This window comes from Barbus barbus (assembly GCF_936440315.1).
Source record: "Barbus barbus genome assembly, chromosome: 43".
NCBI classification, from domain to species: domain Eukaryota; kingdom Metazoa; phylum Chordata; class Actinopteri; order Cypriniformes; family Cyprinidae; genus Barbus; species Barbus barbus.
The window spans coordinates 11,891,135-12,035,313 of record NC_136721.1 but is presented as its reverse complement, the minus strand read 5'-3'; the positions used below and the strand labels follow the sequence as shown (position 1 = coordinate 12,035,313).

Below are 144,179 nucleotides of genomic sequence, written 5' to 3'. Positions count from 1 at the left end.
CACGGCTCCATTTCTGCTCTTCCTCAAGTGCTCTGATCATTTTCTCCAGTTCAGCCTTGTAGTCCCGGTTATCAGTGTTCCCTCTTGTAGTCATGCACACATAGCCACCTGTTACAGAGAATGACGGAGTTTAGGAAAATATCTGAAATTTACATGTTCTGTATGCATCCAAATGTGCAACAATGACATCACATTAATAAAACCACAAAGTTCTTAAATATTAACACTGTGGGCTTTGTCTGAAAGCTTAGGCAACTGACTGCAGTGATTTGTGCAGGAAACTGATTTTGGATGGGCCTCTGAGGCAGCATAATAGTTTAATGATCTACAACTAATTAAGGACAGCTTTTGTGATAACTAAGCCAATATTTAGTTACTACAATACTAATTTCTCGCTAGAAATGGCACCAAAAGTGGAAACAGTTGTTGGAAAACATATATCTACACACAAACTGACCACCAAGGACAACTTTCGGACTGCTAAACTGTCATGGGATTGAACCCACAGGATTGTGGGATATGACACAAGCGAAATGTGATAGGATCATTGTATTTAGATGTGCCTTTTTGCCTTCCTATCTCTGTATACGGCCTGCAGAGGCAGCATTTTTCAGCTTTCGAATGCAGCTGTGAAATGCACAAGTTACCTGGTTTTGTAGCATCCAAGAGTTCTCCGATGACTGTTAAAGGCACCTGCCCAACGCTTAGTGCTCCAACAATTATAACAATATCATATGTTTCTGAGACGAAAGAGAAAAAAGGCATGTTTTGTGATACAGGTTATTAGTTATAACACCTAAAACACGGGTGAATCAAAATGTGTGTTCTTTATGTCCAGAATATCCTACTGAACTAATAAATTGTTTAAAACAAAGTTATGGTTTTAATAACTGTGTAACTGGTTATCTTTATTACAACAGTCTGGAATTGCACCATGACATGCAAACAGGCATATCTGATAAGAAAAACAGATTGACAGTAAAAGCATTCAAATCCACAGCATGGTTACCAGATTCAACAGGAATTTCATCTTGACCGAGCAGACATGGCGTAAGCTGCTGATAAAGTCCAGTTTTCTTTGCCAACTCCAGCATCTTCAAACTTCCATCGATTCCAACAAAATGACGAAACCCCATTTTCTTCAGCTTTCCTCAAACAAAAGGGATTGAGAAAAAAAATTCTCTCTTCGCTTTACCAGGTTTATCATGTTGTCTTGTGCCCACCAGAATTCAAATAGAGCAATGCTTACATGTGCAGAGACTAGGCCTGTTCCACAGGCCACATCCAGGACAGCGGCCTTCTCTCGGTCACCTCTGAAAAATGAGCTCACACACTCAGCTGCTAACAAGGGGGCACGGTAATCCAGCAGCGCTACATCCTGAGAAAGCAAATCACAGATGAAAATAGTTTTACTGGAAAAAAAGCTGGGAAAAGTACTGGTGCCTAAAGTTTACCTGCTCATAGTTTTCAGCCCAGGTATCATAGAAGCCGACCTTATCTTGGGCCCCTGTGTTTTTATGTGCTGACAGGATCACATTCCTCACGTCAGAAAAGGTCCGACTGCTGTTTGCCATTCCTTTAGGAAAAATTCAGGTGTCATTTAGGGCAATTTCTTACAGAACATTTTTTATGACCTCTTTACAATCCATGCATTTACATGCCGTTTATATTAAAGGTACATGTACACATACAGATGTACTGCAGATTACATTTGGATAAAATCATGCATATACACATTTGTAAATGCACATGCAAATATATGAAACTCATGTCACATAATACGTCCAATAAAACATTACACATTAAACTAACTTAATAAATTATGTGATACAAATTTACTTAGTTACATTAGTCTCTCATTCAAATGTTATGTCATTGAGAGTGTGCACATAAATCACTGTATTATTAATAAATTCCTTAAATTGTTTTTTTTCGTCTTTCCAGTAGAGGGCGGCAAAGAAAATCAACAACAAAGTATCCCAAACTCCCCTATCCAACACATTCTACCCAAGAAAACATCAGAATTATATTCCACAACCGCCCAGCTGATGGTTTAATAAGAAAATGAACGCTTTTAAAGAGTTTTAAACACTTTTCGACTGCTCTATAGTGATTTCCATGTAGGGGAGCAAACCAAATCCGGGTTGCGTTGTTGTGGTTTAGCGGAGAGACTGGAAACTCCTCGCCGTGGATCGGGCCTGTTTCAGCACATAACCTATTCAAGGTAACTGAGTGATATTTAGCTGGTTCCATTCCTAAATCTTTAAGAACTATATTCTGAAATGTTTTCTTTACAGTTTAATGTGACATTTCGCCGCTGCAAACGGAGAAAATATACGCTAGCTAACGTTACCTCAATGTTTCATGTTAGGTTTAAAGAAAGAAATTCAAGCTTTATTGAATTTCGCTATATCATGGCAGACTGTGTATAACTCAGAAAAAGATGAAAACTGATCATATTTTTCTTGAAAATGATTAGAACGTGTATGCGACCTACCTGTGGTCGTCTGACTCATGCATCTGCCAAGTGAATTGTGAAAGTAGCACTTAGTATAGCTAGATGCAATGCTGCTCTAATGATAATGCAAATGAGGTGGTGTTTAATTAATTATTTGACATACTTAAAATATATATTTTTATAAATATTTATTTATAACTCTGAATTGTTCTCCCTTTATTTATTTTTATTTTGTAGAGTCATATTATTTCCTCAGCTGTACAACTGCTTTAATGAATAAATGTTTATTTATGTAAAATATGCTCGAATTTCACAGTAATTCTTTGTTTTCAGGTACTTAAGAAGTCACAATGTCTATTTTGGGTCTAAAAAAGAAGCAACCAAAGACTTTTAAAGTCAAAGTCAGCACCATGGATGCTGAAATGGAGTTCAGTTGTGAGGTAAACGTAAATGAACATACAAAACTTTGTGTTTTGGTTTCTGTCTGGCATGTCTGCCTGTATTCTCATGTTTTTATGTTTATCTGTGTCTTATAGGTCAAATGGAAAGGGAAAGATTTGTTTGACTTGGTGTGCCGGACCATTGGTTTGAGGGAAACGTGGTTCTTTGGCCTTCGATACACAGTGAAAGACACTTATGCCTGGCTGAAGCCTGATAAACGGGTGAGATGTAATGTAGTGCAGAGCTGGTACTGAGAGCTTTATATAGTAATTACTCTGATAAGTTTGTTGGATTTTAAAATCCACCTAGGTTTTGGATCAAGAAGTTCCAAAGGACTCTCCGATAACGTTTAATTTTCTCGCCAAATTCTTTCCTGAGAAAGTCGAGGATGAGCTCGTTCAGGAAATTACTCAGCACCTCTTCTTCTTACAAGTACGTGGGAGTTGTTCTTGTGAATCTGGCATGATATCTGTCCATGATCGTCTTTTCCGCTCTACAGAAACCTCTTTTTGGGTTTTGCAATGATTTATCTTGTCTCCTAAAGTTGAAATGAAAACTCTTCCTGTTTCTTTACCAAGGTCAAAAAGCAGATACTAGATGAGGAGATATTTTGCTCTCCAGAAGCCTCTGTTCTTTTGGCGTCATATGCTGTTCAAGCCAAGGTAGGTCTCCATATCAGTTTTCAATCAAAGGATGCATCTAATTATATAGTGTCGATTAAATATTTCCTGTTTGTCTTCCTTTCTGCAGTATGGGGACTATGATCCAAACTTTCACAAGCCAGGTTTTTTAGCTCAAGATGAGCTCTTGCCCAAAAGAGTGAGTAATGGCTGTACCACCTGAGAATGGGTTAATTTATTAATCACCAGCATTTGCATTCATTAACATGACTTGTATTGTCCAGGTGCTGATGCAGTACCAGATGACACCAGACATGTGGGAAGAGAAGATAACAGCTTGGTACGCTGAACACAGAAATATCACAAGGTAAGACTGTGCATATCCTGTGGTGTCCATGTAAATTGCCTGGATGTAGAAGACACAGTACATTTGTTTTGTGTTTGTAGGGATGAGGCTGAGATGGAGTATCTAAAAATAGCACAGGATCTAGAGATGTATGGAGTTAGTTACTTTTCTATTACAGTAAGTCTCTACTTTTATTTCTTAAAATATTTCTTTATTGTTCACTGGTTGGGAGAAAGCTAACCTCTGCCAAACTCAATTTACAGTGCGGTCCACAAATCATTTGGTATTTTGATACTTTAAAAAAGAATAATTAATTTAAAATATTTATGTATGTATTAAAAAAAAACATTAAATGCAAAATAAAAGCATTTGGTTGTCTCTGGTTGTCTTAGACTTTTGGATCCCACTGTGTTTATTGCTATTAAAAATTGAGATCAGTTGGAATGATTGCATTTCTCTTGGTATATTTTAATGTATCTTGTGTGTAGTTACCACTAAATTATAGTTGAATTATAAATGATGAATTAAATCTCTACTAAACCTCACAGCAGAACAAGAGGGACACAGAGCTGCTTCTTGGAGTTGATGCTCAGGGCCTTCACATCTACAGCCCCAACAACAAGCTCAGCCCCAACAAATCCTTCCCCTGGAGTGGAATCCGAAACATCTCGTACAGCGAGAAAGAGGTGGAGAGGAAATTCTTCACCAAAAATATTATTTTTCATTTAATTTAATTTAATTTACATTTTATTTATAGGTGCTTTACATGACACACACGGACACCTTACAATAAAACACAGAACATTAAATGACAATAATTGTTAATACAGCCTAATTAGTTAATGATTCAGAATTGCTTAAATATATTGTATGTGTCTCTTCTCAGTTTACTATCAAACCATTGGACAAGAAAAGGGAAGTTTTTAAATTCTACTCCTCTCAGCTCAGAGTTAACAAACTGGTGAGTTACTTTCATAAGTGTTTCTGTAATAAAGTGTTTCAAAATAGTTACTAATGTCATTTATATAAATTAGATCTTACAGCTGTGTATTGGTAACCACGACCTGTTCATGAGGAGGAGGAAGGTGGATTCCATAGAGGTCCAACAGATGAAGGCGCAGGCCAAAGAGGAGAAGGCCAGGAAAAAGGTCTATCATTTTTCACTTCCATTCATTAGTTTAATGTTTATTGTCATTAACCTTGTTCATTTATGATACAGCTTTGTGGTGTTACATTTCTTGTGATTTGTTCTCTTCAGTTCTCTTGAATTATTCATTTAATGTTTATTATGCTAATTGAGTATTCATTAAATATAATGAACAGTACACTTGTAAAAATTACAATAACACTGAGGCAATATGTACTAACTTAAAGGTTTAACTTCAGTATGGGCAGAATAAAGTACACTATTGTTAAAAAGTTTGGGGTCAGTACATTTTTAATAATAAGAGAAAACTTTAATTTAAATTCTGTTATAAATTTAATATAATAGAAATTAATATTTTCTTTCAGCAAGGATGCATTCGATGGATCAAAAGTGACCGTAAAGAATGTTTTAACTAAAATGTTTTAGATATTTCTCTTTCAATTAATGCTGTTCTTTTGAATTTTCTATTCATCAAAGAAAAAATAATATAAAATATAATAATATTTCCAAACAAATATTAGACAGCACAGCTGTTTTCAACATTGAGAAAAGTAGCAAAAAATGTTTCTTGAGCATCAAATTGGCATATTACAATGATTTGTAAAGGATCATTTGATTCTGGAGATTGGATTAATGACTGTTGAAAATTCACCTTTGCCACCAAAGAAATAAATTAATTTTCAAATGGAAAAGAGTTATTTTAATATTGTGAAATATTATTACAGCTAACATTTTTACTGTATTATGGACCAAATAAATGCGGCTTTGGAAACCATAAGCAATGTCTTTGAATAATATGAAAAAAAAAAACATGTACATGAATCAATCAGATTTTTTAAAAAGTATTCAGTGTCATCTTGTATTATCTTGTGCAAGATTTCTCCCTTTGTCTTATGTGTGTGTGTTTGTCTGTGTGTTTAGGTTGAACGTCAGATTCTTGCACGGGAGAAGCAGATGAGGGAGGAAGCAGAGCGAGCGAAAGAAGACATGGAGCGTCGTCTGTTCCAGCTACAGGACGAGGCTCGAATGGCCAATGAAGCTCTAGTGAGGGTTTTGCCAAGCTTGAAATTGAGTGATGCCAAATAGTTTACTTTCTGTTCCCCGCCAGCTTGTAATATATGTCCTCATAGCCCCAGAGGTATAAAAGTATGTGGTCCAGACGTAAATTTGAGATGAACTGCAGAGCTATTAAGGTCCAGACTATTGTCCTGGACTCCCATTAGAATTCCATCCATGCTCTGAGACTCCCTGAGCCTGATCCGGTAAGCCTTTCTTATCTGTCTCCCTTTCTGTAGCTGCGCTCCGAGGAGACAGCTGACCTTCTTGCAGAGAAAGCTCAGATCGCAGAGGAGGAGGCCAAACTACTGGCCCACAAAGCAGCTGAAGCAGAACAGGATAGGCAGAGGCTGGAGGTCACAGCCCTCAAAACCAAAGAGGAGAAGAGACTGATGGAGCAGAAGATGAGAGAAGCAGAACAACTAGCGGTTAAGCTTGTTGAGCAATCGGAGAGGAGGTGGGCCAGTAGGGTTGTCAGTAGTTGATACCAGTACCAGTGAAGATTCTGGATACTAACTTTACAGCAAAATGATCATGTTAATGAACTCATGATCATGTTAATGAACTCAACTTAGTTAAATAGTTGAATATTAATATACACTTGGAATATTGAGATTTTTTTATAATGCTCTCCAAGGCAGCAATTATTTGATAAAAAATATAATGTATTTTGGAATGTAAATTATTTCTGCGATGACAGCTGGATTTTTAGCAGCCATTACTCAAGTCTTTAGTGTCACATGATACTTCAGAAATCATTAATATGCTAATATGCCGATTTTGTGCTCAGGAAACTTTTTTTTTTTTTATTAATGTTGAAATTAGTTTTTGCTGCTTAATATGTGTATGGAAATCATGATACACTGCTGTTCAAACATTTGAGGTACAGTGGCATGCAAAAGTTTGGGAACCCCTTGCAGAATCTGTGAAAATGTGAATAATTTTAACAAAATAAGAGAGATCATACAAAACGCATGTTATTTTTTATTTAGTACACTAAGATATTTTACTTAAAAGATGTTTACATATAGTCCACAAGATAAACAAACAGCTGAAATTATTAAAATAACCCCCTTCAAAAGTTTGGGAACCCTTGGTTCTTACTACTGTGTGTGGTTACCTGGATGATCTACGACTGTGTTTTTGTTTTGTAATGGTTGTGTTTGAGTCCCATTTTTGTTCTGAACAGTTAAACTGAGCACTGTTCTTCAGAAAAATCCTCCAGGTCCTGCAGAATCTTCAGTTTTCCAACATCTTTTGCATATTTGAACCCTTTCCAGCAGTGACTGTATTATTTTGAGATCCACCTTTTCACACTGAGGATGATTGAGGGACTCAAACACAACAATTAAAAAAGGTTCAAACATTCACTGATGCTCCAGAAGGAAACACGATGCATTAAGAGCCGGGGGTGAAAACTTTTGAACAGAATGAAGATGTCCAAATTTTTCTTATTTTGTAGAAATATAATTTTTTTCCATTTAGTACAGCCCTTTGGAAGCAACAGAAGCTACTTGCATGTTTCCTGGAAGACAAATTAAGTACAATTTACCTTGGATCTTCAAATTCAAAAAGTTTTCACCCCCGGCTCTTAATGCATCGTGTTTCCTTCTGGAGCATCAGTGAATGTTTGAACCTTTTTTAATTGTTGTGTTTGAGTCCCTCAATCATCCTCAGTGTGAAAAGGTGGATCTCAAAATAATACAGTCACTGCTGGAAAGGGTTCAAATATGCAAAAGATGTTGGAAAACTGAAGATTCTGCAGGACCTGGAGGATTTTTCTGAAGAACAGTGCTCAGTTTAACTGTTCAGAACAAACAAGGGACTCATGAACAACCATCACAAAACAAAAACACAGTCGTAGATCATCCAGGTAACCACACACAGTAGTAAGAACCAAGGGTTCCCAAACTTTTGAAGGGGGTTATTTTAATAATTTCAGCTGTTTGTTTATCTTGTGGACTATATGTAAACATCTTTTATGGAAAATATCTTACTCAGGACAGTATTAAATAAAAAATAACATGCATTTTGTATGATTTCTCTTATTTTGTTAAAATTATTCACATTTTCACAGATTCTGCAAGGGGTTCCCAAACTTTTGCATGCCACTGTATGTACAATAATAAAAAAAGAAATTTAAACTTGTATTCAGAAAGGAAACATTAAATTGATCAGAAGTGACAGTAAAGATGTTTACAATGTTACAAAGATATTATAATTCAGATAAATGTTGTTCAATTAACTTTCTATTCATCAAGGAGTCATGAAATAAATGATCATGGTTTCCACAAAAATATTAAGCAGCAAAAATTGTTTTCAGCATTGATCATAAGAGCCATTAATAAGAAATGTTTCTTGAGCACCAAATCAGCATATTAGAATAATTTCTAAAGGATAATGAAACAACGAAGACTGGAGTAATGCCTGCTGAAAATTCAGCTTTGCCATCACAGGAATAAATAACATTTAATAAAAAAAGTTAAAACTCTTAATTATTACAAATCTTTGGCCGCCAGTGTAAATATTCAGTTCTTCAATTAATTAAGTTTTTCAATTAATTAAGTAAACCGAAATTAGGAGCAGTGAGTGGTTTCCTCTTTTTAATATAGTTTTTAATATTAATATCACACTCATTAAAATGTTTTACACACAAAAAAATGCTGTAATTACAGTCAGGTCCATAAATATTGGGACATCGACACAATTCTAACATTTTTGGCTCTATACACCACCACAATGGATTTCAAATGAAACGAACAAGATGTGCTTTAACTGCAGACTGTCAGCTTTAATTTGAGGGTATTTACATCCAAATCAGGTGAACGGTGTAGGAATTACAACAGTTTGCATATGTGCCTCCCACTTGTGAAGGGACCAAAAGTAATGGGACAATTGGCTTCTCAGCTGTTCCATGGCCAGGTGTGCGTTATTCCCTCATTATCCCAATTACAATGAGCAGATACTGCAAAATACTTAAATTCAGTTCAATTCAAATTTATTTGTATAGCGCTTTTCACGATACCAATCTTTGTAAAGCAGTTTCTACAGTATATTTAGGAGTAGGTTATTAGTGGTGACTATGGCAGAAATGTACAGTAAGAATCATGCAGTTAGTTACAAATTACACGTAATCAAACAGACGGTGAGCACTATTAACTGCAATGATTATATGTTGCGATTGCGATTAAACTTTGCGATACTCAGTGCTGTGATTTTTACAACCGGAATCAAGTATGACAGAGACATTAAGTTCAATTCTTGTCTTGTATTTTGTGGTTCAGATTGAAGGAGGCAGACCACCTGAAACAGGATCTGAACGAGGCTAAAGATGCAGAACGGAGGGCAAAGCAGAAACTCCTGGAGATCACCAAATCAACATACCCTGTAATACTGCTATGACATGCTAGAGAAGTATTCTGCTGTTTATCATGCTTGGTATGTTTTAAAAACTTGTCATTTGTGTCATGCACTCAGTTAATAGCAGCATACTCCAACCCTCCTCCACCCACTGGGCCAGAGAGTCCAGATACGACTGTAGACATGAACAGCTCCATCAGAATGGACTTCAAGGACTCAGATATGAAAAGACTTTCCATGGAGATTGAAAGAGAACGGTACGCACTTGATCACATTCTGTCTGAAGAACTATTGAAAATTGAAGCTAAATATATACTGCTGTCTTCTTGTGTATGCGTGTGTCAGGCTAGAGTACATGGAGAAGAGCAAACATCTTCAAGACCAGCTGAAGGAGCTCAAATCAGAGATTGAATCCTTGAAGTTGGAAGAGCAGCAACAGGCTGGACTCTACAGTCTCAGGAGTTATGCTGAACCTCCTTATATTCCTCAAAGCAATGTAAGAAACACTCAGACATAATGAACGCTCACTGCAACTAATTTATTGGAAAATATATATATTATTGGAATAACCTTCGATACATGGATAAGTAATATATCAAACATTTTGGGGTTGAATTTCCTGCAGTAATAACTAAAATAGCTAAACCAACCATTCAGAAGTTTGAGGTCAGTAGGATTTATTCAGCAGGGGTGCATTAAATGTTTTAGAAGTGAAGTAAAGGCTTTTATTATGTAAAAACTAATTATATTTCAAATAATTGTTGCTCTTTTGTTATTTTATTTATTAGACAATCATGAAAAAATTAATTGTTTTTAACAAATAATATAAAAATAAGAAATGAGCCCTAAATTAGCATATTAGAATGATTTTTGAAGGATCATGTGACACTAAAGACTGGAGTAATGATGCTGAAAATTCAGTTTTCTATCATAGAAATAAACTATAATTTAAAACATTGTAACGTAATATTATGCAATGTTTTTACTTCATTTGTAGCCTTGGTGAGCATTGAAGGGTCATATGACGTTACTAAAAATAACATTATTTGGTGTAATGCAATGTGTTTATGCGGTTTAAGGTTAAAAAAACACATTATTTTCCACATATTGTACGTTATTGTTGCTCCTCTATGCTCCGCTCTGAAACGCGTCGATTTTTTTTACAAAGCTCATCGTTCTGAGAAGCAAGGCGTGCTCTGATTGGCCTGTTATCCAGTGTGTTGTGATTGGCCGAATACCTCAAGCCTGAGACGGAAATGTTACGCCCCTTACCGTATTGTGATGCCGTGTCCTGGCGCGACGACACAAAACAATAAAAAAAACCCATTATAAACGAGGCATTTGTTGCATCCAGTAGGGACATAATTCCTGATTATATTGACTTGTACTGTCTTTTTATGCGTCACGATGCATTGCGTTGTGTAAACATTACCATGTCTGCATTTGTGATCGGAGAAACGACAAACAACAAGCACTACTCTACACTGCTCAAAACTCGTGTTTGAATAGTCAGTAGCAGAAACGTACTTGCAGGCTGTGAGTCAGAAGCGCCAGACTGTCCTTGCAAAGTTGGAATATCCCCACTTTATAGAAACAGCCTTTGTGCAAACCAGCATTGTAGGCAACTCCTCCGAGTTCAGGAAATAGTCCTCCGTAAAATGCGCTGCACACACTCTTAATATTTGGGTTGAACTGTTCTGGAACAGTGTTGTGAATACAACTTAACCACTGATTTCTAGTTTTATCCTCTTTTGGTCGGCCAAATAAAGTACTTCTGCTTTCACAACGAAACACAGCGTCTGCATGACATGGCGCCGGCGGCAGCAACAATACTACAGCGAGAATAATAGTTCCACCCTCTTTCTTTGCGTATACATTTGGGCGGTGTTTTCCAAATCTTCCCACATCGTGACGTAGACACATGGGGCGTATTTGAATGAGTCGTTTTAGGTGGGAATGGTCAAGTCTTAACTTTTATAAAGAATATCTCTTTGGTTTTGAGACTTTAGTCTTTGCAACTTTAGTGATCTTATCTATGCACAAATAGCTTGTAACACTCCAAAGAGAAAGGAAAACTTGAAATCGCATCATAGGACCTCTTTAAGAGACTTCTTTCAAAAATATAAAAATCTTGCTGACATTACTGATATATTCAATACAGCTTGGGGGTCAGTAAGATTTTAGTTTTTGTTTTTGAAAGGCTGCATCTATTGGTTAAATAAGGATTTTAATTATTTATTTTAATATTTATTTATTGTATATAGTTTAGAAATGTGCCCACAAAGTGGATCTTTACTGTCAAATTGCATGCATGTTTAATAGAATTTAGTCAGCAGATAGGGTCATTTTTTTCCCATCATGAAATGGTTTGCATTCCCCAGAAGACTGTAACAGTGTTCTTATTATGCCGGGTCTGTTTGTTGCAGAGAAATTCAGCCTACATGGCTCAAATGGCCTTCTACGAGGAAGTGTGAAAGAACAATCCAGTCTCTGTTAGAGGAGCAGGAGGGTCTGGAGGAGCAGTTTGCAGCTATCACTGAAGCATGCATGTACACCAAAAATGCAGCAACCTCATATACTGTGCTTTTAAGATTAATATATTTTACTTTTTTGAGCAATTTGGTTTTGTGTACACTTCAAGTCATGTTTTAGTACTACCACAAATTGTTTGGCACTTTCAAGCACATGAAACTGTGTTTGTTCACATGCCAAAAATATTTGCTGGATATGCAAGGTATTAAGGGACATTTCTGATACAGATAGTGCCTTCAGAATTCTCAAATCTTTAAATGATGAACACAAGCTTGTTGATAAGGTTGGAAGCCACCAGAAATACCAGGACTTATTCTTTTCTTATGGGATGCTTGATCAGTTTAACATTAGGTGCCTTTAACAAATGCCACAGATCGTGGTTTTAATTACAATATCAACCAGTGTCAATTCATTTGATGTATTTGCATGTTTTGAACTGTGGATTGTGTTCTTTTTTTATTGTTTTTCCACTTGGTGCTTTTTGAATATGTAGATGATTGATATTTTCCAGTACACTCCAGTGCCTTTTGGAAAAGCTTGCACTACTCATTGGGCTGAATGATTCTCGACCGCTGCACTCTTTCTCGCGGTATGACTGGTCGTATAACCCACTCGACAAGCGCGTCAGCTGTAACTATATCATATTCAGGAATGGAGGGAGATTGATGACCTCTCTGTTTATAAATGTGCTGTACTCATCCATTTTGGCTGGAGACTCATACTCGGGGTGGTTTTTGAATCCGTGACAGTTTTTGATATAGTGATACACAGGCAGATTTATCGGTTTATCTACTGCTTTCTATTCCTAAATCAACTGACGCTTGGACTTAGTGTTATGGTTATGAGCCATGTTGACATTTCAGCACATTTACATCTGAGTAACATTTCAGATGTTTTTTCCCTTTAAAAATAGGTTTTTGGTTTTATTAGAGAACGTCAGAATGTCCATCGTTTCAAAATGCAAAATATCGTTTCAAAATGCAAAATATCCAATTACACAGGACACATACATTTTGCACTCATTTTTAAATGTTTTGAATGCTTTTGGGTATTAAAAACGGTGAGTTTGTTGCTGAAATGTTGATGTGAGACAAACGTGTGCGCTCGTATATAAAGGGATGAGTTGTTAATGATGTTGGAGGAGCAATTTAGTAGCATTAATGGATTTTGGAGCAATATCTTTTGGAAATGCACTACACACATTGCTAAGTCTTAGTTTAAGTGCAAGACATTCCTGTTATCGTCAGCATAACTGTGCATATTAGCTTGAGATGTCTTAGGCAATTGTTCATGTTTTAATGAATGCCACAACCAGTGTTTGTCTTTATCCATCTGCACCACATAAAGAACCTTTGCATGAATTTCATAGCGTCATTATAAACAAGGATCATTTTCACTCTGTTTGATTGAAACACCTATCACAGCACAAGTTGCCTTTGTTTAATATGTGTGCGATGGATTCAGGCACTGAATGTGGACATACAGCAATCTCATGTGCAGTGAATTGTAAACTAATATACAAATAAACTGCAAAGATGCATTTGAGAGTTTTTGTGCTTTTGTGTTTGTCTTCTGATGCAGGTACTGTGAAAAACAACAAGAGACCAAAACATAGAGATCCAATTTATGTGTCAGACCATTTATCTCACACTTGTTTATGTTTATCTGCAGAACATCCATTGCTTCGGTGTTTATCTCACGAGGTTAAAGTACGAAGTGAAAAGAGTCGAGAGTGTCTCACAATATGAAAAGTTCATGTCGCTGCCAAAAGAGGGCGAAATAAACCACGTTATGCTTTTGAAAATCTCTTCAAATGTGTTCAACTGATATTACTGGGCTTTAAAACAGTTCTTTCTTTAGAAATTGATTAATAATGATCAAATGACATTTCAGAAGAATTCTCTTTGTATTCGTAGGCCAATATGTACTGCTAGCCTCAGTTACCTCAGGGATATATGACACTGGTTGTCTAAGCCATACAACGTTATTGGGGATTTAAGTCCCAGTTGGGGTGGGTTTCATGGTGGTCCGGTGGAAGCATGTTGGGCCCAAACCCAAACATTGATGGACTAAATCCTGCTGTTGTCTTCTGGGAAAGAAAAAACGTCACGAGCGAGAAAGAGGTTAATGTTAAACAGTAGAACGATTACCCCAGTAACTATTTCCTTGTAAACAGATTTAACTGATATTGATATACTATGTACATTTTGTGGTCTACATACAGAAACGTTTTTTCATTTATTTTGGAGTTGTCCTTACTCAGCCAATTTTTGGTCAGACTTCTGCTCATTTGTTAGAAATCATATCATGCCTAGCTTTCAACTTTGTTTTGAAAATGTTTTATTTGTTTTTTTACTTACGACATGTCATTTCATAAGGAATATTATTTGATTAATTTATTACTTTTGCTGGCAAGGTTTAGTATACATAAATGTAAGTACGGCAATTACAAACCATTGTTTCTCATTTTGAAGTCAGAAGTTAAGCAATACCTAAAATCTATTTACACTCTGATAAATAAGAAAGCTGTTAAATGTATTAATGTATGTAAACATTTCCATATTTTTCTGTAGTTTTATTTTAATTTTTTATTTATTTTTTCTATTTTATTGTAATTTTGTATCTCTTTTTTTGTGTGTGTGTGTGTGTATGTGTGTGTTCACCCCCTGGTTACTGTAAAATTTTGAATTTAAATGATTCAATAAAAAACAACAACAGAAGAACGGATATGAAGCTCAAAAAGCGTTACATTTTTTATCCTTACACAAGTTTTAAAGAGCAAGCTCCCTCACTAATGGATGTTCATTGAAAATTTATGACACGTGATAAAGTTAAGGTCACAATCGAATAAATTTCACAAACATCCTCCAACTTTTATTACTAGTTTTAGATGATAGCATAACTAGCACATTTCAATATTTATACATATTTAGATTTTTTTATTGCATTTATATTTTATTATTTAGCATAATTTTATTTCCTCGGGCACTCTTATGTTTTGTGAAGGAAATTGCCCTCCTTTGATACAGAAGTTATTGGTAGTTATAGATTTGTAATAATGCATCTGAGGCCTGTTATATTTTTCTGGTGGCTACAACAACAATCAGATCCACCCACAAATATTTAATGTACAGTGAAATATGGATGTGTCCAAAGCTGTATATTTTATCATGCATTATCATACATTATGCATTCAAGGCCATCTGGCAAGTAGTTGAAAGAAGGTGGAAATCTTGTGGAAAATCCAACTTGGTATTGAGGATTAGAACTAATTATATTAGTTTCTGAAATTCCATTAGATGCGAGTTTAGAGATGCAAATTACTTTGAAGGACAGTTTTGAAACAGAAAGCCCAGAATAGCATATGAGTAGGCCTACAATGTGCATAAAGTGATGCAGGTATTATCATCAAACACACCAGATCAGTCCATTTAAGTTATGTAGTGAAATTGTAAATGTGCAAAATTTATTATTATTATTATTACTACTCGTTTTATTTCGTTTTCTTTCATTTTATATCAGTAACCATTAGTTTATATATATATATATATATATATATACATACACTAATATACTTTTATATATATATACTAATATACATATATATACATATAATTATATATAACAATTTAATAAATAATAATGATACATTATAAATATATATATATATTATATAATGTATATAATAATATATTAAAAATATATGAATATATATGTATTTATATTAATATGAATTGTATTTGCATTAGAAAAACGTTTGTATATATATATATATATATATACATATATATGGGTTTATGTGTTATTTAAATTTATATTGATTTATATATATTTATATATTATTTACATTTTATTTGTAATTTAATATAAATAAATTGACCCAACATATGCAACAATAGCAATAGCTGTTTTCTTGAGCATAAATGTGTTTAATAAATGTTTTAAATAGTGTAATTAATTTCATTGAAGTGGTAGCTTTATGTTACACAACATCATTTATTCACTAGGTCTTGTAACATTTTTGTCACTTTTTATTGATTTTTTTTAAAAACCCGATCTACTCAGAATCATTAGAGTGTTGTATTATTGTTCACTGGACAGGCACTGAGTGTTTCTTTAGACACAAGCCAAGCATCAAACTGTGAAGGTCACATTTTTGTGTGTTTGCAATGGGGGTTGGGTCCCTCTCTCGTCTAGTCGTTTATTCCAGTATACTTCAGTGTTTAAGTGATGAGTCACAGAGTGTTTTGTACCTCGTACTGCAGGCACAGGGACATTGTTTCCCATCCAGCACCTTCATGACTTGCCAACTTAAAAATATATGCAGATTTTTTACGGTCCCATCTCCACCACTAATGTGCTTCACATCCCGTGTTGCCCCTGGCATGTTTCAAATAGACCTCGCCATTGCAGGTATTTTTGAATATTTGTTTATTTGCACTAGTATACATTATTGCCTTCAAGAAGCACTCTGGCAATGTGAGCGGTGGCACATCGCTTTCGCTCGAGGCAGATCGGGAAATATTTTATATTCACGACACTCATATCTACTGTGTCACAGCACATAGGCTATCATTCAGATTGAACACATTTATTTTTCCAAATACTTCTGAAAACTTTTATTTGATTCATTAGCCTAACCATTTCAAGTTGGAAAGCTGATGGTTTGCATTTTGAATATGTGCACTTTCCTCACTCAACAGAGCCGAATGGCTGGATGACTTTTCTCACAGCTCATTTCAACTACTCTTATTTGCTCATCAGTGATTCTCCTCTTTTTTGGTGCCTAGAACAAGACCTAAATGGGCCCTGTGTGGAAAGTCTTCAGGCACGTCTCCTATTACAACATTTCCTCTGTTTTTGTTACTAATTAAGACAGTCAACACAGAGCATTAAATTAAATGAATGAAACTGTAAAATGCACAGATTTTTTGCGTCCATCCCAAATGCATTAATCTGATATACAAGTATATCAATTGAGTAGATATTTGAATTTCAGAAGGAACTTTTTCCCCACTATTCTTTGATCATTATTGGCTAATAGTTTAATCTACTCTGTGAGATGTGGTTGTGCTCAGAAATTAAGGTAGGTGATCACTCCAAGGTATGAAAATGTGTATGTTAATGAAAAAGAAATGCAGTGTGAAAGACATTGGTACGATGGCATGCTTGAGACTACCTGTTTTATTGCCCCTCATCCAGAAGGGAACCCAGCTGAAGGTCAGGGTCTCACTCTTATCTTCTTATTTTGTTTTAAAAGTCTTCATGAAGTGTGGTAATCATCATCCTTGGAAATTATGTAATCCAGTCCATAGGAGTTTTATTTATATGTAAGCAATCATTGGATTTTAAAGCTACATTAAATAACTACAGCAGTTCAATCCAATATACTCTCAATGCAATTGGTCACTAATTCTGTGATATCAATAATATTTTTTCTTACAATCTGCTTATTCCCCAATGACAGTTCGGTTTATGGTTAGAGGTGGATCTTCTTGCTTTTTTCAAAAAATGTTTACGTTTTTGTAAAAATCAAATGAATATGAAATTTATGCAAAATCAGTGTTTTCTCATATCATCCGGTTGGTTGAAGCATAAAACTGCAAGTTACTTGCAATAATTGTTACTCGGTGAGTTTACATGTAAATTACGTATTGTACAAATTATGAAACATTCAACCAAAAAGAATGAAGTTATAATAATAATTTATAATAAAGATGTAATAAAGAAAAAATCCATTAAAAATCCATAAAAACTGTACTGGTAATTTTCTGCTATGAAATTATTTGTAAAGTTTACGGACATTTCCCTGGCTAACTCTAAAGTCAGTAAGATAGGGTCCAATGTACTGTGTTAATATGAAGGGATTTTGTGTATCGATTTTTCTCAGGTGTTTTACTCATTTTACACTGTAAGAACAAAAAAAAAAGGAAAACATAAAAAGTACTGGATTTTCTGGCAGGACATTATCGGTTAAATTTATGGAAAAAAATGTAACCCTAGAACGCAATGCAATGCATAATTCAAATTGCAAGAAAAGAACTTGTGATGAATCAATATGGAAAATCTGTCATAACAGTACAATTGCTCATATTTTTAAAGACTTTTACGAGTGTAGGGTTAAAGAAAAGAAATCACCTTTTCTATGGATGGATGCATTTTTTTCTTTCAGTGTAGACATAAGGATTAATATCAGATAAGCTCAGACGGTGAAAACTTGTCACAGTTGCATGTTTGTACAGTCACAGCTTATTTCAGTCTACCACCATACGTGCATTATTGTAGCCAGAGCCAGGAAATATTTTGCGACAGTTCTAAAATGTGAATCATTATTACAAATTTACCATAGAGGTGTCTGATTTACTTGCTCAGAAATGAAATGATCTCAATCTGCTAATTACTGCTCACTTATTGTGTCTGCCTCACTAATGTGCCTTGAGACAGAGTAAAGTGAACGTGACTTCAGGGTGCTCAGGTACTGTCTTGTGCACCTCCAGAGCTTTCGACTGACTACCTTTAGTCCGCATTTTAGACTCGTGATTAAACAAAGGGGTTCTCTGCTGCATTTTATTGGAAGAAGAACATGACCGGTTTTAGAGCAGATTGTTGTGCAACCCCAAAGCAATGCTCTCAGGAACTTCCAAACAAGAACATAATTGCACTCTTAACAGATAAAATGCTTCGCCAAGCATTTTCCACAAATGTAATGAGCAAAAAAGCAGTCAGGATCATGGATCCTAAAGATACACAAGTGACATAATGCAACTTTGATCAGGCTTTATTATACTTTTCCAGCACATGATTATTATCACTATCATTGTGCACTATATTGTGACATCAATTGCTATACTATCTGCAGGTTGAAGGTTGAAGGTTGAGTCTGGGGGGGGGGGTTAGTTTTAAAATTGCTGTCTTTTTATTACACTTTGCAGTCCTTTGTAACATTTATTAATCATTTCTGTTTGTATTGTTTTCTGTATGAGAAAGTTTTTTAATCTGCATGAGAAAATGTTTGCTATTGTTGTGAGTAGGGATGCACCAATATTACAAGTCTGAAGATCATTTTCAATTTTCAAAACTTGTAAATGGTTAGTATTAAAATAATATATAATTTTGTCTGAATAAATTAAACATCAATCAGTAAAAAAATAAATAAATAAATAAAGGCTACAAATGGCTTTTAGGCATCACAGTATGGCCAAGTATAATATGAAAAATTTATATTCACTTTGAGAATTGCTAAGAAATTACATTTAACAGAGCGTTGGGTGATGGCAAAGGGAATCTAGTCATGAAAAGGACATCCACAATTAAATGTCCAGTACTGATAGAAAAAAAAAAAAATCTACATGCAAAAATATTGTGCATACCTAATTGAGATCTATCAATCTTTGAACTATATGATTAGTTAAATGCAGTACCACAAATGTGTGTAATTATAGTACTTTAATTTAGCGAAATAATTAAGATTGTTTTTTTTTTTGTATTATTTATTATGGATATTTGATTTTTTTTTCCTGAGATGATAGGTTTTGTTTTATATTGCCTGAATTGTCAGTTCCGGTGAACAGATCAGAGGATTCTGTGTAGAAAATGGCAAAAAAGGAGGAGGGATCCATCAAGCGACTGGAAGAGCGGATGCTCTTTGATGGGACTGTGATAGTAAGCGTTAAGCTGCTGAATCACTCTAACAAACACCCACACAGCTGATCTCGTCACTGACTCATTCACAAAACCCTGATCCCATGTTTTACTTAGAGCAGTTGCTGAATAATCAGAACAGATCTCCACAAAGGATGATCAGATCACAAGCTCTTAACAACCAAATGCACCATTATGTTAAATTGTAGTGTTCCAGTGTTTCAATGGAGCAAGGCTTTGGTGTTATGTTTGAGATTGTGTGTTACAGAATGGAAACACATTCCTGACACAAGAAAAAAATGCTTTGATTAACCATATTTTTGACATAAATTCCTAATTAGGACATGAAAAATCGAAATTATAAGATTAAGTCATAATTATGAGATGAAGAGATAATTAACCAAATTTAGAAATTATGACAAAAAGTGATAATTATGACAACTACATTTTTAATGTGAATTTTTAGGTATGTATATTTTATGTGTAGGCTATGCATATAATGTATATAATGTATTTATTTATTTCTAATTTATGTACGTAATTTCAAAGTTTTTCATCTTTTTTATTGTAATTATGACTCATATTTTCACATTTTTCTCATAGTATCTCATAGTCATATCTCAAAGTCAAGTCATAATTGTGATTTTTAAGTTCGGAATGACATGAGTGTGAAAAAATCTTCATTTTTTGGGTAAATAATTCTTTTGCTGGTGTATCAAGGTGAAAGGATTTCTATATGGACAGATGTGATGTAGTGGGCATCAGGGAAATCATTTAAGCCCACACCAAGCATCATGTAACTGTGAACATCACCCTTTCCAGGCATGATGAAGTCTCCCAATGTCATCTGAATGTTGTGAGAACATAGCCAGTGGATGTGCTTGCTGAGCTGAAAGAATAGTATTACCCCACTGTTGTGAGCTGATAAGTCCTTCTGAACTTCCAGAGGCCCCTCTGGCTGCTTGCTGGAAACTCTATCAGCATGCTGCAGTGAGTTTGTCTCGAGCCAATTAAATTATACAATGCTGTTCCTCTACTGTCATGCCTTTTATACAGAGGCATAACATCCCTCTCAAAAGGGCTGACTTGGAAAATCACTGTAAGAACTTACAGATTTCAGTCGAAAACATTTCCTTATTCACTCGCACATCCCTTGACTGAGATTTCTTGTAATTTTGGTATAAATGTTTTTTTGTTTTTTTTTGCATAAACATGCATTTTAATGCATTAGGAGAGATAATTGTTTACTATAAAAAAGACACTTACAGTTATGCAACTGTGCAATTAAAACCTTACATTACCAAGCAATGCATATTTATAAATAGATTTATCTCAGACTGAATTAGACTTGACCCAACAAGCTCACTCTGGGTCCTAACAATTTAGACATGAATAATAAATGCTTTTTATTTTAGCCTGATAGGTACATATAAATGATTCATGGATCTTTAATATATTAGAGTTAATAAGTGCATACATTTGCAGAGTTTTAAAACTGTCTCTGTGGCTCTGTGGCATTTAATTGAATACAACTGTCAAAAAATGAATTATGACATTTATTTTTGGCACCATTTAGCTTAACATATCCAAATATTGCACTCCGTTATTTTCAAAACCAGTTCCAATGTAATTTTTTTTTACGGTGATCTTTGCCAATTCAAACTTCTATTATGAGCAATAATAATTTTATTGGAACGATATGAAATAGTGTAGGCCAGGGATGTCTAGGTCAATCTGACCAGTTCAATTAAGGTCTTTCTAAAACTCTCTCCGCATTTAAGATTGTATTTTTGAATTATTCATGCTTTTTATCATTTATTTCATCAGACAGCTGCATGACTATATCTACAGTCTAAAATGAGTCACGAATCCTGCTTTAGAAACACACTCCCTCAGCATGACCTTCCTTCAAACTTTGTTGTCCCGTCACACGACAATACAAAATTACAATGGTATGTCCTTCATGAAAAGAAGTCAGAATGTTTTCTGGCACATTCCACTAGTTAATTCAATAATCTTTGTTTCTTTCCTTGCAGAATGACGTCATTTCCTTTATGTTTTACAGTACATTTATGAAAAAATTGACGTGTACAAATGTTTCAAATACGCATTACCTATCCACAATTGTTTAATGGCCTTCAAGTTTATGCTGTCAGCTTTTAATTCAGATCCCAAAACCTCTAAGAGCATTTATTCTTATCATTAAGTTCCAGGTAAATACATTGCAAGATGCTGTCAGCGTTGTCAGATTTGCAGTCTATGCCTGTATGACTGTGGGCAGATATTGACCTTATAAAGATGATAAAACACTTTGTTATCTTGAGTGCAAGGACATGTGACCCTGTTTTTACTTAGCTGCTGCTGTCAGTTGTGTTTTTCACTTATTAGATGTGCATTATATCAAAGAAAACAACGGTTGGACACATTTTCTAGTTCCAGAGGGCCAAAAGATTTACGCTGTCAAAAGTTTACGTGTAAAACATTCAAATAAGAGCACAGAATGTTAATTTCCCTAATTTATCCTGGTTAGAGTTCACTTAACTACTTGGGTACATCTTGGAAATCCAGATTTAGAGTGCAACTTACGTCCTGGGGCCAGTAGGTCTCTCCTGCTCCTGAAAGATAGCCTCCATCTGCTAGAGGACATCCATCATGCACAGGCCTCCTGTCACTAGAGATTCACCCATGAACCTCTAGTGTTTGTCAAACTGGGGAGTGCTGAGGCTTCCTTATTCTCCTTATACTGGGGAAGTCTGCAGATACCTTGGTATGTATGCTGGTATAGGAGCAGGGGTCTGACAGTGATGAATGTAACCTGCAAGAGTAACGGTATGCAGGGGTTTTGAGGGTCTTTAGATTGTCAGGGGATTGCGGTTCTCCACCACAGAAATAAAGCCACCTGAATGTGTGAAAAAACGTCATAGGAACCAGAGATGTTGAAGGTATTCTTTATGCCAAAATGAAAATTGTTCATCATTTACTCACCATATGAGTCATTTCAAACCTCTATGACTTTCTTTCTTTTGTGTAACCCAAAATGATAACATACTAGCCAGAGGCATTGCTACACACTTTTTAGTGGGGCATGAGCCCCAGTGAAATTCTGCTGTGCCTCAGTAAAATATTACCAATAAATTGTTGTCTGATGGTGTAGATTATAGTATACAGACTTGATCATCATTATCCATGACATTTTGGCAATAATGTTCTGTGTTTTCTATGAGCTGTTTAGAAACAGAACTAGCGATTCATGAATGAATCAATCAATCTAATCAGTCAAATGGATTTGCAAAAAGGTCTGAAAAAGGTCATTTAGACAGTTCACTCACACACTGAATCATTTGCAGTGGTTTCTCACAACTTGAAGTGATAGTTCACTGAAAAATTAAAATTCTGCCATTAATTACTCACCCTCATGTCGTTCCAAATGCGTAAGACATTTGTTCATCTTCGGTACACAAATTAAGATATTTTTGATGAAATCCAAGAGCTTTCTGACCCTGCATAGACAGCAAGGGTGCTACTACAGAGGGCACAGAAAGGTAGTAAGGACATTGTTAAAATAGTCCATGTAAAATCAGTGGTTCAACTGTAATTTTATGAAGCTTTGACAGTACTTTTTGTATGCAAGGAAAACTAAAATAATGACTTTATTCAACGCTTTTTTCTCTTCCAGGACATTCTGCCACCATTTTCGAGAATATGTATACATATATATATATATATATATGTATGTATATATATGCAAAAGCATTATGGCTTATAGCGAATAGCCTACAGAATAGCCTACAGTGCACAAGGTAGCTATATAGCCTTTAGTTACAAAAAAGTGGTCAGTGTATTCTTCAACATTTCTCTTTATATTCCACTGAAGAAATAATATAATTTGGGATTGGAAGCAAAGTTTTGTTTGACCTTTGTGTCTGCCTGAGAGAAAATAGGACTGAATTAAGTGAGTGAATGCCATTGTGGTGCCTCAGTGCAGATTGTGACCCGAGTAATGTACTGTCGTTAGTGGTAGGTCAAATGAGAAGTGTCTGGGTTTGCCCTTGCTTCCAAGCACATCCCAATGGGTACTCAGCTCAGAATACATTTCAGTCTCCTTAAACTACATGTTTATGAATCTTTGCACAACTGTAAGACCTCGAATCTGATCTTGATATACCGTCACTGTGATTTTTCGTATCACTAGTATGATTATCTTTGTTAATGCTTTCCAGACAGACTGTCAGTTTATGCATTTTACAGTAAAAGCCATTGCACACTTAAAAATTATCGCATGTTGAAAAATAAATACGACCTCACGCTGTCTATCACATTTACACACTGCCTCCAAAAGTTCAATTTTAGGCTTTTTTTGCATCCGTAGCAAGCATTTTGAGAGGTGTTTGACAATTCAGAGCCACCGTACAAGCAATTTGCGAACACCCAAATCCAGAATGGCGATTGTCAAGTTCATCCACTTCGTCTCACAGCACAAAGCACTGTAAAGATCCTTCCACACTGAGTTCACAGAAATTGGAGGTCTTCTTTTTAATATGTGGCTCTAGTTTCGCTAGCAAAGCATCAAACTGAGCCACTGATATCCTGAAGTAAACTTTGAATAACCTGTGATCCCGCTGCTCCTGTGGGGGAAAGGATGGACCCAGTATTTACTTTCTTTTTCTCTTTTTAAGAAGCGAGAGGACAACCAAATCATCCTCACTGCTTGAAGACTCCATTTAGTACTGTTTTGTGATTTTTTTTGCAACGGATTAAGTAATACACATCGGACTCAGTGTGTAAGATTTCTGTGAGTGATGAATTTTTAGGATAATGAATACGAAAAAACGCATACGCAAATTTCAGACTCATTGTGCAATGACCTTAACTTCCTTTGCAGTTTACATCAGTATGCTAGAAGTGACTGCTTTTATGAGTGAGTCATTGCGTCACTCAACCGATTCATTCAAAAACACTGATTCATTCAGGAATGAAATACCACTGCTTTGTGTTTCTCAGAGACACACGACAGTTTTGTTTGGAATTATGCTTTAATGTTAGCTACTCCTAAGTTATTGAAAGCAATATCACACAATCATGCTGTTGTTTGAATGACATTGATGGTGTAAATTAAAAGTAAACAAACACAAATCTTGTTTTCCATTAACAACAACAAAAAAATCTTTTACATTAACTCTTTGTTCATAATTTACTCACACATTATATTCTTCTATAGCTCTGGATCGTTCTGCATGGGAACAACTTAGCAAATGATTTTTTTTTTCTCCATCTGCTGGTGGAGGATCATCAGCATAGCGATCACTTAATGAACACTAGCCTAGCCTCTCTCCTGTCTGGGGCTTCAGAGATGCTCGTAATGGCCCCTCATTAGTGGTTCTATCTGAGAGAGTCCTGCTAAAGTCTAATTCCTGATAATTTCTGAATTCAAGCCAAGAGAGAAGTTTAATGCATGTTCAGAGGAGTAAATTAGTCAACCAGAAACACTGACTTTAATTTGAAATAAAAGTATATTGCTATTTTGATTATGAAACATTAAGAATATTATTATGTGAAATATGAGAAATTCAGCCCTCAGATTTCACTTTCTCTGGAGGGACCTAGATCACATATTTAGAATAAATAAGAGACTTATGGGCATGCATAATTTGCAGTCAGGTTGGATTTATGAATGTTTTATGATGTAAATGACATCAGTTCAGGCAAAGGTTAGATCCAATGACTTAATGAAAAATTAAGTTTCTTTTAATGTTAAACACATGTTTAACATTCAGTCGAAATTGCAGAAGTAGTGTTCAAGGTGACTCCAAGTGAGCTGACAAATACCTAATTTAAATACCAATATTCAAAGCATTGGGAAGTTTGCTCTGTTATTGTTTATGAAATCTTAATCTCACGTGTATCCATATTGTAGATGAATGTTTATTTCTCACTTTAATTTACTCACAGCATATTTCAGTACCTCAAACATTATTTGTTGTTTCAACCTTGAGAAATGTGAAATTTCACTGAGAGACATTCATTGACTTGTAGTGATGAATGTTGTTTGCCCTTCTCAAAGCTGGTGCATGTCACAACCTTGATGAAGAGGCCGGTTTATTGAATGAAATATTGATCTTAATTGCCAGGTCATGGCCCTGTCACTGCTGGACTGTGCACCTCAGGTCTCTGATGACCAATTAACTTGAAGGTTTGTCAGTTTTCATTCGGCTATGAATCCCATAGGGATCAAATGACTTAAACCAACAGGCTGCTGGGATGTATAATTCAAGCTCACAAATCCAGTGAATGAAATAAATAAATAAATCTGATTAACAGTATATTCGCTTGCAACATGTTGTTAATTTATTACATGGCTCTCTAGAACAGGGGATTTAACCTAATAAATATGATGATGATGGTATATGGAGGTTCTTTCTTAAAAATATAAAGGTAGTTATATATTTTTGTTTAAAAAATCAAATTTTATCATGTCATATTTATTTATTTTTTGCCTGCACATTTTTTTATTAAACTTTTTGCTTATGAGGGACCAATATTAGTCAAAATAAAAGCAAAAATACATGAATAGATCAGATTTTATGCATGCTACGATCCTGAACTTCTACCACAGTTTAAAAGCGATGGGGGTGCGTAAATCAGACGATGTGGAAACCTTTGATTTTGACTTAATTTGATCATTCTGTTGGTTGAGGTCACCTTTGCAATACTGCTGTTTGGCTATTTTTCAAATTCATCTAGAGACTCAGCTTCTACAAATGACTACCAGATGGTTGAGAATATGCCTTTTCATTCTCCTTCTCACCATCTTTACCTTGACCTCCCTCCTATTGCTCCTCCAATGTTTTAAGTATCTTTCCATGCCATGCTGTCCTAGTGTTACCTCAAACCACGTCATGTTCATTGAACCTGGAAAAAAACACAGAGCCAGACACTATATGCTCATTGTCCTTGCAGTTAAAATCAATCAGAGGTCAGCTCACGTTGTCCACAGATTGGTAGAGACCCAGAAACTTTCCTCCAAGTCCCAACAGAAACATATGAACTCACAATACAAATGTCATCAAAGGCCACCCATTGTAATTTGTGGGCCCACCCCTTTACGCTCATATGCTCACCATTTTTCACTCAGTTGCTGTATTTTCACTCAGAGCTGAACCCTGAGCTGCCCTTTTCTACCCGTGGCCTATTTCCAGATGGACCACGTGGGCAGCGAACGGCAGCGTTGTGATTAAATCTGGAGACCCACAGGTCCCTCAAAGCCCAAAGGCATCTCTCTGTTTTTCTCTTTGTATTGAGTCTCCTTTCTCTTTAATTAGTGAACATAGCTGGAGGGTGTACGTGGGTGTGCGGCTCTAGTGCACATAGGGGGCAAAACGAGAAAGATTTAGATGATTTGCATATTACAAACATCAGAATTTACCTGAGGAAACCAAAATAAACAACTGAAAAGGTAGCCAAGACTGAGAAATTTCAATCAGTGATCCAAGTTTAGCTAGTGTGGGTGTTGAAGTATATTACTGTGTGATATTAACACCTGCTGCTACTGTAGGTGTTTGTTGGTGAATGCACTTGCCATTCTTCTTAGTATCATGTAAAAGGGAGTCTCTCCTCCATATTAAGCACGTCCTTGATTTCACTCCTCCACTAATGTTGTAATGAATCAGATCCTGCCCTTAGCAACAGTATTAGTCTCTCTCTCTCTCTCTCTCATTCTCGCTTTGTCTGTCTTTATCTCCCCCTTTTATACCCCATCATCCGGTTTATCTGTCTTGCATCCCTCTTTTCTTTCTGTTGTCATGTACAGATACATTATCTATCTGTCATGTTTTTTCATCTGTTCTCTCCCATGTCTCCGAGTGGCCCCTGCTCATAAGAACAATGAAGTGTCATTTTTTAATTTCAAAATACTTTCTCTTAAGGCTGCAATTCACTACACAACTTTTAAAACAGATTCATGCACTTACCAACTTAGAACATGGTCACAGAGGAAAACTGGCCATCATACAGGATCTACCAAACTTCCGATCACAACAAACTCACGCAGAAATGTGCATTGTTGCTGAGAGATGCTTGACAAATGAAAACAATATGTGTTCTAAAATATCAAGCATGTCTGATACCCTCTGATTGGATGAATTCATAGTCTGATGCAAAAAATCTGAATCTGTGACCATCACACACTTTGCGATTTTCTATGGACTCTGTCAACTCAAATCTACAGACTGGCTCTGACTTTCAGCAACCATCGTTGACTTATCAAAACTGTAAATCGGGCAAAAGTCATATAGTGTATTCCAGTTTATACACAACTAGATGTGAGCCAAAAAGGTGACTGTTTTTCTCCACTGACATTCATTCATAAGTATTTGTATATGCTGATGATTTCCCTCCATTTGCGTACACTGTTAAAAATTATAGTTCCAAAATGGGGGTTTCAAAATGATACAATAGAAGATCCATGTTTGGTTCCTCAAAGCACCTTTCAGAGAACCGTTCTTAAAATAGCAGTTGTTTTCTTAGCCTGAAGAACATTTTAATCATCTAAAGAATTTTTTTGTGGAATGGAAAGGTTCCATGGATGTTGCAGGTTCTTCATGGAACCATAGATACCAATAAAGAAGCTTTATTTTAAAGAGTTCATTATTCTGTTATTACTATTCTACCTATCTCTTTCTGATTTGTACTGTGGTCATAGTTTTTTGACCTTGAGTTTTATAAAGGCACTCTGTAAATATAGTCTATTATTATTATTTATATTATTATTATTTATTTATTTAAATAACTGTAATTATTTTTATTAATATTTAAATGGATTTAAATAGCAAATTAGTAATTTTATATTATAGTATATTTGTATGTATATATAAAAACACACACATACATGTATATATTTAAGAAATATTTACATGTATATACATATAGGCTATTATGTAAACACAAATGTTTATTTTGGATGCGATTAATCATGATTACTCGATTTGACAGCACTAAATATAGTAGATGTTTTCTGAGTGATTGGTGAAATTACCGACGATTGCAGATGATTAGGCATAGTTTTAGATGATTAGGGTGGGGCTATCTGTTTTTCCAACCAATGGTAGATGGAGGTAGTGTTCAGGAAACCTGTTTGAAACCAGTCATTATTATTTTTGCAATTCCATTCGGTGGAGCTAGGCGTGCAGTCCTCGGCTGTTATTAGGTAATTTCCATCTATTCGATTGTTTTCCTATTAAACTGTCTCTCCCTTTCTGTATCTTCTATTTCAATCTTAGCTGATTAGATGACCGCTTTCTTTTTGTCTTTTGCTCCTTTTCAAGGTTGTTTCTTCTCCCTTCTCGCAGTACACAGGCTTTGATCTCACTCACGTCTTTGTTCGTAGCTCTGAATCAAAGCCCTTAACCTGCTCTCTTTTCTCTCACTGAACAGCATGAAAAGAAGAATGGACAGATGAAAGGAAGAGGTGAAGCAAGCACACTAACTACCTACGTTAATGAGAGATTAATTTCAGTATCACCATGGGCTCCACACAGATTCACAGCGCACTTCGTCAATACCATCCCCAGCACGATTTATGCAATCCATAATAGATGTTCAACTGATAAGCTGCCATAATTCAAACTGATTGCCGCTGGCTCTCTGGCCTTGTAATTAGGGTTACAAGGACAGAGGAGGCTCGTTTTTTTCTTAGGCACTTACTGAGTTCTGTTTAAGGAGCAATTTTGGGGTGAAGACGTTGCTAAGTACTTCAGTTCTCTAATAGTTTGTCAATTCATTGACCATTCAGTGTTACTAAAGTAGTGTTAAATGTTGATGGTTAAACAAACTACTTGAAATAGATAATGATCTAATCCAATTTGACATTTGGAAATTTATATCTCACAACTTTGTCGTAATTGCGACTTTATATCTCAAAATTGTGACTATATTTTTTTCCCATAACTGCTAACTTTTTTCACAATTACAGTTTGTAATAATTCTAACTTTATTTCTCATAGCTGTGACTTTATTTGTAATAATTGTGGCATAATATCTTACAATTACAGATTTTGGTCAAAATTGAGACTTTAAATCTCACAATTGAGAATATTTCTCAAAATTGTGACTTTATATCTAACCATTACAAATTATTTATCACAAATTCTGACTTAGTCTCACAATTGCAACTTTGTCATAATTGCGACTTTACATCTCACAATTGTGACTATATTTTCTTAACTGGACACATAACTCATAATTACGACTTTATATGACATAATTGCAACTTTATTTGTCATAATTGTGACATTACTTCTCACAATTGAAATTTTGTCTCACAGTTACAACTTTGTCATAATTGCGAATGCACATCTCATAATTGCATCTTTTTTGTCATAATTGTCACTCTGCATCTCACATTTGTGACTTTGTCTGAAAATTACAATTTAATTTGTCATAGCTGCAACTTTTCCCTCATAATTCCAACTTTATTTGTCATATTTATGCCTTTACATCTCACAATTCCAACTTTATTTCTCATAATTGCCATGTTGTTTCTTTAAATTTGACTATATCTCACAATTGCAACTTTATAAACTACAAAGTGACTTGTTGTGATATTTTTAACATTATCTTGCAATTACCTACTTCTACTTCTAATAACCACCTTTACTTCACTATTATGTGCACTGAACTGAATTAAAGTGGTTCAATCGATACAGCAACGTATTGCTATAAATTAGAGTGTGGCATTCTGGCTCATATTATGTAGAAGTCATTCCTCCCCTAAAGATGGAGCCTGCTCTCTCCTGTCTCGCCCTCTCCTTCACCTGCATGATGGAATTCTGGAGGAAGAGGTTAACTCAGATTTTTCCTATCAGTGCTTCAGTTAATGGATGTGTTATGTGCTCTGTTACTGGACGAGGGGGGCTGGGAAGCTCACATCAATGATTCATAACAGATGTTCTACCCCAACAGAGAGCAGATAGGTATTGTGTTAGGATGGTTTGTGGTTGGTAATGTGTATATAAGTCGATGTGTGTGTGTGCATGTGTTTGCATGACGTGTTATATCCATCTTGTTCCCATATGTGTGTTTTGTTGAGGCCCTGCTGTGTACTGCTCTGAATACTCTCTCTCATGAGACTGCTGCTGTGGCGTGGACAATGTCCCAGTGACATAATGTGCACTGTAAAAAATTATCGGGATTTTAACGGTAAAAAACAGTGAAAATTCTACAGTAAAAACCTGTTAAATGGTTAACGGTAAGTTCCTGTAAAATTTACAGGGAAAAAAAAACGTAAACTTGATAAAACCATAAAATTAATGTTTATAGCATATTTCAGTTTGATGAGTCTCACCATGATGGTGTTTAGTGCTTGTGTCAATGACACTGTGCACCTTCTATATATGCTATAATTTAAAAGCTGCTTGTGATTGGGCTTTGGTTCATAATGTGACTGTCTCATCACCACCTGCATTTGGTGGTTATCAGTGCATTTCAAAGGTACAAAACAGATTTCAATATTTTAATAGGTTGGTATATTAACATTGTATCAGTTAACAAAATTACGGTATTTAACTGTAAATTTAAATGAAAACTGTAAAACCTAAAACTTTGTTAACCCTTTTTGTTTACAGTAGAACCACAGCTGCCAGTTTTTACTGTAAATTTTATGGAATTTTTTTTACAGTGTGCTTATGTTTGATTGATTTAGTCGGGGTGAGTTTCACAAGGATTGTATTTGTTTTCGAATTTCGTAGAAACACTGTGAGAAGAGAATGCCAATATAATCTACCCAATTGCAATACTGCAGGTTTTGTTGGATCAATCTCCCAGCAGCCCTTCTCCAAACCTAACTGACTATTTCTCTCAACAATACATCCTGTACGTGTGGGGGTCAGGGTTGAGTTTTTCTGCAGACATGTAGCGCACTAGCCACTTCACAACCTGTATCTGAAATCATAATGAAACTTCTTTTCCTATTAGGATTCCTTGTTCCAATAGATAAAATATAGAATAGAGTAGAATAAAACATTCAGTAGTGTAATAGTTTGTTTTTATTAACACCACAGACACAGCAAGATCTCCCAAATCCATTATTTTCCATGCCATATTTGTCATTTGCAGGGCAGGAAATTTATTTTTGATTTACAATCGACCAAGCAATGCATTTTATCTGCCTCTGCTCTGACATGGTTTGTGGAGCATATGTTCATCATTGCATCCACCATAAATCAAATACAGATAGTCAGTGCCATAAGTACAGAGAGAGACAAGGAGGCATCACTCCATGACTGAGATATTAAGGTTTTTGTACTTTTTAATGCCAAGGACACTCCAAAATGATAATGCTCTATAAAAGGACCCTTATCCTAAAGCATGGTAAGGGTTCATGTATATTAATTTATATAGTTTGTACTGTGTATATAAACATGGTTTGTGTTGGTTTTAAAAAGTCTTCATTCTTAACAAGGCCTAACAAGGGCTTAAATCACATCAGAAAGTCATGGCATGGCATGGCATTGAATGTTGTAGGCACTGCAAAAAAAAAAAAATATATATATATATATATATCTTCCTTAGTATTTTTATTTTCCATTTCAGTGTGTCCATTTCAATTTTGCAGCATGACCAGAAGATACAGTAAAAGTTATTTCCACATTTGTAAAGGTTGGAGGAGAGAGTTATTCAAGCCATAAGTTTCTTTCTTTCTTTTTTTGTAATGGAAATCTATTGAAACATAGCTAAAAACAGCAGTATATTAGTATATTAGCAAAAAATTAAAAATAAATAAAAATAAGATAAATAATAAAGAAAATAGACAAATATTTTAGTTCAAATTGATTGGTACAGCTTTGTTTTTATTTTAACAAAACAGAAAATACTGGCATATACCGTAACTAGTAAACAAGTTAAAGACGACAACAATGACTCTAAGAACTATTATATATATATTTAATGGACTGAAAGATGAAATGTATAAATGAAGATTTAGAGTTTTTTAAAATTATTACTAAAGTTTTTTTTTCTATGTGGCCTCCATGAACCTCAGTTTGAAAAACCCTTTTATCCCTCATCTAACTGTCTCTTAGTACTTTTCTTAGTAAGTTTCTTTTTCAGGTTCTTGTTCTCTTTTTGTGATATTTCTGTTAGCTTTGCTTTTTCATTGTCATGTTTTTCTCTTCATTTCCTCCTCTATATTTGGCCTGTACCTCCATTCTCATTCTCAATATCAAAGAGGAGCACACTGGCAGAGCGTCTCGATTGGAATGATGAGCTAGTACACAGGATGCAGGAGAACCTCGCCTCGCCGGCAATCATATTTTTGACAACTCATAGCCTGTGCACACAATCAGAGAGCTCTCCTTCTGCCCAGTCAACATTGATTTATCAGGGAACCTTTGTGGGTGATCATTATTCCACGGGGTTCCTCCGGCAGCTGATAAGGACCATCAGGATCATCAATCCCAAAGGCTCATACGCTTGTAGATTAGAGAACAATCACAAAGGCAGGTTTGGCCCCATTTTTGCTGCTTCAACTGTGCAAGTGGAGCCTCATTCCTCATGGGACTACAGACATCTTACCTTGTACCATGATCGTTTATCCCTGCTGCTGAAGCTACTGCTTTAACCTGCCAGATTGGGTGCAGAAAAGCTCTTGGTGGTCATTGGTGGGTTACTGTACATATGAGGGTAAGATGGTTTGCAAGGACACAAAAAGGAATTTTCTGAGTTCAGTATAGATTAAGCTCAATCTTGTGGCATGATGTTGACAAAAATAATATAACATGTCCCTCCTTTTATGGGTTATACAGTGATGTACTTACAATGGAAGTGAATCTGTAAATGTTAGGCCTATATGTCGATGTAAATTAACGCAAATGTTAAATACATAGCAGTAGGTTTCAATAGCAAAGCCTTAAGTGGTAGGCTAAACAATATGTTTGTACATTATATCATTGTAAAAAAGCTTACAAATAATTTTATGCAGTAAATACAATTTTATATCTTTGCTTTCATGATAAGCTAAAAACCTTGAAATAACCGAAAAATTGACGAGAAAACTTTACAGCTCAAATAAAACTATTTTTAATAGAAAAATGAATGTAAGTGCTTTTACAAAATTATAAACCTCACATTTTTGCTTTCAATCATGCAAAAACTGGCTCCATTTATTTTTATTATAAGTGCCTCACAAAGGCCCATTAACACCAAGGATGTTAATTATAATGATAAAGATATAGTTAAAAAAATTAATCGAAATTTAAAAGAATAGCAGAGTCCATACCACAACAAAAAATAACAGCACAGAGGAACAGTATTGCTGGAAGTACTTTCAAAACAACAATGTTTTTTTTTTTTTAAAACACTGAGAGCAAATCAGAATCCATCCTGCTTTAACCCTTTGGTTCTACTCGTATGGTGGACAGAATGACCAAAATTAAATTTTTGTTTCATTGAAATGAATGTACAATACTTGTTCTTTTTTTTCAATTTATTACCTGTTAGCCAATTTTTGAGCAAAGACCAGAAAATAAAATTTCCAACTTAAACTGCCGTAAATATTGAATGCTTTGGAGCAAACTTAAGTTTGGTCTCTTTTAAAGAATACACTTTATTTCTGCAGTGAAAAAGTAAAAAAAAAATGAAGCTGAAAAAAGTTAGAAATTTATTATTATTAACTTTTTAAAAAAGACTATTTTTAGATTTTATATGAAATATATATTTTGGAAAACATGTTTTACTCTAAAACTGTGTGAAAATCAACGCAAAATAAGTTGTGTTCAAAATGTATGGTTAATATCTCATCATAAACAAAACTAGTGAGAAATTTGTTTAGGCACAGTAAATTCCACTAGATGAAATTCACTTCCCATTCATTTCCAATGCAGTCATTTTGACCGTGAACGGTACAAGTGTAACTATTTTTTGTCAGGACCATTTAACCTTTTCAAATCAGGTTTAATGATTATTTTTGTGTGTGTGCGTTTACATAGCTAGTGGTGAAACCTTTACCAAGTTTCATACTATTTCGATAAAGTAAAAAAATTCGAAAAAACTAAAGCGTTAAATTTTCCGGCCAAAAATGATCCAATAGCACCAGAGGGTTAAATAAATTGAACATTTAGAGCAGCAGAAGACAACCGTTGTGTGCGCTCCCGTCACTTGTCGCAACTCACCCACCATCTTCTCCTCTGGAGTCGGAAACATCTGAGGTCGCTTTGTACCATTCATGTTCCGGGTCTGGTCAACCGTGCGTCTGACGAGCTGTCACGGGCTGCGCTCGCCAGACGGTCCAGCTGATTTACAGACTTTTCAGAGTCACTCAGGTAGAACTGTTGCCTCTCCAGAAACCTCTCACTGCCAGCTGTTTTATTCCCTGACCGAGGGAACACTCAGGAAGGATGCTCTGGCACATAGCTGACCCAGGGGCCTGCGCAAATATGCATTCCCCCCAGTGAGCCTCCTGCTCCTGGTCCTGGGCCTTATTGGCCCAACTGGACCTGCTTCCCAGAACTGATGCTCCTTGCGACAGCCCCTCCCTGGCGGTATCCTCTGAGGAAGGATCTACTTTCTCAGAAATGGGGCACCCATGTCCAGACCTCTGGAAACTCCATGTCTGGTCCCTGGATGGGACACGGGGTTCTAGGTGACCTACTCCAGGAGGTAGTGGACACCATCACTTCAGCACGAGAAGGTCTACGAGACACGCTTGCACCTTGAAGTGGAACCTGTTCGTCAAGTGGTGTTCTTCTTACTGAGAGGACCCCCGAAGGTGCTCAATCACAGCCATGATGTCCTTTCTGCAGCAAGGGTTGGATCGAAGGCTGTCTCCCTCCACCTTTAAAGTTTACATTGCTGCGATATCCGCACACCACCACCCTATGAATGTCAAGACAGTTGGGAAGCACGACGTGGTTGTTAGGTTCCTTAGGGGGGCGAGAGGGTTAAATCCTCCTCAACCGCCCTACATACCCTCCTGGAACCTGAGTCTGGTGCTCAGAGCAATTCAGCAGGTCCCATCTGTGTCCTTGCAATCAGTCGAGCTTAAGTTTCTGTCAATAAAAACTTTTTGTTTTGGCTTCCATCAAGAGTGTAGGGGACCTGCAGGCATTTTCGGTCGATGAATCATGCCTAGAGTTTTGGCTGGCCCATGTATCTCTGAGACCTTGGCTTGACTACGTTCCCAAGGTTCCTACCACTTCCTTCAGGGATTACTGACGGGATCCCATATGTGTATTCTTCCACGGTATAGCTCTAAACCCGTGTTTTTTAGACACTGAAGCTTCTTGGTAAGCAGAATGATTACACCCACTCGGCTGAATATGCGCTGCACCTGCTGCCCATTTCTGCTCGCGCTGCGATGAACAGCAGCTGGATGAAATTGCACTCGAACTAGATTGTTCTCCCTGGCAAGATTCCAATGCTATCTCATGACCAATTCATATATATTTAATGAGATGGCTAATTCGTATGAATTCATATGACCTCACTTGTACGATTTTGTACGAATTGTCTAAACCCCAGTGACGGGTAGGTTTAGGGGCAGGGTTAGGTGTAGGTCATTCATACAAATTCACACAAATTGTGCAACTAGTAAAATACATACGATTTGGCAAAAATCGTATGAATTTGTACGAATGAGGGCATACGAATCCATACGAATTAGCCACCTTGTAAAATATACGAATTGCCGTGAGATCGGTCCGGAGATTTCCAATTCGTCGGTCATTGATGTGACATCTCCGCTCCCTCCTTCGGGGAACAACGGTTACATACGTAACCGAGACGTTATCGTTCTTGGTGTGAAAGGGCCTTAACTTTTTTCTTTTTAATTTCCCTTTCTTTCTTTCTTTCTTTCTTTCTTTCTTTCTTTCTTTCTTTCTTTCTTTCTTTCTTTCTTTCATAGTGACAGGCTGAAATATTTTTTTGTGGTAGTCAACATTGTGCCACAAGTGCTGTTGAACTGCTGTTGTACTGCACCCAGAATATTCCTTTAAGATCTTGAGATGGACAACTGAGCCTCTGTAGTCTAACCACAATATTACCATTGACTTAATGCTTTCCTTTTGCAAAAAAGCAGCATGAAAGAATATTGCCAGAGCTATTTACCCATGATCAGATGGTCAGCCCCAAGATGGTCCCTTACAATTATACGCTCAACAAGACCACATGTCTGGTATCAGTGCACTAATTTGTCATCTTCCTCATTTCTGTAAAGAAGGTATGACACAGGACAGCTCAGAGGGGATTTAAAAATGTTTGCCTGACAAGCAAAGCCATTTTGTCATCAATATTTGTCTTCATCTGCCACCTCAAAGTGAACAAACAGTGAGAGAGGGCCATTATTTATTCAGAAGGCTTGAGGTGTAAAACTAGCTCAAGCTGTTTTATATTTAAAGGCATGCTGCTTTGATTTCTTAGAGCTGTACATCTTGTGTCTGCCATGACTGATGGCTCAGTTCAGGATTATAAAACAAATTTTACAACTATACAAAAGTCATTTTACAGCAAACTTGTTCCTGAGCGTATTCTTTCATGTTTTTTTTTTTTGTGCTAAACAGAGTTGAATGGTTTTAATTATTTATTTAATTTTATGTCTGTTGTGTCCATTTTTTCTTCTCATTTTGTGGTCATAGACAGTTTTGACAAAGACAGATTTTTCTTACCCAAAGATCTGCGATCATAAAATTTAGATTATAGAAAAAATCATGAAACTACATTTCATGATACATCAAATAAGTATTAGTGAGAAAGTGTGATGAGGCATGTTTTTCCATGTGAGCCATGAAAAATGTTTTGAGGATAAGCAGGCTATGAGTATAAATGTGCAGAAGATAATTAATTCAGTTTTCCAATTAAAGTACTCTGTGGGAGTTTTTCCCCTCAGGGATTTACAAGCTTTAAATGAAGTAGGTAGTGAAGTGCAACTACATCTGATGGAAAGGTTGAAGTATTTTACAAGTGAGAGCATTCAAAAATATCTGATTACATTTTATTGACAATACCACAACACTTTAAGTAAATTGTTAAAAAATGAACGGGGAGTCAATGATTGTAAAGATTGACGATTTTTAAACGTTTTTAAAGGCTGTTCCTATTGAATATATCAGAAATAACAGAAATGATGATTATGGTGCTGGTGATGGTTTTTGTTGTTGTAATTCTATGACTGTTTTTATTGCTTTTTCATTTTAAACGCTTCCTTTTTTTTCACTTCACTTGCAATGCATATCATTTTCTCTTCAGCCCCTGTAATGCATCACATTTACATTCTGGAGGCCTAGAAAGAGTGACCCACTTTTCTAGGTCATGCAGCATCTTAATACTGACTCTCATGTGGTGTTTGGAATACTGTGTCACTTGTTGTTCACAGCATTATGATCTGAAATGTTTCATATGTGAATTGTGCGGCTGATTGATTCTTTCAAATCCAGTGGGGCCTATTATGGATTTAATGACGCAGACCATAACATGGTCTTTTAGATCCACTTTGATCTTTAATGCTTTAATGAGAGGCATCCTTGGCAGCATTATAATGGATTAGCCAAAAAAGTGTCTAGAAAATAGATGCATTTTGGAGCTACAGAATGACATAATGGGACTGTTAGGGTGGTTTAATGAGTTCACATTTCCATGTAATCCTTTAGTGATAAGGAGGTAAACATATTTGTCTTGCTGTTCATAATGGACAGCCCTAAATACCTCCCTTGATTTATAAAGATGATATAATTAAGCAAAGCAGTGTTGCTATTATACAACAGTTCAATAAACAATATTAATATTAACATTTAGTAACCAAGATTTTACACATAATATTGACAGTTACTTTATCTACTTTTGCTTTCCCAACAAAAATATTTTGCAACGAAGCCACAGCAGAATTAACCACTTATCGTCTCTGAGCAACACACTGTATAGTGGTGTTTAAATTCCTGAATAAATCAATTTTTTCATTGAATCAACAAATTGTTGAGTAAATGATCCAATGACTCTCTCATGAGTCATAAAGTAAGTCACACGTTCCATTCCTGAATGAATTAATGTTTTAAATGAATTGGTTGAGTGAACGATTTAATGACTCACTCATAAAGACTGTTGCTTTGCAACAGATGAGTGCATGAAATGAACAGCATTCAATGCTTAATTTTTTTTAAGTAAGACGTTAAGTGCATCATCCGGGTATTCCAAATGCACAATTTAAGGGGGGTAATTTTTAGTCCAAACACACCACTCACGCTATTTATACAAAAAAAAAAAAAAAAAAAAAAAAATCTTAGAATATTGCATAAGTATGCAAATTGGGACTTTTTAACAATTGCAACGTAAATATTAAAAAGGAATACCTACTCACACAGTATACAATTTTGATATAAAACCAGTGTTGGTACCTATGTAACGATGTAGCCTGCAGAAAGAGTCTGTGAATACCTTCACCATTGAAGGATTAGTTCATTTCCAGAATAGAAATTTTTTGATCATTTACTCTCCCTCATGTCATCCAAGATGTTCATGTCTTTCTTTCTTCAGTCGAAAAGAAATGACGGTTTTTGAGGAAACCATTCCAGGATTTTTCTCCACGTAGTGGACTTCAGTGGGACCCAGTCTGAACTATAAATTTGTCATATTTTTTTTCTTATATTTTATTCCAAGCTTGTCTCAATTCTCACAAATCTGTCTTTTTTTCTCTAAATTGTGAGTTTACCTAGAGTGATGAAAAACAGTGAAAAGTTATTTTGGCACTTTTAGAAATAGAAGTGATCGGAAAAATGTGGTGATGGTGCATGGTGGGATTACAGTAGAATTGTCATGGCAGTGAGGTAAGTGGTTGTTTATATTCCCTTGCGTTGTGACTGACATGATAAGATGAACAAACATGATCCTCCCAAATGTTCACTTAGAGCTCCATTTTGTTACCTGTGGTTTTCTTTCATCTTTATCCCTAGAAAGTTGCTTGTGTAAGGATAAATATTCTGTTCCTTGGGAACAGAAACTTTCATCTTAGAATTATTAATTTCCCTGATGACTATATTTAGCAATTTATGTATTTGTTGGTTTGCTTTTTTTAACCCTTAGCCAGCCCTGCCGCACTTTATTAGTCATTTGATACATAATTCATTTATTCAACATGTATATGTGTTGAAGCAAGTCAATTGAATTTTCTGGCTCAAGGGCAAAGGCTCAGCAGACTTTCTTCTGTGCTGAATCCAGGCAAATTCATTTCAGTGATGGCAGTAAAAGTAAATAAACAGATGGATGTTGGTGGTGATCATGAGTGGAGTAGTAACAAGAGGAGAGGGGACTTCACAGTTGGTTTGCGAGTGAAGAGAAGTTGTCAAGGGGGTTGTATAGGGCTCTAATGTGCAATGACTTTCTGTATATTTTACCAAAAATCGAAGCCATCTTCCTTTTAATGCCCCCAAAAGTAACATTTGGACCCTGGCCCAGTTTCTAAAATACAAACAAAGCAAAAATAAATAAATAAATAAACAGGGTTACATGTAGTTCAAGTATGCAGGAATGCTATGCAGTCAGGATTGCATAAACTTAAGAACAAATTTCAAATAAGAGCTCAGTTTGTCAATGTATGAAATTCACAATCGACATCATGCTTCGTTCGCTTTCCTGTCAAGGGGATTGTATGGTGAATAAAAGCTGTGCAAAGCATGGAGTGAACATGTCTGTATCCATAAAGTCAGCATATGTCCTCTGATAGGCCTCCTATCTGCTCCATTATAGCAATTGTTGAGAGATTCATAGATCACATAACATTTCTCTTGTTGCTTTTAAAACACTGAACATGTTACATCATGTTTATTTGGTGTAGTATGATGGCAAACCTAGAACTGACAGTTCATGAATAGTAGAGATGCTGACCTGCAACAACAAGATTGCTCCAAAGAGACTTATGCAATAGCTTTAAATTGCTTTAGATCTGCTAAGTTACAAAGAGCAGTAATTAACAGTGGAGAATTCAAAAATGTTGTACATAGTGTAAATTAAATAAAATAAATGTAATTATCAATTATAATTAATTTTGTATTTGAATAAAAATTTGCCTATTTGTTTTAAACATGTTGGCACATACTGGCACATGAAAAAATGAAATGTAATTATGAAATATAAATGAAATATATTCTATAATATTAAATGTCAATAGAAACAGAAAACAGTTTTATACTTGCCCACAAATACGAAATGATGATTTTAGCTATCTGTAGAAGGAAAAATAGTTTCACCTCCTTGAAGGTCTTTTTGTTATTCTCCCACGATTCCTGAAAATCTCTAGAGATCTCTTAAATGTTGTCACTTTATCTTTTGCAGTGAGCTTGTGTCATTTTTATTAAGTAACAAGACCCACTTTCACAAGATTAAAAGGGCTCCATAGCAAATATTGTTTTTATGCGCTGTATCATTTTTGGTGCTCGACTTTACTTGCAGAGATGGATTAAGAAAAGAGAAATGGTGTATTTGTTAAGATAACTGTCTTCTTGTTTAAAAATGATAATTAAAGAAATGATCTTTTCATTTTAAATCAAAATTTATGATTAACATTTTTGTTGCATTCATTTGTAATATCTGGCTTCATGTAAAATCTTCCATTCATCTTTTGTACTGATAGGATCTCATTCTGATCTAATTAAACAGGAGCACACAGTAGACACTGTTGAATTTGTATAATGTCTATGTAATTTTTGTTTACTATATTGCTGCTCAGGGGTTGAAGATTAAGTTTATATAATGCAGAAAGAAGAACTGAATATATGACTTGCAGATTTATCACATTTTTAGGAGGGCTAATTTCCATTCCAAAGGCCTTGAAGCATTTTAATGAAGCCTGGATGAATTGAATTATATCTGATCTATGAGGTAATGACAGCATCCTTATGTTACATCTTGCTTTGTGCAGCACTTCTTCAACTTTTTCCTCTCTAATGCAATTTAAAGGTACCATAAATATTCAAGGTTCCTCATGGAACCATCAATGCCAATTTAGAACCTTTATTTTTAAGAACGTTGTAGTCAACATTTGTTTGAAGACTGTAGGTTTATCATTTCTGCTCTGCAGAATAGCAGCAAGCATTTCGATGCCATCTCAAGGTCATTTGTGAAGCTGCTGGTAAACTAATTTCTTCATGCCAACATGGCTTCAGTTGCTAATTAAACAGATAAAAGCTAAATATTTAATGCATTTGTGTCGCTTCCTTTATAGGTTCTCAGAGGACCAAATTTATTTCAAATAAACTTCAAATGAGAAAACAACTCAAATAATTATCATTGACGTTCATTCACACTTCTGTTATCTTTTCCTTTTTTGTTACAAACTATTAGGCAGTGCATATTTACCCTTTGAGACTGTTTAATGATCTTATTTTTAATTAGTAAGAATACACCATAATTGAAAATGCATGAACATTACATCTTTGGGCAATGCAGCCCCAGACTATTGAGAATAAAAGAAGGATAATGATGTAATTCTGCCACTTTTGAAAGAAGGAAAACAGCATAAAATTCTCAATTTGCTAATGTATCTTTAATACTGAAATCAGTCTTTGAGGTAGTTTGTGTCTGACAGGCACCCGCTGTCATCTAGACCTCATCTAGTGTTCAACAGGTAGAACATATATGAGTCCCTAATGAACCGCACAATGGTCAATGTCATCGTTTTGACATTTTTTTTTGTTTCTGAACTGCCATTTAGCAGAAGAACTGCCATTTTTCAACCAAAGCAACTTATTATACGATATTGCAGGGCGTTGGCTGCCCTGTACTTTTCAAACAGTTATGGACTCTAGTTCTGAACTATCATCTCTGAATGATTATGATAAAAATTGGATACTATGAGTAAAGTAGTCTACTCTCCATGTCATTTATACATAAGCGGTGCAAGAACATGTTGAACATGTTCCTCCAGCTTTCACACAGCAATGTATAGATTTAGGAGTGATGTAACCTGATTTGTAAGACTCTTAGTATCTTCAGTTATACATTTTATGGTAAGACGTTCAAATTAAAATGTGGTTTGAAATGTGTGATCATTTTGATGAAGGTAAAATGGTCACAAACTGGTCACAAAATTTGTCAACATTACAACTTATACCTAATAAATATTGGAATAATATACCAAATTTGCAAAAATAACAAAATTCACAGACATAGAGTCAAAGAAGCAAAAACGACACTCATCTATGCGTTCTTTCCCTCAAATTATTAACCTCAGTATATGAACAGCAAAAATGTGTGCATTTTGTCTCTGTCTGCTAATAGTGATACATTACTGATCTATTTTTAACTCCACCCTACACCACTCTCTCTGACACACCTGCCAGATCTCTGAAGGAGGGAAATATTTTGGAGTAGATCGGCTGTACCACTCAGCCGTTCAATGGCTGCAGGGCAGCGCGCCCATCTCAGACGTTATCAGCACAATAGATTTATTGCGACAGAAAATATTAGTTTTTTTTCCGCGTGTTTCGGCAAGAAACACAGAAGTGAAGGGGGACTCCATTTTTAAGACGCTATAAATCTGCCCGGGTGCATTCGGCAAGGACTTTAAATGCAACACACCCTTGGGCGCGCGGCGGAGAACGCCTGTTACGCACGAGGCGAGCGCGAGACTGGGGCATTTAGGAACAAATCTGTTAAATGGTTGAACTTTAAAAAATACGACAGTGGCTTTTGGAACGAGCATTTCACCTGATGGATCTTCAAAAAATCTGCTGCGGTGGCAATGGGGCTGTCACATGCCAACGGGACCGAGAGGAGATAACTGGGGCAACTGAAAATGTCATTGTTTTTCTCCTGAATTAGTCTGTTCAACATACGACCAACGACAACCATAACTCCAACTGAGAAAATTTCACAACACTGGCTTTATATAAACGCCCTGAGACTTTGAGAATTAAGAAACAGAGTCTTTGAGGAGGTGAGTGGATTTCATAGGATGTCTTTACAATGCCGATATGCAGGTATAAAGAAGGCGAGTAAAAATGGGGTTATATGGCACCTGTTGTGAAAGGAATAGGGTGCAATAAACAGATGGATATTCACAACACGATCTTTATCGAGTGGCATTTTCTTCTAAGGAATTCTACATCAAAAAAAGTTAGTCTGGTAATGAATAGTCTAATCATGCAAATTTGGACAATTCACTTCAATCTTAGTTTGCTTTTTTGGCAGTAGGCTAAATATAAAACTTCATTAGGCTACACAGCTTTCTGGTCAATCACGAAATATCAATACAATATTTAGGAATAGCTAATTAAGCGCTGTACCAGGTCACAATAATAGGCTAACTGTACATTGTCTTATACATAATGCTTGCAGATTAAACCTAATCTAATTAACATCTACATTAAAATTTTGACCGTAAAATATTTACAATAAAATGCCACCCAGTGGTGCTAAACCTGTTTAAATAGTATTGGTGACCGGAGGCGTTCATTCACGGTAAGAGCAAGGTGATATTTGAAGGACTAGTGATGCATGGCCCGAGTGAGTTATGGCTTGTCACTCCAGTCTCCAGGGGCGAGGGGACTGTAGGCTACAAGTCCGCACTCCGAGCTCTTCTCCTGGGCTGTCCGTGGAAACACAAGCGGCAGGAATTTCGCTCGATTTTGCTGGGACATCAGTGCTCTAATAGATATTTTCTTCTAAACTACCGATACTTTAATAAACGATAATGGGACCGGCAAAGAATGGTTTAGAATTGCCTTTGTCCGGTCCGTGTCCAACTAACGGAGAAGAGGAAACGGAGCTGTGCGTCCAGAGTCACTCAGAGCCCGCTGACTGCGATCCGTGGAGGTATCGGCGGGGCGTCTTGCGTTCACTGCATGTTGTTCGTAGGTTAACAGAGTGGAAGAATTGTAAAAATTGCTTTAATGACTTAAAAAGGGGGACGAAACACCCCTTTGTTTTGTTCTTCATTACCAGAGGCAGTTTAGCTGTTACTGAGGGGAGTGAAGTTTTCTGTGCAGATGGTTTGGCACTGTGTGAGAGAGCTCGGTTCATCTCCGGTGTCTTTGAATCATAATTGAGTGTCAGGGACTGCTGCTTGATTTTTAGCTTTCACAGGGACCAAACAAGCAAGAAACAAACCTGTAGCTTTTTGAGCTGTAATATTTGATATCTGTTGAAGACTGGTGATTGAGTTGATAACATTGCATTTGTTTATTTATTTGAAAAGTATACAAGTCTCATTTTTAGTGTTTTGGCAAGTAAACATATGCTTCATGTAACAAATGATTTAGTGCATTTATTCAAAGCAAATATATCTTGACTGGTTTAACAAGACTACATTCGATTTCATTAAAAGATTTCATTTTAATGGGCTGAACAGAGCGGACAACACTTTAGAAAAGGGAACAAATATTCTGCCTCAATAAACTCCTAATTTGCTGCTTGTTAATAGTAAGGTAGTTGTTAAGTTTAGGTGTGGAGTAGGATTAAGGGATCTAAAAAAGGTCATGCAGAATAAGGAATTAATATGTGCTTTATAAGTACTAATAAACAGTCAATATGCTAGTAAAATGCATGCTAATAAGCAACTAGTTAATAGCCAGAATAGGTCCTTAAAAATAAAGTGTTACCGAAAGAGCAAACAGGTAACAACTGCACATTTCCACTTTTAAACAGTGCATGATGTGCCATAATTGTCATGCAGTTGTCATTCTAAATATGCTTCTTGGTTTGATTTAGTTTATCTTTATAATCTCTTGAAGCTGGTGTTTCAGCCCTAAACTTCACATGCACGTTTTATGTTGAAAAAATGTGATATTTAAACCATGGTGGAAGGGTTAAACTGTATTTTTTGATGTGACACTCAGTGTTAAGTGCTTCACAGCATGCAAAGGGTCCCTGGAGCAGCTCTGACATTTCTCTGATGCAACTTCACTCACAATGTCAGATCTTTTACGGCTTCTCTATCTCTTTCCTCATCTTTTTAAAGACCATTCATAAGATTAACATTTGAAGCCTGGCATTATTTGTGGACTAAACATTCAGTTTTTGTATTTCAGTTAAAATCAGCTTCAATCTGCATTTTCAGTCACCTTGTGAAGGTCACATAATTCTGTCTCAGATGCCATTTGAGTGATTTTGAGTCCCTGAGATGTCTTATTTGGTACCCTTTGTTAGGCTGAATCTCTTCTATTGCTTTAAGGATGCAGCAGCTGACCTTGTGAAGGTGCATCCATGTTGTTGTGGCTCATTATGTGTTTCTGTTTGCAGTCTTTAATGAACTGGCTAACATGTAGGTGCGGCGTCTGTAACCCAAATGCTTGTGAACCCTCTTTAAAAGGTCCTGGATCAGAGCCAGGATCAGATGTGCAAAACCAAAAAGCCAAGATAGCACCTGCTACACACAACGTGTAAGAGCCTCACACCTTTTCCGGTACCGGACGATGTGTTGGTCCCATGAGATCCCATGAGTCAGACCGGCTAAAGGATGTCTGGGAAGAATCCATTAATATAGCATCATATGTTATTTATCATGCCAACATCCTTTCAATCCCTCGCTCTTTCTCTATATCATTTATTTTTTCATCTATTAAATAAACGCTCCCTGACGCACTAAGGGCTTAATGTGACAGCAATTTCTCTCAATATCTATTCACATCAGCATCCACACACTGCCTGTGAATTAGATATGGGCCAGATTAGGATATGCAGGCTTTGAAATAGAATGTTTGTCAAGGTTACTCTGGCAACCTCAGCATAATGTACTTCAGGATCCGTTACCAAAGCAACAACATACAGTACAATTTGGCCCTGGTTATTTGTAATTTGCATGTCTTTTAGCAAATAAAAAATGGAACTGCTTGAACTGATGTGTTTCAAATGACCTTGTGTTGACTATTTTAAATGCATTGTGTTAAATTATATTTTTTATTTATAATGAGCTTCATGTACAGTACTGTTCAAAAGTTGTTGTTTTTTTTTTTGATGTTTTTGATTTTTTTTTTTTTGCTCTTATGTTCTCCATGGCTGCATTATATTGATCAAAATTACAGTATAACAGTACTATTGTGAATTATTATTAGAATTCATTATAGAATTATTAGTAGAATTAATTAATTTTGTATTTTAATATATTTTAAAATGGAATTTATTCCTGTGGTGACAAAGCCAAATTTTTATGTTAATATATTTTAAAATTGAATGCATTCACTACATTTTCAAATGTTCACGTATTATATCTTCTTCGTATTAATGTTGAAAACATAATAAGAACAGTGCTTAACATTTTTGTGGAAACTACATTTTTCAGGATTTTTTGATGAATAGAAAGTTCAAAAGAACACCATTTATTTGAATTTTTATTTATTTATTTATTTTTTGCAACAGTGTCAATTTTGATTAATTTAATGCATCCTTGCTGAATAAAACTATTAATTACTGATCCCAAAAATTTTACATTATAATTTTGATATCCAAAAGTGAACCAACCGACTTATCAATGGCTCTTTGAAATATTCATGTGTAGCTGCCCTTAGCTGAGCCCAGTATCAATCAAACTGCACCCAAAGCTGCCTTCAGCTAAAGCCTTTGTTAATATCTATGGTAATTACAGTATCACAAAGCCCTGTTGTACAGCTAGGGATCGTCCTTGGTGAGCATCACCACAAATTAGCTGCTTCACTCCCTCTGTCACCTCCTCGTAATTTCCCCTTAATTCACATAAAACTCTCTCAACAGAGGCTTTGTGTCTCTGAGTAGAATTAATCAAGGATTCCCCATTTCAATCCATCAACAATTGTGCCACTACTTTATACAGCAACTTATCTACCTTGACACTGTCATTGTTTTACTAAATAAAAGCCCTGTTGTGCTCACAGTGAAAAAAAATCAATTGAAAGAATAAGCCCTCAGACAAACATTCACAGTGGGGGTCATACGTAGTACAAATATATTTATTAAAAATCATTAACATTATTTATATATATTTGAAGTGGGAAAAAAAACACTTTTATACAATTATTGATGTAAATCAGGGCTCAACTTTTTTTATCATCAAAATATATGCAGTACTTGTAAAAAGTTTGGAAACAATATGATTTTGAAATTTCAAATTACATCTCTGCTCACTAAGGCATTTACAGTATGTGCCTAAAATAGAGTAAAAACAGTGATATTGTGAAATAGTATTACAATTTCTAATTGATCAGAAGTGACAAAAAAACATTACTACTTACTACATCACTAAACATTACTAGATTCTGTTTGAAATAAATATTGTTCTTTTGAACGTTCTATTCATCACAGAATTCATAAAAAAATGTTGCCATCAAAGACTGTTTTTAACATTGATAATAATAAGACCTGAGTCTTATCTAGTTGATAACAACTGAGTATCAAATCAGCATACTAGAATAATTTCTGAAACATCATGTGACACTCGAGAATGCCATAATAATGCTGAAAATTCAGCTTTGCTATCACAGGAGTAAATTACATGTATTTCATATTGTAATAATAGTTCACAGTATTATGTTTTTAATGTATTTTTGATCAAATAAATGCAGCCTCGGTAAGCATAAGCGACTTACTGCATAAATACATAAAGAAATTGTGTGTGTGTGTGTGTGTGTAGTTCTAAAATCATAATCTTTCTATTTATTTATTAGTTTAAAGTATTTGTTAAATCCCTATTGAATCTGGAGAAATCGCTCAAGACCTTTGACTAGAGTCTTGACAGTAGTGACAGAAAGAGAAATTTAAAACCAAATGCTCCAGTGAGCTCATATAAATCAGAGTGACAAGAGTTTTGTCACATTTTCATCTTTTTTCTTTGCCCCAAGTAGCATTCTGGTCGCATGAGCTGTACATGTATTTTTGGAGAATAAATGTGGTACATTTATTCCAACCCTGCCAGTCTCTTACAATCCCATATGACCAACAGGAGCAAGATGAGTGGGTGTGTATGTCCTGCTGTGGATTTATCTGTGTTTGTACATGTGGGCATTTATGTATTTGAACGGTATCCTTACAAAATTAATTCGATTGAACACACTCACAGTTGTAAATTTATGCACCTGAAGAACCTGTTTGCCTGTGCTCCATCCTTCTTTCTATGTCTAGTCACTTACTTTCAGCAACAGACATGAGATCATTACTCACTTTTGGAGGCTTCGGTGAAGCTGCAGGCACAGTGGTTGCTTGTTCATCGATTCATCTCAGTTGTTTGTTGTTCCTTTGAAGGGTGAAGATGCCTTTTCACCATGTGAAAGCAGGGCTGCTCTACACAGACAACTACCTGAGCACCTCTCTCTCCGAAACCAGTGAAGAACAGCTTGCCAACATCTCCACAGAGGAGCTTGGCGGTGAGTGAGTATGTGTGTGTTTTGTTTGGATGACTGCTATTTGTCTCAGTGCAAAATGTCTGTAAGTTTAAAGAATATATGTTTTGATTTAAAGTATTGTTTGCCCCGGAAATGAAAATGCAGATTAATTTAATTTAATTTAATTTAATTTAATTTTATTTAATTTTATTTAATTTTATTTTATTTTATTTTATTTTATTTAATTTTATTTTATTTTATTTTATTTTATTTTATTTTATTTTATTTTATTTTATTTTATTTTATTTTATTTTATTTTATTTTATTTTATTTTATTTATTTTTTTTATTTTTTTTATTCCTCTTCCTCATTTTGCTCCAAACCTGCTATTTGTTTTTATTAAACACATAAAACATTTTTAGAAGTTCCATAAAATGTGACCACGTTTGTCAAGTTTACAAAAAAAAAAAAAGTTTTGTGTAACACACCAAAATGTTGGTTCTTTTGTAAAAATATAATTCTATGCTGTCCTCAAATCAAGCATGAATTTTGGTTATGACACATGAAAGAACCAAATGCCATTTTGGAAACAGTTATGTCATATCTGGCACAAGGCATCTGGCACGTTTTGAAATTGAATGTGAATGTAAATGAGATTTCATAGCTTCAGCAGAGGGGAAGATTATAACTTAAATTTTGGTTGCTCCTCACGCAAACATATGACAGAAAAGTTGGAATATAATTGCCCCTGGTCACTATGAACAATTTCTTTTTTTTTTTTATAATTTTAATTAATTTGTATGAAGAAATTCCACAGAAAAATATCTGCAAATTGGTTTGGAAGAAGTTGACTACATGATAAAAATGTAGCATTTTTTGGTAAATTTCTTCATCCTCACTGTTTTTAACATGGTCATTCAGTGGTACTTAATAACAGCAACCAAAGGAACCTCAGGGTTTATACGCTTATGCCTTCAATGTGATAAACATTATAAACCCATTACAGTCACTGCCCCACTACAGTCCATTGCAACTGGAAATCTCACTTTCCTCATCTGGAATGTCTTAGGGCCTTAGGGCACACAAGAAGAAAATCGATGGTCTGACTGGTGGGTTAGAGAGTGTTGTGAATACAGTGCTTGATTTGAAGAGATGTTTGAACTGTGAAACTCTCAGATGGAATTAAAGATTGCAGCACCTCCTTTGAAAATGATTGTTTTGACAGGAACTAGGAACCGAGGGCTGGTCACAGTGGGAGGTTCTATGGTTTGCATATTCATGAAATGAGGGATAAAAAGATAGAGTAGCAGTTCAGAAGAGGTCTGTCTTTGCAGAAAGAAAAACTCTTGAGAGAGATAAAGAGGACCTTCTTAAATAATGAACCACTGACTGAATCAACTTATCAATTCAATTAACTCATATTGAATGAAATCTAGTTGCCTTGTTATAAGCCTTTGGATATTTGTCTAAAGCTGGTAAAAAAGTCACATGTAAGACATAAAAAGAAGCTAAAATAGCATTAAGTCAAGACAAAGAGGCTTCTAGGAAACGGGGCATGTGGAGAGGATTTGGTTTCAACCCAGGAATTAACCCACATGTTCTAATGAGATTGACTTTTTGTTCTTTTATGCTTAAGGTTCCAGGGCCACCCAATGCTTTATCTTTTTAAATAACAAGAGTAAAATAGTAGTTTTTAAAATGATTTAACCTATAGCACTTAATTCCTTTGCTTAAATCCCTTTTTTATTATGCAGTTTCAGAAAGGTCATTGTTATTTTGGGTGTGTTCACACTTGAACTCTGAAGGAACTCTGGTGTGATTGTTTAATTATTGCGGTTCATTTGAATAAATGTAAATGCTGCCATTTGAACCTTGGAGAGCACCAGACAAGCCAACCAAGACCCACTTTGTCAGGTGGTCTCAGTCAACATCCAAAAAAAAACTCTGGTGCGGTTCAACCACCATAAATACCACCATATGCACATACATTGAGCGCATTTAGCCCAAAGCACATCACTGTTTTAGATGTTCGCTAAGTTCCATTGCAAAACATACGTCAGAAAAGCTTCCAAATTAGGTTGTGACCTTATTATCATTATGCCATTTGTTTTCTATCTTTAAAATGTTCTTTGTTATAAATGACAATGTGAATGCTGGGTGAACCAGGACTAATTGTAATATTTTATTTTTTGGAACTGAACTACAAGTTTAAACACACCCTTATTAGGCCTATAGTAATGTCTTTTTTTATTTCAATTTGACCCCAACAAAAATTTTATTTTATTTTATATTTTATTTTATTAGCATTTTTAGACACCAAATATATAAAAAAAAAAATTAGGGGGCCCATTTCAAGTATATTATCAATTTTTGTTTATAATAATTTTTCACAAGATTAAGAAAAGTCTTCAAATATCTAAAGTATCAACCTGAGTCTTTAAGGTAAAGTATGTTATGAGCTATTAATAAAAGGCCAATAAGGTCTTTCCGATGCCAACAGAACATGAGGGTTAAAGATATTTTATTTAAAGGAATGCAAAAAACATTCAGGCTTTGTGAAATGCAGGAAGCGCTCAGTTCAGCATATTACACGGCACAGACACCTCTGCCTCTTTATCCAAAAATAACACCAAGGTGGGTTTTAAGATGGCAAAAAAGTGTAATACACCTCAGAAACGATACGAGATATGTGTGTTATTTTGGTTGTTGCCGCTTGCGACTTGGTGTGGGTTGCTTAACCCAAGCTGAACTGAAAAATCGGCACTGATGCCCTTTGAAATGGTGGATAAACGTTCAGTCACAGCGCACTAAATACACGGCTTTGAAAACAGAACGAGCTGCATTTAGTATTTCTGCTGTTTGTGTGATAGTACACTGTGTTACTGCTGAGAAAAGCCAGCGTTATATAATACATACCGCCTAATGCTTACCGATGACATGCACATTCCACTTGAATTATGAATGTCAATTGAGTTATTTGTGTTTACTAACTGTTTTGCATTTCTATTTTGTCTTGTTTCTCTGCAGAGATTCGAGAGGCGTTCCGAGTTCTAGATAGGGATGGGAACGGATTCATCTCGAAGCAGGAGCTGGGTATGGCCATGCGCTCTCTGGGGTACATGCCCAGTGAGGTGGAGCTGGCTATTATCATGCAGAGACTTGACATGGACGGTGAGTCAGTCTCTTTCTACATCTCTATATCTGTCACAGACTCCTTCCAGTCCTTGCACCGGACAGATATATGATATTCTGAACAGTTCATGCTCAGAAGCGATCATAGAATTGCACAATTTATCCAGCACAGGGGGCTGTAAATACACCACTGAGCAAGGTGAATTCTGAGAACCTGCATCTTACTGTGTGTGTGTGTGTATGTGTGTCCGGCTTCAAGGGTCGTCAAGGTCAGGTCACTGAACGGTTTGAGAACATGCATTGATTTAGCTCATCAATCCACCTGGAAGGTTGCACTTTGTTTTTTTTTAGTTACAAATGTTGAATGTAACTCACATTGTGGGATTTTTTTTACACCTCATAATATGAATTTTGTTTAAGATCAGTGTTACATTCATTCTAAATTATATTTCAAAATATGTTTTACCTCAAAAACTTCAGTACTACACTCTACACTAAAAATAAAGTTCTTTATTTGCGTCAATGGTTCTCATTGGTTCTTAACCTTAAACATCCATGGAACATCCAGGTTCTTTATAGTCGAAAAAGGTTCTTTAGATTTCTAAAATAGTCTTCAAAATGGTTATTTTAGGAACTGCTCACTGAAAGGTTCTTTGGGGAACCAAAAATGGTTCTTGTATGACAACACTGCAAAAACACCCTTTTGGAACCTTTATTTTTAAGAGTGTAAGCCTAGTTGGGCTACATCTTAAGTTTTTGACTTCTTTAGAACTGCCTATAACCTCAGTACAGAATGCAGATACAAATGCACCTAATATTTAAGATTCAGCGGTAGAGTGGAGACGGGGTTTTGCAGCACAGTGGGAACATTAGCGTGATAACAGCTCTCTCTGACTTATCACTTTAAGTTCCAATGTCGCTTTCAGCTGGTGTTGCCTTTCATACATCTCAGACCAGTAATTTTCTTTTTTTCAGGAAAGATTGAGAGAGAAAGATTGATAGCTGTTCTGCATGCTCACCTTTGTTCACAAGCCATAATATTTTCTAGTTTTTAAAACAGTTCTGGTCAAATGTATGTTAAAGAGCATGCATCTTAAGAGATGATTAGATTCAGTTTAACTTTACATTATTAATGAAATAAAATTAGGCGCTGCAAGTTGATCTAAATTTTAATTAGCTTGGTGCATGATATTGGCTGTTTGAATGAAACAGCACAGGAAACCAATGGCAAATGAAATGTGAAAATAAAATTATTATTGTCAGTTTCAGATGTAATGGTTAGATCAAATCAATTTAAATATATCAGATCTGTAGCCTATTGCTTAGTTCAAAGACCCTGAATGGTTTCATTTAGCTGAACCGAACCAGTAAAAAATGGCATAAAGCAATCAGCACAGCAGTGCAGATCCTATTAAATCATAATAGTTCCTGAGACTTAGGTAGATGTAGATTACTGATCCCTGAAGGGCAATTACTAATTCTATCCTGTTCTATTCTTTAACTGATTTTAAGAACTCTAACCAGCTGTTCTCATCAGGTGGAATGTAAATAGTTTAAACTGCTGTGCAACACAACATAACATAACAAACAAATTTTCAACCTGTCAGAATATATTTAATGATTATATTTAGCTGCTTGTTTTAAAATTGGTTGATTTTAAAGATTAAATTAAAGGAATAATTCATTCCAAATGAAAGTTTGCTGAACATTTACTCACTCTCAGGCCATCCAATATGTATGAGTTTGTTTCTTCATCAGAACAGATTTGAAGAAATTCATTACATCACTTGCTCACCAACTGATGCTCTGCAGTAAATGGGTGCCGTCAGAATGAGAGTCCAAACAGCTGATAAAAATGTTACAATAATTCACAAGTAATGTAAAAATTTGCTTTTTTGGGTGAACTAATCTTTTAAGTGAAGTGAAAGTGACATACGACCAAGTATGGTGATTACTTGGTGACCCATACTCAGAATTTGTGCTCTGCATTTAACCCATCCAAAGTGCACACAGTAGTCACAGCAGTGAACACACACCCGGAGCAGAGGGCAGCCATTTATGCTGCGGTGCCCAGGGACCAGTTGGAGGTTCGGTGCCTTGCTCAAGGGCACCTCTGTCGTAGTATTGAGGGTGGAGAGAGCACTGTATATTCACTCCCCCCACCTACAATCCCTGCCGGCCCAAGACTCGAACCCGCAACCTTTGGATTACGAGTCCGACTCTCGAACCATTAGGCCACGACTTCCCTGTCAACTAAGTGACCGTTAGTTGACAGTGAAAGTAATCCAAACGTAAAAATAAGAAAATATCCTATATACGAAGATATTTATTCAATATGGACAAATTCTGTAAAAAATCTCATTCAAACTTATAACCAACATGCTACTAATATACACTATCATGCCCAAGATCCCTAATTTACTTAAACTAATTAAAGCTCTTTTTTTGTCAAATTCTCTCTGATTCTAATCTAGATGTTTTCTTCCTGATGCAGGTGATGGACAGGTGGACTTTGATGAATTTATGACAATATTGGGACCTAAACTTGTTTCTTCTGAAACCAGAGAGGGCTTCTTGGGAAGTACAATAGACAGCATATTCTGGCAGGTATGAAAAGCATTCATCTATTTTCTATATCTCAGTGTTCTCTTGTCTTTCTCACTGTTTGGATGTGCATTTGTATTCTGAGCATGCGGATAAGATTACGGGTCACACGTTGCCCTCTCCACCTGCTTCCTCCATCCCATGACAACTGGTGAATGTGATTCTTCTCAGACTGTGGACTTCAAAGTGAGCAGGCAGATCTTACCATTTCTAAGTGAACATTCAGTCATATAGTGTGGAAATCCCAGTTTCACTTCCAAGAGATTTCTTTGAGCGTCGAGGAAGGCATATTAATTGAAAGATTTGCCACTTAAAAGGGAAGTATAGATCTGAATTAGTCATCAAAGACATTTGGGCAGCGTTCGTTCTTCATCTCTGCTTTTATTAAATAAGAATTTAGACAGAAAAAAATAGCTGACTTCCTGTCTTGATTGAGCAGTGTCTGAGTTTATGTTTGCATGGCTATGTGTAGCGTCTTTCCCTCACAGAGGAAGCTGAGCAGTGTGTGTAGGAGTGAGGAACAGCAAGGTCACAGACACTGGTTGTCTCGAAGGTGATTTAAACGCTCATCTCAACACACCTTTTGTGGGACACAGTGATTCATAACTGCAACAGTAATCCATGTAACATCATCACACCAGCATACCAAATACCCTCTCCGTCTCTGATGTTATTATGAGGCCAATACAAGTCTAATAATGGCACAATGACAAAACCTCCTGGGAAATATTGTGTTTTGACAGAGCAACTGTTATTGGGATCATTTCAGTTTTTTACTACAGCTCCTACACTTTTCTTGCACAGTTCAGATGTTTAGTGTTATTGTTCAAAAGATTGAGGTCAGTAGGATTTGTGACCCTGGACCACAAAATCAGTCATTAGTAGCACGGGTATATTTGTAGCAATAGCCAACAATACATTGTATGAGTCAAAATGATCAATTTTTCTTTTATGCCAAAAATCATTAGGATATTAAGTAAAGCTCATGTTCCATGAAGATATTTTGTAAATTTCCTACTGTAAATATATGAACACTTCATTTTTGTTTAGTAATATGCATTGCTAAGAACTTCATTTGGACAACTTTAAAGGCGATTTTCTCAATGTTTTGATTTTTTTGCACACTCAGATTCCACATTTTCAAATAGTTGTATCTCAGCCAAATATTGTCCTATCCTAACAAACCAAACATCAGCGGAAAGCTTATTTATTTAGCTTTAAGATGATGTATGAATCTCAATTTAATAAAATTGACCCTTATGACTGGTTTTGTGGTCCAGGGTCACATTTTTTTAAAATGAATTAATACTTTTATTCAGCAAGGATGCCTTAAATCTTAATCTCATTTTAAAACCTTATCTTTAAAATGTTTCATTACTACGGAGCCCCTAAAGGGACACTGGCAAAAAAATAAAAAATGAAGACTTTCCCATGCGAACGAGAAACTTTTTTGAGCTCAGGCATTACAGTTTCCGGTTGCGTCACTTCTTACAAAGAAGAAAACAAGAGCATACATGTGCATGAATTAGCCTAATTTAGATCTATTTTGGCCTTCAATACTAAAACATTGTTTCTGTTCTTGCATTTGGACACAGATAAATCATCACTGAACGGCATAAGAACAGCTTTTTCCCTCAGGCTATATTCCACCTGAACATATCAGCCTAACATCTCAGGACTACATCTGTAAATAACTTCCCCAAAAAAGCCCCAAAAAGCTGTTGATTTTTAAATCTGTGGTGTGGATGTGAAGTCATAAACCAGTGAGAAGAAAGTTAGCTCTTATCTGTCAGCACAAAGAAGTTGTGTGTGTCCTCATAAGGATGTCATCTCAGTTTGGATTTGTATGCTGACTAGGACATTTTTCATCCCAAGAACCTCAAGGCCCTTTGTGTAACATGAAAGACTGAGCATGTATTAGTGGGGGGCGTTTAAAAATGTTCTTAACAAGATTATCAATGGGGACGTCAAAGTGGAGCCAAGAGCTACAGGCAATCATGGATCATTAGGAACACATAGGCATTAACAAGCTTGTTTTCCCCACTTCGAGGAACACAAACCTGTGGAGTGTGTGTGTTGTTGCAAATGATTTGAGACAAACACAGTCAGCATTAACCAGTATCACTAACAGCAAATTCTATCCATATGTGTTGTATAATTCACATGTATATTTCTCTGTTGTTTTACTATTGTTGCAAAACATCTCTACTGCAGCAGCACCAGAGATGGTGATTCATTAAAATATGTTGCTGCTACATTCAATTATTTAGTCTACCTATGTTGTATTGCATTACAAACATTTCTGGTGTATTCTATGATTCTAGAAAAAAATAATAATAATAATTTTATTTAGGGGGAAAAAATCTTGAATTCACAGGAAAGACATTTTTAATGTTACAAAACATTTCTCACAGTTTCCACAAAAATATTAAACAGCACAACTGTTTTCAGCATTGATATTAATAAAAAATTAAAAATAAATCTGGAGAACCATAACAGCATATTAGAATGATTTCTGAAGGATCCTGTGACACTGAAGAATGGAGTTATGGCTGCTGAAAATTCAGCTTTATTAATATGTTTGTAGAAACATGATACCTTTTTCAGGATTCTTTGATTAATTGAAAGTTTAAACTAACATCATTTATACTTTTTTAACATTATAAATGTTTTTACTGTCACTTTTGATCCATTGGCTTCCTTGTTTGATCAAAATATAATTTTTTTTTTTTTTTAATCGTGACCCAAAATGTTTATACACTAATGTAAATATATAAATATTTGGTAAATAATATTGTCACATTCATTTTTGCTTATTAATTAAGCAGAAAGCTTTATTCAAGCTTTAAACAAATCACATTTCAAGAGACCAAGTTCATATTTATGTACAGAAATATTACAATATTATAAAATGTATAAAATTATTTTATATTCCCTTTCTGACATCTCAATTAATGTCAATAAACATCTGATAACAAAAACATATCTCAAATGTAAAACTGACTTGATATTGTATGTCAATGCCAAAAAAACATGGAACTTCTATGGTTCATGAATATTAATTAGGTAATGTAATATCAGAACAAGCTAATTAATAATCAGCCTAGTCTTTTCTCCAAATAGTGACATCACAAGCCACAAACTTTGCAAAACCACTGGTGTGTTGGAGACTTTGAGCTGGCCAAATAGTCTACAGACGTAAAGTAAATATGTCAACAAATGTTTAGTGCACAGTATTTAGCCTACAAGTGGATTGGGCTACCTGTATATGTCCTCAAGGATTTATTTGTTTGTTTGAAATCAGCCCTCTGTTTAGTATTCATGTGAGCAAAAGGCAATACTCCTGTCTCTGGTGTGTTCTGAAATGAAGATTGACATATTTTTAGACAGATAGTTGAAGGAGTGTGTGAATAAACAGAAGAGAGAGAAACTAAGAGAAGTATGAAAAATGCAGTGGACCAAAATTATAGGAGCATTCAGGAGTATCCCCAACAGTCACCACAACATTACAGAGTGTGTCGCTTTTTCAACTCGCCACAGCTGACAACTCAATTAAGCCGTGAATCAGCCAGGTGCTGTCCTCCATGTCCAGCCCAGATGAATGACACCGGCATCTCTCGTCTGCTTGTACAGCCAGCGGCATCGATGCTACGCAAGAGCCATAACTGTCTGATAGTAAACTAAAAACCTCTGTGGAGGCATTTAGAGCAGCATGACAAACAAACTCAGCAGGGCTGGATGAACAAATATTCACTTTTCAGAGGTGTTTGTGCTGACGAGTGTACAAGGGAGATTACCACTATAGGCAGTGAATTTAAAATACTGCAAGCTTTTAACAACACAAGAAGACAGCCACATTAGTGCAAACCACAAAGGCTGACTTTATTTGATCATAAACACAGTAAAAACAGTAATATTGGGACTCATTATTAGACATTAAAATTACTGCTTTCTATATTAATATATTTTAAAATGTAATTTATTCCTGTGGTGGCAAAGCTGAATTTTCATTGGCCATTACCCCAGTTTTCAGTGTCACATGATCCTTCAGAAATCATTCTAATATGCTGATTTGGTGCTCAAGAAACATTTCTTATTATTATCAATATTGAATACAGTTGTGCTGCCTAATATTTATTCAGGATTTTCTGATGGATAAAAAGTTGAAAAGAACATAATCATAATCTTTTGTGAAGTGACATTCAGCCAAGTATGGTGACCCATACTCGGAATTCGTGCTCTGCATTTAACCCATCCAACGTGCACACACACAGCAGTGAACACACACACACCGTGAACACACACCCGGAGCAGTGGGCAGCCATTTATGCTGCGGCGCCCAGGGAGCAGTTGGGGGTTCAGTGCCTTGCTCAAGGGCACCTCAGTCGTGGTATTGAGGGTGGAGAGAGCGCTGGACATTCACTCCCCCCACCTACAATCCCTGCCGGCCCGAGACTCGAACCCACAACCTTTGGATTACAAGCCCGACTCTCTAACCATTAGGCCACGACTTCCCCACACTATGCACAGCTTTACTCTTACTTTCGGACATTTCTATGAGTCATTGCTGCATTAAAAAAAGTGTATATACAGTGCGCTCCATAAGTATTGGAACAGTAAAGACAAAATTGCTCTGTTGGCTGTGGAGTCAAGACATTTGCAAATATGATTGAAAGATGAATATGAGACAAAACTACAGAATGTCACATTTTATTATTAGCCGTTTCAACACATACATGTTTTACCAAATAAAAAGAACTGCACTTTTAGTTCATCCCACTCATTGATGGGAGTCAAAAAAAAAATCAAACAGCACCTGCATCACCACAAGTTGTTTGTGAGGGTTTCAAACAATTCCTCTGCTTTCATCCAAAAACAAACTGCAGAATATTCAGTTGCCAGACACAAATGAAACTGGGTTCTATGGTCAGATGAAAAATAAAAAGAGCTTTCTGGCACACATGAGATGGATCTTTAATGTTGCAGCCTTTTCTGCTGGAGGTCCTGGATATCTTGTTCAGATATGGCATTATGGATACTATCAAATGCCAACAGTTAAAAAACCTGACTACCTCTGCTAGAAATCTTATGATGGGCCATAGTTGGATCTTCCATTAGGTCAATAATCCAAAACAAACATGAAAATCAACAAACAAATGGCTCACTGAACACAGGTTCTCCCATGGTCATCCCATATCACACAGGCATTCTACAACCTCATCATGTACCTCACCTGTGTATTGGAGAAAATTTACAACTGTTTTACATCAATGAAAGTTTAGATTTTTTGATTGTTTTTAAAATAAAGGATCAAAAGAATCCTTCCTTTTGATTGCCTTCTTTGCTCATATTTGCCAAGAAATTGTGTATAATTGGCTTTAGTTTCCTATAGTTTTTAATCATAGTGGGCGCTCCTAATCCTAGTTGAATATGATTGGTGATTGTAACATTTAAAAATGTTATCACAAAAGAGATTTATTCCTGGTAAAATATAAGATCAGTGGTAAAACAAGGAATCTTTTTGTTGTTGGGTTTTTTTTTTTCATTGTTGCTAAAAATGAACATTCTGGAGGGGACAGTATTTGAATATAAATTGCAGCAGGGCATAATATATCATATCATGAACAAGATGAATGACTGTCAATGCACGGATCACTCCGAATGCAGACAATTTCTGATACGGTTTTCCAAACATCATTTGTCTGCATGTGGGCAGAAATCTCTCATTGCAGCATTATCTTCTCCATCTTGCCTTCACTCGACAACATGTGCTCCCATCTCTTCGCTCCCATTGGCAGTGGCAGCTCATTTGCATAAAGTGCAACTTTTCTCAACTTTGTCACATTGCTGGACACGCCCACGGTTGCTCAGTGCCGCCGGAAATCACAAACTTCTGGTCATTTTATCACTGCAAATGGCTGATGAATGTTAAGACGCCCCTCTTTGAGGAGAGAAAAGTGTATGAACGTAGGTTAATGACACCTGTTTTCTGCTTGTAATTCTCTGGTCTGCAATTATCCTGTTGATTGCCATATCCTCTAGGACACTTCGGCTAATGGAAAGCGGATGAAAGTAGGACAGATGCATCGCTTCTTTCACACTGGCGGTCATTAACATGATGAGATAACAATCAGGCCCACGAGCAGATGGGTCCTAACTGTGTCAAATGTCACATGTGGAGACTGTGACAGAGACACTGCATTGGTTATGCATTGGTTTATGTCTGTGTGTTTTCGGCTATGAATGCTGAGTACTGCATGCAGACATGCAAAACTGGATGTGTGTGTGGCCATGATCACAATAGTCTCTGAGCAATCTAATTGAACCAATATTTAACCAGTTCATGGTGCAAGTACTTGATCTGCTGTAGCCTCTGTTAGAGTAAGTAGTGGTAATATTGGCCCAGGATTCGTGGAGCTGAATGAAAAGGAGTTCATTCGAAGTAATGGATAGCTGATAAATCCCAGACCCTCCTGTTACAATCAGCCTGCTCCCAAAAGCACCATTCACGCCCAAATGCCATCTGTTCAGTTCACACTTCCCAAAGTGACAGTTGCAGAACTGGCAGCTGAATTACAGGCTGTTAGTGCGGTGGAAATGATTTCACAGAAGATAGTTGTATGTGTCTGTGTGTGTGTGTGTGCTTGTAGTTCAAGGGTATAGATCACGTTATAGTATGGGCATATCACTGCACTTCCTCAAATGATTTTTCAGTGCTTTTTTTGGCAGGCAGTAATAAGATGTTGGAGTCTCTGATAAGACACCCCAGACGGTCCCCTCTGATGTCTTGACAGAGTGATATAGTATCGATTGGCAGACTGTGTGAGATATTCTGAATCATTTTATCTTGATTAAGGATCAGCTTACTTCGATTCAGCTGTGGCTTTGAGGGGCCACTGAAAAAAATACAGATAAAAGCAGGAGATAAAAAATAGGTCTGTCAAATTAACATTTAATTTAATACAGTTAGTTATTTTAAAAGTAAAACATTTAATCATGTCTGACTTATATATTCCAGATTGAGAAATGTTCCTTCAGTGGAAGCAGTTTGAGCTGAAGTACAGGCAGAAATACCTCCTAAATTCAAAGTATGTTTTTTTGATTCCACAGACTTTCCAGAGAGGAAGATATAATAATAATAATAATAAAATATTTTTATTATTAAATTAATTACATTATTATTATTAAAGTATAATTATTATATATATATTTAAAAAATATTTTAAAGATTCAATATTTATTGTAATTAAAATTTGTATAATTATTTAGTAGTAGGAGTGGTTGTAGTGGTAAATAAAGCAATATTTGACATCTAAATGGCTCTTTTGTCATTTCTTTACTCATCTGCCACAATAATGTCTTCATCCATATTATCTTTATCCACAGCCAGGCCAGAGATGATAATAACAATAAAATAATAATAAACTATATTTTGATTTCTACATGGTCACAATAATATTTTTCAATTATGTTCAGTATATTATGTTTTGAGTCGACAAATAATAATAAAACAATATTTTGACTTCTACAGGGTCACAATAATATTTTAGAATTATGTTCAGTATATTATGTTTTTAACCCACCAAATAATAATTATTATTTTTAATAAAACAACAATATTTTGACTTCTATAGGGCCTTTTTTGTAGAAAAAAAGTCAGCCCAAACAGAGCTATAATTATTTATTAATGTATTACTATGACTTTTAAATAAAATAATACTTTGAATTGTAAATGGACTTTTTTTGTAACTTAAGCCAGAGACACACTGCATGATTTTCGGCTGTCCCAGACGAAAGATTGACATCATGAAACAATCGTGGCCAATGAGAAATCGCCACGATTGTTTCACGATGCCAGTCATACATCTGTGACAGCCGAAAATCATGCAGTGTGTCTCGGCCTTTATTCAGCTGCCACAGTCATTTCTTTTTAAGTAATTTGGTGAATATTCACGACATGCTATTATTTGCATTAAATTTGATACAATAAGTGTTGCATTAAATTAATTTGAATGTTTTTTATCAGACTAAGAGCACTAGTAAAAGTATATGAAAATTCTGATTTGACCATCATAAATAACTTAATGCCTAAATTGCTGATTTGGAAATAGTACATTAAATTTCATGCTGCGTCCATAGAGTCAGCTGATATGGTCGTTCGCTCTTCTCTCCTCACATCACTGTAGCTTATCGCTCCATATCAGCATTAATGTGGCTCTGAGTTATAGAGGGGAGCAGGCAGACAAGGAATGGGAGGGAAAAAGAGCCGAGCTCCTGTTTCATTGTGACAAATGTGTCTGGACACCTTCAACACGACACTTACCGCCCAGTCCCTCACTCAGTGGGTCAACCAAAGTCATCAGCCTCTGACAGATTCCATCATGACCCATCTCCCCCAGCGTGCAGATCCGCTTAGCTGTGTGACATGAGAGCTGGCACAAACCAGACACACTTTTAACACCACGTCTAGGCTTTGGAGGGAACAGCAATAACAAACGGTGAACTTGAAATATTAAGACACAATTGTTCTGCTCCAAAACATATCATACATGAAGGTTACTCGAAAAGATAGGCAACTTAATTATGCTGCTTTTTAAAATGCATGTTTTTGGAAGAAGTAAGTAAAATGGTGATTACACAAACTTATATTTTATTTAAAAATGACAAGTCTTAATAAAAACAGTTCAGACTAATGAAAAATGTATAATTTTAATCAATATTTGTGTGTGTTGTGTATTTTTAAGCTTGATTGCGACGTTTATAGTTTAGCAACATGCTAAAATCAAACTCAAAGTGGTTCTCAGCAATTATTTCTACCTGATTTAATCCATAAAAAAATGTGTTTTGTTGGTGTAAATGAATGCATTTAAGTTGATTCAGTGATGAGAGTTGCTTCCTGTAGACTGAGGAAGTTCACTTGGGTTTTGGAACAGATTTAGTTCAAACTGTGTAAGTGTAACAAGCAATGTGTAAAGTATCTCAATAATTTGGCAGTAGCACAGGAATTTTAACGCTCTGAATTAGTTTATTATTATGAATTTGTTTGTTCTGTCTTTCTTTATGAGAGCTCTCCCAAATTATTCACAGAAGTATTTTCATACATTAATCATGTACCTGCCATTAAAACGAGAGTGTGTGGATAATTGAAACGTTAATCACCTGCTCTGCTGGGTGATACTTCAGGATTGATGGTCAAAGATGGAAATCAATACAGGCTTTCAGTGCCGCCACTACAAAATAAGCAACACAGTAAGTGTAAATCTGTAATAATCAGAGGCCGCTCAAATGCCTGTCAGATCAAACAGACTGCGTGGATTACAGCCAGCAAACACACACACACACACACACATAAACATTAGCATTTACTCACACAGTGCAGACCTCCTACAAGATCGCTCCTTTATTGATGTCAAAGTCAAACTGAATGTGAAAGGAGCGTATCATGTTACAATATTTTTTTGGGAGTGATCCCCCCCCCCCAATTTATAATTTAATTTCCATGCATTATGTTAATGTTTTTGTTGGAACAGTGCTATCTTAATAAAAATATTAATACCTACCATATACACTCACCTAAAGGATTATTAGGAACACCATACTAATACTGTGTTTGACCCCCTTTCGCGTTCAGAACTGCCTTAATTCTACGTGGCATTGATTCAACAAGGTGCTGAAAGCATTCTTTAGAAATGTTGGCCCATATTGATAGGATAGCATCTTGCAGTTGATGGAGATTTGTGGGATGCACATCCAGGGCACGAAGCTCCCGTTCCACCACATCCCAAAGATGCTCTATTGGGTTGAGATCTGGTGACTGTGGGGGCCATTTTAGTACAGTGAACTCATTGTCATGTTCAAGAAACCAATTTGAAATGATTCGAGCTTTGTGACATGGTGCATTATCCTGCTGGAAGTAGCCATCAGAGGATGGGTACATTGTGGTCATAAAGGGATGGACATGGTCAGAAACAATGCTCAGGTAGGCCGTGGCATTTAAACGATGCCCAATTGGCACTAAGGGGCCTAAAGTGTGCCAAGAAAACATCCCCCACACCATTATACCACCACCACCAGCCTGCACAGTGGTAACAAGGCATGATGGATCCATGTTCTCATTCTGTTTACGCCAAATTCTGACTCTACCATCTGAATGTCTCAACAGAAATCGAGACTCATCAGACCAGGCAACATTTTTCCAGTCTTCAACCGTCCAATTTTGGTGAGCTCGTGCAAATTGTAGCCTCTTTTTCCTATTTGTAGTGGAGATGAGTGGTACCCGGTGGGGTCTTCTGCTGTTGTAGCCCATCCGCCTCAAGGTTGTGCGTGTTGTGGCTTCACAAATGCTTTGCTGCATACCTCGGTTGTAACAAGTGGTTATTTCAGTCAAAGTTGCTCTTCTATCAGCTTGAATCAGTCGGCCCATTCTCCTCTGACCTCTAGCATCAACAAGGCATTTTCGCCCACAGGACTGCTGCATACTGGGTGTTTTTCCTTTTTCACACCATTCTTTGTAAACCCTAGAAATGGTTGTGCGTGAAAATCCCAGTAACTGAGCAGATTGTGAAATACTCAGACCGGCCCGTCTGGCACCAAAAACCATGCCACGCTCAAAATTGCTTAAATCACCTTTCTTTCCCATTCTGACATTCAGTTTGGAGTTCAGGAGATTGTCTTGACCAGGACCACACCCCTAAATGCATTGAAGCAACTGCCATGTGATTGGTTGATTAGAAAATTGCATTAATGGGAAATTGAACAGGTGTTCCTAATAATCCTTTAGGTGAGTGTATATATATATAAGAGCCTATTATTAATATAAATTCATATATATATACAGTGGGGCAAATAAGTATTTGATACACTGCCGATTTTTCAAGTTTTCCCACTTGCAAAGAATGGAGAGATCTGTAATTTTCATCGTAGTTTCACCTCAACTGTGAGAGACAGAATATATATATATAAAAATCCAGAAAAATCATATTGTATGATTTTTCAAGAATTAATTTCCATTTTATTGCATGAAATAAGTATTTGATACAATAGAAAACTAGAACTTAATATTTGGTACAGAAACCTTTGTTTACAATTACAGAGGTCAGACTTTCCTGTAGTTCTTGACCAGGTTTGCACACACTGCAGCAGGGATTTTGGCCCACTCCTCCATACAGGTCTTCTCCAGATCTTTCAGGTTTTGGGGCTGTCGCTGGGCAACACGGAGTTTCAGCTCCCTCCATAGATTTTCTATTGGGTTCAGGTCCGGAGACTGACTAGGCCACTCCAGGACCTTGAAATGCTTCTTACGGAGACACTCCTTAGTTGCCCTTGCTGTGTGTCTGGGGTAATTTTCATGCTGGAAGACCCAGCCACGACCCATCTTCAATGCTCTTACTGAGGGAAGGAGTTTGTTGCCCAAAATCTCGCGATACATGGCCCCATCCATCCTCCCCTCAATAAGGTGCTGTCGTCCTGTCCCCTTTGCAGAAAAGCACCCCCAAAGCATGATGTTTCCACCCCCATGCTTCACGGTTGGGATGGTGTCCTTGGGATTGTACTCATCCTTCTTCCTCCAAACACGGCGAGTGGAGTTTATACCAAAAAGTTATATTTTGGTCTCATCCGACCACATGACCTTCTCCCATGCCTCCTCTGGATCATTTAAACTGTGAATATTTAAATTCTAAATATTTCACACACATTTTCATAATTAAAAATTCGATCATTCATATTCACCTTACAGAATTCACTTCCAAAATATTCAGTCTGTTTAAAAATGCGATGTATAATTTTCGACAGGCAAGTTTCGGTCATTTTATTTCACTTTCCGAATTCGCTGCCACAAATTCAGTGGTTAAAATTCGGCGTTGCACATCCGGGACCCGCAGGAATAGCAGTAGAGCACCGATGCATGATCTCCAGCTGATGTCAGCCGCTCACCAGCAGGTGGCGCAATCGGCTGTTGATGAAGGCCATTCATTCACAGCCGATTCATTCATTCTGAGATCTGAGGTCTTGTATCACTGTATTAGTTATATCACTGAGGCGGCTACGCGTCATCGGGGAATCCTCGAGTGTGACGGGCAACCCCAGTATTACAGCACAGTCACACAAGCCATGATACAAAGTTACAGAAACTAAGCAACCGAAATAAAGAATTAAAAATAATAAAAACTTCTACTTAGAGCTTGCTCCATTTCTGCAAATCAGTTTTTGTGAATGAATGGCCTTCATCAACAGCCGATTGCGCCACCTGCAACGCCGAATTTTCTGCAGAATTTTAACCACTGAATTTGTGGCAGCGAATTCAGAAAGTGAAATAAAATGACCGAAATTTGCCTGTCGAATATTATACATCGCATTTTTAAACAGACTGAATATTTTGGAAGTGAATTCTGTAAGGTGAATATGAATTATTGAATTTTTAATTATGAAAATCTGTGTGAAATATTTAGAATTGAAATATTCACAGTTTAAATAAACAACTATGTTCAATTTCAGGAGCTAAAAATGCAAGCCCTGGAAATACAAGGCATCAAAATGCAAGCACTGTTAATTGCAATGCATCTTTTTTCGATTTGTGGAATTCAGCATGCTTTATGTTTCAAAAACTATTGGCATTATTCTGCTTCCATATCATTGATACTCCACGAGGCGAGATCTTGCAGTACGAGGGAGATTGACAGTCATCTTGAATTTCTTCCATTTTCTAATAATTGCACCAACAGTTGTTGCCTTCTCACCAAGCTGTTTGCCTATTGTCCTGTAGCCCATCCGAGCCTTGTGCAGGTCTACAATTTTGTCCCTAGTGTCCTTAGACAGCTCTTTGGTCTTGCCCATAGTGGAGAGGTTGGAGTCTGATTGATAGAGTGTGTGAACAGGTGTCTTATAGAGGTAACGATTTCAAACTAGAGCAATTAATACAAGTAATGAGTGGAGGATAGGAGGGCTTCTTAAAGACGAACTAACAGGTCTGTGAGAGCCAGAATACTTGCTGGTTGGTAGGTGATCAAATACTTATTTCATGCAATAAAATGGAAGTTAATTATTTAAAAATCATACAATGTGATTTTCTGGATTTTTTATATATATACAGTATATATATATTCTGTCTCTCACAGTTGAGGTGAACCTACGATGAAAATTACAAATCTCTCCATTCTTTGTAAGTGGGAAAACTTGAAAAATCGGCAGTGTATCAAATACTTATTTGCCCCACTGTGTGTGTGTGTGTGTGTGTTTGTGTGTGTGAAAAAATTAATACAATAAATAAATAAATACATAAATAAATAAATAACCAAGCAATCTGTACTATATTTGCCAGTTTGGAAGTTTGGCAAGAAATAACCGATCTGTTCTTTGCTTAAAGAAGATTTAAAATGATAAAAAAAATATTAATGACTATTATATATATATGAGCCTTTTCTTAATAAATATATATATAATACAAAAACAATAATAAATTATTATTATTATTATTATTATTGAGTCTTCCCCACAGCTCATAGATGTTTCTGTGTGGTGAACTCCTGCAATATACTTTTCAGATCATCTCATTATGTTACCATAATTCAGAGAGCAGACTTTTTGTTTTCAAGCCCACCTCTAACTAAATTAGTGTAATTATCCTGATAGAGAGCTTCAACACCTCTGCAACAACTTGCGGTAAATTGCCTCACTTAATTCCACGCAGTTATTGGTCGTAGAAGCATTAGAACTGACACCTCGAGGTACTACATCAACACCCCTTGTTAACACAACAGGGATTCAATCTCTTCTTGTTTTATCGCATCATTGTTTTTTGGCCTTTTGGCCATTTTTATAGATCGAAATAGTAGTGTTTCAGATCGCTGATGGGTTTCCATGTGTGTTAGGATTCTTATAGGCAGTAGAGAGCGGGGCTGCTTACTCTGAGCTAATGAGAGAAAACACAGTCTGATTTAAGAAATGCTATGATATTACAGAGTCCATAACTAAGACATCATTAGGTCTCTTTCATATAGTTTTCTTTCAGAGTGAGAGAATAGTCAGTGATGGAAAAATAACTGCATTTGGAGTTGAAGGGATCCCATGAGAGTGTCTGGATGTGAAGAACTGAATGACAGAGAGACATGCTCAGTGCCGTCATCTCGCTCCTCAGAAGAGACAATCCCAGCTGATAATGTCTCATTGAGGCTTTACGCTTGGCTTTGTGTACGTGACATTGTCTGACAGGCCTCAGCGATAACATCAGATAAGTGTTGCACTGAATCCCCGGGAGCTTCTAAAGGGCACAGGGAGTGTGTGTTTGTTATAAGAGGTCAAGGTTTGGTTGTTAGCATGGTTCGGTTAACCATTGCCGGTAGACGCCATAACCATACCATCTGAGGGTGAAAAGCCTCTTGAATGAAAATTAAATAACGTAAATGTGTACATTTATGTAGTAATTTGATTACAACTGCTGTTCTGTTGGAAACTATATTATTTTTTATATTTGTTTGTATGTATATTTTATTAAAATGTAAAATATTTATTGGATTTTTATTTACATTTCCATTTTAAGTTAAGCAAGAATGGTATAATAATTTGTTATACTGTAAGTTACACATTGTAATTGTGTACATTTATGTAATCTAATTGAACTGCAATCTCATAGGAAATGTTTAATTTATTTGCAATATTTATTTAAATTCAAATAGAAATATATATTTAATGGATATATATACAGTGCCTTGCAAAAGTATTATTTTTTCACATTTTGTTATGTTACTGCTTTATGTTAAACTGCTTTAAATTAATTTTTCCCTACATCAATCTACACTCCATACACCATAATCACAAAGCAAAAACAGAATTGTCACAACTTCGTAAATTTATTAAAAATAAAAAACTGAAATAAGTATGTTGCTTCAGTATTCATAAGGCACTGTGTTTATGTTTTCATTTAAGCAAGAATGGTATAATACTTCATTAAAATGTCAGTTAAACATCATATTTTATATATTTATGTAGTAATATAACTGCATTCTCATAGGGAATATTTAATTTATAGTATTTATTTTGTTATATATATATATATATATATATATAGTATTTATTTTATCATATTTTTTTTCTATATTTTTTTATTAAAATGTATACATTTATGTAGTAATTTGATTGCAACTGCATTCTTATAGGATATATTAATTTATTTTTTACTTTACATTTTATTAAGATTTATCTTCTAAATTATATTTGTCTTAAAGCGTTTATTTATTTAATATATATTTCCAACTTAATTTCAGCAAGAACAGTTATTTAGAAATTCAGTAAATTGTAAATTAAACAATGTTATTGTGTACATTTATGTAGTCATTTTTGATTACTACTGCATTCTTAAAGGAAATGTTTAATTTATTTGTAATAATTATTTTTTTCTCTCTTTTACATTATTTTGTTTTCCGCATTTTATTTGTTGCTGCTTTCTTTGTTATTTGTTAGCCTGATTAAATAAAAGTTTACTAGTAATGTTCATACATTATGACCAGCTTTTTTGGTTTGTTGAGTTAAAAATTAAGACATGTAATCACTGCATTTACATGATGCACATTACACATGCTTGAACAGCATCAGAGAAAACACTTTAGAACGACTTGCAAAGATTTCAAGAGTCTGGAATAAATGTGTTTGAGTGGATGGAATCAGGAGAAGGACTCTCTCAGCAATGTAATACATATTTTCTCATACAGTTCAATAATTTATTGACTCTGCCAAGACAGGATAACACCCCCACCACCAAAGCTCATTCAAGGCTTCTGAGAAGACCCTTGACACAGAGTTTGCCAGGAAATTGAAAAAGTTCAAGTCTGTCTCTCTCAGTGATTCTGAATTATTGAACCAGCCCAAATTTGCCTCCACTTCTTCTTCTGCTTCTTCTTTATTCAGCTTTCACCCAGCTTCAGGTCTCAGTGCTGTCACAACAGACATTGCAGTTCAATGAGGAGAGTCTGTTAGATAATGTGTGTTTCTGTTAAGGATGCTTTTGGTTGCAGAACAGTAAAGATGTGAGGAACTATTGGACACATCTATATGGATGTTGATTCACAATTTGTGTGCTGTGCGTTTTTCATTGTTCACCACTGCCTGAGCGAGAGCGAGTATGATTGATTAACATAGTGACTGGCTCATCTGGTCATTTCCCTCTTTTCTTACTAGCTTCACTTCTCTAAACTTTCTGTCGGAGGAAATTCTCCCATAATGACTGTAGGATCTGGGCACTGCTCCGTGCAGAGAGAAGCACTGACAGCCCAGCCGTGCTGAGACTTGACAACAGGCCTCTTGTGTTTCCACCCGCAGTTTGACATGCAACAGATGTCCCTGGAGGAGCTCAAACACGTCCTGTTCCACGCCTTCAGAGACCATCTTACCATGAAGGACATCGAGAATATTATCGTCACTGAGGAAGAGAGCTTGAAGGAGAACTCAGGAAACTGCCAGACTGAATTTCAGGGAGGTAAATAGCAAAGAGAACGATTTCATGTTAATTGACAGATCCTGCAACAGTTTGTTGAACTTGCGCTGATTCAAGTTTACAGACACTGGAAACTTTGCAAAGCTCCGATGAGGTGAAGCTTAAAGTTCTGACAGTAACTTGAGAACTGAGTTCTGTATGAATACCAATGAAAAGATTTCGCATGATCAGCAGAGCGCAGCAGTGAACGGCCAGTGAAAGAGTGTAGTGAATACACTGTAAAAAGATTGCTGTAAATTTTACAGTAACTTACTGGCAGCTGGATGTCAGTAAGTTACTGTAAAAACGGTTACAGTATTATCACTGTAATTGCGTTTACAGTATAATAATGGCTTTACTATATTTTCAATTACAGTATTATTACCGTATTTTCATTTACAGTATCAGTGCTGTAGTGTTTATTTTCATGTAGTTTAAACATTTTTTACCTGTGAAAAACAATCAAATTGTGGTACAGCACTGTAATCCATGATTTTTACCACCCCAACCCCATAAAAATCACAATAACTCATGAGCATTAGTTCTGATAATATTATTTTTAATTGTTGAACATTTTTTTTTAAAAGTACAAATTACAAGTCTTGATCTCTAGGATGAACTAGCTGAAAAAAGGGCATCGCCACAGTTCCCTGGGCACTTTGTATCATGTCAAAACATACACATACTGAAAAGCAAAAACAAGTAAGTACACTAACAGTCAAGAGTTTTAGAACAGTTAGATTTTTTTATGTTTTTAAAGAATTCTCTTCTGCTCACCAAGCCTGCATTTGTTTGATCCAAAATACAGCAAAAACATTAATCCTGTGAGATATTTTTACTATTTAAAATAACAGCTTTCTATTTGAATATATTTTAAAATGTAATTTATTTCTGTGATCAAAACTAAATTTTCAGCATCATTACTCCAGTCTTCGGCGTCACATGATCCTTCAGAAATCATTCCAATGTGCTGATAAACATTTATTATTATTATCATCATAAATATTTCAAACATTTGAGTACATTTTTTCAGGATTCTTTGATTAATAGAAAGATCCAAAGATCAACATTTATCTGAAATAAAAAGATTTTATAACATTATACACTATAACATTGGGGGGGGGGGGGGGGGTAGAAATGACTACTTTTATTTAACAAGGATGGTTTAAATTGATCGTTTATTGAAGATAAAGACATTTATAATGTTACAAAATATTTATATTTCAGATAAATGCTGTTCTTCTGAACTTTCTATTCATCAAGGAAACCTGAAATTTGTTTGACTCAGCTGTTTTCAAAATAATAATAATAATAATAATAGTTTTTTTTTAGCAGCACATCAGAATATTAGAATGATTTCTAAAGGATCAGGTGACACTGAAGACTGGAGTAATTTAAAAATTCAGCTTTAATGACAGGAATAAATTAAATTTAAAAAATATATTCGATTAGAAAACATTTATTTTAAATAGTAAAAATATTTCAAAATTGTACTGTTTTTGCTGTACTTTGGATCAAATAAATGCAGGCTTGGTGAGCAGAAGAGGCTTCTTTAAAAACATTAAAAATCTTACTGTACAAAAAGTGTACAAAAGATATTATGCTTCTCTGTGATCGTTAACTTCGGCTAACTGACATTATTAATTTACCAGCTGATGTTATAATCTTGCCATCGATTATATGATCAGCTGGTAAGTTAATAATGTCAGTTAGCCGTAGTTAACGATTTCTAGTCTTTATGGAACCTTGCCATTGTTCCAACCTTTATGGAACTCTTGAGGCTCCAAAATACACCTCCGAAATTGCAGATGAAATCTAGACTAGAAACTTGAAACGAACAAACAAAAGAAGTACTTGAAAATACTGTTTAAAATCTCCACTGAAACAGTGATGGTGCCGTATGCACTTTACCTCAGTAACGTTAGTTCGTTGTTAAGGTTAAGTAAGGACCTGCTAGATTAACTAACTTGCATTAAAGGGCAGCAGAACCTATAAACGTTTGTCTCGGTTTAACTAAGGTTTATTTTGACTAATATAGGTGACCTTAATTTACTCACCGGTTGATGTTATCAGCGTTATGGTGGCGTTAATCAGGTCGTCAGTCAGAAAAAAAGGCTCCAACTCCCGACATGAAAAAGGACACGGTGAATACTGTTTGTTTGCTGTTAACAAGTTAAAACGTCTTAAAATATCTCAGTTTTGCATAAAACAGAAATAATACACTAACCTTTTTGTCCGGTTAAAAGTGCAACATTTCTCTTTTGTCCTTTTACAGCTGCTTCCACCAAACAATAAATAAAAGAAATCTCCCTTGCCATTGGTCAGTTTTTCGCGGGCAAGTTCACTACTGTAAATTTACAGTAGTTTACTGGAAAATACATATATTTTCCCACAATCCTTTGCAGTTTACAGTAAAATACTGTATATACGTTTTACAGTATCTTACTGTACATATTACAGTAAAATACTGCTCAAATTACAAAAATCGGTTACAGTGTAATGTTCGCAATGCCTTATAACTGCAACTTCTCTGATTGGTGCATCCAATGAAAAGCTTGCTTTTTTAGCTAAAATCACATTGACTTTTGGCTTCTGCAAAAGCATATATAATCGCTTAACAATCACAGTGCTCATAGTAGGTCTTGAAAGGTTTATATGTTATCATTAATAATCCATTTCTTTATGGATTTTTACATCTGGAGCCCGACTATTAGGCTCTATAGCCTGATGTGTTTGCCCAGAAACTGGGCATTTAATGAGATGAGAGTTCTGTGCTCTCTTTGCATTATAAATGTTTTGGAATGAAAAGCATCTGATAAAGGAAAGCAACTAGTGTAATATTTTCTTTACTCCCTGCATTGGTTACTTTTGAATTTCACCTGCTTTATTGAACCAGATGTTTTCATCAGCCAACAAAAGTAAAGGGAATGAATGGAATTCAGAAACAGGGAAATTATCATAAAAGCTATGCAATTATGTTTCAGCGGTTCAATGTTTAATCTCAATATGCAGCACAGAATAACAACACAAATTGAATGGAATTGATTCTGCTGGCCTGAGAAAAAGGTGAATAAAATGTAACAATTTCATGCTTCAAAATCCAATTAGTCTGTCACATTGTTTTAAAACATATGCTTTATTGCCCTACACTGTGCCCTTAAACAGTTTCACATATTCAATATTTATTTCTGTCTGCGTGTGCGTGTGTGTGTGTGTGTGTCGAGTCCAGTGAAGCAGCTCAGCAGAGCCACACGTTTTGTTTCATTATTGTTTATATTCAAAGCCTCATTATGCACAGTGATCAGCAGCACTGCTGGATCATTGTTTGGATGGCTTATGCTCATTGTGTGCTGTCATCTCTTCTCATTGATGCTCTGTTCTACTCCATCAGTGCATTCGAAAAAGAAGAATCGTCAGACGTGTGTCCGCAAGAGCCTCATCTGCGCTTTTGCAATGGCCTTCATCATCAGCGTCATGCTCATTGCAGCCAATCAGATGTTGCGGAATGGCATGGAGTAGCCCCGCCCACTGTGAACCCTGCTTGATCTGACCTCTCTTAAGAAACATGCATCAAAAACTCCACTTTCTTTTAGTTGGAAGAGCATGGGGGGCCCACCGAAGAGAGGATGTGAATCCCAAGAAAGAGTTTTGTGTTTTATATTTATTTTGGCGATTGTGATTGTGACAGACTTATAAGCGGCAGTGAGGGATGAGCTTGACAGGAACATGCAAGGGCTCCTCACTGGATAACATTTAATGCAATAACATCCCGTGTCCCTCCGCGCTGCATGTTTTTCTCATTCCTACCTTTGAAAGGTGACAACTTTGTACTTGATCTCACTCCAAGTCATGTCAGATGGGAACGATGAGGAGTGATTGGCAGCCACCGTTGCAGGATGTCTGGCATCAAGAGCGAGTGCATGTTCATCTCAAATGCACTGTATGTTTTGTTCGCAGCATTGCGGTGTTGAAGCTTATTTATGGAATTTATTGAAGATATTGTTGAACAGACTGTGGGTTGGAATAGCATACTACCATAATATTACTTTTACAGTATGCAGCTTACTGTGTACACGCAGTATGCAAAGAAAATCACAAATGATCACAATATGCAGGATATAATCTGCATGGAGTACTGTATCCCACAATGCATCTTTTTTTTCTCCTCCTTTGATTGGACTGTGAGTTTGCATTTTATTGGGTTGAAAAAAAGGAAAATAACTATATTTTTAACTTTTTTTTTTTTTTTTAATGATTTAAGAACAAATATGGTTCAGGAGGGAAAAAACACACAAAATGTTAAAATTAAATAGCAGCTGCTGAACTGAACATGCAATGTGATCAAATTAAATGACACCAACATAAAATATTACTGTCTAAAACATTTATCATTGCATACTGTGTACTTTTTCCACATGCTTTAAAAAAATAGTAAGAAGTACCATTAACAGTTTGGGGACAGTAAGAATTTTTTCAGCAATGGTGCATTAAAGGGATAGTTCACCAAATATTAAAATTCTGTCATTAATTACTCATGTCGTTTCAAACCTGTAAGACCTTCATTCATCTTTGTAACACAAATGAAGGTATATTTGATTAAATCCAAGAGCTTTCTGACCCTGCATAGACAGCAACTCAACTGACACATTCAAGACCCTAGTACGGACATCATTAAAATAATCAGATGAGGGAATCAATTAATACAATGTGGCCATTATTTAAAAAAACGAGAATAAATTAATAAGGTCACGTGGCCACTCTTTAACTAAAATGAGGGAGCAAGGAAAATAAATTGAGAGAACAAACAGACACTGAAGACTGGAGTAATGGCTGCTGAAAATTCAGGAATAAATTACATTATAAAACAGTGATTTAAAATGGTAATAATACTTCACAATATCATTGATTTTACTGTATTTTGGATCAAATAAATGCAGCCTTGGTGAGCAGAAGAGGCTTTTTTCAATAACAATTACAAATCTTGACCCCAAACTGTTCCCCAGTGTGAGCAGAAGCAGACCATTCATTGCTTTATAATTTGAGTTACAAATACATTGTGGCTTTCCATATTCTGCAAAGCAAGTAGGATTAATTAAATTCCACACATCTCCATTTTGCAGTACACCTTGTGCATTATGGGTAAACAGGATCATTTTTTTATGAAAATTAGAAGTCTGTTGCATTCATGCCATTACCCAATCTCTAGTTTTGTGTATCTACAGAAGAAAAAAGAGAGTATAATACTCTCTTTGATTTTAAATATAGTATCAAGGTCTTCTAAATGTCTGCGTATATTGTCTGGTTAAAATATATGACACTGAACTTCTGCGGAAGTGTCTATGCTACATAGTTGGACTTTTTGGTCCATTTTGAGTTTGTATTCACTCTCAGGCTCAGAGAGTCAGTGAATGCAACACAAATTGCTCTGAAACAACCAGAAGTAAACTGGTCGTTCTCTACAATAGCACTTTTTCTTTTACAGTTACAGTCTGTGTGTAATATAAGTATTTGTCTACCTGTTTGTCTATATATTTATGTGTGTGCACATCAGTCCTATTCCCTGTGTTCCTTATTACTGTGTATACTTACAGCAGTTTGTCACAATCCCCTGTATATTGCATGTGTATTTATGCATATAGTGCCACACAAAAGTCGTCTTTGGATTGTCTGTTCGACTGTGTCATGTGTGCATGTTCAGAACACTGATGCAGTGCTTTTCCCAGGTCTGTACCACTAGCAGGCATTTGCTGAGAGCATCCGTCGAAATGTCTAAACTCTCATTGTTTCCTTAATGTGAGCAAATATTATATGAAACAGTACCAGCAATCTGTGCCAAAATACACTGCAAAGGAAAAGCGGATTATTGGGAAGCGTTTACTGGACAAAGTTCCTGTCAGTTTTCCAGAATGTCACAGAACGGCTTGATTGAGGACTGGTGCATATTATTCTGTCAGTCTGTGTTTTGGAATGAGAAGATTTCCAAAATCAAAGGCCCCATCTAGTGGCCTATTCTGAAGATGTGATTGTAGGTAAATTGTAGGTAATGAAGGAAACTTACTTTTAGCATTGTGAAGTTACGCTAATAAAGAAGAAATGTTACTTAAAGAAAGATACAAAGTAACCTTTACCAAAAAAAAAGAAGTTGGAAACGGGAGTGGAATTCAGTGTAAATTCCATATATATCAATTTAAAGTGTTGCACCTTGTTATTTTATTTAATAGCCTAATATAAGACAATTAGTTCACTGTTCCCTTCATTTATCACAAACACTAGTGGACTAAAGTTTAGAAATATCTTGCATCATTTAATCATTATTCTATGTATCCCCCTGCTTGTTAGATTCTACATTCTACTAAAATTACCCTCTAGTTTATGGGCATTTTGGATATATAAATTGGTAACGGTTTTATTTGCTACTGTATTTTATATTTTGTTGATTAATAATATTTTTGTTTTTTTAAGGTTGATGGAATTTTTTATTTAATTTACTCTCAATCCAGATCCTAACTTCATCTGAATTTGAAGCATGCCAAATAAAATTTTATATATATGTATTTTTATGGAGTATATCAAAAGAAGGGTTATTGATATGCAAAACAGTATATATTATTTGCATGCAGGATGTGGATTGACAGATTAAAGCAATATGGTTTCTAAACAAAAATGTATCATTACACAAAGAATATGAAGAAATAAAAGAAAGTTATTTATTGAACATGACAATGAATGTCTTTGCATCCAATTATTGATATAATGATGATAATTCATATAATAATTTTTGTTATTATTGTTGCCTGGGGCAGTAGGGGGATTTTCTACAAATAAGACTAAAATTCTGTTTACATATTATCAGGTGAACCCAGCTGTACAAATGACAAATAAATTACTTAATTATTGTTTTTCTAATAAAAAGCCCTGGCACTGTTAATGAATAAACAAGTCTTGATCTCTTTAATTTAAAGCATCTACAAAATAACATGTTTACACAAACCGCCTGTCTGAGGTAATAAATTCTAAAGGCTGTTTTAATTCTTCAAAATCTGTACTAATGCTTATCAGTTGGTACTGTGGATGTACTGTATTACCAAGTCAAATGGTAGACACCTGTGAACCCAACCATGTAAACATAAAAAAAAGTTTACAGGTCATTTCAAATTTTACAGCATCAACAGTATATGTAATCATAGTACATGTGTAAATATTTCAAAGGCACTTAATGTAATTACAGTTATACATTTAGAGACAAAAATAGATGATTTTCTTAGAAAAAACACACATGCTTTACCAGAGTCTTACTAGTGTAATATTCAGGTGCGCAAGTATGATAATAATGGCTGTATAGAAGTACCTTTGTTATAAGTAACTCACACCTTACTTTAAAAAAATAGCCTAGAACATCATTACATAGCACCACATAACTGCAAGTCTCTCAATGAGATTAATATTATTACTGCTGCAACATAAATTAGCATTGATGCTGCAGTGTTTTCACTCTGAGGTCAGCATCAAGCAGTTCAAGTGAATTACAGCTTGTTCAGTATGCAATTAATTCATATTTCTGGTTTTAAATCATATCCCAGGTTTTTTTTTTTGAGAACAGTTGTGGGCCAATTTGATTAAGGATTTGTTGTTGTTCATTTTAATTTAATATTACTTGTAAGATGGCCATGATATTTCTATTTTAATGGCCATTAAATACTCTTAAAGGTGAGTACATTGTGCTGCAAATTAAAACTTAGTTAAACTGTGAATGAACTTTTGCCTTATAATTATGAAATCTGCGAGAATGTTGAAAAGCTAAAAGTGGCTTCTTTCTCCATTCCAAAAATCTAAATGTTAAACAAAGAATTCTCTTTCAATTTTTAAATTTAAACTTCTGTTTGTTTTATAATACACTACCTTTCAAAAGTTCAAGTAAATAAGATTTCTTTAAGGTTTTGAAGGAATGCTCTTATGCTCACCAAGGCTACATTAATTTATCAAATTGCAGTAAATGCATCAATATTGTAAAATATTATTATGTTTCCTATTTTAATATGTTTTACAATAATTTAATCCTGTGATGGCAAAACTGAATTTTAAGTAACCCAGTTGTGATGTTTAATATTTGTAGTCAAAACCTTAATAATCCTTATTGACCCCCAAACTTTTGAACAGTAGATTATGCTGTGCAATATAAAAGTGTTTAAAAAATAAGCAAGAGGCACAATTTGATTATAAAACTCTTTTTCATAACAGCTCAAGGCTTCTCTTCTGGGCCAGTGGGTAAAGAAAAAACATTAGAACTGTAAAGAGTCCAGCAGATTCAGCTTGTATGAAGCGTCTCTCTAAAACTCAGTGTGTAACGGACTGCTGAAATCCCTGGATCCAGTCTCACTGGGTTTCATGAAGACGCCCTCCATTGTTTTCCAGTAGCTGTGCGAGCTGCTGACCATCATGCCGTGCACTTCTCTCTGGCCGTGGATGGGTCTGCCGTACTGTTCACCCGTCACAGACAGCAGAGCCTCAGTGGCCGTGTGGCGGAACCGAACAGATTCATCCCGCTGCCAAACAGAGCCTGCACACAGAACGGTCCACTCGTCTAGATGGTCACCCTCGCCGTTCTCACCATAGGCACTGACCTCCTAAATGGGGAGAGTCTTTGAGTAAAATTCCACAAACTCTTACAACATCATAATCTATATACAATACCTCTACATTACAGTGTGTTTTTAAAAAAGAATGACGTATTAAAACCTGATTTGAAGAAAGAGGAGAAGTGAAATAGTGGCTGTGTAGATTGCGGCCTGTGTTCACATGGGTCAGTCGGATGTTCTGTCCACACTGTACCGGAGTCCCTCGATGACATGCAGCATCACTGGTGCCCCGCACACTCCAGTAACTGTTACTGTCCTCCACCACGGTCACACCGGTCACCGACTGCTGACCACTACCTGGAATTATAGAGAGACTGTATGCTGCTGCTTCTTTCTTTATTATTAAAAAAGAAAATCAATACTTTTATTCAGCAAGGATGCATTAAATTGCTCAAAAGTAACAATAAAGACATTAATAATTACAAATATTTTAATAATTGCAAATAGTTACAAATATTCATATTTCAAATAAACGCTGTTATTTCAAACATTCTATTCAAAATTCCTAAACAAATTGCGGTTTCTTTTTTTTTTATTATTAGGAATAAAATCAATACTTTTATTCAGCAAAGGTGCATTAAATTGATCAAAAGTATCAATAAAGACATTAATAATGTTACAAATGTTCAAATAAACAGTTATTTCAAATTTTCTATTCAAGATTCCTTGAAAAAAATGACAGTTTCCACAAAATATTAAGCTGCACAACTGTTTTCAAAATTATTAAATGTTTCTAGAGCAGCAAATCAGCATGTTTTCTGAAGGATCTTGTGATGCTGAAACTGAATTACATTTGAAAAAGTGTCAAAATAGAAAACAGTGATTTCAAATTGTAATACTACTACACAATATTACTGCTTTTACTGTATTTTTTTTATCAAATAAATGCATCCTTCTTTCAAAAATATAAAAAATCTTATTGACCCCAAACAGTGTATTCTTTTAAGCTCTTCAGAATATTTACAAAGTAGTCATATGTTTATTTCATGGCTTTTTTAAAACTGTTGTTAAATGTGTGTGACCCTGGACCACAAAACCAGTCATAAAAGTCTATTTATTATCATCTGAAAGATGAATAAATAAGCTTTCCATTGATGTATGGTTTGTCAAAGTTGTCCTAAGACAAGAGTGCCTTTTGGTTTTAGGACAACTTTGATGCAAGGTTTTGATCCACTTCAAATGTTGACTACTATATTTGAAATCTGGGGGTGCAAAAAAAAATTAAAATTCTAAATATTGAGAAAAACGCCTTTAAAGTTGTCCAAATGAAGTTCTTAGCAATGCATATTACTCATCAACAATTACGTTTTGATATATTTACGGTAGGAAATTTACAAAATATCTTCAAGGAACATGATATTTACTTAATAGCCTAACGATTTTTGGCATTAAAGAAAAATCAATCATTTTGACCCATACAATGTATTGTTGGCTAATGCTACAGACTGGTTTCGTGGTCCAGGGTCACATATTTTATAACACATTAAACCTTTATATCACTGCCATGCAGATGAGACGAGCAGACTATATGAATGACAGTCACTCACCAGATCCATAGCGGACATCATGAGAGTGTAATCTAACGTTGTGTTCCACATTGAGCAGCTTCACCACAGACCCGCACGTAACAAAATTCATTTCACTGCCGGAGGAGAATGTAAACATACATGACAATAACACTGTTATAGGCAACTGCAGCCGTAAGAACCCCAAACTATCCATGGCTTACTGAGTCCAATAGAAAAACTAATCTATTAAAACCCTCCGTAACGTCACACGGAACGCGTGAAGCACTAAATATAGAGCGCCGTCTTCAGGACCGGAGAACCTATAGTGCCAGCTAAAAACAATATTTTACGTTTTTTTTTTTTTTTTTTTTAGTAAAATCTATTTAAAATGGTTTAATGTTAGTTATCACTTATTTTACACGAGGAAAGGTAACTATAATTCGTCCCTGAACGATATGTATCGGTAACACTTTACAATAAAGTTAACTACATTAGCTAACCTGAGCTAACAATTACAAATTATTCGAACTTATGTACGAATCTTAGTTAATTTTAACATTTAATAATGCGTTATTTATTAAAAATCAGCAAATGACTTCATCCTGACCGGAAGTTATATGTATACCGGAGCCAGAATCCCGACTGTAACCCTCAGCCATTTTTTGTTGTTACTATCAAGCTTCTTCAAAAGTGACGCTTCGTTCTTCATTTAAGCGCTTATTTCCGAGTCTTTAATCGAGCTTCCTCGCAAGGAAGAGTAAGTGCGCTTTCGTGTTTGATGTCTAATTTCAGCTAAGTGTTTTTAAAAGAGTCATGTAATGCCTGGGGTTGTTTTTCTTAGCGCTCAGGCTAGCTGTTAGCATGAGGGCCTTGATTTCTTACAGTGCCGCGGATAGAGTCGTTACGTAATTATTTAAAAAACAAAACAATTTTTACCTGTTTACGTTCGATTCATCGCTAGCTTTCTGAGTATTTCTTAATAGTTATAGACTTAGTATTTTCGCGTCCCAAATTCCTTGGCTAAGCTAAATCTAGCTAGGCGCATGGATCTCAAGTTCATCTTCATGTGTGTTTTGGTATCTAAAAAGGCCTGGATTTACGCAGTTAGTACTCTGGTGGTATATTTTGACATGTAAACATCTTAACATATAAATCAAATTAGACAAACCAAGTGTTGTTTTGAATCGAGTTAAGCCACCAGTGAAGCTGATTTTTGTCAGTCTTTTGTTTATTTCGAGAGATGCATGACCTGTTTTTGTTATTATTATTAAACTGAATTTTACTGGTTACGACAAGGAAATTGTAATATTTCCACTGTCAATGCAAAATTGCACTCTTTATTTCATTGAATTACTCCAGACCCTTTGAATGTCGTAGTACATTTGTCACAGCAATACTGTATTTATGACAGATCCCTGTAATAAAAATGTTTGAATTTTCACACAGGCCTTGCAAACATGTCTGATTTCATCGAAAGCGAGGCTGAGGAGTCAGAGGAGGAGTTCGAGGAGAAAGACCTGAAGCCCAAAAAGCAGCAGAGATTTATGGAAGAGGATGGTAAGGTGTTATCTACTTAAATTCACATCCTGCAGAAGGCATGGATATGAACGCGCTGAATATAAACAGTTTTATCCGAGTTCTGTTGGTATTGGCACATTACGTCATTGCTTGTGTTGTTGATGGTTGATGTCTCCAGAAGAAGAAGAGGAAGAAGAGAATACTGAAGATCAGGATGAGCATGGAAACCTGAGAGGACTCATTGATGATGGCGATGTGGAAGAGGAAGAACCACAGAGTGCAGCAGAGGATAGTGACTCTGGTGAAGAGGTCCGTCATCGCCGCAGAAAACGAAGTAGGTTACTCTGAATTTAAGGCCATATTAGTAAATCCTTCCACATTCTGGTGTTTTCAATTTACTAGTGCTTTATATTATTCTTAATAGGACTAGGGGAAATCACATTTTTAAAACGTTGTTATTTTGCTGGAGATAACAAATTAAATACGACGAGGTGGCCGAGTGGTTAAGGCGATGGACTGCTAATCCATTGTGCTCTGCACGCGTGGGTTCGAATCCCATCCGCGTCGAAAAACGTGTTGGGGGAAGTCGTGGCCTAATGGTTAGAGAGTCGGACTCGTAATCGAAAGGTTGCGGGTTCGAGTCCCCGGCCGGCAGGAATTGTAGGTGGGGGGAGTGAATGTCCAGCGCTCTCTCCACCCTCAATACCACGACTGAGGTGCCCTTGAGCAAGGCACCGAACCCCCAACTGCTCCCCGGGCGCTGCAGCATGGCTGCCCACTGCTCCGGGTGTGTGTGTGTGTGTGTGTGTGTGTGTGTGTGTGCATTTGTTCACTACTCACTGCTGTGTGTGTGCACTTGGATGGGTTAAACGCAGAGCACCAATTTCGAGTATGGGTCACCATGCTTGACAATACGTCACGACTTTACTTTTTTACTTTAAAGCAATAGGTCTCCTAAAAATGAGGCCAGCCAGATTGTTTCTTCATTGGAGCAGATTTGGAGAAATTTACATTGCTAAACATGCTCACCAATAAATTATGTCAAAATGAGCGTTCAAACAGCTGAGGAAAATATGACAATAATCCACATGACTCCAGTCCACTAATTAACGTTTTATGAAGTGAAAAGCTGTGTTTATAAGACAAAAATCCACAATTTAACTTTAAACCATTACTTCTTGCCAAAATATGAGTCCATAATTCGTAATAATGCTTTTTCCACTGAAGTAAATATATTGAAATATGTGTTTGGAACCGTTTTTGTGTGTAAGCAGTGCTTAATCTGTGCATATTTCTCTTCTGATTCAGACAAGATTATTTTTTCACTGTAATATTATGGATAGAGAATTCATATTTTAGGATTAAGGCTTTGGCCTTAATGATCTATTTGTTTACTATGAACAATTACGGTTCCTTAGATTGAGAAAAAGAAAAAAAAACGTAATTGTTGACAACAGGCAAAATGAAGTACTGGTTTTTGTATTGCTTAACGTTTGTTCTCAGTAAACAATGTGTGTTTGTATCCGTCAGGGCATGATGACTATCTTGACGAGGATGATCTGGACCTCATCGAAGAGAATTTAGGAGTAAAAGTGAAGAGAAGGGTGAGTCACTAAACTTCCAGCCTGTGCTAAATTGCTCAATTTGTATTACATTAACTGTAATAATAGTTAAGCGCAGTTTTGAACTCGTGAAAAAATATGTTCAGAAAAAGAAATACTCGCGTGTGAAAACCATGGATGATGAGGGGGAAGATGATGAGAAAGACATGATCGCTGATGAGATCTTTACTGGGGATGGGGATGGAGATGGAGAGGTGGAGGACCGAGAGGCTGTGGACACACTTCACCCAAGAGATGACGAAGAGGAGGAAGATGATGAGGAATCTGGTAGGAAAGACGTTTACCCTATTCATCATGGATTTTAATTCATATTCTAGAATTCTGTGGAATTTTGATTTAATTTTCTCAATATTTGCAGATATTGATGATTTCATTGTGGATGATGATGGGCAGCCCATCACTAAAAAGAAGGGCAAGAAATTCTCTGGCTACACTGATGCGTAAGTGATGTAAACAGTAAAACAGTGATTTACTTATGTAAATATAGACTTCTCTGTGTGGTATGAAGAAGGACTAAATCCCTGACTGAAATAGCCTTCAACTCATGACTTTATCTCTAATGTTGCTCCTTTTATAACCTTTTAGTGCCTTGCAAGAAGCTCAAGAGATATTCGGCGGTGATTTTGACTTTGCTGAGTTCGACACTGAGACATATGATCATGCGGAAGAGGAAGAGGAGGATCAGGATGATGAGTCATGGGATCGGCCAAAGAAGCAGACCAAGAGAAGAGTTGGCCGCCGTAGCATATTTGAGATCTATGAGCCCAGTGAGCTGGAGAGCAGCCACATGACCGATCAAGACAATGAGATCCGCTCTACAGACATGCCAGAAAGATTCCAGGTATGTAGCAGTGTTGGCATGCATGTACATCTTTCATTTGCAGTATGCTGTCCAATGTGAAGTATACCAGAAACTTTTGCATGCCCTGTACCAGAATGTTTCCTTTCATGGGTGGAAATGAGGATATTTCATAAGCTCTTGTCATTTGCAGTTGAGGACCATCCCTGTAAAGCCTGCTGAGGATGATGAACTGGAGGAAGAAGCTGAATGGATTTACAGAAATGCCTTCTCCACACCGACAATCTCTATGCAGGTGTGAATGGAGTATTTATATAACATGACTTTTGTTAGCATATTGTCATGGCACGAAGCTAACTTTGATGCTTATTTTGTTTTTATTTGCTTTGCAGGAGAGCACAGACTACCTAGATCGTGGCACGACCACTAATTTCAGCAGAAAGGGCCCCAGTACTATTGCTAAAATCAAAGAAGCTCTGAACTTCATGAGGAACCAACACTTTGAGGTATAGTCATGGGGAAAAACAAGTTGTAATAAACTTGACTGATAGATCATCTGGTTTTAACTCCTCTCTTCCATCATACAGGTTCCCTTCATTGCATTCTACAGGAAGGAGTATGTGGAACCAGAGCTGAACATTAATGATCTGTGGAAGGTGTGGCAGTGGGATGAGAAGGTAAGGGCTAATCAAAATGTTCTCTGAATGCAGTGCGGTTGCTGCTTTTTCTTTAAAAATGTAGAAATGATTTATGTCTCTCCTCAGTGGACTCAGCTGAAGACCAGGAAGCAGAACCTGACACGTCTTTTCCAGAGGATGCAGTCTTATCAGTTTGAGCAGATCTCCGCTGACCCTGACAAGCCATTGGCCGACTCGACTCGTCCTCTAGACACTGCTGATATGGAGAGGTATAAGTACAAACCTAAAAACCGTTCTAACATTTTATGCTTTGTCCACAGTAATCACACCGTCTTTTTGCATTGACAGACTGAAAGACGTCCAGTCTCTTGATGAGCTGGGAGACGTCTATAACCACTTCCTGCTCTACTATGGCCGAGACATTCCTAAGATGCAGAATGCAGCCAAGGTCAACAAAAAGAAACTGAAAAAGATCAAAGAAGTGTCAGAGGAAGATGGTACAGCTGTGTTTCCTTTGCATAATTTGTTCAAATAATGGTCAACGATGCATTAGACTAAAACTGTTTTTGTTCTGCTAGGGGAAGAGGCAGAAGTGGAGGAGGAAGAGGAAGAAGAGGAGCAAAAGGGTCCAGATCTAAAACAAGCTTCCCGTAGAGATATGTACAGCATTTGTCAGAGCGCAGGCCTTGGTTAGTACATCTTGCACAAAAATAAGACTGTATTTTTTTCTATTATTTATGCTGAGTCAAATGTGCCAAACCTATTATTTTAGAATACAAACTAACAGCAATACATTGATTGAATTTATACTAACATATTTTGTGTCCGATATTTTTAACAATGTAACTGATGTTATACAGAACTACAGTGTAACTCCATGAAAGTGATGAATTCATACATTCACTTTTCTTGGAAAATGATGGCATATGGTCACACTTTTTTAGATGGTCTTGCCAAGAAGTTTGGTCTGACCCCAGAGCAGTTTGGAGAAAACTTGCGAGACAGTTATCAGAGGCACGAAACCGAGCAGTTTCCTGCAGAGCCTTTGGAGCTGGCCAAGGACTATGTTTGCAGGTAATGCATCATTGCAAACTTAAAATTGTTACTTATTAAAATAACTTCTGTATGTATGTCTTTTACCCACTGTTTATTGGAAAAACATAGCAGTTTTTTACTCAATACTCAAATTTTTTCATAGCCAATTTAACACCCCGGAGGCTGTCCTGGAAGGTGCTCGCTACATGGTGGCCATGCAGATTGCCCGTGAACCTCTGGTTAGGCACGTGCTCAGACAGACCTTCCAGGAGAGGGCCAAGATTAACATCAAGCCAACTAAGAAGGGCAAGAAGGTTGGTACTTAGTGTTAATTTAGGAGTTACAGAGATGCCTTCTAGTATGTAGAAAGTGACCATTACGTATTATACAATTATTTTATTAACTGTTGTGTTTGTGTTTTTGTTTATCTTCTACTTTCACTTAATCATGTTCATCAAGGAAAGGGTATTAGCAAAAAAGCAACCTTCCCACCCCAGCAGAGCTCCGTTGTGTTAGAACTTTAGCTAGAATGTTCAGTTGATTTTGTGTTGTAGGCATAGTTAGTTTTTGCTGTGCTACAGTATTACCATAGTAAACTTGTCCTCCTATTCAAACCCAGATGAGCTGATGTGTCAATGGCTGCATTGTTTGCTCACTCATCAGTAATTCCACATCAGCTAATATCTGTCATGTTTCCTAGGATGTGGATGAAGCGCACTATGCCTATTCCTTCAAGTACCTGAAGAACAAGCCTGTGAAAGAGCTCAATGGAGATCAGTTCTTGAAGATGTGCCTTGCTGAGGAGGAAGGCCTGCTTGCCATAGACATCTGCATTGACCTTGTGGGAGTCAAAGGGTATAGTTGTGTCCTGAAAATATTAGCTTGAGATCGAGACCTGTATTGACTTGTTAAAGATTGTATACAAGAGATACAGAGCAGTTCTGTTTGCCATCTCTACAGGTACGGAGATCAGACCTATTTTGATGAGATTAAGCAGTTCTACTACAGGGATGAGTTCAGTCACCAGGTGCAGGAATGGAACAAGCAGAGAACGCTTGCTATTGAACGTTCCTTGCAGCAGTTCCTGTATCCCCAGATGGCCAAGGAACTGAAAAACAAACTTGTTGCTGAAGCCAAGGACAATATTATTAAGGTGCCACATTAATTGCATGTATTATATTATCTTTGAAAGCTAACAAAGCACTTTTAGTACCAAATTGTGGTCTATAATAAGTTGAAATGTGTTTCTTGTGTTTTTGGTAGTCTTGCTGCAAGAAGCTGTATAACTGGTTGAAGGTGGCTCCTTATCGGCCTGATCAGCAGGTAGAGGAGGACGATGACCTCATGGATGAGTCGCAAGGAAAGGGTATCCGTGTTCTTGGGGTGGCATTTGCTTCCGGCAGGTACATTTTTGTTTTGAGTGAGCGAATATATTCCACATGATTTTGAATAGAGGTGCACAATAAAAACTAATGTTTTTGGATAATTTAAGTTAAATTTAGGTCATTTAATGCTGACTTAAAGTGAATCTCAATTTAATTTCTCCTGTATAATAAAATGTATAACATTATATATTGTTGGCCATAACATCATTATAATTATCAGCTTATCATACTTTTGAATGGTATATGATGGTGTTTGCTTGTGTTTTTATAGAGATACACCAGTGTTCTGCTCCCTCATTAATGGTGAAGGAGAGGTTGTGGACTTCCTCAGGCTTCCTTATTTCCTGAAGAGGAGAAATGCATGGAGAGAGGACGAAAGAGAGAAAAAGGTGAAGAAACAGAAGCCCACGAATCATTTACTATTTAGTTGTTTGTTAATACCAATTGACAGCAATATTGGCGCTTTTAAAACATTTGTTTGTTGTGTTTCCATAGCTTCAAGATATTGAAAACCTCAAGAAATTCCTTCTTAATAAGAAGCCACATGTTGTTGCTGTTTCTGGGGAGAATCGGTGTGTAGTTTGTTTTTAAAAATGCTTAGTTTTAAACTTTCACTGAACCCACACATGCTGATGCTTTTATTTGGATGTGTGTAGTGATGCTCATATGGTGATGGAGGACATCAAGCGCACCATCAGTGAGCTGGAGCAGGACTCCTCTCTGCCTGCTGTGGGAGTGGAGCTGATGGACAATGAGCTGGCTGTGCTTTATATGAACAGCACGAAGTCTGAGGTCAGTGCAATGAAATTCTAACAATAGACCCTAAGGAAGGCTCTCTGCCTTTTCTAATGTTTCTTTCAATACTGCTCCTTTCATAGGCGGACTTCAGGGACTATCCACCTCTGCTTCGTCAGGCTGTGTCTGTGGCTCGCAAGATTCAGGACCCCCTAGTGGAGTTTGCCCAAGTCTGCAGCAGTGATGAGGACATCCTGTGTTTGAAACTTCATCCCCTGCAGGTACAAGCACATTACTGCATCCCATGATCTTCTTTTTGCCATTTACATTTAAATACCTTTTGATTTTTCTCCATATATTTGTGTAAAATTCAGCCTTGCAATGTCTGTCATTGTTATTTTAGTATGACGTATTATTGCCTTTAAGTATTTATTCATGTTTGAATGTTTTTATTTGTTTAACTTTTTTGTTTTTTATTTGTTTTAATTTAGCCATTTTAGTACTTCAGTAACTTGCCTTTATTTCATTTACGGAACCCAATTTTTAGTTTTAGTTAACAGTAAGAATACTGACATCTTTAGTATTTGGCTTGTAATTGAGGGACTGTTCATTTTAACTTTTTTTAAACAGGCTTGAGATGAAGGTCACTTCTGAGTCACCTCTCATGTATTATCTTTTTAACTGTTCCTCAGGAGCATGTAGTGAAAGAGGAGCTGCTGGGTGCTCTTTACTGTGAGTTCATAAACCGGGTGAATGAGGTTGGTGTGGATGTGAACCGGGCCATTGCTCACCCTTACACCCAGAGCCTGGTCCAGTACATCTGTGGTCTCGGATCTAGAAAAGGCTCACACCTGCTCAAGGTGAGACCTTCTCCAAAAATCTCTATTCTCACATTTGATGATCTTTTTTTTTTTTTTTTTTTCATCTAAATAAAATCTCAGTGTTAGTCTAGATAATGGGTAAGAGTTTCTATGATGTTAAGCTAACTCTAAATCACAAGATGTTGAAATCATCATCTGCACCTTTCCAATGTTCCTTAGATTCTTAAACAGAACAACACTAGGTTAGAGAACCGAACCCAGTTGGTCACCATGTGCCATATGGGACCCAAAGTCTTCATTAACTGTGCTGGCTTCATCAAAATCGACACTGCCTCACTTGGAGACAGGTAAGATGCTAAATATAATGTTAGTGAATGACCAGCAGCTCACTCTGAATTATGCTGCATACAGCAAGAAGATGTGATGAAATAATGTCTTCCTTCATTCTGCAGCACTGACTCCTATATCGAGGTCCTGGATGGTTCTCGAGTGCACCCTGAAACGTATGAGTGGGCTCGTAAAATGGCAGTGGATGCTCTAGAGTATGATGAGTCGGCAGAAGATGCCAACCCAGCCGGAGCGCTAGAGGAGATTCTTGAGAACCCAGAGAGGCTCAAGGACCTGGATCTGGATGCCTTCGCTGAGGAGCTGGAGAGACAGGTCAGCTTTGTCATAATGTTGTATAATTCACTTTTATATATTTTGTTAGCAGTGGAATTTACCCAAAGTGGAAAATGAAGACACTTAACTTAACAGTTTTTCCTGTAACTGTGCTATTTATTGTTTCCTTCCTTCAGGGTTATGGTAATAAGGGAATTACGCTGTATGATATCCGAGCGGAGCTTAGCTGTAGATATAAAGATTTGAGAGCCCCGTACAGGCCTTCCAACACGGAGGAGGTCTTTAACATGCTCACCAAGGAGACTCCTGAGACCTTCTATATTGGTAAATAATACCTGAATGTTTCTAGATATTTTAAAAAGATCAGAGTAATCTATAGATATAAACCTATTTTAAAGTATTCTGTGATGTTTGTGGTGCTCCCTTCTTGATGCTGTTGGCAATATTTTCCTAAATCTTTGTGCACATATAGGTAAACTGATCACCTGTGTGGTGACTGGCATTGCTCACAGACGGCCACAAGGTGAGAGTTACGACCAGGCCATCCGTAATGATGAGACAGGTCTCTGGCAGTGTCCATTTTGCCAGCAAGACAACTTCCCTGAGCTCAGTGAGGTGGGAATTGGTTCTGTTACCTTTTCAAGAAATGAAATTTTATCTTAAGCACACAAGCAAAATTACTCCTATCATTGTGGTTTTCTTAGGTGTGGAATCACTTTGACAGCGGCTCCTGTCCTGGTCAAGCCATCGGAGTGAGAACTCGGTTAGATAACGCTGTCACAGGCTTCATACCGACAAAGTTTCTTAGTGACAAGGTGGTGAAGCACCCAGAGGAGAGAGTCAAGGTGAGCAAATCTCATATTTCCTTTTTATACTCTATCTGGCGTTCATATATAAACAATATACACCCCAAATATGTAGCCTTACAAAAGATATGGAAGTTTGTAAATGTCCTGTTTACAGACTGATTTTTGTCTGCTGCTCTGCTGTTAGGTTGGCATGACTGTGCACTGCCGCATCATGAAGATTGACATTGAGAAGTTCAACGTGGATCTCACTTGCAGAACATCTGACCTTAGTGACAAGAACAATGAATGGAAGCTTCCCAAAGATACCTACTATGATTTCGATACTGAGACAGATGATGTGAAACAGGAAGAGGAGCAAAAGAAGAAACAGCAAAGAACCAGTCAGTATTGACCAAATCTTTTCTGAGAACATTAAGTTTATCATCTTTTTCAATTGACATGACTTTTGTTTTCTGTCTTTAGCTTATATTAAGCGAGTGATCGCTCACCCGTCCTTCCATAACATCAACTTCAAACAAGCGGAGAAGATGATGGAATCCATGGACCAAGGTGATGTGGTGATTCGACCCAGCAGTAAAGGGGAGAACCACCTGACGGTCACGTGGAAGGTGGCTGATGGGATCTATCAGCATGTGGACATCCGTGAGGAGGGTAAAGAGAATGCGTTCAGCCTTGGGCATACTCTTTGGATCAACAGTGAGGTGAGCTGTTGTTGTATGTCACACATAAACTATTGTTCATAAGTTTGGGGTCTGAGATAAGATTTTATTTATTTAATGCTTTTGAAATAAGCCTGTTATGTTTGCCAGGGCTGTAATTATTTAAAATTGAAATATAGAGAAATGTTGTTAGTTATTTAAATAATTTTTGTTAATATTTAAAAAAATATATATATTTATTCCTGTGATGGAAAGCTGAATTTTCAGTATCCTTTACTATAGTTTTCAATGTCACATGACTACTTAGAAATCATTCGGATGTACGGATTTGTTGCTCAATCTAAAGGAATATTTCTGGAGAAAATTTGTTCTCCGTAATATGGACCATGATGTGTTTTTCAGGATTCTTTGAATAGAAAGTTCAAAAGAACAGCATTTTAACTAGAAATCTAACAGTAGTCGTGGTTGTCTACAGGAGTTTGAGGATCTGGATGAAATCACAGCCAGGTACGTCCAGCCCATGGCTGCATTCGCACGAGATCTGCTCGGCCACAAATACTTCCAGGAGTGCAATGGAGGTGATAAGAAGGTGTGTTAACATTTTTAGGACCCACACTTTTCCTTTTCTCTTTATCTTGATTTCTACACTTTTTAGAGATAAAATGGCCACTATAAATTGTACAATTGTGCATTTATCCTTTCTTGCCTTTGTACAGAAAATGGAGGAGATTCTTGTAAGGACCAAAAAAGAGAAGCCGACATTCATTCCCTACTTCGTTTCAGCTTGTAGAGACCTGCCAGGCAAATTTCTGCTGGGTTACCAGCCTAGAGGCAAGCCAAGGTAACACTCATTACCCTACCAAAGCAGGGCACAACTCCCATTTATAGCATGCATTTGTAAATGTTTGCCTTTGGTGGTTTGTTTTATAGGGTAGAGTATGTAACCATCACTCCAGATGGCTTTAGGTATCGCTCTCAGATGTTCCCTACAGTCAATGGTCTCTTCCGCTGGTTCAAAGACCACTACCAGGAACCTGTGCCAGGTTAGTACTCTCCATCTTCACTTCAGCTCTAGCCAAGTATTCTTATTTTTCCTTGTAATGTAATGTTTTTGTTGTCTCTCTAAAGGCGTCACACCAACCAGCAGCAGAACGAGAACACCAGCATCAGTGAACGCCACACCTGCCAACATCAACATTGCCGGTATGTCAGAAATGCTGATGTTCTCCCAGAAAACAACAGGATTTGTTTTTGTTTTTTTTAAGTAATGTATTTTTAAAACCCAAATCTGTCCTCTCGTTCTCAGACTTGACTCGAGCCGTCAACGCTCTCCCACGAAACATGACATCCCAGATGTTCAACGCCATAGCGGCAGTTACAGGCCAGGGCCAGAATCCCAACACGACGCCGGCCCAGTGGGCCTCCAGTCAGTATGGTTACAGTGGCGGCAGCAGTGCAGGAGGTGGCGGCAGCAGCAGTGCTTACCATGTACGAAACTTGCACCTATGCACTCAGTCAACTATTTAACTCATTGAATCAAAACCAGGCCCGCTAATATTTCACATTCCTTCCTTTCCTATTTTTTTCAAGGTGTTCGCAACGCCCCAGCAGCCGATGGCCACACCCATGATGACGCCCAGCTACTCTTACACCACACCTGGCCAGCAGCAGGCCATGACCACGCCCCAGTATCCCAGCAGCACCCCACAATCCTCACACGGACACCATCAGCATTCGTCCTCCACACCATCGCCCTCGTCATCGAGAGTGCGGACGCCACAGCCCAAGTGAGTGCTACTACTGCTTTCTTCAAAATGCAAAACCATGTCACATGATGAATTTTCTGGGTGAAAATTCAATGCTATAAACATTTTAATTTGAATGAGATCCTTCACAATTGTGACCCTGGACCACAAAACCAGTCATAAATAGCATGGGTATATTTGTAGAAATTGCCAACAAATACATTGTATGGGTCAATTTTTTTTTATAATTTTTTTTTATCGATGTTATAAATTTCCTACCGTAAATATATCAACTTGATTTTTGATTAGTAATATGCATTGCTAAGGACTTTATTTATACAGCTTTAAAGGCGATTTTCTCAGTATCTTGATTTAGATTTTTTTCCAAATATTTATTCAAATAGTTGTATCTCGGCCAAATATTGTCCTATCCTAATAAATCATAAATCAATGGAAAGCTTTATTTATTCAGCTTCCATATGTGTAAATCTCAATTTAAAAAATTTACCCTTATGACCATTTTTTCTTTCGTCTTGTTTTTCTTGTGTGGTTTCTGTTATGACTTCTATAGCAGCATCTGTGCTTGGTTCATAATCCATTACAGAACAAAGTACTAAAATTCCATCTGTGTTCCCTCCAGGCCAAGTTCCCACACCGCCGTGGATTGGGGTAAGATGGCTGAACAGTGGCTGCAGGAGAAAGAAGCCGAGCGACGAAAGCAAAAGACGCCCCGCATGACGCCCCGACCTTCACCCAGCCCCATGATCGAGAGCACACCCATGTCCATCGCCGGAGACGCCACTCCCCTCTTGGACGAGATGGACCGATAGGAGTAGAGAAGTGGGGTGTTCAGACATCTCATATAAAACCCAATCCATGCACATCCCATCTCTCACCCTCCGTCTTTTGCTCTTTCGCTGCTAGAAGTATTTCTTTGAGTCATTCAGAGCTACTGATACAAAGACAAACACTTGAAATGTGGTGACGACAAGCAGATTTAGGAAATGGACCTACAATAAATGTTTGCCACAAGGGTTTTCTTTTTTTTTTTAAGTATGTGCATAATGTACCCCCTTTTTCATTTCAGTTTTTTAACTAAATTTAAAAGGAAAGGCTTAAAGCATGAGACGTTGCATGATTTGTGCTCATGGGAGCTGGTATTCAGTCAACGTAAGATCATTAGTTCAGACCCACACAGAGAGCTTTTCTTTTTGTATCTGGCTTAAACATTTAAATAAAACCCTGTTTCAGTATGAACCAGAGCACTGTAATGATTCAAAATCTGTGTTCTGTTGAGCTGTTACGCAAAGAATTAAGCACTGGGGAGCTTTGTTAATATATTTAGCAACTCATTTATCAGCTAAAAATGAAGTATGTGACTTTGAAAGCGATCCTGTAAATGTCATGTTTTTTGTGATTATTACAGTGATCAGAATATGCATTTTAAATTCAAAACAGTTAAGAATGGTGTTTTTAAGGTCATCTTTGAGTTGAGAATCAGATATCACTTTCCATAATGTGCTTCTACAAGTAAACTGAACTATTGTGCTAAAAGATACTGAGATCTCTGAACAGTTTTTTTGCTTTTTCAGTTTGGGGGCTGTTTGTGAATATATCTTTGCGGGGCCAGACTTCCTCAAGGTTTTTGCACACATGCTGTTTTTAACAGTGTCTTTCCTTCATGTACAATCCCATGTATTGCTATAGACGGAAATTATAACATTTAGGCAAAGTGAACTTTATGAACAGGCTCCTTATACTGTGACAATATTTTCACAGCAAACATAGTTTCTCCACAAACAGTATAGTGAATCTTCCAAGTTCTGGGGAGTGCTTCTGACCTGATCATGTGTTCTTGCCTTTAGGTCAAACTATGCCTTTAGGTCAGGACGGGAAGTGAGCTCAGTGTCTAAAGCATTCTGTTCAGTGTATTTCACAGCTGACATCCATTTCATTTCTTTCCTTTGATAAAGTTGACCGAATTAAACCCTTCTGATTCAGGTGTTTTTATTTGTTTTAAACATCTGTTGCTTAAAATCTATACTGATTTCAGTTAGTAAAGAGGAGTGTTTGTCTTCAAGCTTCAGACCTTAGATAATTAATTTCAGACTGAGAGTGTAAGATGTGACTAAAAGAGTTTTCCTTGTCACATTTGTTGGAATATTACACTTAAAAATAAAGGTGCTTCACGATGCCATAGAAGAACCTTTTTTGTCTAAATGGTTCCATGAATAACCTTTTAACATCTGAAGAACCTGTGTTTCACAAAAGGATTTTGTGGTGAAAGAAGGTTCTTTAGATTATAAAAAGTTAAGGAAGAGATGATTCTTTAAAGAACCTTTGATTAAATGGTTCTTTGTGGAACCAAAAATGGTTCTTGTGGCATCGCATTGAAGGAGTGGATCGCAGATCTACAATGGCCTTCGTAATATTAATTATAATATTGCTTGAATAATTATTAATCAAAGCTACATTTATGCATGTTAGAGAATAAGTTGAATATGGCTTTAGTATGCCTTTTTACTCTCTAAGAAGCTGCTCTCATTGTGTGTGTAACCATGCCCGATAAGGTTCAGGGCCGAGGCAACCTTGAAGTAAGATAGGTGTTTCTCTGCGTATGTGTGTGTATACCTCAAACAGGCTCACTGCATCCTGCGGTGGACATCCAAGTGAAGTGTGACATCATATTGGTAGGTTTAGGGGTGGAGATTGGTAGGTTTAGGGGTGGAGATGGGTAGGTTTAGGGATCAGGGCGTGGAGATGGGTAGGTTTAGGTAAATGTAAGGTGGGAGGAGTTGGATCTGGATCCAACCACGCCCCCTGGATCTTGTGGGCTGCAGCAAGACGCTCCTCCGTTTGGGGGCAAAAAGAAGTTCGAAAAGGTATACTGTTTCCGAACATTCCAACACCCCCGCGCTGCTGGAGGCGGGGTGTAGATTAATGTAAACATGTGTCGCGACGCTCGCGCGAATGCCCTAAACACAACAACGATGCAATGAAGGTGTATCAAGGTCTTTTATTAAACTGGATAAATTATTACACGTTTTTATATTTTATGTGATGTCATGCTTTGATCAAAATAAAGGTTTATTATTATTTGTTCTTTTGGCATTTCATACTGTATACCTTTTAAATTCGCTTATTGAAAGAACAACAGCGGCAGTATATATGGTGTAACATTTATTTGGTACTTGCTACCTTATATCTTTACTCTTTCGTTTCATTCTTTTCATGGCTTTGGAAAACTTGCATCTGATGTTTCTCTACATCGCTTTTTGCATAACTCCGGGTCGTCGACACCAAGCTTCATTGCAATTTCTTTCTAGGAATTAAACGCTTTCTCTGAACCTTTAAAGTCCCCCCGCGAGCGATTGTACAGGTGCGGATATATTTGTGGCAGTTCAGTTATTTGACACAGTGTATTAGTAATGACTTAGAGATGTTGTTCTCCTGCCTGACCTTGGTTTAATGAGAAACGAACCGGGAAAAATAAATCGTGTGTCAGAGAAGGCGGAGTTTCCGAACCCGCCCACCGATTGCGTAATCACCACCGACCAATGGTAGCTCAAAGGTGTTTCGAAGCCAAAACGAGCCCCAGAAAGTTCGCTTTGGTGGGCTATATCGAACTGCCGAAACGAACTCAAAACGAACTTCGTTTCGTCCTGATTTTGTTCGAAATTACGTCATATCAGTTCGTTCTTCGATTTCGGTTGAGGTATCGGGGCCTTTAGTATCTGTCTGTACCGAGGTGTGTCTCACTCGTCCTTAAAAGTGAAGCTGCGGGTCTTTGATCGCCCCCTGGTGGCTGGCTGCAGTACATGTCATAAACCCCGCCCTCTCCATGTAAACGAATGTCCCATTGAAGTCCCTTGAGTCATAACAAAACAATTAATTACACTTCAATACAATTTTACAAAATATGATTTTGGTCATTTAAGGTAGTTGTTATCATGCTGATATATGTTCAATTGTTCGTTTTTGTGGTAAGTTTGATTTTAGCTTGTAATTTGATGCTATAAAAACGGGGCGTGTCGTTATGATTGATTGGGTCTGCGGGAGTTTGATTCTGTGGCTCCACCTCACGACTATACTGCTCAGACTCGGGCTCCAAATGACATCATTTACTCACGATGGCAGCGGCCATACTGAGATGTTTTGGCTTCACTTTTCTATAGTGGAAGGAAGCAGAGATGCGTCGTCCATCTTTTTTTACTGTCTGTGGTCTGTACAGGGAGAAGCTCAGACAGTCCCAGGACAAACGTTCCGCTGCCGATGTCCAGTGTATCAGTTCCCTATCGAAAGGGAACTCCTGTTGCGTCATCATATTTCATTGACAACTGCAATGGAGGAAACTCCTGTTTACTCTTTTACTGAAGCCAGATTGGTTAATGTTTGTGTACTGCACAAACCAATGGCGCTCAAGCCCGCCAGAAGGGGCGGAGCCGACTGCTACAGGAGTCGGCCCAGCGCGCCATTTCATCAGAATCTTTTACTTCAGCGATGAGACCATCTCTTCGCTGACTCTGCAATTAAGAAGCTGAAGCAGAAGTACAGCCAAAGTCTCTTTAATGGCTCGTTTCCACTGAGCGGCAGTGTTGGGGAAAGTTACTTTTAAAAGTAATGCATTACAATATTGCGTTACTCCCTAAAAAAGTAACTAATTACGTTACTTAGCTACTTTTTATGGAAAGTAATGTGTTACGTTACTTTTGCGTTACTTTTTAAATATGAGCAGGGCTTGATTGTTTTTAATGCAAGAAGTTCTAATTATAACAAATGTAAAATGCCTTTCACACCAAAAAGTGTAATGAATAAACCTCAGGCTGAAGGAAAAGTAAATTCACATCTGTAAAGTAGAACGCAGGAGAAGAAGGTTCAACACCATTCAGCAATAAAAAACAATGAAGCACAATTGTTAGTTTATTTAAAGTAATTTTTGCTTATTAGTATGGTTGAAATGTATCATCAAAGGTCAGTCGTCTTTCTTGTTCCCAAGAAAGACGACGGCAGACCAATTCTCGATCTCAGACATCTGAATCAAGCTCTCATGTGACGGTCGTTCAGAAGCTTAACTTTGAAACAGATCCTCATGCAAATTCAGCCCGAGGACTGGTTTCTGTCTGTGGATCTGAAAGACACTTACTTTCATATCCGAATAATGCCCCGTCACAGACCGTTTTTGAGATTCGCTTTCGAGGGAGTGGCCTATCAATACATGGTCCTTCCATTGGACTGTCTCTGGCCCACGCACTTTTATGAAGTGCGTAGACGCGGCTCTTTCCCCTCTGAGACAGATGGGTATCAGTATACTGCAATACGTCGACGACTGGCTAATGCTAGCCGACTCAGAACGGCAATTGATCGCTCACAGGTCAACCACCTAAAGAGCGTTTGGGGTTGAAATGCGTGCTTGGATAACACCGGATCGCTCCCTGACTATCCAACGAGATAGTCAAGCTGGGGGCTTTGCATCGCCTCAAGCATTTCAGAGGATGCTCGGCCTCATGGGTGCCTCCAGCTCAGGCTGGGGCGCTCTGTACGAGGGCAACCCGGCATACTGGTCGACCCACGAGCAACGCTTGCATATCAACTGCCTTGAAATCATGGCTGCAGCCTCCTCAGTTATTCTCCAGATGGCTCGGATGATTTGGTCAGTTTTCGGCAAGGCAGAGGTCGACCTCTTCACCTCCGGAGACAACTGTCACTGCCCAACTTATTTTTCAAAGCAGCGGGATGATCTGGCCCACGATTGGCCCAACACCCGTCTGTATGCCTTCCCTCCGATTGCCCTGCTACCCCAGGTTATCAGGTGAATCAGGGAAACAAAATGCTCTCTCCCCCTCGTGGCCCCCCTCTGGAGGAACCAAGTCTGGTTCCCAGAGATGATCCAGCTGCTATCTGCAGCACCGTGATCAAGGCCACTGGGGAGAGTCTCTCGCAAGCGCAGGGCAAGATTTGGCATCCCCAGACGGAACTGTGGAGCCTTCACGTCTGGCCGCTCAAGGGAAGTCTAGTCAACTTCCAACGAGAGTCGCTAATACAATTTAAGAGGCTAGAGCTCCATCTACACGACGCCTCTACGCCCTCGAGTGGTCAGTCTTCAGTGACTGGTGTTCAGCAAGTAACCAGGATCTGGTTTCATGTAACGTGTCCCACGTGCTAACCCTTCTGCAAGAGCTGCTGGATAAGGGGCGCACCCCTTCCACGCTCAAGGTCTATGTGTCAGCCATCGCGGCGAATCATTCTCTCGAGGCTGGCCGGACAATTGGCAGAATTGACTTGGTCATTAAGTTCCTTAGAGGCGCTCGGCGGTTGAATCCTCCTCGCCCTAAGACCATGCCAACTTGGGACTTGTCCATAGTCCTGGGGCCCTCCCTTTGAGCTGCTTCAACAGCCGGCTTAAGGGTCATGACTCTCAAAACCGCTCTGCTTTTGGCCGTAGCGTCCGTCAAGTGAGTAGGTGACTTACAAGCCCTATCTATCAGAGCTTCCTGTCTTGAGTTCGAACCCAATGACTGTAAGGTCATTCTCCGGCCACGCAGTGGCTATGTACCAAAGAGACACAGAGCCCAGGTTATCTCCCTTCTAGCACTCCCGCATCAGACGGTGAGCAGGGACCTAACTTACTATGCTCGGTCTGGGCAATGTGAGTGTACTTTGAGCGTTCTAAGTCGTTTAGACAGTCTGAACAGCTCTTTGTGTGCTTTGGTGTAAGCTATAAGGGGCTGCTGCTCACAAAGCAAAGGCTATCTCATTGGATAGTAGAGGCTATCGCCCTGGCCTATAACTCAGTGGGTGTACAGTGCCTTATAGGTGTGAGGGCCCACTCCACGAGAGGAATGGCCTCTTCCTAGTCGTGGTCCAACGGAATCTCTATTGGGGAGATTTGTGCGGCCGGCTGGTTGTCACCATCGACACTATTAGATCCTACAAAATCCTAATCAAAACTATTAGATCCTATTAAATCCTTGTGGGATTTATAGAGAAACTAATGGATGATACGGTGCAGAAAACCATCATCAGGATGTTTCCCAACCAGAAGCCGTGGGTGGATAAAACCATCCGCGACGCCCTGAGATCCCGCTCCGCTGCCTACAACACAGGGCTCATCACCGGGAACATGGATGATTACAAGGCTGCATCTTACAGCGTGCGCAGAGCGGTGAAGGAGGCGAAGCAGCGCTACGGGAGGAAACTAGAGTCGCAATTCCAACATGGCGACTCTAGGAGCCTGTGGCAGGGACTTAGAACCATCACGGACTATAAAACACCACCCTCCAGATCGGGGAATGCGGACGCCTCTCTGGCTGACGAGCTGAACACTTTTTATGCTCGCTTCGAGGCTGCAGCTAATCACGCTAACGGCGCTAGCAGTGCTAACTGCATGCACGCTGAGGAAGCCGGTGAGGACAACGTATTCACCATCACGGAGCATGACGTGAGGAGGGCATTCAAGAGAGTGAACATCAGGAAGGCAGCAGGACCAGATGGCATCACAGGTCGGGTTCTGAAGGCCTGCGCTGACCAGCTAGCACCGGTGTTCACCGAGATCTTCAACCTCTCCCTGGAACAGTCCATAGTCCCCTCATGCTTTAAGCAGTCCACCATTGTTCCTGTCCCCAAGAAACCGCAGCCCACCTGCCTAAACGACTATCGCCCTGTAGCCCTCACATCAGTGGTGATGAAGTGCTTTGAGAGACTGGTCAGAGACTTCATCATTGCATCACTACCAGACACACTGGATCCACTACAGTTTGCATACAGACATAACCGCTCCACGAAGGATGCCATCTCACACCTCCTCCACACCACAACAAGTCACCTGGACTGCAGAAAAGAATTATGTAAAAATGCTGTTTGTGGACTACAGTTCAGCGTTTAACACCATAATTCCCTCCACACTCACCTCCAAGTTGGAAGTCCTTGGTCTCAGCACATCCTTGTGCCAATGGATCTCCAGCTTCCTGAAGGACAGACAGCAAGCCGTACGGATGGGTAAACACACCTCATCCTCCATCACCCTAAGCACTGGAGCCCCTCAAGGTTGTGTTCTGAGCCCCCTGCTGTACTCACTGTACACTTATGACTGCGTGGCCACTTCCAACTCCACCACCATCATCAAGTTTGCTGATGACACTGTTGTGTTGGGCCTGATCTCAGACAACGACGAGACGGCCTACATACAGGAGATTAAGAACCTGGAGAGTTGGTGCCAGGTGAATAGTCTACACCTGAACATCAGCTAAACTAAGGAGCTGATAGTGGACTTCAGTACGAAGCAGGAGCGGTCATACCAGCCGATCACGATCAGCGGGACTCCAGTGGAGAGAGTGGACAGCTTCAGATACCTGGGTGTTCACATCACGCAGGACTTGACTTGGTCCTGTCATACCAGCACCCTGGTGAAGAAGGCCAGGCAGCGTCTGTACCATCTGAGACGCTTAAAGGACTTTAGACTTCCCTCTCGGGTGCTTAAGACTTTTTACACCTGCACCATCGAGAGCGTCCTGACGGGCAGCATCACTTCCTGGTTCGGGAACTGCACTATGCAGGACAGACGAGCCCTCCAGAGGGTGGTGCGTTCAGCGGAACGTACCATTCACACCGAGCTCCCTAACCTGCAGGAGATCTACAGCAAGCGGTGCCTGACCAGGGCCAGGAAGATAGTGAAGGACCTCAGCCATCCCAACAATGGACTCTTTTCTCTGCTGCGTTCAGGGAGACGCTTCCGCTCCATGAAGGCGAACACAGAGAGAATGAGGAGGAGCTTCTTCCCGCAGGCCATTCGGAGTCTTAACCACTCTCCACTATAATCACATCACCCCACACTTCCACTTTGCACATTTTTCAAGTACAATCTGCACTAATTTGTAGAAGGTTACGTAAGGATAAATGAGTGGGACTTACATACCATTTGTCTTTGTCTTTAGTATTCCTTACTCACTTATACACTTTACTGCACTGCACAGCACAGCACACGGACACTTTATCACTGACATACACTTTACTTTTTATAGAATCTATATAGAATCATATTCTATTTTTTATTCCTCATATCTATTTTTATTCTCATATCTATTTGTTATTTTTTTTTTATTGCTAGTTTATTTCTGTATATATGTTTACTGTACTTTTTCTATTTGTATTTTTGTAAACTTGAGGTTTTTCTTAATTTTGTTGGACAATTTGTTGGACAGTCGTACAATACATTTCACTACATGTCGTACTACGTATGTATATGTATGTGACAAATAAAATTTGAATTTGAATTTGATTTACAGTTTGGGCATCCCTGCCCTGCAGGAATGGGTGTTATCAGCTTAGTGCTCTTTTCTCCCTTCGGGTGGACATGGCTTATGGCAAACACACCCTAGATACTTTTCAGGTCTCTTATAGCTTGGACTCATGAGGCCCACTCTGAGTGTGCCTGAGCTTAGCTCGCGGAGCAGGCTTAGTTCTGCTTCTGTTTATAGCACGGCGCTACTGGATATGCTCCCCATAGCCGTCGTCAATGAAATATGACGACGCAGTGGGAATTCCCATTTGATAGGGAACGCTCCGGTTACTCACGTAACCTCGGTTCCCCGAAATAAGGGAACGAGCGTTGCGCAACTGGCCGTGCTATAGCTGCACGCGAATCGATGGCTGTCGCTTCAGTTGTTGATTCTGATGAAATGGCGCGCTGGGCCGACTCCTGTAGCTGTCGGCTCCACCCCTTCTGGCGGGCTTGAGCGCCATTGGTTTGTGCAGTACACAAACGTTAACCAATCTGGCTTCAGTAAAAGAGTAAACAGGATTTTCCCCCATAGCTGACAAAAATACTAAAAATAAAAAAATACATTTACACCTTTTTTTAGCTTATTTTAGTCTTTATTCTCTCTTGAAGACTTGAGCGGACATTTCACACACACAATATACAGACGTGGTCAGAATTGTTGGTACCCTTTGTAAATATGATCAAAGAAGGCTCTGAAAATAAACCTGCATTATTAATCCTTTTGATCTTTTATTTTTTTTAAATTTCAAAAATCTAACCTTTCATTGAACTAAAACAATTGAAAATGGGGGAAAATCTCATTATGAAATAAATGTTTTTCTCAAATACACGTTGGACACAATTATTGGCACCCCTAGAAATTCTTATGAGTAAAATATCTCTGAAGTATATTCCCATTCATATTCACAATTGTGTGCACTCCAGGGTGATTATGAACATGAAATTATCCAGCCATGGCTTCCTGTTTCACAGAAATATAAACAGGAGGAAAAACAAAGTCCAAATTCGCTTAATCATCCATCACAATGAGAAAAACCAAAGAATATATTCCTGATGTGCAGCAAAAGATAATTGAGCTTCACAAATTAGTGAAGTGGCTTTAAGAAAAGAGCTAGAGCAGTGAAAATTAAGAATTTCCAATCAACAGAAAATGTTACGAAACTGCCAGGAAGAGAACGTGTGTCTATATCGTCCTAATGCACGGTGAGAAGAAGAGTTTGAGAGGCTAAAGACTCTCCAAGGACCACAGCTGGAGAATTGCAGAAAATAGTTGAGTCTCGGGGTCAGAAAACCTTTTTAAAAAATTGTCAAACAGCCCCTACATCATCACATGTTGTTCGGGAGGGTTTCAAGAAAAATTCTCCTAGCTCATCCAAAAACAAACTCCAGCATATTCAGTTATCAGACACGACTGGAACTTCAAATGGGACTGGCTTCTATGGTCAGATGAAACTAAAAAATTAGTTTTTTAGCAGGAAACACTCAAGATGGGTTTGGTGAACACAGGGATAAAAAGTACCCCATGTCTACAATGAAATATACTGCTGTATTTTTGATGTTGTGGGCCTATATTTCTGCTGGAGGTCCTGGACATCTTGTTTAGACACATGGCATCATGGATTCTATCAAATACCAACAGATAAAAAAATCTGTGACTGACTCTGTTAGAAATCTTATAATGGGCCATGTTCCAACTGTACAATAATCCAAAAACAAACCTGAAAAACAACACAAAAATGGGTCGCTGGGCACAAAACCAAGCTTCTGCTATGGCCATTCCAGTCCTCTGACCTGAACCCTAGAAAATGAGTGAGGTGAACTGAAAAGAAGCACCGTCATGGAGCTGTGAATCTGAAGGATCTGGAGAGATTCTGGATGAAGGAATGGTCTCTAACCTCATCAGGCATTATAGGAGAAAACTCAGAGCTGTTAAACTGGCAAATGGAGGTTTCAAAATGTATTGAATAAAAGGGTACTGCTAATTGTGGCCAATGTGTATTTGAGAAAAACATTTATTTCATAATGATACCCCCCCCCCCCCCATTTTAAATTCTTATTCTCCAGTGAAAGATTAGATTTTTGTGATACATTTTTTAAATAAAAGATCAAAAGGATCAACAATGCAGATTAATTTTCACAGCCTTCTTTAATCATATTTACCAAAGATATCAACAATTCTGACCATGTGTGTAGTTCTGTTATAGTGGGATATTTGTTGAGCTGCTCATTTTAGCTTCGCAATTTTTGCATAAGTGATACTTCTCCTCCATTTACATCTTAACAATCCTTCCATTTAGCTCACAGTGGGAATCTCATGTCGGTGCAGACGGCAGCAGAGCCTGTGGTCATGAGTGCTGGCATATGTATCATATTAGCCAGAGAAACTCATGATGCAATGAAAAACAAGGGCTACATTTACAAAAGATCCACTCAGAAAAGCCAGGAGGGCATTTAATGTGACCTCTTAAGCATTCTGCTCATAAACACTGCTGTTTGCTAAGACAAAAATCAAATGAGAAGGCAGAACTCATTACCGTCAAATTACAGGGATTTGCATCGCTTTATGTAATAGACTTGAAATGCCAGTAAATGACACCAAGTATGTATAGACAGATTTACAGATTTAACCCTCTTTATAATACTGCTTAGGACAAAAATATTTTTGGAAAAAATGTCACTCACTTGATTCTGGTCATTTGATAGTCCATGAGAAACTCAATTTGCAGTGTATCCACAAAATAAACATGTAATATAACAATGATAAAGAAAAACACTTTCAAATTCATAACTAGGAAACACATGAAATATATCATGGATTCATTAATACACTTCTAGATGAATTCACAACCAGATTAATTCTTGTTGAGATTCTCATCTCACTGGCCAAGTCCTCTGTTTTATCATTTTTTCTTCCAATCAAAAATATGTGTCAGGGCATTATGGGACATCATGCCAAAGTCTGGATTCCAGGAACACTTCTACTGCCATTTGAAAGTTACACTTTTACTCAATGACAGCAGCTGGATTGCCTCTTCTTAAATTTTCCATCACAATTGTTAGAGATTTCTGTGAAGAAAAGATGCATATATTATTTTCTGTATGACCATGGTGAAATATTTCCAGGGCAAAACATGAAAATAAAATGTGACCCTGGACCACAAAACCAAGTCTCTGTGGTAGATTTGTAGCAATAGCCAAAAATACATTATATGGGTGAAAATTATTTATTTTTCTTTTATGCCAAAACTCATTAGGATATTAAGTAAAGGTCATGTTCCATGAAGATATTTTGTAAATTTCTTACTGTAAATATATCAAAACTTCATTTTTGATTAGTAATATGCATTGCTATGCAAAGCCTATTTATTCAGCTTTCAGATGATGTATAAATGTATAAATCTCAATTTTCGAAAAATTGACACTTAAGACTGTTTTTTTGGTCCAGGGTCACAAATGTCAAAAATTAGCCATATTTTGATGTAATGAAAGAACTTACTGACAATATCACTAGCTTGTCTAGAATTGTTCCTCTCCAGCTCAGATAATACAGTGGCCTCAAATGTAAGTGATGCAACCCGTAGAAAGAAATCTCTCACACTTTCCCCTATAGACGGCAACAGAAAAACACATATGATCTCATGTCATATGTTACTTACACTACAGTCAAAAGTTTGGAATCATTACATTTTTATGCGCTTCTGAAAGAAGTCTCTCATGCTCACCAAGGCTACATTTATTTGATCAAATTTACAATAAAAATGTTAATATTGTGAAATATTGTTACAACTTAAAATAACGATTATAAATTGTAATTTATTCCTGTGATGCCAAAACTGAATTTTCATTAGTCATTACTCTGCTGATCAGTCTTCAGTGTCACATGATTCTTTGTAAATCATTCTAATATGCTGATTTGGTGCTCAATTATTATTGGTGCTCTAATAATAAAGGTTCTTAATATTATCAGTTTTGAAAACTTGTTTTGAACTGTTTTTGGTTCCTAATATGTTGGTAAACACTGTAATTTATTTTCTGGATTCTTTGATGAATAGAAAGTTCAAAAGAACAACATTAATTTTAAATAGAACAATTTTGTAACAAAGGTATTTACTGTCACTTTTGATAAATTTAATGCATGCTTGCTGAATAAAAGTATTAATAAAAGTATGTAACCCATATCACTTAGACTATATTATATTTCACAATACTCTTTTACTTAATTTTTTATGTGAATTTATTTGACAAAAAATATTTATAAAAACACATCTAGATATTATTTCTGACATTAGATCAGACACACAAAATGGTTTGATGGCATTCAAAACAGCTGCTGTTAGAAGTCTCTGAGACAGACATGTTTCTCTACCTGACAGTGCAGACACGGCCCAATACTCTGCTCTGATCTCCTCAGAGAGTCGAACAGCCTCTTGCTCCATTTGGGCCAACTGATCTGGGTGCTATGGGACAGAAAGATTCATCTAGACAAGTTATCTCAAGGAAACACCATCTGGGGATTGTCAGTGTAATTTCATGCATTGTTTATTATTGAAAATGTTCATGTGCCAACATCATGTTAAAGTCGCAGTGTGGCAATGGATTTTTAAAGGCTTTGAAGAGATAAACTGAAAATAACTCACACTAAGATCCTTCTTGGTTCCCACGAGGAAGAGGAGAACACTAGAAGGGTCATTGTCTCTCATGGCATCTTCAAGCCACTCTCTGAATAAACAGAGACAGACATGATTCATGACTATTCAAACAGTGTTTGAAACCAAATAAGGGGTCATACTGTACCTTGCATGATCCAAAGAGTTATAATTGCTCAGGTCAAAGACAACAATGATGGCTGGAAAACAAAAGATACATTGATTTTACACGATACACAGCAAGAGTATGCTTAATATAGTCTGTTTTATTACCTTGAGCTCCTCTGTAGTATGTGGATGCAACACATCTGAATCTTTCCTGACCTGCTGTGTCCCACCTGCAGAGAGAGAGAGATCTGTGATCGAAGGATGTGCAACCATATGAATGACTGTTAAAATAATACACAAAACTCACAACTGCAAACTGAAGGGCACCCCGAGGACCTCAAATCTCTCCATCTCAAAATCCACTCCAATAGTCGCCTTGTACGTCTTGTCAAATGTGTCTTTGCAGAATCTCGAGGACAGAAATATTAACAAATGTAATCATTCAAGCTTTTTTTTTTCTTTTTTTTCCAGATATGGTTGGGATGTGTGTTAAAATTGGGGATCTGAATGAGATCTGAAGTGAGAATAAGTAAATTAATATTACTGACTCTTACCTGTTTATTAAACAGGTCTTTCCAACTCCTACATCACCAACAACAATGACCTTGGCTACATTCAATCTGGAAAAGTAGGTTTACAATAAAAAAAAGTTAATTCAGAGTGCATTACACATCTGTAATATATACCATCAAAACCACTCTGGCTTTGTTTATGAAATTTTGCCTGCACTGTTGGGACCAGCCAGAGGTCTCCATAAAAACACTGAAAATTTCAAAACAATAGATTTGAATGGAAAGTCCCCACTATAATAGCAAAACAAATGTTTGTATATGCGTGTTAAAGAGAGAAAAAGAGTAACATACCCTGAGTTCTGTCCTTGACATGCCTCTTTAACAGTAATATTGAAGCCATCTTTGGTGTGCACTGCAGCGTCCCTTGTAAAATACTGAATTATAGCCCAAAAGAAATTTGTTAGGTTAGACTTTAAAAAATTACACAAAAAAACAAAAAGGTAGCTTTTACATAATAATCTGTTCCAGTCGAGTCCGGTTTATAACGCTCAGTTGGTGATTAAATACAATAATCCTCTAAAATGAATGAGTTTTGAGGAACAAAACAGCTAGGGAGTGGACAAAACTAATAACTAATTAAATATATATATATATATATATATATATATATATATATATAAATGTGTTACCAAAGGGAGTTCACAGATGATCCTGTCTCCTTTCACAGGGGGTAGAGAGCTCATCATGTGAGAGCTTTAATAAGACCACACCAATACAACCATTCTGTCCGCTGGATTAATAAAATAACAATAATAAAAATACATAAAATTAAGTAACAGTCACATTAATGACAAATCAACATGCTGCTATATAATACAATCTGATGTCAAAGCGATATTTAAAAAGTAATACAAATGAATTTTTTCTTTTGTTTGAAAATGAAATAAATAGCCTACAACTTACCTTAAAAGGCAGAAGGCTTTTTTACATTCTACAAGGAGCCTGTTTTAGACTTGAAAGTAACTTTGTTTAATCGACACATTTTTGAAGTAATCGTGTAAAAGTAACTTTTTGCTCTCACTGCGTGACTGTGCTCAACATAAGCCGGTCTCCAGTGGCTGCCCTCGATATTTACAGCACGCAAGAGAACTACATAACCCACAATGCCTAGCGGTGTTCTCGCGATGACTTCGTGTGTTAACGCGAACCCCTGCGATATACTGAAGGAAACCCGTCTCGTTCTTCCTTTCCCAACATGGCCCCGAAGGCGAAGAAGGAAGGTTCGTTAGGTTTATAGATTTTATGGTTTAAAAATAAAGTTTATTGTGATTATATACAACTACGTTTTCGCTTAAATGTAGTTGATATAGGTATGTTTGTCTCTAGCTGTTTAATTAAGCGTCTGGAGTGAAATAACATTGTTTTTAATGCAAGAAGTGCCGGAGCGACACGTCCTTAGTCACAACCACGGCTAGCAAGCTAATATAATTGAGCTGCATGCCCTTGCAGTCTCGTTATATCAGACTGTCTAAGTGTTATATCTATTAGCCAGTTGTCATAAGCTGGTTGTTTACATTCTATGTGGATTGTACGGAGTAAAATATAAGTAATTGTCAACTCATTAGCTTGTCGTTGTTAGCCAGTCACACACACGTGGCTAGCCATATCCATCCATTTCTCATTGATTACCAGTCAGTTGAGCGAAGAAAAGAGTCTTTAAATTAGCCCTTAAACAGTATTGTTTTAGAGATTTTAACACATTTGTGTGAAAATGTGTGCATTTAATAGCTGCTGCCTGAATGTAAACACGGTAATATCTATGTGCAAATGACGTACCTGTGAAAGTCTCGATTTTATTATAACGCAGTTAAATGCTTATTAGCGACGTGAAAACCCACAACTTTATACTCATTCATTGTGTCTCTCATAGACATTTGTTAATGTTGCATGGTCATAATTTTTCAACAGCTGTACCGGCTAAGACTGAGGCCAAGTCCAAGGCTCTTAAAGCCAAGAAGGCTGTGCTGAAGGGTGTCCACAGCCATAGGAAGAAGAAGATCAGGACCACACCAACCTTCCGCCGGCCCAAGACCCTGCGTCTGAGGAGGCAGCCCAAGTACCCTAGGAAGAGCGCTCCACGCAGAAACAAGTGAGACTCTTTTGTACTTTATGAACTCTAAAACCGAGAGTGCATTTATTACTTGTGTTGAGTTATGGTTTACAAATGTCAGGTAGTCTTGAAATCAGAAATTTTCCTTTTAGGATGCAAATGATGGGAATTGCGATCAAAGCATGAAATTATATGATTACAATTTGTTTTTAAACACTGATGCATCATTTCACCATTAAGAAATGGTTGAGGCTAAAGCATAAATATAAGTCTAGTTTTTACAGAACATGCCTGAATTGAAAATCTATATCTCTCTGGCTCTGTCAGGCTGGACCATTATGCCATCATCAAGTTCCCTCTGACCACTGAGTCAGCCATGAAGAAGATTGAGGACAACAACACTCTGGTGTTCATTGTTGATGTCAAGGCTAACAAGCATCAGATTAAACACGCTGTCAAGAAACTGTACGACATCGATGTGGCTAAAGTCAACACACTGATCAGGTAGAACTTGGTTTATTCATCAAGACTTTTAAAGTATTGGTTCTCTAAAAGCCTTTAGATGATTATATTAATATATTTTTAAAAATCTAAATCAAAATGTTTAAAAACAATCAAGATGTATACAAGTGTATCTCTTATACAGTATAGTATTTTAAACAAAGTAATAATAGTAGTTTTTAATTGAAGTTCTTGCAGCTTGTTAAAGTTTAAAAACAAGTAGTTGTCGATTTCAATAGAAATATCTGGGGGGGTCTTCAGATATGGTTGAATTACAATAAAATAATCATTATTCTGAAATGCAATGTTCTCAAAGGAACCACTGATACAGAAGAAAGGCATTGTCAGATTTGTGATGCATTCTTAATGCTATATTTATTGCTCCCTGCAGGCCTGATGGCGAAAAGAAGGCATACGTTCGTCTTGCACCAGATTACGATGCCTTGGATGTTGCAAACAAGGTAAATTAGTGAATGTAAATCAGGGACGTCGAGTTTAGCTCCAACCCTAATCAAACACACCTGAGCAAGCTCATCAAGGTCTTCAGGATCCCTAGAAAATCACATAAGCGAGTTTGATCAGGGTTGGAGCTAAACTCTGCAGAGCAGTGGCACTCCAGGACTGGATTTGAGGAACCAAATGTTCATGTCCATACATGTATTAAACATTAGAACATGTTCGTTTCATGAAGCTAGATTGGAAGCTGAGGGAACTTTCAACCTCTGCAAATGTAAACTAAGCTTCTGCCTGAACGATGCATTCAAAAGAACCAGAGATGCTTTGTATTTTCTTTCTTTTGCAAAACATTTGTGCTTTGACCCGTGCTGATTGTCATCTCTTTTTTTTTTTCTTGCAGATCGGCATCATCTAAAGTGCTCTTGGTCAGATGTACAGAAGAATAAATGTTTGTAAAAACAATTTTTGTTCATGTGGCTTTATTTGTTTACATTTCCGGAGTTTAAAATAAGGTTTGAGAATAGGAGTTTGGTTAAGCTTTTTTTCTCCATGCCCAAAAGTGTTGCCCAAAATTATACTGAAACTATAAAAGTAAATCAGAGCATCAGCAAATTAATATTCAAAATTTAATCACAGCAGATGTGTATTGTAATTAAATTAAATTATTGTAATTAAACCTAAGGATTTAAGTTTTTGTGTTAATGACCAACGATTTATGACTTGATTTCATTAATTTATTCTTTGTTCATTAGGTTATGAATTTCTGGTACAGCATATCGAGTGCATGGAAGCATTTTTCTTTTTTTTTTTTTTTTTTTTCGGGTTGATTTGTTATGGGAGCAATGAAAACTAGCCCAGTTTTTTTTTTTTTTTTTTTCACATCACAAACTGAAATATGCTAAATAAAATGCAGTATAAAGTTAATGTCAGCCAAACTTAAAGTTGCTAAATGTTATATTTTATCAGTCTCTGTATGAACACCGTAAAAATAAATATTACAACAATAAATATACATTATAGGTTAGACTTAAAGCAGTTTTCTGCAGGGTGTCCCTGCTCTCTCCACCAAGGGTTGAAAAAGGTTGAAGACTTCTGAATTACATTTAAAATGCAAACTTAATTCACTGTCCCGATTACAAAGTCTTGTATTGTTGGACATTTTTTGCATTATATTGAAGATAATCAAAACAGGCCAGGAAAGAATGTTCTGTCTTAATAAAGCAATATTCACCTTTTTATGTGTTAACCTTTTATTAAAAAAAACTCTTAATGTACATCCTTAAAGTGAACTAAATATTGTTCCTACCACTGTGTTTTCAGGGAATTAATGAAGTGTTGCCTTACTGAGGTATATGTGTTGCCGAGGCAGCATCACATCTAACACATTTATTCAGACAGGTACTTGATAATTGTCATTGAAGGTTGTATGTCTGTTTACCAGTACTCCCTCAGCAGAAATGTATGAGGCTGATGTAGTTTCTGCATTTGGGTGCAAAGCTTGATAGAATTACTTATTAGCATAATCTGACACTCTTTACATGTAGTCACCATTTTTGGGAAAATGCTTCATATAATAAATTGTATCTAATTCAAGTAATTTACATGGTTTTACATCACAAATGGTGCCAAGATGTCAGTTTACTTCACTGCCTCCTATAGGTTAAACATCACCCCTGCTTTGAAAGTTATTGGCTTAGTATTGTTTTATATTGTTTTCCAGTTTTAATGACTAAAATTTAAATCAATATTAATTTACCTGAAAAGCAAAATTTCACAAGTTATATATATTTTTCAGTTTTTACGCTAGTTAAATTTGATAAAAAAAAAAAAAATTTAACAGAATATTTAAAGGAATAGTTAATGGAAAAATGCACAGATCTAACACCGTTTACAAGCGAAAACAGTCCTGAACAAATATGTCTGTGGATTTTGATGTGAGAGGACAACGGAGAATATATTTTTTCAACTGGAGGAAGCGTTATTATGGATAGAGGACTCATGTTTTGGCCAGAAGGGACAGTTCAAAGTAAAAATGCCTTTATGGATTTGTTTCTTACAAACACAGCGTTTTTGCTTCACAAGACGTTAATTAGACTGGACTGGAGTTGTGTGGATTACTGGTGGAATATTGTGATGTTTTTATCAGCTGTATTCTCTCATTTTGCCCATCTGACGGCACCCATTCACTGCAAAGGATCCATGAAAGTGAATGCTAAATTTCTCCAAATCTGAATGAAGAAGCAAACTCACCTACATCTTGGTTAACCAGAAGGTGAGTAAATATTTAGCACATTTAAATTTTTGGGTGAACTAATCCTTTAAAATGTAAGGTCATGTTTTTGCAAGTAAATGTTTCTTGATGTAAGAATGTTTAGATTTTTGTACTGGAAAACAAGATACTGAGAAAGAAAATCACTTTTTGCTGTGTAAAACTCATCTTGGCTACTTGACCCTTGTTGAGTTTATTTTTTTTATATAGATTTTAAGTTTTATTCTAACAAATGACAACCTTAAATGTCTCTGATTCACATCAGACTCTGGTGAGGTTTGCTCATTCAGTACAGGCTTTCTATGGATAAATGTTGTGTTAACAGTCACTTGAAAGCAGTCTTTGGTTTAGGGTCGATATACATCAGCCTCTATTGGTTTAGTCCTCAGCAAATTTACGACCACTATTGTGAGAACGCCCCTTGCTGAAGAAGTCGGTTCGGAGGAGGCGGTAGAAATAGATGAGAATCATGATATTCATGAGCATCATGGTTATCAGGAAGTAGAGGGCATGATCCAACGATGAGTAGTGGTGTATGAGGTACCAGGTGAGGTAAAACTGTGCTCCAAGCCGGAAGGTCACGTAGGTCACCACATTGAACAGTTTGTTGACGGTGTAGATGAAAGTGTTCTGGGCCACCTTAGCCAGTTTGAGCAATAAACGGGTGTGTAGAAACACACTGTTCACCTCCACAAATAAAGCCACCACTGCACCTGCCACATACTGATGTGTGAACACAGCATACAGGAAACACCAGATAACCTACAGGAAAACAGAACAGATTTACAGTTAAAGGGATGCTTTCTGACCTGCACAGACAGCAACGTAACTGACATGTTCAAGACCCAAAAAAGGTAGTAAGGACATCGTTAAAATAGTCCATGCGACGTCAGTGGTTCATCCATAATGTTATGAAGCTATGAGAATGCATTTTGTGCACAAAGAAAACAAAAATTACTTTATTCCAACAATTTCTTCTCTTCAGAGTTAGACATTTTAACAATGTCCTTACTACCTTTCTGTGCCCTGAATATGTCAGTTGTGTTGCTGTCTATGCAGGTCAGAAAGCTCTCGGCTTTCATCAAAAACATCTAAATTTGTGTTCTGAAGCTGATCGAAGGTCTTACTGGTTTGGAAAGACATGAGGGTGAGTAATTATGACAATTTTCAGTTTTGGGTAAACTATCCTGTGACAACAACTAACTAATAGTTATCGCCATATATCACAGTACGATTGATTATTTTAAGAATGCATTCTTTTAATGGACTGTGAGGATGCAGTTAGTAACATTGTTGGGAAAAAAAGTATATTTATTATACTATACTTTGTGTATATGTCTTTCTGACAGGATTGTTTGTCATTATTGCACATTGTCTTATCCTACTAGAATTGCATGGCTTTTTTCAGGTTTGGCCCTTGCCAAACAAGGAATAATAAAAAAAAAAAAAAAAAAAAAAAAAAACTACAAAAGGTAAATTTTCCTCAAGTATAGTGGGAATAATGTGCCATCAATCACTGTGACAGTGCACACACCTCACTTCAGGATTAAGTTAACAAAGTTCGGGAAGAGCAAATTCAGATTATTAACCTAATTAACACGAGAGGAGCACAATCAGTAATCAACCCAGTTAACAAGAGGTGTGTATATACACAGCAGACTCACCTCTGTTCCTTGACAGTTTTCCAGCATCCCTCCACCACCCCTTCTCCACACTTATTATTCCTGTTCTAACCTATAGGGGGGTACTCTGGGTTCGGGCCAAAGTTCTGAGGTCGGAGCCCTCCCCTCGGACAGCATGCCAAATACGCATAATCTGTAAGTGTGAACTTGTGAATCTATGTTGTGTTCAAAACCAGTAACTTTATCGCTCAAGAACTTTGTCCTGAATCTCATGTTTTTCATCGGGAAAAAGCTATGACATTATCCAGGTCTGACTAATAGAGATTTTATGGCTTTACCTAACCTTTTAAAGCCTTTTTCATGACCTTGTGTGATAAACACTGTATTGACTTACCATAACATGGTGAAGTAAAAACTCCCAAGATGCTTTCGTGTACCCACTAAAGATAATGTCAGCAGCATCCTGAATGAAGTACCCTGTTAAAGGAGATGAATGCTGAAATCTTTTGACTGGACAACACCTTATACATATATCTTTTGGATTCATGCTGACAGTCCTCATGCTGTTAAATTATGCAGATGCCTCTCTCATCAACATAAATAATATGCTTGTAAATGTAAAAGCAAGGTATGGTAGCTTATGTTAAACAACTCCAGCTTTAACTATTTAAAGACTGTGAGAGAAACATAGCTTAAGATGCTAGTTCTTTTCTTCAACAACATTCCAAAGACCTGAGTCACAAAGAAGCTTAAACTCTTATCAGGAGATCAGGGTTACACAGAGGCAGGACAGGGGCTCCTACACAGCCAGATGTGCAGGAGAACATGAGCATCAGATAAGTAAGACACGAGTTACATAATTTGCAAACTTCCTACATGTGTCAAGGGTCTTGGTTAAGTGTTGCATGTGTTTACTGACCAGATGAGACGATGACTAGCATGTATGCTGATGGGGTGTAGGTGGAGTGGATTTCATGCACCATCACAGGATGCTGTATGACGCTGTCGGGACACAGATTCATGCAGACTGTTGATCATATCAACCAGAAGATCGAAATAATACTGTGCTTAATACTCTCAAAAGAGAGTGGAAAAGTCCACTGACGGTCACAAAACACCCACAATAATTGAAACTCTTGCTTGGTTTGAGGGATGAAGTGATTCATACTGTGACAATTATAATGGTGCAATTTATTTTTAGTGAGTTGCACTTTCATGCTCTCATTCATGCCCGTCTAGCAGGTTGTTCCTGTTTCTAAACTGAGAGATATGTAACTGAAAGTTAAATGCAGTTCATGAACATTCAATAACTTGTGTTTATTTGTAGACACTGCTAGTACAAACTATAGCAACGTCTAACTAAACACAAGATATGAACACAAAAATACTTTGAGTCTATGTACTCGAGATACTGAAGTGTCTTATTCAAGATTTTGGCTTGTACCAAATATTGTTGAAAGATTTAAACTCGTAAAATATCAATCTTTTAGGACATTTTATTAGACATTTTTAGAAAAGCTAATATGTTTATCTTATTTTAAGGATGTTTAAATATTCTTACAAGAGAAATATTGAATAAGACAATTGCTAAAATTGTCTTTTATTGTAATTCAAAATTGTATAATAAAATAAAATAAAATTGTTGTATAATAAAATTAGTATTATAAAATTATAAAATGTATCATTCGAAATTGTATAAAATATTAGAACATCTTGTGAAGAATGTTAAAAATCCATTTTTGTTTTGGTTTAAGCATAAATCTTACAATATATTTTTTTTCATGTTCACAAAAAAATAGCTAAAACAACAACAAAAAAAGTGATTCAAAATATATTCTCTGAAACAAGTTTTATTATCTTACTTTGTCTCTCAATTAAAATTATAATTTACAAATGAATTTAGATTATAATAATATTTTAATGTTAAAAAGTGATTTCATGTTCTTAATGTAAATCAAATCACTGAAAAAATGACTGAAAAACAACAACTCACCAGGCTACGGCCCAGATGCCTGTCAGCAGTGAGTGGACGAGTGACACTGAGAGATTCCTCCATTTCCACGTCCTCCAGGGGTCTGTTTCCACCGTCCCGGGACTGGGCACAGTCTGCAGGAACCTGTGAAGGATCCTGAAGATTACAGAACAGCACAAGACATATAGGGCCGGATGCTTCTGGACTTCATTCAGCCATGTGTCCATCCTCCTGATCTAAACTTTCTGTGCCCTTTCCAAAAGAATCCACATGAATTGCATTCAAAATCTTGAACCAGTCCCTGTCTTTTTTTCTCCTTGACGACAGTCGTCCTTACACCAGTATTCACACTTCGTATCTATTCTCCACCTTCTTGTCCGTTCCTCCACGTGCTGGTGCCTGTCATAGGTGTGGTATCTGTCACAGTACCTGTTTGCTGAACACTGATTGGCTGATGATGAATAGATCTGTGGGAGTGTTACAACCAGGAATAACGACTGTATCTTTCACTTAAACTTTTTGTGTCCATCTCCCTGTATTCCACAATCCAGCAAAACGCTCCATGCATGTAGTGATAAGAGTCGCATCAACTGTGAGTGGATCTGTGTGTGTGTCTGTGTGTGTGTGTGTCTGTGTGTGTGTGAGAGAGTGGGGAGCACATCAGAACAATAGAGGCCATTTAAACTCACAGTCATACTGCTGTCCCTAATAAATGAAATGGCCAGTGTCCTGCAGCTGGATCAAATGACTTCACTCATACTGTCACAGCAGAGAGGAATGGCTTACAGAAAACTGTTGTGTTTGGTCAGCTTTCAGTTGGGATATGGGACAACCTAGCACTCAATCCATAACAAAAATCATGTTTGCTGGCCATGCGATTTCTCTTAACATTTTGCTCAAAATCGTATAGAGTGGCCCCAAAAAGTCTGCTTTAGTTACACTTGAATGTCTTGGGTATAAAATACCAAACCAAGTGGCATTTACAAATGATGCTAAATCAAAACAAACAAATTCAGTTTTTTCCCCGATTTCTTGTAACCAACAGGTGTCACAATGATTTATGACACCTTATGGCTTTCCACTAAAGTTTGAAAATCATAAAGTGTCACAATAATTTAACAACAACAAATATTCTGTCATCATAGGTCATTTAATATTATGGGTCAAACTTTTGCAATAATTAAGATTCTTTAATCTTTTTGAAAGGAGTAAGTATCTTGTGATCACCAAATATGCATGCATTTATTTGAAAAAAAAAAAAACATTAAAAACATTGTGAAATATTATTACAATTTAAAATAACCATTTTCTATTTGAATATATTTTAAAATGCTATTTATTCCTGTGATATCAAAGCTGAATTTTCGGCAGCCATCACTCATCTTGATGCTTATGAAATCATTCTAATATTCTTGTATAATATAAAATTATATTAAAATGGCATTCGTGGGCAGTCTTGGCCTAATGGATAGAAAGTTGGACTTGTAACCTGAAGGTTGTGCGTTCGAGTCTTGGGTCCGGCAGGGATTGTAGGTGGGGGGAGTGAATAACCAACACTTTCTCCACCCTCAATACCACGACTGAGGTGAGACCCTTGAGCAAGGCACCGAACTCCCCGGGCACCGCAGCAATGCCCACTGCTCTGGGTGTATGTTCACTACTGTGTGTACACTTGGATGGGTTAAATGCAGAGCACAAATTCTGAGTATGGGTCACCATACTTGGCCACACACCACTTCCCTTAAGTGCGTTTGAGATTTTTTTAATATATATATACACATTCACTGGCCACTTTATTAGGTACACCTTGCTAGCACCGGGTTGGACCCCCTTTTGCCTTCAGAACTGCCTTTATTCTTCGTGGCATAGATTCAACAAAGTGTCGGAAACATTCCGCAGAGATTTTGGTCCATGTTGACATGATAGCATCACGCAGTTGCTGCAGATTTGTAGGCTGCACATCCATGATGCGAATCTCCCATTCCATCACATCCCAAAGGTGCTCTATTGGATTGAGATCTGGTGTGGAGGCCATTTGAGTGAAGTGAACTCATTGTCATGTTCAAGAAACCAGTCTGAGACGATTTGAGCTTTGTAACGGTGCATTATACGGTGCATCTTCAAAACTCACTTCTGCTGGAAGTAGCCATCAGAAGATGGGTACACTGTAGTCATAAAGTGGACATGGTCAGCAACAATACTCAGGTAGGCTGTGGCGTTTAAACGATGCTCACTTGGATATAGAAAATAGAAAATATCCCCCACACCATTACACCACCACCAGCAACCTGGACCGTTGAGACAAGGCAGAATGGATCCATGCTTTCATGTTCTTTACGCCAAATTCTGACCCTACCATCTGAATGAGACTCATCAGACCAGGCAACGTTTTTCCAATCTTCTATGGTCCAATTTTGGTGAGCCTGTGCGAATTGTAGCCTGTTTCCTGTTCTTGGCTGAAAGGAGCTGCACTCTGTGTGGTCTTCTGCTGCTGTAGCCCATCTGCTTCAGGGTTCGACGTGTTGTGCGTTCAGAGATGGTGTTCTGCATACCTTGGTTGTAATGAGTGGTTATTTGAGCTACTGTTGCCTTTCTATCATCTCTAACCAGTCTGCCCATTCTCCTCTGACCTCTGACATCAACAAGGCATTTTCATCCACACAACTGCCGCTCACTGTTTATTTTCTCTTTTTCGGACCATTCTCTGTGAACCCTAGAGATGGTGGTGCATGAAAATCCCAGTAGATAAGCAGTTTTTGAAATACTCAGACCAGCCCGTCTGGCACCAACAATCATTCCACATTCAAAGTTACTTAAATCCCCTTTCGTCCCCGTTCTGATGCTCTTTTTGAACTTCAGCAAGTCGTCTTCACCACATCTAGATGCCTAAATGCATTGAGTTGCTGCCATGGTATTGGCTGATTAGCAATTTGTGTTACCAAGCAATTGAACAGGTGTACCTAATAAAGTGGCCGGTGAGTGTATATTTCAAGTTTGACAACATAAAAATGTTTTTGAAACTACATATAGTTGTTTCAAGTGTTTAATTGTATTTGTGAATTGATTCAAAAGTTCTGAATGTGTTCTAAACATTTATGATTTAAGTCCCTTTTTATTACAGCTCTTTCAGGCACACCTATGCAAAGCTCAGATATTTGTATTAGGTTGTTGAAGCAGTTTTGAGACCTGTGTGCCTGGGGAATGTGGGTCTGACCGGTGTGTTTAGTGTGACATCTGCTGGTGCAACTGAAAAAGACAATTTTGAACTATAGGCTGCTGTTCTTGCAATGAACTATGGGAGATTTCAGGTAGGACATCTGAATAAATATTAGAGCACACCTTGAAAAATCCTGTATAGATTAGGCCTACTTCGAAACACATGTTTAAAACATTCTTTAACTTTAAATATATAACACTTTGAATAAACTCTTTAAATTCTGTCATGCAAATGTAGGCTACTTTTATGCATTTTACTCGGTTATCTAAAAGAAATGCTATTGTAATGTTAAATACAATTTTACAGTGATCATTGGGCAGAGAGGTCTTAAATAATAATAATAATACATAAAAATCACTGCCCTACAGACTTTGATCTTTTCTGATGAAACCAAATGTAGCTTCAGAGAAACAGACGCCAACTGTCACACAGGCTACAAGTGCTATTGACAGAGTCGATTGACCCAGAGCTCTTCTGGTCAGTGATTTAAAAGGTAAATACAGTTTTGTCTGTCGTGACGTTTGGTCGGGTTTACAGGAACACTTATCTGGCCACACAGACTCAAATAACCCTCAATTCTGAGATTGCTTGTTTTTCAAATCTGCGTAAATGTAATGGAAAATCAGTCGCTGAATGTGATAGACCTACTGCTTTATGGTAGAAGCAACTGAAAGCAATAGATAAAACATTAAATAAACCCTCACACGAGGACTGGGACTGAACTTTCTGTGGAATCCTGACAGCACAGATTCAAATTTAATCATGAATCTTGTTTGGTTAATAAGCATTATGTATGAATCAGCAATCTGGTAAATTCAGGCATCCCACCCTGCTGAAAAAACCCCAGCTAAAACCACCATAAGCTGATTGGCTGGTTTTAGCTGGTCGTCCAGTCTGGTCTTAACTGGTCATAGCTGGTCAGCGGGCTGGTTTTAGAGGGGTTTTGGCCACTTTCCCAGCTGGCCAGGCTGGTCTTAGCTGGTCAGGCTGGGAGACCAGCTGGAACAACCAGCTAAGACCAGCCAACCGGCCTAGGCTGGTTTTAGCTGGGGTTTTTTCAGTCTCTCACATATGGATAGCAGCTTCCTAATGCCTGCAAAGGATTCACAATATCCTGCAAATTAAGTGAAAAAAATAAATAAATAAAAAAGCCTGTTTAGGTGATCTGTTCACAAGTGGTCAGGCAAGACACCTTACCGGTACTTTCATGCGTTTCATATGACCACTTGTCTTCTGATTTGCCAAAAATCTGTGACGTTACACGGCTTACACAAATGAACAGACTTTAATATAATATAATTAATGTATTGTAAGCATTATATATTCTCTTAAATTGGGGGGGAGGGGAGGGGTACAGAGGGTGGGGATGTCTGTAAATTGTCTGATAGTATATGAAAAACAACAACAATACATTTCCTGTTAAATATGAAAAAATAATCTTTCAAAAATTCATTCAAAATTAATGTAAATATTTTAGATTGACTGGTCTATTTCAAAATCACTCACGCAATTCCATCCAAGAGGAAAAAAAAACATTTTGTATATTATATGCTTCACTGGCAGTTCTCAGCAGCAAGATTTGAAGTTTTGCTGCGTCATGTTCTGTTTAATGCTTTTTCAATCTTCAAATATTTCTGACGTTGCTAAAAGTTCAAATCTTGAGTAACAGCCAAATAATATTTTCAAAAAAATATCTGCATCATCACCATACCCCGCAGCAGCCAATCCAAATCACTGCGTCATTGTACAACAGCCTTCAGCAGAGAAATCAACAATTAAGTTTAAGAGTGAGGATATTAGTAAACTGTATATTCAAACTAGCTGAGATTTGATACAATCTCAGCTGATGATGAAGACTCTGGGCCCTTCCTCTCTCATGGGCGGCAGGCTCTCTATGTTCTCTATGAGGATGTGCTTGTCCTCCCTCTTTGATGGGCTCTCTGGCTGACAAAGGTTGCTTCTTAGATCTTCAAAACTCACGTTCAAGTCTTTGAAGAAGTGTAACATGCTCACCCCGATCACAATCACAAAGAACCCCCCGATGGTTCCCACCACATCCACTCCTGACATGGCTCCCCATTCTTTAAAGAGAATCACGGAGGTGCTCAGGACTACAGTGGTGAAGAAGACGTAGTAGATGGGGTACACCAAGAGCGTATTGAAGGTATCCAGTGACTTATTCAGATAGTTAACCTGGATGATGATGGATCCAATTAGGGTCAGCAAAAGAATCCAAGTGAGAGGGTGACGGACTACTGAAAGGTCAGAGAACATGGTGCGGATCGCAATGCCAAGGCCCTTGACCGAGGACACGGTGAACGATCCGAGCAGAGAGCAGATGCTGATGTAGACTAATATGTTGGTTTGACCGAAGCGAGGAGAGACGTAGAAGATCAGGACCATACAAGTGACCAGCAGGATGCTGGCAAACACCAGAAAACCTTCAGGAGAAGCAGAAAAGGCTGTTGTTATCCATTACAACATGTTTTCGGTTCTATAACTAACGGTATATATAAACACTAACCAGGATCCAGCAGTTTCTGTGTCATTTCTGTAAGCGTCGTCACCTCTTCCTCTTCAGGTGCATGTATCACCATTATAGTGCTTCCCAGTACGCTGAGCATGCAGCCAAGTTTTCCTAGCAGATTCATTGTTTCTCCGAACAAGTGGGAGGACAGAACTGCACTGAAGAGAGTAAATAAACATTAACATTAGTGCCTTTCCATTTACTTCTAATGAAAACACTAGAAAGAAACACAAAAGGCCATAAACAGAATCAATGCACTCATACTGAGAAATGGACATGCGAGGGATTCAGTTATAATCTCGTGACTTTGGCAGATAAAGGTGGAGAATCAGTGCGTGAGATATTCTTGGTATATGTTTATAATAATCATATCATGATGAATTGACTGCTTGTTATTGAAATTATCAATTGACATATTCTTTGAATATCTAGTATGTGTCAAAATGACATTGCAAGACATAACTTCAGCCTCTGCTGAGGGTGTATTAACCATTAAATGTGTGTTGTTGTTTTTTTTTGTATGTTTGGGGGAGGCATTTGAGAGGCTGGGGGAAGGACAGTAAGTTTGGGGTCAGTAAAAAATTTTGTTTTAAGAAAATAATACTTTTAATTTCAAGGATATATTTAATAGATCAAAAGTGACAGTAAAGATATTTACGATGTTACAAAAGCTTTCTATTTTAAATAAATGCTGTTATTTTGAACTTTGATCTAATGATTTTGACTAAAATATTAAGCAAAACAACTGTTTTCAACACTGATAATAAGAAAAATCTTTCATGAGCACCAAATTGAGCATATTCGAATGATATGTGACGGATCATGTGACACTGAAGACTGAACAATGGCTGCTGAAAATTTGCCTTTGCCATTACAGGAATAAATTGTATTTTAAATTTATCAAGTAAATGCAGCCTTTGTGAGGATAAGAGAATTTAGTTTACAAACTACACAAACAGTGTACACAACTACATAAATAAAAGCAATAATTTGAAGAAAATATCAAACTATATTATTTTGGTCCTAAACTGTATAAAAATTAGAATTAATATTCTTAACACCAGAATCACATAAGTGTCAGTACTGTACAACATACTGTAGCATTACTTGGGGTCTAACCTGGGCCCTATCCTCCTGAGACCCGGAAAAAAAGTAAATTTGTGAATTGAGTATTTTTCATGTCATTACATAGTTTAGAGCATAAGAAAAAAAATAGAAAAATAACAATTTTGAAAAATGATATTTTATTCATATTTTATGCTATGACCTTGGTAGAGGACACTAGGACTCATTTCAAAATAATTAAATAAATAAAAATACACAAATGAACATGCATATTTTTATACCAAACTTTGTATAGAGATGATTCTCAACTATGTTATGAAAGATAGAATGATAAGAGGGTTTTCCCATTATATACAATATATCTAATTGGAATATTAATGTGTTTTGGGGCAACATCTAATGAAAAAATATGTGTAATAATGGGAGTAATAACTGTCAAGATTTTCATAATAATATCTAACATTTCATAGGAATACTGAAATATAATTTCTTTCCCTATGCATTTGTTGTGTCTCCCAAAATGCATAATTAACAAGCATTGTTAACATTACAGTGGACATGTATGAAATACGTCCTGTTTCGTAACAGAAAGTCAAATTTTGATTTTAAACCCCATAAAATTTTCCTAAGATGTTGATTTATACAAACAGTTTATACAAACTGCTCCGAGTGTGTGTTCACGGTGTGTGTGTGTTCACTGCTGTGTGTGTGTGTTCACGGTGTGTGTGTGTTCACTGCTGTGTGTGTGCACGTTGGATGGGTTAAATGCAGAGCACGAATTCCGAGTATGGGTCACCAGACTTGGCAGTATGTCACTTCACTTCACTTCACTTCACTTAAAACTTAGTCAGATTTAAATCATAATTACTAAATATTATCACATTTCCACAAGAGTGTCACAATTTATTACTATCAATTAATGTCAGCCATGCTTGAAGACCAAGGAGAGAGAGTGGTCATGGTGAAACTTCCAAATATTTCAAGTAGGGCTTACTGCAGCCCACAAGATCCAGGGGGCGTGGTTGGATCCACATCTAGGGGGTGGAGATTGGTAGGGTTAGGGGTGGAGATGCGTGGGTTTAGGGATCAGGGGGTGGATATGGGTAGGTTTAGGGGTGGAGATGCGTGGGTTTAGGGATCAGGGGGTGGAGATGGGTAGGTTTAGGTAAATGTAAGGTGGGAGGAGTTGGATCTGGATCCAACCACGCCCCCTGGATGTTGTGGGCTGCAGCTAGACGCTCCTCAAATATTTGGTATCTCTGAAAAGCCATGCATGTGCTCTGTACAAGACATGTATAGTCTCAGAGAAATTTACTAAAATATCATGTCCTCTTCTGAGGACTCAGGGTCTCAGGAAGCTATAGCTCAGCCAAATTTGCTTTATTTGTGTAAAAGGTATTGCAATTCAGGATGTTTAACATTACAGTCATAAATATTTCAAAATGTACTGGTCCTCTCAGTCAAAGACTTGTAAAGTTTACACAGCGTTGTGTGGAGCAAACCATTGGCGAGGGTAAATAAGAGCGGTGCTGTTACCTGATAAGAACACTGAGAGCTCCTAAAGGGGTCACCACTGTGGCTGCAGCAAACATGTACGCTGTGAAATTTGCCACTTCACCACCACCCACTGTGAAAAACAACAGGATAAAGTCTGTTGGAGTCATCAAAAGAAAGACGATTGACAGATGCATTGCATAGCACTTACTTGTCAAAAGGCCTCCCCACCACAGCCAGTCCTTCAGGTACCCATGACCTCCCTCAGCTAAACAGACAAGCATTTTCACATATTCAGTTTGTTGAAGAACACAAAACAGAGCCTGTTGGTGATTCTGTCATTATTAGCGAAGCACAAACAAAGAAGGAACCAGTTTCAAGTTTCAACCAATTTCACAATTGTAATTCGGTCAAGTCAAATGATTAAGCGTTAAATCCAAATACCCTCATAAACAAAATCAGTCACTCAACATTCTGAATATTAAAATATAAACATCTAATAAGGGTTATTTCATCAGAACTTAATGGCACTTTTGAAGTCTTTGTATTATGTAAATACCGATGTAAATGACCTTACCTGCTCTCGTCTCCCCAGTACTGGCCAAACGCAGCAAGGCCTTCTTCTTCAGGATAATGCTTCCTCCTATAAGAAAAGCTGAGAGCACGGCCAGCGTTAAGCCCATCCAGAAATTGTAGTTGCTCCATTTGTTAATGGTGAGAGCTGCTGTGTTGACTGTAGAGTTTTTATAGGAGTTGTCTACACTAAAAGACGTGTTGCCAACACCCGTGTCAAACACACAAACAGAGGTGGACGTGGGACAGAAGATCCTTATTACTGAACCTGATCACAAGAACAAAGAGGAACAACATGTTACAACAATAGGTTACATTACCACAGTATTTATTTAGGGTTAAATGCCTAATAAAATTGTAGAAAACAAATTATGGCAGCAAAAAAAATAGCTTATTCAGATTAAATATTTAATATAAAAAATCACTTTAAAAAAGACATGAAACAGCTAAATCAACATTGCTAACACAGCAGCATTTCATCACTGACAGCACGGCAAGAAAGGGCAATGAACTCATCACTACAGGCTGCCATTTTGTTACTTTTTTGTTACTAAAATGTATTCAACATTTTAATACATATATAAGTGTTATATAGCCTAAATTATTTTTTACAGAATTATTGTTTGAAATTTTTAAGGTTAATAAAAGATCTGACAACAGCTACACAACTTAGTATAGGCATATACAACTCATTTTAATAATAATCATAATCATTCATGGCCATCATTTAATTTCTGAAGCACCTACGTTTATGAATCACCTTTTAAAGATAGTTTACATAGAGTTTTTATAGGGAACAATGGAACCAAAAGTACAGGCATAAACAATTATCTGTCATTGACTGAAAGGCTGACATCATACAATAAGGAATGTTTGTCCTTTAAACAAATATGTTATCAAATGTTGAAGACATGAAGTCATTCATATCCTTTCCAAAGAAGAACACACTGAAGAGTCGAAACTATAACGTGCAACTATTACAAATAAGCAACCAAAAGCACGAAAACACACAATAAAAAAACACATAATAAAATCATATTGCAAGTTAAGTTATAGTCTCTTACTGACGGCAGTCGTTGAAAAACAACAACAACAACAAACTCTCTTACCATTGATACATGAATCGGATGGCAGGTGTATGTCTTTCATTGTTTCACCTACTGTTATTTAAACGACGGATTAAAACTTATCGAAATGAAGCCATTTAAAAACAAAACATTTTGTATCAGAATAAACTACGAGGTTAACATATTTCTTTCGGACTTCGCCTCGGTTCATTTGAATATGCCAGAATACACTTTCTGCGTCGGTACCAACCCCGTGATATGTAGCACTACAGAACCACAGTGGAGGAAAACACGATACCTGAGATGCGCCACCGAGCAAAGCAGGTACACTGCCACGCCCAAACAGCGCCTCGGTGACACGGGCATGCGTAATAACGAGTCTGCAGTTACCAATAGGGACAGACTGTATCGACCTTCCTTATAATACCATGAGCAGAACTCAAACAAACGTTAAACTTCCTGTTTAAACATGACATTTATATTGATTTAGAGGGAGGACGTGGTGTCACTGTCACCAGCTGCCTTTAAAACTACATTTTACAGCATGAACTGTTATAGTAGGATAGCTAAATGATACATATAAAATTGAGAGTTAGACATATAAGCCTACAAATAGCCTAGGCCTATAATATCCAATAAAATAGTTGTTATTTGCTTGTTTGTATTGTAATCTCAGAACAGCAGATACCTGATATGGTAGCCTATTGGCTGAGACAAGCTGGAGAACCAGTTTGTCTTATAACGGGTTTAAGCAGACATGCTTATATTGGTTGTAAAGTTTATATATTAAAAGAGACAGTTTAGCAGGCTTACTATATTTTGATCACTGCATGGACTTATGCTCATTAAACTTTAATCTCCCTCCGTGCTGTTTGATATGTTGTTGTTTGTTGTTTTGCAACTAAGTTCTGCATTCCAGTTGGAGAAGGATCATGAATGTGCTTGATACTCTTATGAGAAAGGAAAACTTTGAGACACAGTTGTTGTAAATGCAAATCAGTTTGAACATTCTTTGTCACTTCAACATTTCAATAACATGACCTGTTCGAACTAGATTCAGCAGTTATTCTGTTACATTTACATTTATTAATTTAGCTGACGCTTTTATCCAAAGCGACTTACAATTGCTATATATGTCAGAGGTCGCACGCCTCTGGAGCAACTAGGGGTTAAGTGTCTTGCTCAGGGACACATTGGTGTCTCACAGTGGATTCGAACCCGGGTCTCTCACACCAAAGGCATGTGTCTTATCCACTGCGCCAGCAACACCTGTTGCTCTCAGGTGTGTCAAAATCAGTTTTTAAATAGAGCACCTGGGGCCATTGCAGACCACCTGGAGACTGGTAACCTTGAGCAAGTGTGCTCACACAAAACACCCTTGACACTGGCTGCATAAGCACAAATTCCACTGAATTGCATAAGGGGATTGAGGGTGCAAATGTAGGGTTAAATGTTAGGTTACATGAATCTTGCAGTCATAAAATATCATAAAATAAAAAGTTTCCCAGTAGCAAAATGCAAATATATACATAAAACGTTTGAAGAATATCTGGCAGACTTGGTATACTACTGTTCTACTAACATATTTAACAAAATATCCAAGGCATTTCAACAAAGACCTTTATTTTGTGGAAAACACAGTGATCAAAATTAGAGAACAGTAGCACAAAAGAAGATTACAACTGCACTTTTGGAGGGTTACGGCTGTTAGACATTAGTAGGAAGTGTAGGCCCTTGCTTTGAATGACTTCAGTACATCTGACTGTGGCTACAGGACATCACTAGTTTCTCACACTGCTCTGGTGTGATCTTGGTCCACTTTTCTTCCACTCTCTTCCATAGTTTGGTAACAGGGTTTCTTTGTCATCAAGAATTTTCCAGAGATTTTCAATTGGGTTTAGATCAGGACTCTGGGCCGGCCATTTAATTATTTAAATGTTCTTAGCTTCAAGGAACTGCTCAACCCATTTTGCAGGATTATTGTCTTGCATGAAAATTGCAGGCTGATTGGGAGATGCTTGCAGGGAAGGAACCGCATGTTGCAGATCGGGCTTTCAGTCTGACTTCCTTACTCTGTTCAGCGTTCACCTGGCGAGCAATTCCAGCTGCAGTGCTGAACCGATTCTCCATTGAGTCTCCACATTATGCTGTCCTCTCATGCATTTGTATTATGTGGATAACCAGCCTTTTTGGGGGGATTTGAATGAATTAGTGACATTGTAAACCTAAACCTGCAATTTTCAAGAAATCACAGATTTGGAATTACCAGCTTCTCCTGCAGTGGCCTTCATCTAGACAACCTCTTTTCACAGGGTTTCAGTCAGAGCAGCCCACCATTTTACAATCTCAGTTAGCCAGTTAGGTTTTGTCATATAATTAAGGAAATGAACACCAGGTGTCAGGTTAACACCAATAACTGGGAGGTTTCTGTAAGTGTTCTTTTTCAAATATTTAATTTACATTTTTATACTGTGCTTCAGAATACAATTAATTTATGAAATAGGATAACTTCAAATAGGACTAAGCAGTGACCTTAAAATTTAGTAAATTATAGGTTCTCTGATTTTGATCTCTAATGTATATATAAAACACATGTTTTATAAATATATATTGGGCTGATTCTCTTCTTATTTTATTGAACAATGATTCACTCTTGAACAATGATTCAAACATTGAATAACATAAATCTGGCAGGCGTCAAATAAAATTAAATATCCACTCGCAAAATGCAATAAATAAATGCCCTAAAAAGCGGACTAATATTACAGGACAATTCTATAAATGGCCAGCCGATGTCACTGCAGGCTAATAAACACAAAACATGGCTTCAACACCTGCTATTCAACTGCTGTCGAAGAGAAAATCATCTGAAGTCGAACCAGGTGATAAAGTTGGCTTCTTGTTGAGAGATTTCCTTTAAACTATACATTTTAAAGGTCACACAGGGTGGAATAGGACTTTTGTTTTGCTCTGCCAGTCCATCTAAACAAAATCTCCAATGTGATTATATGGATAAAAAAAGGAGATGAAAGACATTATAAATTCATTAGAATACAGACAGGATCTAAAGAGGGTCAAATAAACAATGTTATTAGAGTTAAAAGGGTCAACACAGTTCAGTTTCATTCTTCGCTAGATTCTATCAAATCAATAGGCCTACTCCAAATGATAGATGCTTGAGCCTATAAACCTGACATTTTATTTATCATTTCCGTCTTCAACAAACAATGAAATCATGTGATATAGAGTTATCAGTGTTGTCTCAACATACCTTTCCCATCCTGCCCATTGCTCATGCTCATGCAAATGTCAGATTAGCCAGTTTAAAGAGAGATGAGAATGGAAAACATGTCACTCATAGCAATACACTGCTTTAATTTGTCTGTGCATGTTCTATTTTCAAGATGGCTTTTGTTCAGTGTGTGCGTTGCACTAATTACCATGATCATTCAAAACGGAGCGCTACTCTTGCTTGCTGCCTCCCACACAAGCTCTGAAAAACAATTCATGCAGCCACACAGAGGGATGATGTTGTTCCCCAACACAGCTACTCTTTTATAGGACAGAAAGGTAGTGAACATCATTTCAATAACAGAACAGCACTGGATGAGGTTATTATTAGCAGGTCAGATGGCAATGTCAATCAGCACGAATAAACATCATTAATGACAAGGGCATTACCCAGATTATGGTCATTATAATTGTCATAGATATCAGACTTCAGGATGCATGTCATCCATTGAAAGTCTGATGTCTGTAGGTGACTTTATTATGCATGCATAAACCCCCTCTTGCTTTTATGCTTGTGAATTGCATGCAGCTCTTGTGTTAGATGTTATAATTAAGTCTTTTCTCTTTAAATGCAATGTGTCCAGAGTGATTCTTAGTAAACACACTGGACACTTTAATATTAGTGTTTGTTTTTATTTCCACTTAGCTCCCAATAAAACATGTCGATGGCAATCTGCTTGTTTGAATATAAAAGCATAGTAAATGATGTGAAAAACAGCATACGGACAGAAGCTGGTAACAATGAGGCTCTTTCCCAAGTTAAGGCATAGAAGTGCTAGGGTTGGCATGGCAACTGTTTTAGGATAACTGAAAAAAAAATTTCAGAGTTTTTTTTTTTTTTTGGCTTACGGAATGATGAAGTTCTGAGTGAGGTTTCAGTCAGATCTGACTTTGGTGTTGCGTCCTTTTTTTTAAATGGCTTTTAAACCATGAAATGTTGCTATAGCTTTTACACTCATTACATGCATCTCAGATAAAATAATTATTAATAATAACTGAATTGCCATCGACATCAATAGCCTCATGGGCCTCTGCACTATGGGTGTCCCAAGTTCGAATTCCGGCTCGAGGACCATTCCAATCCCATCCCCCTCTCTCCCACTTAGTTTCCTGTTGTATCACAATAAAGGCTTCATTCACCTACTACGTTTGCCCCCTAGTATAAATAGTTTTAAAATACAATTTTTTAAATAAATAAATTTTGCTTCTATCTTTGTTGCCACAGTTTTGGAAGTGCCTTTTTCTGATCTAAAAAAGGGGTGTCCCAATACTTTTGTCCATACAGTGTATGCACAAGTCATTGGTGTTTGGTGATGAATTTTTGGCTCAAGGTCTGCATTTAAAGTCACTCCAGAGGTGTTCAGCTGGGATTAGGACTTGGCTTTCTGCAGACCAGTCAAGTTCTTCCACACTGACTGAATCAATCATTTCTTTTTGAACAGTGCCTTATACACAGAGACACTGTCATGCTAGCACAGAAAAGGGCCCTGTCCAAACCGTTGCTATAAAATTGGAAGCACACAGTTCCCTGGAATATCATTATATGCTTTAACATTAAGATTTGTACTCATGGAAATGACTAAAGTAGTCAAACCTGTTCATTAGAAGGGGGTGTCCCAATACTTTTGGTAATATAGTGTATATCTGGGGTATAAAGTATGTTCTCTTGCCATAATATTGTAATATAAAATACATTTTACTATATTTAAAATATAATGTAATATAACTAATATTGTTTTTATTTAAAAGGCAGATCACAAAATACTGAAGCTACAAATCAGAAGTAGCTGTTTTTGCAGTAATTTTAAAAGAGATCAAACATTTTGTACTGATCTCTCAGGATCTCCTTTCTTTTTAGCAAACAGTGATTCAATGTGCTGCAGTAGGCCTATGTGTTCAGTATAAATTAACCAAATTATTTCTGGCATGTAGCTCTAAGTATTCATAAGCTTTTTATCTTACAAATAGGGTGAGTAAATGATGACAGAATTTTCAGTTTTGGATGAACTACCCTTTAATGTCACCGAACAGAACTGCAATTCAAGCTGGATCTTAAAGGAACACTCCACTTTTTTTGGAAATAGGCTCATTTTACAACTCCCCTAAAGTTAAACAGTTGAGTTTTACCGTTTTTGAATCCATTCAGCCGATCTACGGGTCTGGCAGTAGCACTTTTATCTTAGCTTAGCATAGATCATTGAATCGGATTAGACCATTAGCATCTCACTCAAAAATGACAAAAGAGTTTCGATAATTTTCCTATTTAAAACTTGACTCTTCTGTAGTTACATCGTGCACTAAGACCGACGGAAAATGAAAAGTTGCGATTTTCTAGACTGATACTCTCATTCCGGCGTAATAATCAAGGAACTTTGCTGCCGTACTGTGGGTGCAGCAGGCGCAGTGATATTACGCAGCGCCTGAAACTTATGGAAAGCCAAATGGTTCAGAATTCGCCTGCTTTTCACCGCCATATAAATATTAAACTGCCGTTTTCATAATGCCGCCAGGCGTTAAATAAGTATGGAAAGCCAAATGGTTCAGAATTCGCCTACTTTTCAATGCCGTATCAATATTAAAACGCCGTTTTCATAACGCCGCCAGGCAGACGCCACCACGCGTTAAAATAACGCCACTCGCCGACCAACGTTAAGTTAACGCCACTTAAGATGCAGATTTATTCGCTCATCTACATGGACACACCTCTCATGGCTACGAGGAATCTACGGCAAGTCTCATTTACACTTCACAGTATTTCCAGTGTTTCCTTTGCAAAAGCTCTCCTTGCCATCTTCGCGGTCTAGCAAACTGGATGCTCAGACTTGCCGTAGATTCCTCGCAGACATGAGCGGTGTGTCCATGTAGATGAGCAAATAAATCTGCATCTTAAATGCCGTGAGCCGTCAACTTAACGTCGGTCGGCGCGTGGCATTATTTTAACGTGTGGTGGCATCTGCCGTTAACTTATCGCCTTACGGCGCTTATTTAACGCCTACCGGCGTTATGAAAACGGCGTTTTAATATTGATACGGCGGTGAAAAGCAGGCAAATTCTGAACCATTTGGCTTTCCATAGAAAGTAGTCCCAGTACTTTCAGGCGCTGAGTAATATCATTGCGCCTGCTGCACCCACGGTATGGCACAGTGGCGGACTGGCCATCTGGAGCACGGGAGTTTTCCCGGTGGGCCACTGTACAATGTGGGCTGGCCCATTGCGTAAATATATATAAAAAATTAATTGTAGTAAATGTATGTATAGGCTATCCTTCCATCGGCCCAGAAGAATGTGTGGCCCACTTGATTCAAAAATTCTAATTAATTTAGCTGCTCAGGCTCAGTGCAGCGGCTCAAAAACCCTCGTCAATGTCAAAATGTTCGGAATAGCCAATCAAATCGAAGAAGGCGGGATTTACAGTTCACAGACGCTGAGCTGCGCTCCTTGAATGCGAGCTGAGGTAAGTAAGCAGGGCTGCGTTCAGCCCCGAAAAAACGGTGCAAAACGTTTATTAAAGGGAAACAGTGATGCATTGAACACCCTGTTCTGATGACACAAGTGTTGCAACTATGGCAGCTGAGAAGGCCACTCTGTGTTCTTTTTGAAGACTTTTCGGAGCCTGATAAAATCGGTATAAATACATTTTTAATACTGCAAAATACACTCAATGTTACAGTCACTGCCCTTGCTGTCCAGAATAAAAGAGAACATCCCAATCGAGTGAAGGGATTTGTGGAAACTTTGGTTCCTAATTATTGTGATCCAACATTTGCCTCGCATTTCAGGATGAAAAGAAATTTCAGGTGAAGGATAATCCACTTCTTACCTCCGAGACTGTGCTATAATCTATATGACCTTATTATTTTTATTGTGAATATTAGGCTTATCATTATTGCTGATCACTGTTGTTGTGCTATGATATTGTAATATTTACCATTATATAATCAGAGGAGCATAGAAAAGTTTATGAAAGTGTCACTCCACAATACAATAGCAAAATATATAAATATGTATAGTATTTTTATGTTACATTAATCAGTGACTAGGGGTGCTTTCACATCTGTAGTTCGGTTCATTTGGTCCGGACCAAAGGCAAAAAATTATACATTGTAGCTATTTTTAGCCGTTTTGGATTCTTTTCACACCACACTGTTTGCTCTGGTCCGAACCAGCTGAAACAAACCAAAATGCAGTCACGTGACAACATCCGCTTCACTTGTTGGCTAGATGTGTCTTTGAACGCTTTCCCTAAACTGCTTTTCGATTGGTCAGAAAGAGCTTGCGGGAAAATTCCAACGGTGCTCCCTGAAGTAAACAAAGACAGGAGTAAAATGCAGCAGACAGCACACTGCTATTTTGAGGCTCCGCACCTCCTCACAACCCCAAGTTTGTCCGGGACCTGCCATGCTAAACTGCAAACTGTCAACAAACACTTCCTCATCCTATAATGCACAGCGCAGCTGACTACGGCAGCTGGTTTAGTCCAAAAATGCGCAGTTCTTTTTGCGGTTGGGTCCGTTTAAGGTTGGATCGCGTTGTCACCACAAACGAACCGCTCCAGGGTTCGTTTGAAAGCGTACAGAGACCACCTCTTCAAGGAGGTCACGGTACGCTTGTTTGGTCCGCTTTTGGTGCACACCCGAGTGCGATTGCTGCTTTCTCACCTGCCCAAACGAACCGCACCACGAGGGAAAAAGAACTCTAGTGCGATTCAACCGAACTAAATGAGGCAAGTGAGAAAGCACCCTAGCACACCTTCCTGAGGAAAGGATATGGACCAGAAGACATTGCAATTACTACATAAAGGCAGATTTAAAGAAATTCCGGATCTATACTTGTGCTCTTATTTCAGTTATTTTGCCTTTAATGTAAATAAACATGTGCAAACAATATACTTGCTCTTGTGAATTTATTTAGATGTTAATTACATTTACTTACAAATTCATCATCATCATGTTGATATGCTATGTTACTATAAAACTCTTATGACAAACATGTCTTCTAATATCTTCAATTGTTGAGCATACCAAGATGCAGCGGACATATATTAAATGACTTCACTTGGACCCATTGTGCGATCTGTCTCTTTAATACAGTGTGGTTTATATACACGTTGCTGCTGATTGGGCTGACATTTTTAACACACCCACCAAACAAGAGAACACGTATCTCAAACCCTGTTGCACACCGTTTCCAGGAAACATGTTGTTCAACCGAGAAACCGGAGCAAAATGTTGGTGACGCCTTTTCGGTGACGCTGTTGACTCCGTCGTCGACAGGCACCAGCAGGCTGGGAGGCAGGCGGCGGCGTTCCAGCGGTTTCTGAGGGTGGTGGCCCAGGGCTTATGAGGGTAGCCCCCGCTGGGGAAGAGCGGCGATCACCGCAGCACACGGTGCCCGTCTCGCCCCAGTGTCCTCAGGAGGTCGATCTACTAACCCTGCCACGTACGGTGTTCCAGGGTGCAGCGATCTCCAGTGAGCATACGTCTCAGTTTCTTCCGCCCGGAAGCGTAGCAGAGCTGAGACGCTCGCCACCCTTTTGGGGGTCTCTGGAGCAGCTGCTCCAATTACACCAGAGGCCAGTCTCGAGAGACTGGTTCCCTTAGTAGACTATTTCGCAGCGTGGAAACTACTGCCAAATGTGTCACAGTGGGTCCTGCGTACTGTAGAGAGAGGCTACAGAATCCAGTTCGGTTCTCCACCTCGATTCAACGGGGTGAATTCCACTCTGGTGGGCCCCGAGCAGGGTCTGGTAATGGAATGAGAAGTAGAGTACTATCTTGAGGAAGGAGGCCACCAAGGTGATCCCTCCTCACGAAAGAGAGTCCGGGTTCTACACCGGTACTTCGTAGTTCCCAAGAAGGATGGAGGGTTGCATCCCATTTTAGATCTGCATCAGTTGAACCGCTCAGTCAGCAGACTGAAGTTCAAGATGCTCAAAACTCAAACAGGTAAGTATCTCAGATCAAGTCCGAGGACTGGTTTGTCACGATCGATCTAAAAGACACAAACTTCCATATCTCCATCCTTCCCAATCACAGGGAGTTCCTGAGGTTTGCTTTCGGGGGCGAAGCTTACCAATATTAGGTTCTTCCCTTCGGCCTAGCACTCACCCCGCACTTTTACAAAGTGTGTGGACGCCGCGTTAGCGCCGTTGCGGCTACGAGGCATCCGCATACTCAATTACATCAACGATTGGTTGATTCTCGCTCAATCAGAGCGGATGGCGGCTCAAAAAATCAGGTCAGGTCAACTCACATGAAAGTGTTGGGGTTAAGACTGAACGCCAAGAAGAGTGTGCTTTCTCCATCACAGAGAACCACTTATCTTGGTGTGGTGTGGGATTCGACCACGATGCAGGCACGTATGTCCCCTGCTCGGATCGAGTCGATCCTCATGGAAGTCAGGATAGTGAAAGAAGGCCAGTCACTCACTGTCAAGCAGTTTCAGAGACTGCTGGGTCTGATGGCAGCTGCGTCCAACGTGATACCTCTTGGCCTGCTGTACATGAGACCCTTACAGTGGTGGCTCAAGACCAAGGGGTTCTCCCTGAGGGGAAAACCACTTCGCAAGATCAAGGTGATGCGGCGGTACCTACGTGCCTTAGACATGTGGAGACAACCTTGGTTCTTGTCTCAGGGCCTGGTGCTGGGAGCTTCTTGTCGCCGCGTAATGCTAGCAGCGGATGCGTCCCTCACCGGTTAGGGAGCGGTCATGAGTGGCCACCTTGCCCGCGGTCTGTGGAGTCGTCATCATCTCGTTTGGCACATCAACCGGCTGGAGATGCTGGGCTTGTTTCAAGCTCTCAAACACTTTCTCCCAGACCTAAGAGATCACAATGTGTTGGTGCGCACCGACAACGCAGCGGAGGTCTCTTATATCAACCACCAAGGAGGTTTGCAGTTGCGCCCCCTGAACAGGCTGGCGAACCATATCCTTGTGTGGTCCCAGGGCAAACCCCTCTCACTGAGAGTAGTCTACATCCCTGGGCATCTCAATGTGGGAGCACACATCCTGTCAAGACAGGGGCCGTGGCCCGGGGAATGGATGCTTCACACCGAGGTGGTGAAGCAGATCTGGAGAGTGTTTGGCCAGGCACAGGTGGACCTCTTTGCTACTCGGGAGACAGCGCAATGTCCCCTCTGGTACTCTCTAGTTCATCCATCTCCATTGGGGCTGGATGCCATGGTGCAGATGTGGCCAAGGCTTCGTCTGTATGCCTTTCCCCCGATTGCTCTGCTCCCCGGAGTTCTGGAGAGAGTGCGCCGGGATGGGTTCCGGCTGCTGCTAGTAGCTCCGTTCTGGCCGGGCCGAGTATGGTTCTAGGACCTGATTTCTCTCCTCGACGGCTCTCCATGGGAGATTCCTGTCAGGAGAGATCTCCTCTCACAGGCAGGAGGCACCCTTGTGCACCCCTGCCCGGAGTTATGGAAGCTGTGGGTGTGGCCCCTGAGGGGGCACAGCTCATAGCTTCTGGTCTCTCAAATGAGGTTGTTGAGACCATCCTCCAATCCAGAGCTCCCTCAATGAGGAAACTGTATGCCCTGAAGTGGAGATTCTTCACTTCATGGTGCAGAGATCGCCAGCCAGACCCAGTTAACTGCCCAACTGGTTGGTACAGTGCTGGAGTTCCTGCAGGCTCGACTCTCTGCAGGTTTAACCCACTCCACCTTGAAGGTTTATGTGGCGGCGATTTTGGCCTACCACGCCTCTCTTGGTGGACAGTCGGTGGGTAGACACCCCCTAGTTACACGTTTCCTCCGTGGTGCACTTAGGCTAAGGCCCCCAGTACGGTCCCGGATTCCTCCTTGGGACCTGGCTGTGGTATTGGATGCTCTTTGTAGGCCTCCCTTCGAGCCTATTGAGGAGATCTCTGATCGCCATCTCACCCTGAAGACTGTGTTTCTTCTGGCGATTTCTTCTCTGAATAGAGTTGGGGATCTGCAGGCCCTGTCAGTGGCCCCTACTCAGCAGTGTTAATTTTGGCAGGCATATTTGATTTAGTCTTAGTCTTTATCTTGAGACGAAAATGCTTAATAATCTTAGTCACATTTTAGTCATTTGAGTCTATCATAGTTTTAGTCTAGTTTTAGTCGACGAAAAGTCATTGCATTTTTGTCAACTTTTAGTCATTACTTTTAGTCAAACTGCAGTTACCAAAATTTATTTTGGTAGCTATTTTATATGTAGTATTCAAACAAAAATAGTCATCAATACTAAATTTTATTTTTTTGGTAGAAATATAAATTAAACTCATTTTTCAGATACAGTAGGTTTACTTAACAAGTATACATTTATTTAACATATTTTGTTGGTTAACATTTATGACAGATAATTAGGAATGCTGTCCATTTAAGACGGAAGGTATGCATGTAATATCCTACTGACATACATTGTTTTCACCCATCTGTTTAAGCTCACTTAAACCATAACGGACTGTATTTCCGTGAGATACTCTACATGAGAGACATTTGGACTGCTGTGTGTGTATTTGAGCACTGAGAACTGATCGTGTGCTGTATGAGAACTGAAGAAGTGGAGCGTGTGCGAGAGAGAGAGCACTTCTATCAGCGCGTTTCCGCCTATTGCACCTTCACTGACTTTAAGTTAATCGACAATGAATTGTGACTCCCGGGAAAAACGAGACGTCTGGTCACCCACTCCCTAACCCTTCGGTTGCTGAGGCCATTGTTTCAGATCGCTAGTTCGCGTTTTGGTAGGCTATCCGTCCACTGCGGCTGCCATACTGAGACTAGATATGCAAACGCACCTTATCCAATGACAGAGAAGCAAATTTTGAAAGACAAGACAGTTAACTTAGCCTATAGGATGTATTTTGAATGTCCGGTAGTCCTCAAATAACATTTTAGTCCCGTCTCGTCTTGTTAACGAAGACGCGCATAAATTTCGTCATAGTTTTTATCATCAGATATTAGTTTTAGCTCGTCAACGTCTCGTCTTAGTCACAGAAAAAAGGTTCGATGACGAATATTTTTCGTCTTCGTCTTCGTCAACGAAATTAACACTGCTACTCAGTTGGACTTGCGCCCGGAATGGCCAAAGCCTTTTTGTACCCTCGTGCAGGGTACATCCCCAAAGTTCCTTTCGTAATGCCACAGCCTGTCGTACTGCAGGCCTTCAGTCCTCCTCCCTTTCGGGAGCCTGACCAGCAAAGGCTTAACTGTATGTGTCCAGTGCGAGCATTGGACACATACAGTTGGACACACACTCATTCCACTAGGAGTGTGGCGGCCTCCAAGGCCTTCCTCGCAGGTGTCCAAATACAGGACATGTGCAACGCTGCGGGATGGTCTACGCCCTTTACTTTTGTCAGGTTCTACGGCTTGGACATGCGGGCCACTCCAGGCTCTTCTGTCCTCTCGCCCTAGATGTGCTCCGCAGGGATACACACTGGGCAGGGATGTCTGGCAGCGTGGATATCACATTCCCCAAAGCGTCTTCGCACGTAGCTCGAGTTCCTGAAGTGGAACGTCTTAGGTTACGTATGTAACCCCAGTTCCTCGAGGGAACGAGACGCTGCGTCTCGATGCCACACTTCCGGCATCCCTGCCAGCACTTGCTTCATTCCAGAGGCTGATGCCGGTTTCACCGCACGTGCTTTTGTAGCAGCTGGTCATTACGTCACCTCACCCGTGACGTCTCGCCCATCCATTGGACAGATTTCACTTGTATTCAGAGCCGGTTACGCTGAAGGTGTTCCCCAAAGCGTCATCGGACACAGCGTCTCGTTCCCTCGAGGAACTGGGGTTACATACGTAACCTAAGACGTTTTCAGCAGACATGAGATAAGAGTTAATGTGTATCTCTGGCTTTCTTCCGTGATTTCACGTGTCTAAGAAAATGTTTAAAAATCTAAAAAATTATTCTCAATCTTACTCTAGAACATTGTAAATCTGAAGACTTTTGCTTTCGAGTGCTGTGCATTGGAAATATTATAGGCTTAATAAAAATATAATTCGCTTTAATTCACACATGCATTATTTTAGGTGGTTAAATGTATGAAATAATAAAGGCTTTTTATTTATTTATTTATTTGAAAGAAGATTTAATTTATTTGATCAAAAATACAGTAAAACAATAATATTATGAAATATTACACTTAAAATAGTGGTTTTCCGTTTAGGATGTTTTAAAATGTAATTTATTTCTGTGATCAAAGCTGAATTTTCATCATCATTACTCCAATCTTCAGTGTCCCTTCAGAAATAATTTTAATGCTGCTTAATTTGCGGCTTAATTATTATCAGTTATTATTTGTGATCAATTATTAATAATGGTTTTTATTATTGGTATAATGGTTCTCAGTTAAAGATCAGCATTTATTTGAAATATAAGTACTTCGTAATAAGTGTAAATATCTTTACCGTCACTTAAATCAATTTAATGCAAACTTGTTGAAGAAAAATATATATTTATATTTTTTTAATCTTACCCAAGGCTGAATGGTATCACATTTTCCACAAAAATATTGTGCAACACAACAGTTTTCAACATTCATTTTTATCAGAGATGTTTCTTGAGCAGCAAATCAGCATATTAGAATGATTTCTGAAGGATCATGTGACACTGAAGACTGACGTAATGATGCTGAAAATTCAGCTTTGATCAAAGCAATAAATTATTTTAATATATATTCACATAAAAGACAGCTATTTTAAATTGTAACATTATATATTTCACAGTACTGTTTACTGTATTTTTCATTATCAAAATAATTTGTATACTCTTTTCCACAATTAGAGCTCTATTCCTTAAAATGATAGATGTCAAGCTCCTGCAAAAGGACAAAAACTGTATATGATGACCAATAGAAAGCCCATGAAAACAGTCCGCATTCTGCACTATTCAAGTCTTAGATTATACCAGAGCATTGTGTCGTATGGACTGAAAATATAGGCACTTAACTTTAGTAATATTAAAATGTACTTCGCAAAAATTCTTAAAAAATTATTTACTGTTTGCCATATACACCAAGACAAATTGTAATGTAAAGATGTATGCCAGTCATTTATTGAGTGGTGCGGTGTGTTGCAGACCGGGTTTGGTGGGCCTCTCTGTGCCAAAAAGTCCAGGGCCACTTTTTGGCCCCAGTCCGCCCCTGGTATGGCAGCAAAGTTCCTTGATTATTACGCCGGAATGAGAGTATAGTTCCTAGCCATATCGGACTAGAAAATCGCAACTTTTCATTTTCCGTCGGTCTTAGTACACGATGTAACTACAGAAGAGTCAAGCTTTAAATAGGAAAATTATCGAAACTCTTTGGTCATTTTTGATGACCAAATGCTAATGGTCTAATCAGATTTAATGATCTATGCTCAGCTAAGCTAAAAGTGTTACCGCCAGACCGGGAGATTGGCTGAATGGATTCAAAAACGGTAAAACTCAACTGTTTAACTCTAGGGGGGTTGTAAAATGAGCCTATTTCCAAAAAAAGTGGAGTGTTCCTTTAAATTTAGACACCTCAATATAACCCTAAATACAAAACTTCTCAGCTTCAGCTCTCAGATATGAATGTATACCTGTAGGCACACAATTAGTCGAGTTCAGATAGTGCTGAATTTCTGAACACTTTGCAAATGCAGGAAAGCCTCTGGCACTTTCTATGTCTTGAGCGTGAGCTATTCCTCTGCTGGAAGTGAGTGAGTGAAAGGCCAGGCCTATGGGGGAAACAGAAGGAAGAGAACAAATGTGGCATTTATCGAGATCAATACAGCACTCTGAGAGCCAACAGAGCTTAAACAAGATGTTCTATATCAGTGCAGCTCAGTTGTGGACATGAATTCATCTGATGAGAAGAAACAGAAGAGGTAAATGACTTGACTCTAGATTTGGCATCATTCATTCTTAAAACAAATGCAAATGTCAGCTAGTTAAGAACAGAGAGTGACAAAGAGACAATAGACGCATACGTCAAAACAGCAGAAATTTGGATGGGAAACAAAAAGCGTTTAGTAAGAAAATGTTTATTTCTGAATACTCCTTGTCAACATGTTGATTTCTTGCTGTTACATCTTGCTGCTGTTTTTAAAAGGTATTTTTTGAGGTGAATGTGATAAAAGAGGATGGATGAAGTATAGGGCTGTCAAGGTAATAATATGTTTTACTGATGAAATAAAATAAGCAATAATAAAATTAACACAATGCTGAAAAACAGTAACAGAAATCTTCCTCAGACAGATTGACGAGTGCTCATGTTCAATCATATGAAAAAAACAATATACTGACTTACTGACAATATATATAAAATCACATTGTGTATTTAAAGCTGTCATGCCACAATAATGTTGTATTTTTAAATGATTCATTAATAAATTAATTTTAAATTAGTTTGATTTCTTTCTGAGAACACATGGATATACAGTATGTGATTAATTTGAATAATTAAACAGTATATTGTGATTCATTCGATTAAAATGTTTAATGGATTGACAGCCCTATTTAAGACTAGAAATGCAAAACCAACCAAAGAAACATCTAAATACAGAATTTAACTTTAAATACAAGACCAGAAATAATTCAAAATATAATAAACAAAACGAATAACCCATCGAATGGAAAACAAAGGCCACAAAGCACCGTTTTGTCAGCACAAATGTTCCACGTCATGTTACGGTTGATTCTCTCTATTTGTACAAATGGAATTGGCAATAAAAAGGACAGACAATGTATAACTGCTGAAGGTCCAATGGCAAAGTCTTGAGGAAGGATACAAAGAGAGAAGAGCTCCCGACAAAGGAAGTTCTCCTGAATAGCTGAATGAAGATCTTGTGCTTAGAGTATTGACATTCAGTTTTACCTCTGATGATCAGTCCATTAGAGTTCATCTCTTCCATTGTGATCTTCCACCTCAAATCCCGTTCTGTGCTTGAATCAGCGCATCCAGTCTGGTAGAGAAGCACAAGGCCAGATGTGGCACCTCGAAATTCAAAAAGCGAGTCTTAGTTTAAGATTCGATAGCTTTGAATATCATCATTTGTTGGCTGTCTATGTATCCAAATGTAGCTTCATTTTATTACAGCATAAAGCAACGACTGAAGCAAACAAGCCATCGCCACTGAGCTTTGTTCCTCTCAAATGGACTGTTAGAGTCAGGCTATTAAATCACTCTATTAATCTCACAGCATGAGCAATTTGTGTTGTTGTCCGGGTGTCAGCTATTAGGCAGATTTCCATAAAATACTTTTCATGGAACAATATTTCAACTGTTATTACAATGACAATATTACAAACATAAGTTTTAGAGCTTCTAAGTCGACAGTGTCCTGGGTGCTCATGCTGCCCTTGAATTTGTTGATACTATCGCATCTGTGTACACTGACCTCATTAGCAGGTGAATGTGGGAATGATGTACTATACATATAATCAACTACTTCAACAAAAAAAATGTAATGTAAACCAAGAAAGGAAGACAGAATGGAAGTGGCAAAACAGTAACACAAAACGTGGAGCTGCGTAGCCTATACCCACTTTTCTCTCTCTCTGACATCTTTAACTCTTAGACTCTTATCAAACAGCATGGACAGGAAAGTGGTGATTGATCCAAAGTGTTCGTAAGTGAAGGGTGAGACTGTAAGATACAGTGGTAACAATGACAGGACTGGTAATCAGCCTCTCCGAACCTATGGAAGAACTCACCTTCCCTAGAGAGGCTTGCCAATCAAACTGGTTGGAAAGGAAGATATTTGTAGACTGTGCAATGAAGCTGACACACTGATGTAGCACACTTCCAAGCTTTTCATGGGACAACATCAGACAAACATTTAATTTCATTCAGAATTGTTTCTTAAAGGTGAAGTGTATAACTTTTCAATGGGAAAAGGATAGTTGATTCAAAAATGAAAGGACAGGACTACTTGTTTGTCT

At 37.5% G+C, this 144,179-nt stretch overlaps 9 protein-coding genes across 11 annotated transcripts in view; 4 read left to right on the top strand and 5 right to left on the bottom strand.

Moving 5' to 3' along the window:
* The window catches only part of LOC306862181 (methyltransferase-like protein 27), a 4,076-nt gene extending 1,507 nt beyond the window's left edge, over nt 1-2,569 (bottom strand). The window contains exons 1-6 of one of the 2 annotated variants that reach the window (XM_079404860.1): nt 2,498-2,569; nt 1,455-1,576; nt 1,250-1,378; nt 1,010-1,145; nt 648-740; nt 1-108 (exon numbers count right to left, since the gene is read on the bottom strand). The exon at nt 1-108 is cut by the window's left edge and continues 1,507 nt beyond it. In XM_079404860.1, coding sequence (XP_079260986.1) covers nt 1-108; nt 648-740; nt 1,010-1,145; nt 1,250-1,378; nt 1,455-1,576; nt 2,498-2,516 — 607 coding nt within the window. In that variant the 5' untranslated portion in view covers nt 2,517-2,569. The remainder of the gene's footprint in view (nt 109-647; nt 741-1,009; nt 1,146-1,249; nt 1,379-1,454; nt 1,577-2,497) is intronic. The other variant, XM_079404861.1, reaches the window with a different exon arrangement.
* On the top strand, nt 1,946-14,697 carry LOC306862179 (merlin-like). Its single transcript, XM_079404858.1, has 17 exons — nt 1,946-2,224; nt 2,792-2,898; nt 2,995-3,120; nt 3,209-3,331; nt 3,478-3,561; nt 3,650-3,718; nt 3,804-3,886; nt 3,967-4,042; nt 4,414-4,551; nt 4,752-4,826; nt 4,900-5,013; nt 5,934-6,056; nt 6,308-6,525; nt 9,353-9,455; nt 9,546-9,685; nt 9,774-9,924; nt 11,855-14,697. The coding sequence occupies exons 2-17, from the start codon at nt 2,809-2,811 to the stop codon at nt 11,900-11,902; spliced, it is 1,761 nt and encodes a 586-aa protein (XP_079260984.1). The 5' UTR covers nt 1,946-2,224; nt 2,792-2,808; the 3' UTR covers nt 11,903-14,697.
* Nucleotides 14,698-44,265: 29,568 nt separating this feature from the next.
* LOC306862773 (calcium-binding protein 8-like) lies at nt 44,266-77,776 on the top strand (the record flags this gene model as incomplete). Its single annotated transcript, XM_079405754.1, has 6 exons — nt 44,266-44,387; nt 48,783-48,904; nt 51,890-52,033; nt 54,489-54,601; nt 70,910-71,066; nt 74,455-77,776. 6 exons carry the CDS (start codon nt 44,266-44,268, stop codon nt 74,580-74,582), a joined length of 786 nt encoding a protein of 261 aa, XP_079261880.1. The 3' UTR covers nt 74,583-77,776.
* LOC306862774 (stromal cell-derived factor 2-like) lies at nt 77,748-82,095 on the bottom strand. Its single transcript, XM_079405755.1, has 3 exons — nt 81,247-82,095; nt 79,800-79,996; nt 77,748-79,687 (listed from the first exon to the last, which is right to left on the bottom strand). The coding sequence occupies exons 1-3, from the start codon at nt 81,419-81,421 to the stop codon at nt 79,391-79,393; spliced, it is 669 nt and encodes a 222-aa protein (XP_079261881.1). The 5' UTR covers nt 81,422-82,095; the 3' UTR covers nt 77,748-79,390.
* On the top strand, nt 81,831-95,587 carry LOC306862772 (transcription elongation factor SPT6-like). The gene is made up of 37 exons (XM_079405753.1): nt 81,831-81,964; nt 82,654-82,764; nt 82,904-83,059; nt 84,256-84,329; nt 84,434-84,614; nt 84,706-84,787; nt 84,933-85,188; nt 85,340-85,441; nt 85,539-85,652; nt 85,734-85,823; nt 85,911-86,053; nt 86,133-86,281; nt 86,363-86,473; nt 86,729-86,858; nt 86,983-87,133; nt 87,520-87,674; nt 87,780-87,972; nt 88,083-88,222; nt 88,476-88,593; nt 88,700-88,776; nt 88,861-88,996; nt 89,083-89,220; nt 89,632-89,799; nt 89,980-90,107; nt 90,213-90,420; nt 90,558-90,705; nt 90,854-90,996; nt 91,086-91,226; nt 91,375-91,570; nt 91,653-91,891; nt 92,325-92,438; nt 92,566-92,690; nt 92,780-92,892; nt 92,978-93,052; nt 93,156-93,337; nt 93,440-93,636; nt 94,235-95,587. Exons 2-37 carry the CDS (start codon nt 82,665-82,667, stop codon nt 94,422-94,424), a joined length of 5,163 nt encoding a protein of 1,720 aa, XP_079261879.1. The 5' UTR covers nt 81,831-81,964; nt 82,654-82,664; the 3' UTR covers nt 94,425-95,587.
* Nucleotides 95,588-103,449: 7,862 nt separating this feature from the next.
* On the bottom strand, nt 103,450-109,270 carry LOC306862084 (ras-related protein Rab-34-like). Of its 2 annotated transcripts, none has more exons than XM_079404707.1 (11): nt 109,101-109,270; nt 108,827-108,927; nt 108,489-108,571; nt 108,180-108,245; nt 107,933-108,034; nt 107,791-107,855; nt 107,666-107,717; nt 107,509-107,590; nt 107,238-107,328; nt 106,368-106,475; nt 103,450-105,937 (listed from the first exon to the last, which is right to left on the bottom strand). In XM_079404707.1, the coding sequence occupies exons 2-11, from the start codon at nt 108,881-108,883 to the stop codon at nt 105,879-105,881; spliced, it is 765 nt and encodes a 254-aa protein (XP_079260833.1). In that variant the 5' UTR covers nt 108,884-108,927; nt 109,101-109,270; the 3' UTR covers nt 103,450-105,878. The 2 variants fall into 2 exon arrangements, with proteins under 2 accessions (XP_079260833.1, XP_079260834.1); XM_079404708.1 differs by having other exon boundaries at nt 105,007-105,937; nt 106,372-106,475; nt 109,101-109,253.
* Nucleotides 109,271-109,355: 85 nt separating this feature from the next.
* LOC306862083 (large ribosomal subunit protein uL23) lies at nt 109,356-111,666 on the top strand. The gene is made up of 5 exons (XM_079404706.1): nt 109,356-109,417; nt 110,106-110,286; nt 110,575-110,751; nt 111,140-111,209; nt 111,605-111,666. Exons 1-5 carry the CDS (start codon nt 109,393-109,395, stop codon nt 111,617-111,619), a joined length of 468 nt encoding a protein of 155 aa, XP_079260832.1. The 5' UTR covers nt 109,356-109,392; the 3' UTR covers nt 111,620-111,666.
* Nucleotides 111,667-112,082: 416 nt separating this feature from the next.
* LOC306862082 (TLC domain-containing protein 1-like) lies at nt 112,083-117,687 on the bottom strand. The gene is made up of 4 exons (XM_079404705.1): nt 117,089-117,687; nt 116,015-116,097; nt 115,490-115,572; nt 112,083-114,235 (listed from the first exon to the last, which is right to left on the bottom strand). Exons 1-4 carry the CDS (start codon nt 117,292-117,294, stop codon nt 113,852-113,854), a joined length of 756 nt encoding a protein of 251 aa, XP_079260831.1. The 5' UTR covers nt 117,295-117,687; the 3' UTR covers nt 112,083-113,851.
* Nucleotides 117,688-121,552: 3,865 nt separating this feature from the next.
* LOC306861992 (magnesium transporter NIPA2-like) lies at nt 121,553-127,350 on the bottom strand. The gene is made up of 6 exons (XM_079404557.1): nt 127,053-127,350; nt 125,948-126,211; nt 125,582-125,638; nt 125,413-125,503; nt 122,809-122,969; nt 121,553-122,725 (listed from the first exon to the last, which is right to left on the bottom strand). Exons 1-6 carry the CDS (start codon nt 127,090-127,092, stop codon nt 122,124-122,126), a joined length of 1,215 nt encoding a protein of 404 aa, XP_079260683.1. The 5' UTR covers nt 127,093-127,350; the 3' UTR covers nt 121,553-122,123.
* Between the last annotated feature and the right edge of the window lie 16,829 nt (nt 127,351-144,179).

Excerpts from the sequence above, each read along its gene's own strand:
- LOC306862179 (XM_079404858.1), top strand. The coding sequence starts at position 2,809 with ATGTCTATTTTGGGTCTAAAAAAGAAGCAACCAAAGACTTTTAAAGTC. Across the intron at positions 9,456-9,545 it reads TCACCAAATCAACATACCCT|TTAATAGCAGCATACTCCAA; the intron begins GTAATACTGCTA and ends TCATGCACTCAG. Across the intron at positions 9,686-9,773 it reads ATGGAGATTGAAAGAGAACG|GCTAGAGTACATGGAGAAGA; the intron begins GTACGCACTTGA and ends TGCGTGTGTCAG.
- LOC306862774 (XM_079405755.1), bottom strand. The coding sequence starts at position 81,421 with ATGGATAGTTTGGGGTTCTTACGGCTGCAGTTGCCTATAACAGTGTTA. Across the intron at positions 79,997-81,246 it reads TGATGTCCGCTATGGATCTG|GTAGTGGTCAGCAGTCGGTG; the intron begins GTGAGTGACTGT and ends CTATAATTCCAG. Across the intron at positions 79,688-79,799 it reads CTCCTCTTTCTTCAAATCAG|GAGGTCAGTGCCTATGGTGA; the intron begins GTTTTAATACGT and ends CTCCCCATTTAG.
- LOC306862772 (XM_079405753.1), top strand. The coding sequence starts at position 82,665 with ATGTCTGATTTCATCGAAAGCGAGGCTGAGGAGTCAGAGGAGGAGTTC. Across the intron at positions 84,788-84,932 it reads TTCTCTGGCTACACTGATGC|TGCCTTGCAAGAAGCTCAAG; the intron begins GTAAGTGATGTA and ends ATAACCTTTTAG. Across the intron at positions 91,571-91,652 it reads GAAGAAACAGCAAAGAACCA|CTTATATTAAGCGAGTGATC; the intron begins GTCAGTATTGAC and ends TTCTGTCTTTAG.
- LOC306862084 (XM_079404707.1), bottom strand. The coding sequence starts at position 108,883 with ATGATGAGCTCTCTACCCCCTGTGAAAGGAGACAGGATCATCTGTGAA. Across the intron at positions 108,246-108,488 it reads TGTCAAGGACAGAACTCAGG|ATTGAATGTAGCCAAGGTCA; the intron begins GTATGTTACTCT and ends CTACTTTTCCAG. Across the intron at positions 108,035-108,179 it reads AAGACCTGTTTAATAAACAG|ATTCTGCAAAGACACATTTG; the intron begins GTAAGAGTCAGT and ends TCTGTCCTCGAG.
- LOC306862083 (XM_079404706.1), top strand. The coding sequence starts at position 109,393 with ATGGCCCCGAAGGCGAAGAAGGAAG. Across the intron at positions 109,418-110,105 it reads CCCGAAGGCGAAGAAGGAAG|CTGTACCGGCTAAGACTGAG; the intron begins GTTCGTTAGGTT and ends ATTTTTCAACAG. Across the intron at positions 110,752-111,139 it reads AAAGTCAACACACTGATCAG|GCCTGATGGCGAAAAGAAGG; the intron begins GTAGAACTTGGT and ends TGCTCCCTGCAG.
- LOC306862082 (XM_079404705.1), bottom strand. The coding sequence starts at position 117,294 with ATGGACACATGGCTGAATGAAGTCCAGAAGCATCCGGCCCTATATGTC. Across the intron at positions 116,098-117,088 it reads GGCATCTGGGCCGTAGCCTG|CGTCATACAGCATCCTGTGA; the intron begins GTGAGTTGTTGT and ends GTGTCCCGACAG. Across the intron at positions 114,236-115,489 it reads TTTTACTTCACCATGTTATG|GTTATCTGGTGTTTCCTGTA; the intron begins GTAAGTCAATAC and ends GTTTTCCTGTAG.
- LOC306861992 (XM_079404557.1), bottom strand. The coding sequence starts at position 127,092 with ATGAAAGACATACACCTGCCATCCGATTCATGTATCAATG. Across the intron at positions 126,212-127,052 it reads ATCCGATTCATGTATCAATG|GTTCAGTAATAAGGATCTTC; the intron begins GTAAGAGAGTTT and ends TCTTGTGATCAG. Across the intron at positions 122,970-125,412 it reads GCTCTCAGTGTTCTTATCAG|TGCAGTTCTGTCCTCCCACT; the intron begins GTAACAGCACCG and ends TACTCTCTTCAG.